Genomic DNA, 122,498 nt, shown 5'->3' with positions numbered 1-122,498 from the left:
ACACACACACACAGCTATATTTATGCACATATTTCGGTGGGTCTTGTGTGTGTATATACATAAACATATTGTGTTATATATGAATTATTATTTACAACTTATGAACAGTCTAACAAGAAACAGAAAATTACATTCTGGATCTTTTTTTCATCGCCATTTCACTTAAAATAATATCTGTCGCAACCGTTTTTGAGCCGGTTGCTAGAGAACATTTACAAGCTTTGTAAGTTCTATTGAGACGTATTCGTACATCAACGATTGAAACGATGAGAACTGAAAAGCCACATGTAAAGTCCAATATACATATTGCAACGTGTTGATTTTAACTTGTGCTTTTTCTTTCGTCGTGTGAGATAAAAAGTTTGAATTGCATACTGAAATAAAAAGAAAGGTAGAACTAATAAAAAAAAAGTTTTGTACATATGTTAATATAATTATTCGGTAAAATACAATAACTTATAATCAGGTTGACAAAGAGAGAATCTCATAGATAATATTTTTTGTATTTCTATGTTCTTTTACTTTTTGTAAAACAAAACCAAAAAAAAATATGATAGAATTCCTATTTTTCCTTGTTTCCTCTCAAATTGTTATGCATATTCTGTTTCGTCACTTCTCGCGCTCATCATTTCTTTGTCCTACGTTAAATATCACTAATTTCAATCACATACATACATGCATACACACACAGAGAGAACAGAATACAAACACAACAGAAACATTTTTTCACTTTTTTTGCATTGTCAAAAAGAAAGTAAATCTACAACGTGTGTGTGTGTGTGTGTGTGTGTGTGTGTGTGTGTGCACACATACAGAGTGTGTCTGATAAGACGGTCAGCACGTTTTTCTCAAAAACAGTTAGAGATAGAAGAACATCCATTATCAAAATTATAGGACATAAAAGAAACATATTATGGTGACCTTGAATGTGACCTTAAATATTTTTTTTACATTACCAATCAACAATTTTTTTTTAATGGAAATGGATTTTTTGAAAAATTTTCACTTTTTGAGTCACTCTGTCCATAGTACTCACTGAACTTAATAACTTTTATATTAGTTCAGTAAAGTAGTTTTCAAAAACTCAATTGTTATCGAGATATAAACAAAATTAATCAAAATAAAAAATATGCCATAAATTTTTTTACTATTACGAGAAGTGCTCAAAATGGTTGTCACTGTATTATTCCAGACATGCTTGTAGTTTTTGTGGAAAGCTTGCTTGGAGAGAGAAAAGTGAAAAAGTTAGTGTATCTTCAACGTTCTACTACTCAAGGAAACATAATAGAAAAAATAAAAAATAGTTTTTGCGAAATAACCATTCAAGAGTTAGAAGACATTCAAACAAGCTTTTCACCAAGGCATGTCTGAAGTAACATATATAGTGAACAATTTGAGCACTTATTGTAATAGTAAAAAGATTTGTTTCATATTTATATTGATTAATTTTGTTTATATTTCGACAATGATTGAGTTTCCGAAAAATACTTTATTGAGCTAATATAAAAGTTATTAAGCTCATTGAGTACTATAGACAAAGTGACTCAAAAGTACCCTTTCTCATTATAAAAAAAATCATTTTTAATTGGTAATGTAAAAAAATACTAAGGATCAGTCAAGATCACCATAGTACGCCTCTCTTAATATTCTATAATTTTGATGATAAATGTATTTTTCTATTTCTAGCCGTTTTTGAGAAAAATGTGCTGCTTTTTGTATCAGTTTCTCTCTCTCTCTCTCTCTCTCTCTCTCTCTCTCTCTCTCTCTCTCTCTCTCTCTCTCTGTGTGTGTGTGTGTGGGTGTGGGTGTGGGTGTGTACACACGCGCATGTGTTTAGCAAAAGTGTTTCCAGAAAAGCAAAAAGAAACTTAAAAAATGTTTACGTATTCTCTTTTGCTACATCTTTCTATTTGTTTTTGTTTTCTTTTATACTGTTAATACAGATCAAATTATCTTACAGAACACTTTGCAATATTCCTTTTACTACATCCATAGTATTTAGTACATCACGCGGCATACATTACGTGGATTATAAAATAAAACACTACAAAAACAAAAAAACATACGAATGTGTATAATATAAAAAACACCAGAAATCACGAAAATATTATGATTTCTGTGCGAATCAGACTTTGTGCATTAGAAAAACGTATACAAATCGTTTACAATTACATGACCTCACATTTCTTTTTCAGCCTTTCCGTCTCTCTTACATTAGTATTTATTAAAGGTTCTACATCAATAATTTAGAATTGTCAGCAGGCCGATACGAACAGTGATAATAAATATGAGACTGTACAGCTACGCATGTGTGGCTACATGTAGTATCTATGGTTTTTGCGATTATACCCTTTACGTTTATAAGAAAAAAATTTAGCGTTTATATTTATGCTTTTCTTAGAAAAAAATTTGTTTAGTGCTTCTGATACGAGAGCGTTAAAAATGCAACTAATTGTTACGTCACAAAATTAACAGAAAGTTTTTAACTAAATGCAGTCAATTTATTTTCTCTGGCCGATGACACACTAAACGCACATATAAATCTTAATTATACATAATTAATTACAAAAGAAAAATACATAACATACAAGAGAATACTTAGAATCGGAATAAGATTCGCCAATTATATATACTTATACAATATAATAAGCGACTTAAGCATAACCAAAATTTCAGTAACTTATACAAGTCTGCTACTACGCTTGTTCAAAGGTCACTGATGTTTTTTATTTTGCATATTGCTGATTTATTCAAATTTGAATTTACAATGCAAGAAATAGATAATACAATTGGAAGGACCTTTAAAATGTTTTTAATGTCTCTCTTTGTATATTGTTATTGCGGTTCTTCCATTTCACGAGATCAAGCGCGATCAATTACCCGAAAGCTTTCTCCATCAGCTTATTTATTTGCGGATGCGCGCATCTACAAGAAAATATTTAAAAAATAATAATATATCACTTTTTTTTTATGTCCAAGTCTCTGCTCAATGCGCAATTCTTAAACAAGAGAATTTTGTTAATATAAATTACTGTTTAAAATTATATCTAAAAAAAAAAAGAAAAAAAAACCATTGTTTTTCTCAACTAAAACAGTTACGAAATACAATTGATCCACTCAGTTACTTTACAGTATCAAATTTATATTTTGATATAAAACAAATGTCCCACAGAAATAATAGAAGTAAGTGCAATAAATTTATTCCTTATTTCGTCAACGCAGTTTTGAAATTATACTGTACGAGCAGAGGTCATTTAATAAACAGAAATTGACACGTTGAGAAGATAGAAATGGCAATTGGGTAAACGATTGCACCACGAAAAAAAAAGATAAATAATGAACATGAACGATCTAGATATAACAATATGTAAAATAAAGATGTAAGAAACTAGGAATATGAATGTAAACTTTAAGTCTGAAATAATAAAATAATATATAAAGGAGTACTATTAAAATTTGTAAGTGTGTACTTTTTAAATATTATAAATTATTCAGTGCTATGTGTGTTTGTAATATACATCAAGTGTATTCTGCAGAGAAAGAAAAGTTTTCCAAGTTACGAAAAATAAAATATATGTATTCAAGTAAGTTTTCAATAAAAAGAAAATTGAAAAAGTGGATAGGGGCTCACTATGTTCATCAGGTCTCTGGCTCGTACTCGTAAACTAGAGTTACAAGTTACGTAGCTGGGATATCTCAATTTAAATATAAGCAACACATTTGTGATATCTATTGCGAACTTTTCAGATGCTATTTTAATATGAATTATCTATTATGTTTGAGAATTTTATTTTATTTAGTTTGTGTTTTGTAACCAGTCCTGTGTACAAGTAATTTGTTACCTCTATAGGATTTATGTAAATTTACTGGTAAAATAAAATAAATAAAAATAAAAAACTAAAAAGTACCAATATACTGTATTATGTCTATAACATAAAATTTATTGATTAACATATGAATGTCATATTCCTTGCATCTTAAATCTCATATTATATCGCATTCTGTCGTCGAGTTTAAAGCAATATGTGTTGATTACAAAGAATCAGAATCAGAATGCGTTGATTTTACAGTTGATAGCTCCTTACAAGTATGGCACCGAGGAGCTGTCTCAGTGAAACTCAGATCGACTTAAAAAGATAAAACCTTTCAGCAGAATCCACCGTATAATCACACATGTCCTGTTTTGTATATTTCGTTTGGCAGTGCCTTATGTTTTGCGTGCTCGACGAAGTTTGGCAGTGCGCGACATGTGAGCGCTCGGAGGATATCGTCGATTGCAAGGAAGCAATCTTTTTGTTGTTTTTAAAGTCTACGAATAGGGAATCTCTTTATAAATATAAAGTAACGTAAATTTTACCAATGTGTGTTCAAATCAGTTTTGTTAATGTTACTAAAATTGTTTCTAACAACGACGATATACACTCGGAGAATATAAATACAGAGAACAACAAACAGTACGGCTAGGCCATGTGTATAAGTAAAAGAAAAGAGCCGACATATGAGATTATTAGAAGCACGCTTGTGCAGAAATAGATACTACGTTAAACGCGCGTCGTTAAAACGACGAAGATGGCAGTGCATAATTTTGGCAGTGACGCGTTTCAACTAATTTTTTCTTTGTTCTTTTTTCGGATTCGGTATATATTCTCGATTTCTTTTCGAAAAGAAAGCAAGAGAATCCACTACTACGTTTACCGTCGTGTACATGTGAATGTCGTCTTCGCGGGAACGCTATGCCTGATTGAAAACACAACAAATATAGAGAGATATCCTTTTAGAATACCTTTTGGTGCTCGCGAAAGTAACTTTTATTTTAACGGCGACGAACGAGCTCAGCGACTGCGAATACAGGATTCGTGTACTTATATATTCTCATTACGTATATAATTTCAACTAAGTATTTACATTTACAACTCGCGTATTTGCTTTGTTTTTCGTGACGCGTTGTACACGGAATATTTTCGCGCAAGCAGTTCGATAAATGAGTTCGACACGTTCTTGGAACCGCTTTTCACGAATTCATTGTCGCGCGTTAGCTAGAGAGATCTATTCGGTTATACACTTACAATCGTACTTTATAATAATAGTAAGAATAATTAATCGGTTTATTATTGTAGCTCTTTTAATTATAATCGTATTGGCAGTGTTTCTTAGCTGGTGTAATAACGTGCCGTCTTTGTCTGTCTTGTCTGTGTGTTCCATACATCACCATCTTGCACTCACACTTGCAATCTCACACATCCATTCTCTCATTTATTTCAGTTTTACTCTCTAATCGTTTTCATTACTCTTGATCTCCTTTTTGTCAAGTTTAATTTACATGAACCAATATATTCGCTACGTATGCATACGTGTGACATCACCGTTTTCGGCGCTGCAAAGAGCGTTAAGACATTCTCGCAGCTGTAAAGATTACGAAATTACGATAAGCGGCGAACGTCGCTTTGTTATTATATTCATTCCCTTCCTCAATAATTTCATGTGAAATATAACACAGCCTTCGTAATTTACTCCTTTTGAGAGTAACAGCTCATCAGTTGCAGTCGTACAGCATGTTCAATTACTCTCATTTTCCTTTCATCGGATTAGGATCGGTGGACGAGCGTACGTCAACATGCTGCGCGAGACTCAGCAGAAAGATACAATTAACGCGACGATGTTAAGTATACTCAAACATGTTTAGGACACGGAATCGAGGTAATTATGAATAATTGTGATAATCTGAAAATGCTTCGCGGCAGCCATTTTGGAATAATTATATCTCTTTTTAATTTTTTGTTTTGTACATTGCCTCTCCAACTTGCAAAAGGTAGTAGAGGAACTTAATTCTCGATAGAAATCTCAAATAGCGTAAATGTTCGATTATTTTTTGCAGTCTTTCAATTTCATGCTGAGCTTATAAATCTGGGAGAGACTGTTTACCCCTATTCAGGGAAATAACGGCGGTTTCGGAGCAACGTCACTCTCGATCTCTATTTTTCTCTTTCACACTCTTATTGTTTCATTCATTCTTACATAATTAATTTATTCTCGCTCCGATTTACTTTTGTTCCTCGATACAATTTTCTGCATTCTTTTTACAATCTTTTTATTTCCGATCTTTTTTCTCTTCTCGTGTCATATGGTACAACGACGCGCGAGTTCCTATCGAGTTACTAAATCAAGGTAGACGCATCTTCTTTCACTCCTCTCTCTCTCTCTCTCTTTCTTTCTTTCTTTCTCTCTCTCTTTCTCTCTCTCTTTCTCTCTCTCTCTCTCTCTCTCTCTCTCTCTCTCTCTCTCTTTCTCTCTTTTTCTTACTCATTCTCGAGGCATCGTCAAAGATCACAAGAATGCCATTTGGTTCCCAGAAGTGCCAAGAGGCCGATGTTAGATATTAAATGAGTCCTAAGGCCACCAGAGTGATTATTCCTTATAAATTGTTAACTACCGCTTAAACATTTTGTCTGTGCTTTTTGTCTCTCGATTTTCATTGGCAAAACAAGCGCGTAAGCTTCTTTTAGAGCTTTCTCTTTTTTCTTTTCTATTTTTTAATTTGTTTGTTCTCATCTATCATTACTAGCGCCATTTTTATCGCGCGTCAAGTTTTGGAATTTCAAACGGCGATACAAGACGGTACAAAACGTATCCACGGTGAGGCACTTTCGAGGCCCGGGCTTAGCTCTTCCGGGAGCGACGAGCTTCGGAATATGCGAGGTATTCGTGGCACAGATCCACGTAAACTTTGCGCATTAGCAGATGTAACTATCAATGAAAAATGACGAAGAGTATGATCATTAACAACGCAGCGCTCTCTCGCTCAACTGAAATGAGAAGGAGATCGTATCCCTCTCATTCTCCGTTGTTCTTTTCATTCTTATCGCTAACTGTGTACTACTCGGTTTACATCTTCAATTTTATTATATCTCTCTTGCGCGATATACTTCTCTCACTGCAATTCTCTTATCTTCTAGTCAATCTGGGATCCGTAGACATTGGTCGTTCTCCTAGATTAGGTAAGTTATTTTCTAGCGATATCTCTTTCTCGATACAATTCGGATATTTTCGAACCGTGGCCTTTGTCTTCACCGACCAGGAGACGTTCTGCTTTTATTACCAGCAGCATTAATTCTGTTCTTCTCTAGTTCAGGAGTGTTATATGTGCTCGAATGATCAACTCTAATATCCGACTGGTCAACTGGCATTATCACGAATTCTTTACCGGTTTTCGACGCTGTTTCACACGCGTTGTAGATGGCGTGCGACCGCTTATCGCGGGATAGAGAGCCAAACTAACCTCTTCCGGATTAATGGCAACTGCTTTGCGAATATCTATGTGCTTCGTGATTTGTACTTCGGATTCTAGTACCCATTCGTCCGGTTCTCTGTGAAAAAAAAAAAAAGAAAAAAAAAAAAAGAAAAAAAAAAACATGCAAGAGAATAAGCGTTTGAATATTATACGTCATGCCAATTAGAATTTACATTTTATACGGAAACTTACATATCTCGCGGATACCACCGCAGTAGTACCTTCGTCTGTCCATCTAATTCAATTCTTCTTGCTAAAACCTAAAAAATAAAATTTCGTTGGAGTAAATTCCTCTAAACCAGAAATATGCGCGAGGTACATTTATATAGAGAAATAATTACACATCGAGTCTAACTTACTTGACTAGTTAATACCATCGAGTTTCCTGGTGTTTCTTGTAGTCGCCCTTGCGTCCTCGATGCCGCTAGTCCTTGCAATCTATGCTGAAGACCTTCCATTATGCTTGCGTCGAAGTAATCAAAACGTTTCGCTGTATAAAGAATTAATCAATTTAATTAAATACACTTATTACATCAAAATAGATCGAAACTTCACAAAAATAGCACTCTCATGATCTCTTTAAAGTATTATAAAAAAGGCAAGTTTAGACAATTTTAAAAAGAGACTTTTAACACAACTCACCAGACCGAGGTTGTCGTCTGTATTTAAGTTTCTTGCTATTCTTTCTAACGAGTTTGCCGCCGTTTTCGCAACTGCGTCGTCCATTATTATTAGTTTCTGGTTGATTGAAGTGATTATTCACGTGCCTTTCGAGGGCCGTCTGTGAACAAATGTGAACTTAGAGTCGATTTTTTCAGAACTTACAGTTGATTTTCATGTACAAGTCTTTTAGACTGTATGTGAAAATCAACATTTTTTGTCATGATAACGCGCACATTACCTGCGAACTAAATCTGAAACCGCAACCTTCGACGATACATCGGAAGGGTTTGTTGCCGCCATGAGACATAACATGTCTTTCTAGCCATCGTCGAGAACACGAGGTCCTTCCTTGTACCTTGCATCCCTGCCAATGGCAGACAAAGTTGTCGCTACCAGTTTGTGTGTTGATATGCGCGGACTAGAAGAATAATAATACAAAGTTTATAGATGAAAGTAAGAATTAGATACTTAAAAGATTCGATACGTTACAACAGGTTTTTCTTTCACATACCTGTAAATGCTCCAGAAGACTACCTACAGCTTCAAAATTTGCTTCGCATTTGTCCCAGCGACAGATTCCGCTATCGGTGGTTTGCGATCTGTCTTTTTTGGGCTCTCGCGCCGGGAAGCGAATAGTAGTAGGTGTCGAGAGGATAGGGGACAGCGACCGCTTTGATTCGCTACTCCGCGAATCCTCTTCGTCCACGTCGACGTCGTCTTCGTCGATCGGCGTCGTCTGAACTTCCTCGCTTTTATCCTCGTCCTCCTTCGACGGTAACGGCGAAGACAGTCTCGAGATGTTAGTGTCGTGGCCAGTCTGCGATCTGAACGCATCTAAGATACTTCCGCAGCCGTTTGTGAAGTTGTTGTTCTCGTTCACGTGCGACAGGATACAACTCTTGAAATCCAATGGCTCGCTTAAAAGCGACGAGGCGGCAGTGGTGGAAGAACTGCACTTAGCATTATTGACATTTGAGCCCGAAGTTAATCTGTCGTACAAATCAAAAAAGAAGCAATCAATCGAACACGTTTTTCTTGATGTTCTGTTCCTATCTGAATAATAATTATGTTATGTCATGTCGTAACAAAGCAGTGAAATGAACTGTACATAACATAAAAAGCTCTCGGAGAACTATTTTATTTTAGATCGCGTGCTGAAGATACACTGCAAACAATATATACATTATATATATATATATACCTAAGAGATGAGGAGATCTTGCAGTTAGGTAAATTTTTCAATACGTCGTTCGAAATTGACAGACTTGGCAGCGGCTTTGGCAGCTTCTTATCCATCTTGCCGTTGATTCTTGGCACGATTACCAACGGTGGCTTCTTTGCCGTCGCCGATGGCAGTGTTCTCACTTCCCAGTCAGTAGCCGAGGAGCTCTGATTAGACGACACGGTGCCCAAGTATTTAGCCAGCCCGCCCTTATTTCTTTGTACTATAGGTGGTCTTCGGAATTCTGACGAGCTCTTCGCCACTAACACTGACATTGTTTCGTTCGTTTTCTTAACCTGTCGAAAGAAAAGCGTAGTTGTGACAACAAGAATTATTTAGCATCATTTATATTATCTATCGGCTCAATTATAAAACCGAGTGTAAAACTATTCACTATTTGAGTTAAGACAAATTTTGCTGATTTTCTTGAACCTATTAAAACTTGTCACTTGATTTGCCTATCCGCTTATTAAGCATATCCGCAGCGCGATATATTTCCTTTCGCATTGTCTAATATTTTGCTCTCCTAACACAAAAGCAAAAGACGTCGCACTCATGTCAGAGCTAAACGTACGGCACGGAACGTGAATTATCTGGAACGTGTCTGTTAAATCGTCGATATGACGGAAGCAGGTTCCGCGAATTAATATCAACCTATAGAAATAGATCTGCACGCGGATTTATTTAAAAAAAATAGCTAATTCAATATCCGATAAACGCCGATAAGGCAAGTCTGTATCTACAATGTCAGTGAAGTAAAGTGGGTCGATATCTTTAACACTTCCGTTACGGTAGTTTTAATTGAAAAAAGATGTTTTTTCAATTAAAAGATTTTTTGATTTTTATTCCATAATGTGCATGGTTTTGCATCAACCTGCTGTTTTTAATCAAACGAGATAAGTGCAACGTAATCTTTCTCTTAAAAATCTTAGAATATTTATATATAAATACATTTCATTGTTTTAAAGTTTATTAAGATCTATTAATGTCTTTTTCAAATGTTTATCGTAGATACTTTGCATTTAAAATTGTCTATATTTAACAACTCACTCTTCACAAAAAGAGTTTTCTGTGAGAAAAAAACAATCGTCTGTCTTTGTACTATTTCATTGTAACACTCTCCGTCCGTGAGCAAATACCGACCTTCGGTTGCTGGGGCTTGATCTGCTTGTTGTAGTACTCGGTGATCTTGCCCTGAGACTCATGGTGGTGTTGGCCGCTGGCATTCTTTCCACCCGTCTTGACGCTGCTTCTGGAGGTAGGATCGGCGGCGCCAGAACGCGGAAGAGCGCCAGCCTCGGGTTCGCCTCGCAGCCTCTTGTACGCGGTAGTGGAGCAGGCGGTTGCTAATAGTGGGGCCCACGGCCACGAGGGCCTGGTGTCGGTCTGCGATGACGGCGCCAGCTTGAGCGGAGACGGCAACGGACTGGCGGACGTGCCGCGTATGACAGCTACTCCTTCGTCGCTGCTGGTACTGTATGGCGAGCCCGGTTCCGTGATATCGCTGGTACCGCTGCTGCTGCATTCCCCACACGAAATCGCCACCCCACTGCAGCAAGGATACAAGGATCATATAGTGGAATAATTTAATAGAAAGCACTAAAAATGTCTCACAAAATTGCGAGAATTTACCAATTTTCTATATAAATGAAATATAAAATATATTTAATTTTTTTAGCTTAAGGTTAATGAAGATGTTTTTTTAAATAAAAAATATCAAAAATACGCACACACACACGTATATATATGTATGTATAACATATAAGCAGTAATTATACTTATACAGATATGTATCTATACAAAAATATTGCGTTTATCAAAATGTCCCGAATGGATAATATCTTTAATTTATTTTCAATAGAAATGAAAAACAAGTCTAAAGATCTACTAGAAAAAAGCAGTTTCGTCATGCAAAACGCCATGAAGAAAACCCGGTTGGAAACGATGGCAGCGGCCACAAGGAAATTGCAAGCTTACCGAGTAATGACGTTACCACCAACGCAAACCTAATTACAAGCCCAGACATTGCAAATTGGCCAGTTTGGCCTCGTCGTTTCGACTTCTATCGTCCCTTCTCGCGATTTGACGACACAGTTTGATAATTTGTGAACAAATCGAGACATGGAAATACATTGCAAATAGTGAAAAAAAAAAACACGAAAGTATTCCGGAAAGTTTGTTATCAAACTCGTTAACAGCGATTTAGTTCTGAGTGTTTTCCGAAAATATTATTTTGTTGCTTATTGGTGATAAAAGACGTTTATTTAAATACTAATTATTATATATAATTGTTATTGCCATTTCCCTATCTCTTTTTATTTGAATATTCAACGAGCTTAAAACATATAATTAATATTATACATAATATTGAATACTTTTTTATAAAGAATATTTTCTAAAAATATTTCTTTGAGTATTTTGTATTTACAAAACACGTTGGAGAGGATTTATATTCATCATATCAAAATGATTCAATGTAAATACGAGACACATTTACAAACAGCACGAGTAATTATGAACATAATTTTATTCCTCAACCTTCGCCACATTATTACATTGTTTCGCGCTAAAAAATAAGAGAGTAACACACGTCTCGTTCGCTTTTCTCATTCACGAACAAGCGATATTGTTGCGCGTGCAAAAACAGTCCGTGTTTGCTGTTTTGTATCAACGGCTATAAATTATCCGACCAGCTATAAAGTGGTCGAAAACGAGAAAAAACTGCGCCTCTCTCTCTCTCTCGCATGCGCGTACACTCCGGGTATGGCCGGTTGATTCAAGCGGTGATCGTCGATCTTTCTCTCCTGACTTTTCGAGCGCAGATATTTCGGGACGTTCGTCGCGTCGTGCGCGAACTGCACGTCACAGCCGAGAGAAAAAGACACTGACCTTTCCATGTTACGATAGCGCGCGACGTTTACGCAACGCGTAACCGTAGTTAGCTTACGACAGGAAGAACAAGTGGCAGGAAGATGGACGCTTTATTGACTCATCTTCAGTCTTCATCTGTTAAATCATACTGTTGAATTCCGAATCCGAATCATCATGAATTCGGTCGGTTAGTGCGCGCGTGTTCGCTATTTCTCTTACAAACATACAAATTGTAATTGAAATTACGAATATAACGTAGAAAAAATCTTTTTTCAATTCTTTTTTTAAATTTATAATAAGAGCATGTAGAAGATGTAATTTGTAAGTAACGACTTTAGATTAAACAAAGTTAGGTTTAGAAATAAAAAAAGTTAGCACAGAGATCGAGGATAACGACACAATTTCGCGACTTTAGCCAAGAGAGACGGCGAACAGAGAGGGTGGACGGTCGTTCAATGGTCACGGATTTACTCTGTTGCATAACTGACCTATACTTACAAATAAGTGTGTGAGTGCCCGACACGGTCGCGCGAATACATACGAGTCCCACATGTCCCTTTCGCCCGAAACTTATGAAAGTTACGGAAGAGCCGGTTATTATGATCACGTCACCAACTCGCGTCCGTCCATTCCGAGGATTCGAAGTTTGCGCGAAACGTCATGAATGTAGTTTCCCAGATTGAGATAATTTGTAACGTTTCTGATATCTCCGTGTAAAATCTCGCGTGCTTGATAGTACACAAACAGAATACAAACATAATTACAATAGAAGAGAAACAGTAAGTAAATTGCTTTATTGATAGCAAGTTCGTGAAATATTCTTTCGTTGAAGTTGTTTTTATAATGCATTCTTTAAGGAAAAGAAGATGTATTTAACAGTAAAAGATGGTTAATCATAAATTATCTTTCTGTTTGCGCATGGCTCTTGACGAAAAAAAAAAAAAATTATGTTATAACTTTCTTAGCACAAAGAACAACGACGATAAGTATGTTTTATCTGACCAGAGATAGGTGTTATGCCATGTCACACATAATTAGACTTCAGCCGGTAATCTTCGAAGGTATATATAAATGTATTACTCTTTGAAAAAGTAGCGAACAGAGCAGAGAAAATAGTTAAATTTGCAATCGGAATCGCGCGTCTTGTTGTACGTGTTTGCACAAGAAAACTGTCGGAATTCGTCACGGTCACGGATGCGAGAGTAAATGAAATGCAGTTTGCCGTCAACTATGGACGCGTCAGTAATAAGGATAATACATTCGAAGAGGTAACATAATGCATTGAAGCGCGCAACACAAAAACTAAAAAATCGTTTCAATTTTTCAATGTGTAGTAAATCTCTACTTTTGGTACATTATCGGTGCCTCCTCTCTTTACAAATATTTACAAGAGAACAGAAAATATATTTCTTAATAAAAAAACAACTTTACGATAGAATTCATATTTTGATATATATTTTATTTTTACATCTCTCAGTAAACATGTGTGTATACATATATATATGTGTGTGTGTGTTTATGTACATTTTTTTAAATATTTGTATAATATATTTCTTGCTGTTTCATTCAAATATATCTCTATATATTGAATGATAGAGCTGTAGGATAGAGTTGTATAAGATAAAAATCTATTTATAAAAGTTTATACAAAAAATATTTTTTGTATTTTTTGCACATTAGAAACTTATAGATTAATGTAAAAGTGCTTGTCCATTTTTGTGTGAAATACAAACGTTCTGAAGGAAATTGCTGAAAAAGCGAAGACCCTTTTTGAAGCTAATGTCGGAGGAAACGGAAAAAAAAGATCGGATCAGACAAGACCAGCTGCACTCTCTTAAGACGAGTAAACGGTGGAACCCAAGAGGGGGTGGTTTTATTGGTTTAGGGTGGCTGGAAAGCTCGCAGCATGGGAGCGCATTTCAATTTCTCATTCGGGACCGACATCGTAGTTCAAAATTGTAAACCAATAGATAGATGACAACTATTGTAAATATAATAACCACATGGTTTATTGCTACAAAGTATAGCCGTTTATATAACGTCTATAGTTTTTTGTTACTTTTACGTAAGATTTTTATTTTCTATAAATTGATTTTAAGTATGATTTGAAAATGTTTAATTATAAGATATATAGATATCAAATATCACATTCCTAAGGTTTTCTGCGTCACTCATGATTCACATAAAAAATTAATTTATTATTAGTAAAAATATTAGTGTGAAAGAGAGATTTTCAAGATATTTCGATACAAAATGACAGTTGTTCAAATAGAAACATATTTGTGCAAACTAAAATGTGAAAATTCTTATTTTCGGAATAATGCTACGAACGCTTTACAAAAGACGAACTCTTCGGCAATGTACACCCTTTATGGCGTGCGCAATCGATCAATGAAATACCTTACGACCTTTCGAAATGGTTCACCCTCCTCGGAAACAGCTGGCTCCTCGTCATCCATCAATGTAGAATGGAAAACGTGGAAAAGCTCATAGAAAAGTGATATTCAAGAATCTTCAATAGTTCAAAACTTTATGTCTGTCGTATCGTCGATCGTTTAAACGGACAATTACTCGATTTTTGAAATTCCTATTTAGATATCAAACGAGTCATAATTTTAAATTTACACTATTCAAATTGTGTAATACACAACGTTTTTTTAATCACTAAAATTTAATGAACTACACATCGCACTATATAAATATCTTCAAAATTTAGACTATATTATGAGCAGCATCTAGAAAATAAATGCCAAAATTGGTTTACACAGTACTGCAAATAATAGTAGCTCATTTATAACGTAACCTCTGTGCTCAAAATATTAATATATAAAAGTTTACTCACGTGTAAAGATCTGCTAAAGAAGTTGCGCAGTTCGAGTGCTTAATTAAACGCAGGATGCATCACATGTAACGCACATTTGAAACACAAGTTTGTCGTGGTGATCGAAGCACACTCAAACAAAAGCGAGATCGTAGACTCGCGAGCGCGTGGTATATATATCTATCCCTTGGACCGACACGAACAAGACTGGAGTGAAAACCGAATTGTAGGGGTCTCTACAAAGTGCATACATGTAGGGTCAGAATGAAAGAGAAGGATAGAGAAACATGAAAAGAGAGAGAGAGAGAGAGAGAGAGAGAATGAAAGAGGGAGAAGTGTAGAGTTTAGGCACAAGAGAAAGTGGGGAAAAAGAATCCAACTGGGATGACGATGACCGAGAGGATCCGTTTATCCTGTTAGATATCCCATAGGATGAAATAATCTCTTCTCCTTCATCGTGCTCCACCGCGTCACGTCGCATCGTCGATCGACCGACAACGGTTCGGATCTTGTTTAGCTATATGCAGCAATGCGTGCAGGTAGAAAGCATACGCGGCCGAACAAACTTGTCTCTCATACATAATCCAACTATGAACTCAAGATGCATGTTTTGTACGTAAGCAAATCATTTGTTGCAAAAATGTTAATTTGATGTAATTCTTCATTAATTAAGTTATATCCGCGCACAATTAAATAAAGAATCTTCTTTTACATTGTTCGGCTCATCTATCACAAATTTATATTTTTCGCGAGTGTTTTTTATTTTTCTATAACGCTTAGCGTATCTGAAGATATTTTTTTTTTGTATTCATTTTCTGTTGTATAAAACATGTAACAAGTAAGTGAAACAACATACTTACAAGTCAAGAGCGTTTCCGTTCTGTTATATGGTTATTTCCGCTGTAAGATAATTGCTCGTTCTTTTCTCACCTTTTTTCTATAATTACGGATTTCGGAAATTGGCATGCCAAAGTACGAGATTAATTACTGGCAAGAGTAAAGAGAAAAAAAAGTAGCAAAAACATGTAATCAAGATCTAAACATCTGGACAAGAATGTGGTAAAAGTCAATAAAATAGCTCGAAAATAAAACGCCTTTTTATTAAAATCATAATAATAACATGTTTATTTATGTATATATAATCAATATGTAAAATATTAATATTTACATAATCGTGCGTATTATTTTGGGCACTAGCAAACATATTAATTTTTTTGGCAAGTTACTGCTATGAGTTCAGAGAGTAAAGCTTAAGACGAGATTGGTTGAAAGTTTTCGTGATCTCCGGATAGGAAAATTTATTCGATTGGTTTTTAAAAGATCTCTGTCGTTGATTTTTATCGATCGAAGATTTCTTATCTTAAATTTTGAACGATTTTCTAACATTATTAGATATATTAAAAATGTTCAAAAAGAACTGTTGTGCTGTAATGTTTTTTTATTTGACTTTAATACTTGGAACATATTTATAGTTTTTCATTACTTTTTTAGGCAATATACACATACATATAGAAGAGCTTTTCCTAGTTGTGTGTCAGTAGAATAGTTTGTACATTGAATGACGATGTAAGTGAGATAAGAAAAAAACAATAGAAAAAAGAAACAAAAGCAAACGTCTTACAGAGAAAAAACGATGAGAAAAGAAAATCGCGCGTAACGAGACAGGAAATCATACCGATGTAACAGAAGGTGCCGCGAAAACGACATAAAGTGACACACGAGACACACCAAGTATCACCAAGTGGCATAGCATTGATACTAAACAATGCGTGACGCGATGGTGCGACGTAGAAACAACACACGAGGCAATGCCAGTAAGGATAGCGCAAACGACACAAAATATCAAGCGCAGCAATAGCATGAGTGACACGCGAGTGACGCGAAGGTGATATGCGAGAACGATATAAACGTGAGCTTGATTTACACGGTAAAACGCAAGATATATATGCGTGTATATAAACGAGCCCATTGGAAAAACAAAATTCTATCACGCTGCAGATTTTAATGTCGCTTTTGATACTCACTCGATCGATAATTGCAAAAGAAGAATAAAATGAACGAAGAATTCTTGAATAGGACACGCGCGACTGTGAGTACGCATTAAGTCCACCGACGGCCGATTTGCATACGACTCAAGTATTTGCATAAGCCGCTCGTCGCAAAACGTAATACACACAGGCAAATCGAACAATCGCGCCGCTTACATAATATTTGCATAGACGATCATCACCGGTCGGTGTCGTCGTTGTCGTTTCTCGTTTGTCCACAAGATCGACGAGAAGTCGATGCTGCACATATTCTCGTACGTTTGTTGGACGATACAGTTACTGTGCGTACGTCTTAATAAGAGATTTACGTATTTTAAATGCCGTAATATGCTAATAGTATTTCCACATTTTGCGGTAAGATTTTACCGTATAAAAATGTTCGTTTCCTTAGCAACTAGCAGAAAGTTGTTGTTCAGACAACTATGTTCTACAATTTTATATATGGATCGTCAATTATCATATTTATTACTTTTATTATTTATATAGGAAAACTCTGAGGTTTGGGCTGTGTCGGGTCAAGTTTTATACCGCATAGATTAGAATTAGGTTAGACCAGGTCAGAAAAAATAACAGGAGTGAGAATAATTTGCGTACACCATTTTGTTACGTATCTTACATTAGTATTGTGTTGTGATTTCAGCTTTTGGTAAATTTTTACAATAACAAACTCAGACCTTGACCTTGACACATGGTGTCAAGAATATGTCCCTGAGTAACAATCTAAGGTTTTAGCTGTTGCTCATTAAAAAGTTATAAACAAAAAAAATTTCTTAAATAAACTTTCGTTTTTCGACACCATTTGAGGAGTAAATATTTCGTTTGTATCACATACTATCGTACGTGTAAGCGATGGAGAAGCTCCGCATCTCTCCCTGCACCCAGAATTGCCATTCGTTCTCTTTTCCCCGAACACTTTTTTTTTTAGAGTACCGAGGACGTTCACGCGGATTTTCCGGAAGCGTCTACGGTGACTATGACCGTCTGGTGTTTTAGGGAATCTTCTAAATATTTTACTTTATTTTTCCCGCGTTACCCTAAAGTAGAGTAGCTATCCGTCCTTTTTTTTCCCGGACATTTGAAAAATCAGAAAGGATTTAATTGGATTTTTATTGTCTTCAACAGAGAAAATATAACAATAATTTTTTAAGACTCGATCTTTAGGGATTTTATATAGATTCCTCTCGGCTTTATCGTTTCTATTAGCTCTTTATCATTGTTCTTATCGTCTTGATGACCTTTATCTGCGACCTTAGATGATAAATCGCTAAGAGAGAAAGCATATGGTGCTGATTAAAATTTCAGACGAGGTAGTTGAGATAATCGATAAAAAATTTCAAAAAAAGGTAAAAAGAATTAAGAAATATGTGCTAAATTAAATTTTACTATGAAAATTTAATTTTTCCAAAGTCGTAAATATTCATTAAATTATGTTGCTCAAAGAAACGTTTACTCGTTTATTGTATCCGATTTTGGCGTAAACTTATATTGATCTTTTTTTATACATTGTCTTTATTTTGTAAAAAAACCAGCTTGATATGTGTATGTGCGCGTGTGCGCACGCGCGCGCGCGCAAAGAGGGTTTGGAATCGTTAAATGCCGCGGGAGTGACGAATCGTGATGTCCTGATCTTTGTCTGTGTGTCACATACACACACGCGCGCGCGCACACACACACATATCATATACTGCACACATTCTCCTATGTACTTCCACTCACTTAAGAACACGCGTGCCCACGCAAAGCCTTATATTTGTCACGTTCTCGTCGTGGACTCTCGCTAGCGCTAAATCGCGACGCCAATAATCAAATATATATAAGCATAACTATGCGAAAAAAATATTGTAAAGATCTTGGTGACTCTGTGTTGTTCTCATCTCGGGAAGTCCTTTTAAATGAGCCCTCGCTCAATCCCACATGTCATTTAAGATTTTCCAACTCCCCTCTTTCCCCATCTTCCGGAAGTATTAAGGTGAGTGTTTCCGAGTTTGAACGATAGATTTTATGATTCCATTGTATTCCTATAAATTATAGAAGTTGTTTTAGATTTGAGAATAATAGAAAAAAGACATGAACGCTAGATGTCGAAGAAGACACGTGCATGTCGCGAATGCATTCGCTAACCTGGGTTAACGTCCCCTCAAGGGCTACAATGTAACGTTGTTTCGTATTACACTACCGACAAGAGCAACACAGTCGTATGTTTGTTCCGTTCTCTTCCTTTTGCGGCTTCACGGAAAGAAACAGGTTCTCTTGGCTTTCTCTCACTTATCCTGGACGCTTCTTTCACTCCTTTCCTTTTCTACTTCGTCGAGCACCAAAAGCGCAAGTGTTTTTTTTTTAAACGTACGAATTTACACAGTTTTATATCAAACATGATAAATATCGTCGCTGTTTATTACACGCGTTTCATATACGACGAATAAAATAAGATCACGAGTTAAAATATTTTTATAGAAATGTAAAATATATAGATAACACTACATAAAAATTTCTTAATTAAAATATTTTTTGCACACAATTTTACGTCTCTCACGTTTTGCTAAAAACTTCTGATTTTTGCTGTTAATGATATATATCTTATTAGCTGGAAAATAGCGTGCATCAAATTGCATGACGCGGCTACAATTTCATTAAATGTCTCGTAAAAGTAATAAAATGTCGCGGATTATTAACCTTTACGGCCGGCATTTTTTCATTGAAATAGTATAATTTTTTTCTCAAAAATTCATGCATATTAAGAACATACGCGGAGAATCTCGAGGTTTGTATGAAGCCTCAAAAGGGGCTTTTGCGGCCGTCTAAAAGTTAACGCAGGAGCCTTGCGGCGTTAATATTCGTCGACAATTAACGCACGAACTTTAACGCATTTCTTGGAAAAATAATGGAATTTGTTTGTTTCCGCCGGTGACTCGTAAATTTGACGCATGCGCTTCTCCAAAGACGAGAAGAGTTAACACTCGCTAGCAGCAACGGAATTCTCACGTTCGTCTTCTGGACGATGTTATCGCCGGAAGCGAGGTAATATACTGTAGCGTAATATTGGCGAAAAAATTTACACGCGATAATCCAGCGACACAGCTAAACTTTTTTTATCTAGTTTTAGAGATTTTTTGAAACCGCATGCGCATGACTTTTCAAAAAAAGAGCTTGTAATGAAAAAACGTAATATTAAATATTTTTCAGATTAGTAATTTTAATCAGTTCTGGAAAAAGAGAGGAAAAACAAAAATAAAAATTCTAAAAACATTAATAAGCAACAAAGCACTTGTAACTAAATATTCAAACATTTGTATTTTAATAGAAATTAATTATATCAAAGACAAAGAAAACGATCGAAAAAGTCGGATTCTTTGAGAAATCAATAATTAATTTATAGTGATTAATGATTACGATTGCAGCATATTCCTCGCGCGATAAACTCGTTTTCTATTACGCCTACATATATGGAAGTAAGAGAGTTCTCATAGCAAAGTGTCACGCACGCTCACTCGTTCGCAAGTCGTGATACAATGTGAAACGAGCTTGTCCCTGGCCCATATAACGTAGGTAAAGCTCCATCCGCGATTGCGTAACTTAGAGACCGATAGCAAAACGCGCGCAACTAGTAAACCGCGATGTTTTTCATCATAGCACTTACTCACGAGAGTAATTACGAGACGGAAAAAATTAAAAAGCGAGAGAGAGAGAAAATGTATGAGTTAGAAATTGCTCGTTCGCGCTGCTGTTTTTGCAAAACTATACGCGTGTCTTGTTTTATATTAGGGTGAAAAGGTGGCGACGAAAAATGCTGACTAAATTTAACTTGCCACGTCATTTTGTTGCAAGAATAGTCATTTTGTTATCTTAGTAATATATTTTGTATAGTTTACTCGCATTTGTATTATTTCCTTGTTTTGCTGCTCCTACATTAAAAATACAGTGATTCCAAGATATATATCTACATTCTCTACGGCACTTCGTATTGAAACGTACAAAAGATAAAATGCGCACTCTTACAAGGTTTTCTGTGCTGCTCATAGCTACATACGATATAAAATGTTATCGTTTGCAATTTAACAGGAAGAAAGATATCTTCCTTTACGTATGCAAATACTTTTCATGTCCAAAATGTTGCAATAAGGCATAAATAACATAATATTAGAAAGTTCAGAAGGCATTTGAATTTACAATATTATTTATTGCGTGAACAGCTATACTTGACTCTATCTTATACAGTTGTTGAATGTTAATCATCATGAATTCAACGTGTGTTTGAACATATCGCTGGAATGATGATACGCAAGGAATTGTTACACTCACTGAAAACATTAAAACTTGACCTATAAGAAGCCTGGATAGCAAGAAAGAGAGAGAGAGAGAGAGAGAGAGAGAGAGAGTCACAGATGGACGTGAGAAACTTGTAGAGTTTCTAAAAAACCTTCATGTATGAATTTTGGGACGTTTCGCGATCAATATATTTAGATAATTCTCAACCAAAAACTAAAAAATGTACAAACTGTCTATGATTTGCTAGTAAGTGAAACGCGCTTAGGTCAATTTTTAATTTAATGTTATATTCCATTCGGAGCTTACTTATAAGTTTCATAAAAAAAATTTTATATTACCGCTAAATGGGATCGTGAAACTTGTAAATTTTGAATGAACGTGACAATAAGTAAAAAACAAACGCGAGATGTTGAAGCTTCATTTGGAGATATTGTAAACTAAGGTTCCCAGTCCCAGTTACGTCAAAAGCTGATTGTTATCTATAAGTCTTATCGCACATTAATTGCAAAAAAATCATTAATTATTCACTTTGTATAAGATACAAAAAAACTTAGAACTTAACTTAGTACAGAACAACTTACTTTTACAGAAAATATGTTATCAAGAAAAAATGAATAATACATTTATATCATATAAAAATAAATATATATTCGCAAAGTAATGAGAAGACATGCAACACATAATAAATATTTATACTGTTTAATAATTGTAAAAGAAGACTTTACAATACAACGGAGAATCGTTTTGACACATTTCGATATTTGCAACATATTGTTTCGACCTTCCGCGATAAATCAAAATGCATCGGTTTGTTCTCGCGATTATTGTGCTGCGAGTCCCGCGATAGCGGCGATATCATCGACGATCAACCAATCTCGTGAGTCACTATAATTCCATTCTCCCTGTTGCTTTGTAATCTAACAGCATGTTCTCAATTTCGTTGTCATAATCGTAATTTTCTCGCACCGCGTGATTGACCCGTAAACAGTGCAATCTCATCTTCGACTATATTAGAGGACGGAAAAAAAAAGTTTTTTATGCAACAGGTCATTATATAGTAATTACCGCATGTGCGAGTCATTAAAGCACGATGCAATTACACGGTATACGATTAAAATATATGTATGTTGTTGTTAGCATTGCAATTAAAAATATTTTACAATGACAGTTCATATACATGCATGCACGTACATACACGATAATATAGAGACAAATTTTTTGAAATCAATATAAATCACTTATTGATGTAAAATACACACATAATATTAAAACTTTTCCAAACTAATAAGAGAATTTATATTATTCTCATTGGATTATATCATTAATCGAATAATTATTTGTGTTTTTAGCGCGAAAGCGTTGATTTCTGTGTAATGATCAGCGCATTGATAGAATTGTTTCCGCGCTAATTCTCGTTGGTTGTGAATAGCGATTAATCGTTCTTGCTCGACTTTTCATCTCTACGCTCGCGCGGAACATATAGGTATATACAATAATTCATGACGCGTAAACCGGTCGCAGTCGATAAATTGCGTAACTTAATTCCGTTAGTTTGCGGAGGAACGCGCGTATAATGCAATGTGCGCGACAACGATTAATAGGCGATGATGATTTCCATAGAATGCAAATTGGCAGTAAACTATACGTATAAGACTTCTTCGACCGCTAAAAATTTACGATAGCGCGTGTTATAGCGGTAAACAGAAACATCGAGTTACACCTTTCGATCTTATTCTCGTGGCGATTTACGCCATTTAAACGATGGCGAATTATGCCGTCAACTCGTCGCTTTTCTAACGACTCGATTTTCGTCAATCTTTTCTAATAGACCAGCAAGAGTTACGCCGAGGAATTTCTGACGATCCGTACAGGTGTGTTACACACGCAAAAACAATAGGAACACAACTTCTAACAAGATGTTCTAATCCTCCTAATTCTTGCATTTAACTTTTGGAAATATTACGGTTCAAGTCGCTTCTGATTGGCAAGTAATAAAGTCATTTCCGAGAAATGCATTATACATTATCGTAGAATGTGATAACTCGCAACATGCACGAGCTCACGTTATCATACATTCATTAAAATAGACGTAAAGTACATGTATATATCCAAACCTACGTAACATCAAACAAAGGAAAATATAAGTTTTTTCTCGTTTTTCTGTGCGAGAAATTGTTGAGAAAATTTCAGTTAACATAGGTAATAATAATTAAATTTGTATTAAATAAATAAATAATTAATAAACAATAATTAAATAAACTTAGTATTAAGGTCTATATACGAGCTGGATGTCCGTGCAGATAAATATATTTGTCAACTTCGCTATAAATGTGTAAATTAATACACATTGTAATTTGAATTAAATTTTAAAATTCGAATTACAATATTCATTAATTTATATGTTATAGGGAAGTTGAAAAATATATTTATCTGCACAAATATACAGCATACAAGCTCGTCTAGATCTTAATACTTAGTTTGTAATTTTCATGAGCATTTAAATTGTTGGAAATAAACGATATTTTATAATTTGAAAATAATAAATGTGTAACTTAACATTACTTTGGTGGTACACCTTGTTTTCTTGTAAGTTCCATATACAAGAGATCGTATCAGACTACGTTAACGTTATCACATCTAATTACAAGTTGCGATAGCGCATCATCCATTCGAATGACGTATCGCGACTCGCGTCATCCTTTCCGATATACGTTTAATCTACAGACAATTCTTACGTCTCATGTTCACTTGAATCATCGTGTAATTTGTGAATTGCCGCAAGATGATATATCTTACGAGTCACAGAAATCGGTTTCCGCTTGACTGTGCATTCGCGCGATACGAGAAACGTGATTAAGATTTCACATAATTCACGCTGATTTAATTAAAAGAGTGACGCACATCTTTTTATTTCTCACATATATATTATGTTATCTTATATATATTATGCTATTTTTTTTGCAAAAATAAGGAAACAAATAACGTGCAACAGAATATATCAGAAGTCGGACACTTTTGAAATTTGATCCGAATTAGAGATAGAAAAAGAATTAAATATACACTAAGTTTTTGAGAGTTATTTTTTAATTTTACTCTCTTCGGGATATCTAATATCTCAAAAAGATCGATTTAAAAAATATTTCTCCGGTGTTTTCTAAGTATCTATATTGGTTATCGCTTTTGTATCGTTAAATGTATCTATTATATCTACCAATCTCGGCAGCAGTATACAAAACGGGTAGACAAGAAGACAATTGGGTGTAAACAAAGTAGATGTCTGTTACATGACCACTTTCAATATTCAAGTCCAAGACGACAATACCGCGCTGTATTCGCGAAGACAAGTTGTTCCGCGAACGTCTACAGTATCAATCGAATATTAACCTTTAGAGAACTGCAGTGGCCACTCTATACTGGCTAGAGATAAATAACTATTTAATGTGTATATAAAGATATATAATAGGTGTACACATATGCATACATATTAACGTATCTGTGCTTGGGAAGCATGTATTTATATGTATGGCCGCTAGGTGGTCACCACACATTATGTTTAAGTTTTATATATGAATGTAACTGCTGCTTACTCATTCAGATTCATTTAGGTTGGCAACACTGTTCCTATGTAAAATTTCGATAATCTGACATCAGAATACGCTCTGTTGTACAGTATCATTTAACATCTATATTCAATATCCCAGTTTCGCAAACAACAGACAAATTATTTGTGGCTACATAAACTAGTAGATGTAATATCTTCACATGATTCCAGCTAAAAAAAAAAGAAAACAGCTTACGTAAATAATAGTTTCGTTGAAATTTTGTCTGGAGAAGCAAAATTATTTTCAGTGTAAAAAGAGTCACGAAATTATTCATTTTTGAGGCAAAAGTCAGATATGTGCCAGAGTAAAACTGATTGACATTTTAAAAAAATCTCATGATGTTCCGTATTAAATGTTTCCGATTCGACTACGAAACCTTTGGGTACATAAGTATTGTAAACCGCGTTTTCAGTCGATCGAAAAAAAGCAGTAACCCTCGAAAAACGAACTAAGCAAGTTCAACTTTTCTCGACGGAGGTTTAGCTCGCTCTAACATAAGCAGAAGTCTGGACACCATCGCTCGCGCGGCCACGACGGAAGGTCAACGCACTTCGGCCAAGGACACATTCTAGACTCACACACAGAGACTCTTCTCTTGTAGCGAGAACCACCAGTGTAACGCACGCACACGTGTACACACCGAATACACTCACGACTCGCGCATATCTAAAACTCACCGTAAACATACGCGCGCATCACATCTATGCACTGTGCGCGATCACGTTTAGTGTGCGTTATATGTGGCAGCGCGTGCGCCAGAGAAGACTACTGTGATATATTTGGTAGTTCTAAAACGAATGTATATCTTATAAGGCAGTGCAGGGCTTTTTTCCGGTTCTGATGTCGCTTCTGGTCTTTTTTATACTACGATGTTTCATTAGATTTTTAGTTGACGCAGATATTTTTCTATGACATATCGACTGTGTCTGACACAAGTTATACTCTATCGTACATAAAATATTGTTTCTTTAAATATATTCAATATAATATTAATAAATAAATAACAATATATACAGGTGTATCATTATTATTGAAATTAATATGTAGCTATCACTATATATTAATAATATTAATATAATAACATTCAACATTCACAATAATAACCTTTAATAACATTCTTTTCTATTCTATTGACTTATTGCTTTAGAAAAACTGAATCATCTTAAATTTAATGAATTCTCTTCTTTTGTTTTTCATACTTATCTGGAATAACACTGTATGTATGTGAATATAAATCACTATCTATCCAAATTATATATATATGATTACGAAATAAACGCTTTGAACTTAATTGAATAAACGCTATCGGGATTTATGAGATGAAGTGATAAGCATCAGGTGAGACAGTATCTTTGCGAAGAAAAGAACGTAAGATCAATTGAGTTCTGATAACTCGCATAAATCGGACAATAAAATTGTGACAATTTTATAGATTGTTTTCTTATATATGATCGTGTTACAAGTGTGACATTTACTATGCTACTAAATCTATATTTTACGAGAAATTTGCAGTTGTGCGGCAATATCGTCACACTCATAGAAGTGTATCTAACACAAGAGTATTACGACGATAAAAATGTTATATTAAAATTATTATTATTGTAGAAATCGGAAAATTTTTGTAAACTCGTATGAATCTGTACGTGAGAATGTTTCATCGAAACATATGAAAGACATGTAATTTACATTACTTATTTAAAAAATGTACACGCGAAATAATATGCGGATTTTTTCTCGTATCTGGCGAGACCCTTTCCGGTGTACCGAATGTGTGCAACCAAGAAGGAAGTTGGGACAAACCGTGCTTCTGTCTCGATGCTCATATGAATAATGTATCGTACAGGGTCATAAGATGAGAGAGAAAGAAAGAGAGAGAAAAAGAAAAGAAATATGTACAAGAGAAAGAAAAAGAAATGGAAATTAGAGTTGGATACGTAGAGGATTATGAAAGCGACGATATATGGTCGTGAGAAAAGAAAGAGAAAAAAAGAATCGCGAAAAAACGCATGCAACAAAAATTAAACTATACTACAAATATTACATAGAAAATATTATATACAATATTTTGCATCTACAAAAACACAATATTTAGATAATACGGTAAGTATGCATTTTAGGTCACACCTCACCAATTTCGTTGCGTTTTAGATATATTGTAAGGCAGATAATTACTCAGTATGAATAATTATCTACAAGAATTTCGTGGGAGACAGCTTTGGTTTATGAGATATGACAATTTGAAGTTTCAGAATTTTAATGCTTTATTCTAGATATTATAAGCTGATATTACGAACAGTGAAGTTTGTGTATGTCGGACTGATGTGTTGAAGAAACAAAGCTACGAGGTAATTCTAATTGAATTACCCACAAGATAATTCATAATTTGTCAAAAGTATGTTTCACTATTTCTCGCGGTTCGTTAATAGCTTTCAACATGTAACAAGACTACTTTTTTTTTGTTCTTTTTGTTCGTGTTGTAAGCGTGTAGGCAGGGGGGGCTTTGCCTCTCTCTCTCTCTCTGCACACTTCCACTCCCCGAAAAAACCACGTATACACTTTTGACATAAAGCGACATGTAATCGGAAGTCGTTCCTTTTTTTTTTCATTGCATAGGTTCCGATTAAATGTTGCTTCATGTCGAAAGTGCGTACGTGGTTTTTCGAGGTGAAGGGAGATATAGGGCAAGGGGCAAAGCCCATGCGGGGACTCAGATGACGACTGTATTTACGCTTCACATATTTTGCTGTTATCAATACTTAATTTAAATTCAAACTTTTGTTTTTGGTAAGATCTATTTAATTATATATTTAATATTACATTGTTGCTGGTAATTTTCCTGTTTCTTTTATATTTAATTAATTATTAAAAAATAATAAGATCCATATAATAGAAATATTTGTGATTACATTTTTAAATACAACATCTTGTATATTGGCTCTCATTGACCAATATAGATATCTTGAATTATTCAAATATTCTGCTGCGTTTTATGAAATAACTTGTAAATACTTTGCTATAGAGAAAAATCGATAAACAAGAGAGACTGTAAGACTGTAAGACCAAGTCCAAGCGTTTTACGCGCAAGCTAGCCACGGTTAGCTCGTACACTAGCATATTGTGAACTCACTTCGTCGCCGAGTTCTTTAACCCGCAAACGTACGTACGTATGCGTGCATGGAGTTTCCAGGTGACCCTGTCCTGATCCACAATGATGATATCCCAAAGATAAGAAACGAGAAATTATATTTACGAATGACGGAAAAGGAAACACGCAAAGTGAAACAATCTCGGATACCGTTCAGCAACTTGTCAAAAAATAATTACAAAACAAGATTGATAATGAAGAAAATAGCATAAAGAGAGATGTCAAAAAGATGAACAAATGACTTCAAAAATTCTTAACCTGATGAAAATTAGGTATATGCAATTTACAAAAATTGCGATAACTAAATTTATTTCGCGGAAAAAATTGTATTGTGTTGCAACGACGTACATCTGTGCTGTTTGCCGACCAAGAAATAGGAATAAGCTGATACTCCGATAGTTTGCAACGAATGCACGCACATTATTTTTTCTCATGGAGAAATGCAAAATCTTGCAAAGAACATAACTTCACAAGTTACTGATTGCGGAAACACGATGGTTCGTTGCGAATACTATAATTGAAAAGTGGTCAAATTCTAAACAACGTCCATATAGTAAAAAAAAATATGTATATATGTATACATATATTAATAATATAAAACGGATTTAACTAGTTCGTCATACCAGTTTTTACTACATGGACGTTGTTTAGAATTCGATTACTTTTTAATTATAGTGTACGCAACGAACCATCGCGTTACCGCAATCAGTAACTTGTGAAGTTATGTTATTTGCAAGATTTTGTGTGTCTATATATATATAGACAGAGAGAGAGAGAGAGAGAGAGAGAGAGAGAGAGAGAGAGAGAGAAAGAGCAACCATGACAATCAATAAAAAAGCGACTATTTATGAAAGAAACTATTTATAAAGTCTACGACTTGGTACTATCACTAAAGAGATTAGAATACAAATTTATGGAAATGAAAAATAACGTTCAATATAAAGCGTTTATCTTTTTTACTATTGTTATGTAATAGTGCTACACTATTTGCTTGAAATATTAAAATAACAAAACTCGAAGAAAATACAATCAATTCTCTTAAGCACAACCGCGACAATAGATGCCTCGATGTTTCAAACAACACGACACGGGTCGTAAAATTTCGCGCGATGAAATCGCATTCGTCTGCTTCCGTCGACTCCGCTCTATCAAGGATCGACCGCAGGAATCTAGCGTGAAAAGCACATGCTGAGAGAGTTCCTTAGCCAACCGTGTGCAAGAACAGGGCGAAAAAGATGAGCAAAAGAGAAAGAAACAGATAGGAAGAAAGAGAGAAAGAGAGAGAGATGGATAAGCTAGAAGTTAGGTCCATCCTGAGTTCGAAGTCCAGTGTGGACTTAGTATTGGAGCGTATCGTGTTCTCTCTCTCTCTCTCTCTCTCTCTCTCTCATTCTCTCGTCTCATTCTCTCTTCTATCATTTTATAATCATTCTCGTTTTCTTCTTCGTCGTCGTTGTTCTTTGCCGAGGTAATTGCACCCTACCAAGGCCGACAGCTGATGCAGCCACCAGCATCGGCCGCGTAAGGCGCTGCACGAACGCACGGCTTAGTGCCTATACAATCGTTTACATACAAACTATATACATATATAGAAACACAGAGGTAGATTGCAATAGTAGTTGTGCGGTAGTATAACGACGATGATGGCGGTCGTAGGTGTGCGCTTCTCTGTGTTTACGCGCATTTGCCGGATCTACCTTCAGGTAGGAAGAACGATATAAGCTTATTCCTCCATGAAGGAAGGAAGAAGAGAACGTATACTACCGACTTCGACTCACACGAGAGATGCGGTAAACATGGATCCGCCATCTTTAAACACCCTGGTGATATTCACCGCCACCGTGTATGAGCTAGCCATAAATATTTAATCGCGACGCTACCGAGATCTCTGTGAATTGAGAGTTTAGGTGTCGCAGTTGTCGTGTATGCAGAGATATGAGTTGAAAAAAATTTCAGATTTAGAGTTTAACAGACCAAAAAAACATGTAAAATTCTTTATTTCTCTCTCTCTCTCTCTCTCTCTCTCTCTCTTCTTTTTCTGTTTGATTTTACTGTTTTTATAATATATGCAAAAGAAGATTTCAAACTCCGCGAATTATAATCTTTTGTTTTGTGTAACTCATTTTTTACGTAAAACTGAATATATATTTAGCATATAATATCAAAGACATTTATATTCTACAATTGCCGATTTTATAGATATTTAAACATCCACGTAAGACTTTCAATGGACTGATAACACGATCCCTTGTATACTCTTAAGTATAAGCACAATCGGTATATATAGACAAACTGTCAATCGATTCTTTCGGTTACAATAATCGTCCACTACTGGCTCACATACAAACAACCAACATATCATTGCAGTAATTGCAATATTACATCGGGAGAGATACACCTGATACACACGCGCTCAAGACATACACATAAGTCATATCGATAAATACAAGTAAATTAAATATGTCTTACATATCGACAACAATAAATATGAGATGCAATTACGAATAAAAATATACTTCATGCAGAAAAAACAAAATAAAATATGTATATCATATTTTACAGCTTATATTTTAGTATATTGACACAATTAAAATATTAATCTTATGATATCAATATAAAAATTATGATATTGATATTAATTACAATATTAATATAAAAAAAAATGTTTTTTTTTCGTATTTTTTATCAGACATTATTTCTAGTTTTATAAAGAGAAGTATAAAATGAACATTAGGATGCGCAGCATGCACGATTATGCAAGCAAATTATTGACTCGATGTCGAAACTCATAGGAACGATATATTGTCAAATTGTAGAAGAGTAAAATAGAAACAAAAAACAAATTTGACAAATAAAATATCTCGATTCGCGATATATTAATTATTACTATAAAACAACACTCAAACTATTTTCTTTCACTTGCTACATTTTCCAATCTTTCTGGTAATAAGTGGATTCCGCGCTAAAAAGAAAACTTGAATCAACTGAAATAGTTTCATTTGGTTCATTTGCAGTAACGTGTATAGTAACACTTTCATCTCACCAAATGCAGAGAATAACTTTGTTTCAATGAATATTGCATTTTGGATGTTGAACGTTGTCCTGGATCCACTCATGATTTTTTTCGTTTAAAATTATTGTAATATATCAACTTTTCATTTCCAGTCACAACTTGATACAAAAACTGCTTTTTCTTATGCCTTGAAAACGGTGAAACGCAAGTATTGTAACGATTTTGAATAGTTAATTCCGACAATTCATGTGGAATCCATTTTCTTTTTTTTTGGATTTTTTCCATAAGTTTTAGACGCTTGGAAACAAAAACAAATTACAAGATTTTTCAAAATGTGACATTTTGTTTCACGCAACTTATTTTATTCTTCATAACATTTCTTCAAAATCAAAATGTATCCGGACAATTAGCGGTCACATTTCTTTCCGGTCCAATATTGCGGATACTACTTATGTTGGCGAACGGGACTTGTTATTGGATATGCCCTAAGCGTTGCAGATGTTCGTCCTTGAAAACAGCTGTCTATCGAAGACCAAAAGACAAATTTGAAAACCTCTTCTTTATTTATAAAAACAAAAAGTCGTGAAATATAAAAAATGACGTGATCTTTGCTTTCGCGACAACCAGATTAGTTCAATCCGAATCCGAAACAAGGAAACAAGGACACGAGAATGAAAAAAACAAGAAAGAAAGTTTTTTAAAGTTTAAGCCAGTTGTTGATAATTAGCCGTTTTCAAGGCATCAATATATGTACATCAGATTATTCAAGAACAAATAAATAAAAAAACTGGAGCATATCACACACAGTAGTTTACGGAAACAAATCAAATATTTAAAAAATTTCCTTTAAACATACATGTATTATAACGAGAATCGTAACAACGGAAAATATGAGATTTACCGAGTGGAAAGATGTTTGAAAACATCGAGAAATAAGACAAAAAGAGCAACAAGAAATAACGGGAAGGAAAGCCAGACGTGCAGAAAGATAAACGTAAAAACAAAAGAAACAAAAGACATAAGAGAGGAATAAATAAAGCGGAAGCGCGGAAAGAATGGAAGCATAAAAGAGCGACAGAAAAGCGAGAGAAGGATGAAAGAAGAAAGCGGTAATGTCCGCGCGAATAAGACGGCAGACATGCGACCTATATTCTGTCGACAGGTGAGCAGCACTTTAAAAAATGTAGAGAGAAAGAGAGAGAGAGAGAGACTGAGAGCAAGACAGAAATGACGAAATGGTTGTATTCAACGCATACGTGTGCACGCATACGCGGTTGAACACGCGTACTCGCCGGTGAATTTAATTAAAGCACGATATCTCTCGCAAGTCGTACCAGGTTGGCCCAGGTAAGTGCACACCACTTGCCTGAATGTATATATCGCCTTAGTTTGTAAGATACATTGTCCCACAGTCTGTTGTGTAATCTTTTCTCATTTTTTTTGTCCACATTTTCTCGCTGTTCTAACTTCTTTAATAAAGTTTCCAGTTTCACTGAACTTACTATACACGCACAAGTAAACCGCTCTTACATCTAATAAAACAATAAAAACAAACCTCAGAGTTAGATTTTTTGTGTGGAACACTTTCTGTATATAAATCTTTTGACTAAAACTTTTTACAATAAAAAAGTACAGTCTTCTTTTAATTACATCAAAGATTCGTTATATTATGATTGAGGATTAAGAGTCTGCGCCACTGTTCGCGAAACATGTCTCCTTCTATCTCGCAAAACTCTCGGTGTGCACGCATTGCACATCGCGAGCTATGTAACGCTTACGTAACAATCGCGCGCGTGCAGACACGGAAAATTCGCAATAAATTTGCACACGCTGAACGCTTATGTCGATTTATTTACGTATAATCGCGTTAAAACTTTCTGTTTTTGTCTATTGAATGTATCCGTAAAATATAAACGCGCTTTTTATCACGCTGACAAATCGACTAAACTGACAATGGTTTCATTAATAGTATAACAATAAAAAAAAACTGAAATCACAACACAATACTGTAATGTAACATAAAGGCATGTGGCATACAATCCGGCGTGGCTAAAATTCCGAAATCACCCTATCAGAATCTATATTATTTCATTACACGAGAATTTTGTTTATATATAGAGATGTGCTTTGCTAACTATTTATTAATCACTGTACTTACTCGACTTTTCGCTTCATTATTTCATTATTTCATCGTTATATTTGCATCGATTAAACTCACAATTATTCTCGTTGCCATTGCTCGCGGACCGGCAAAGATCAGTACGGAACTTGCGCGCGCTCGGACTCCAAGCGAACAATAATTAACGAGCGGACTTTAAAGATTGACTAACGAGCTGCTGCGGCGCGGAGCTGGTGCAACGGCCCCACGTGGACTATTGCGAAGGTCGAGAGACAGTTTTATTTCTGTTCACGACCCTATATGTGGCCCCATGCGTGGCCCGACGAAAGTTTCCAATAACGCTTTCTAAAAAGGTTCAGATAGCTCTCCCGCGGGGAAAACTTGAATCGCGCGTTCTATCGACTAACATAAACTCACAAGACGGAATTTCTCGACGCGTTTACCAAGTGAACAACGCGTCGAAAAAGGTCGGGTCTGTTTCCTTCAGAGTAAATGGCCCAAAGTTGACAAAGGGTGTTGGCATTGTACAAACACTGAAAATTCTTCAAATTCTTATCAAGATAGAATCTGTTTGTCATATTTAAGAAATAATAACAATAGATTTCAAAAATAACAAAGAAGTAAAACTCTTATAAAAATAGTAAAAAAAACTTGAGGAATTCGAGGAAAACAGATGCACTACACTAACAGCGATTTGGAGTTGATCTCTGCGCGAAACAGATTATTAGCAATTATCTGGAGAGTCTATCTTAATGGCTGTCGCCGTAACGATTGTTGCAGCTATATATAATTGCATCGTAAGCCGCGCCGTTACGGCACATTGCGAAATAAGGCAGAACGAAAAAGAAAGAGAATGCAGAGACATCAAGCAACGACACGAGAGCAAGATCGCGCGGAATAGATAATGATATTAGCGATGCTATTACTCATCGTGTCCCAACAGTTTGTACAGATATATATGTATACTACGGTCTGTCGTGATTTTGTCGAGTAGTCGTTCCCATTTTGTTGAGTACGAGAACTACCTGTATAAACTCCTACTGCTAATAATATAAAGAACAAAAATATTTGTTTGAATATTTTCTGTAGAGAGATTTATTATGTCTTCTCTATAAAAAGATTTATTGTATCTCTCTATAAAGAGATTTATTGTATCTCTCTCGTGTATTATACTTTAAGAAGAGTTATTGTTAAGGAATCATTACTTGCTCATATTTTTCTTATAAGAGATAAATAAATTACACAAAAAACAATTGATAAAAATTTATTCTTTAAACTTGTCTATTTTCCGAATTTTCTTTTACTTTTGGTTAGTGTTTTTGCGATTTCTTATTTTAACATGAGAAAATAATTGAGACTATAAAAGAAATAATCTCTCTTACATAGACTTATATTTTTTGAAAAATAAAACAAATTTTATATTGTTATGTGTACAATGTTTTAATTTATGTAAGAAAAAGTTACTTTCCTCGACGAAATTTAATTCATTTATTTTTTATGTTCAATTTTTATTTTCGTAGAAAAAAGTTTCTTAAAGGCAAGCTATTGAAACTACGGGACAGCTTTTGGTTAGAACGTGAGGTGTGTGTGTGTGAAATAAGTATCTGGAATTGATACCAAACGATCTGTCCGTTTATCAACGACGTCGTCGTCGTTGTCGTGCGAGTTGCATAGTAGTGTGTCTGTCAACTGTTCTGCGATCGTGAACATTTCCGTCTGTCCACGTGTCACACGTGTCCGTCACACATATATGACGGTAATGCATACCTGGATAACGCGATTCACAACACGCAGCATGCTTAATCGATCACGCTCGCGTTGTCAAACCGGATCGAATCACGTTTGAAATGCAGCGATGTCACGATATTCAAGGTCTTCTCTTCTTTTCTTTATCTTTCTTCTCTCTCTCTCTCTCCCTTTCTTTCAATCTCTTCACTTATCTAGTATTTCTTACCTGAAACAGAAGGAAGAACCGATCGATAATTTACGATTCATAGATATTTTTTCTCAAACGTATATGTAAAACAAAAAAATAGATTCAGCTAAAGTTATGAGAGTAAAAATTAATCAGCGTATGTTATAATTATAAATTTTACTCGCATCATCTATGAATATTATGCATACGTGTATCGTTCCTCTTCCTTTCTTTGTTTCGTAATAATGCAATCGTATCATTATATTTATGCACTAGAGCTCCGCAAAAAGAATTAGAACATTGTATATTTACTGCGTAAATAGAGACACAAGTGCATCTAGGAAACTCGCAACATTATACTTTCTGGTACTTACTGAAATTAAGATCGCAAAACTTCCATTTCGATTAAACTGGAACTCAACCATATCGCATTCATGCACTTCCAACAGATATTAAATACTTCTTTCAGTGAATTTTAAAATTGTATCATAATAAAAAAATATATAAAAAATACATTTACTTTTCTAATTAGTTACTTACATTAATTTGGTTTCCATAAAAAGTATTCGAATGATGACGTTCCGCATGCTTTGTTCTCGCTTGAACAAAGACTCGTTTCTAATCTCTTGTAGATATATCGATAATGGTTAAGGCGTACAGAATCAAACTTGACCGAGAGCAAGCATAGTAACGTATACATTACAACAATGAACAGTATAAAAATGCAGGTGTTACAAAGCTAAGCGGATTAAGTCAGCCTTGGGCTGAAAATGCACTTCCACTATTTGTTCGATGTGGTATTTCTAATAAAGGTCGTGTCTTATTCCTTTGCGCGTCGCTGCTGCTATCTTTTTCTCTCTACCTCTTGTTTCTTTCTTTCTTTTTTTTTTTTTTTCATTTTTTCACGGTCCGCGCGATAATCGTCATCTAACTCAATGTCAGTCGCTTCCAGATTGACGATACATAGCGCACCGGAGCAACGAAACCGTCGTCCTCTTCTCTCATATGCCTCTTGTTCGCAGCAGCGATGCAGCGTCTCCTTGTCTTCGTCGCGCTTTAGACTTTGCAACAGCCTTTGTGCAACGACTCTGCACGTTTACTCTAGCCTTGTGCCTAATGACACGTCGACACAGAGGGAGAACGTTTCTTCTCACAGTTGCGCGATGTAACACCGAATCGTCATTCTCACGTTTGCAGAACAAAACGTGTACACGGAAAAAAAGTTTTAGAATAATAAGATTAGGTACTGTATGACCAGCAAGAAAACTTAACCAAATTTTGTGAAATTTTTTACCAATAAAACAAACATTTTGTTGATAAAACAAAAAAGTTTAGTAGGCTTGGCAAATTTTTCTTGTTGGCTATACAATAGCAAAATTTTTTTCGTACGCGCGTGTGCACTTCTTAAGATAGATTTATACTATTCATTCAGATACGGAACGTACCGGAATGATTTCATTCGGACAAAAGTAACATTTATATATTTTTATATTTAATATATATTTTAATATATATTTTTAGAAGAATAAAATCGTGTCTGAACGCGAAACCGCTGTTGTATATATATAAATGCTTCTATTAGAAGTGCTTAAATTACTTTTGTCTGAACGGATAGTATAAACCTACATTTATAAGTATGATCGCGTTGGTGCTGCAATTTGTATCTTACAAACGCAGACAAAAAACAGTTTAATAATCACATACATAAAATTATATGTAAAACTATATTTCATACAATTGTAATAATATTAATATTAATATTATACAATCAAAAACATAGTATGTAATAACAATTATAATAATATTATTACATAGGTCGATAACTCGAATCTCAAGGAAAGAGCTAAAATCTTCGAGTTGTAGAGGTTTTCGACTTATTAAAGTTTTCTTTCCTTTCCGCAGAGCGGAAAGGAATGAAAAAATTTCCATTTTACAGAGATTTTCAAGTTAGAAATTCAAGTTATCGAGGTTTGACTGTATTAAAATTGTTATTTTACATATATATTTAATTTACTATAAAATGTTTTATTTTTTTTTTATTTTATTTTAACTTCAATTCGTTTTTTTATCATTTTTAACGTATACGACAGCAGTGCAGAGAAAAAAAGTACGCGTAATTGTTATCATAATATGTATGTACATACGTAGAGATGTGCGAGGTCAGTTTATCGGCAGCAATTCTATAGAATATACTTCTGCCCATTATATCAGAGATATGTTCCAAAATCTTAACTTGATAACCAAAAACTAGTACACGTGACGTAAAATATAGCATTTTAGTAACCAAGGTAGAATTTTGGAACGTACCTACCCCAGAGAGAATCAAGAATTCGGAATCGCGATCGCGTAATATCACTAAGGCGAGTTGCCGAGTCTCTGATTAAACCTCTACACTCGTCCAAGGTCATTTTTACATAATATTTCAAAACGTGCTATGCAAATCTACATTCACGCTACGATCGCCTTCAAAACCGAAGGTGCAAATGTACAATATTTGCATAAAAACTAAGGACCTTGGACAAAGGCATTGTTTTGCCGGAATATCAATGAAAAGAGAAGGAAAAACGGAAGGACATGAAGGAAAAAATTGCATGCGTACACAGTAAAATAACACATTTGTATAATTTAAAGAGAGAGAGAGAGAAAACAAAATTTCTTTACAAAAAAATGTTTTAATATTCCGTAAGATTTTATTGTAGAGTTTGTTAAAAAAATTGCAAAGTATGATATATCAAATTGTGATCAAATCTAGCAAACTTACGATTTGCGATAGCGCGAAAAGAAACTTACGAAGGTCTCGTGTGTTTTGCGTGTAAATGAAAAAAATAAAAAACTAAAAAAATGTGTGGCGAGATTGGAAATGAACTCTTGTCATGTCAAAACGAATCCATTAGGCTGTGTATACGAATGCTTTTGTTAGAAATGCTTAAATTAATTGTCTATGCAAAATTAACGATGCGAAGAAAAATAGGAGAATTATTCAAAATGCGACAAGAAGTCTCGATCCGCAAAGAAATCTTATCCCGAAGGAAAAGAAAACTCAGGAAAAAGAATGATAAGATGATCGAAGGAAAAATTTACATATTTTTCCCTCGCTTCTTTGTCTGTCTCTTTCTTTCTTCTTCTCCTTCTTCTCTTCCTCTCTCTTTCTTTCTTTCTCTTTTTCCCGTATCATTACTTTTTTTCTCAAGCATAAATATGTAAATACAACTATGAACGACTCAGCAAGGCATTGGAGATATACGTCGCACGCGTTGTAAAATAATTTATGATAATTTTCTAGATACTAATTTCTCAGAAAGTTGCAACAATGAGTTACACGAGCCGAAAAAAAAAAAAGAATTTAAGAAGAAAGTACAAATAAAAACATAACTACGGATTTTGCCCAATTTACCGTCTTCATATAAATACTTAAAAAGAAGACAGAAAAACGCAAAAATAGGCATTATCGCGCCAAAGTAATAAAAAAACTTAAGTTTTTCTTTCAAAGAAACAACATTTCTACTTTTTATTTATTTTCATTTTCTATTTCTTTCTTTTTGTTTTTATATGTTAAAAATAAATTATGATAATATTTATAAAGATATAAACTTAATTTGTTTTAAGATATTATAAGATAATATTATTCTGACTATATTATAGATTCATATATATACTTAGAAAGTAAATTTAAGAATACATAGAAAAAAAATTGATAGTCCGCTGTGCGAGTCTCTTGTCTCGCTTCGTACGCGTATCATGCTACATGTAACAGTAAAACGTCGGTGCGTGACAAACGTTGGCGACAGGATAGCAAAGGGAAAGCAAACATCCAAGTGCCTTCCGATCGGAAATGCTTAAAATGAACGCCGTCGCGAATAGAAATTATGCTAACGGTAAATCGCTTTTCAAAATACGTTGAAACAACGCGATGTATTGATCGTACGGAAGAGATATCGGAAACTGGTATAATGTCAGGATCCATATTTCCATATCGTAAACGTATTAAAGTAATTTTTATCCTTACGAGAAAAATTATAGGTCGCGTGCGTGCAACCACAAATACCTATACCTTAAAATATAAAACAATAATTAATATATTACTAGTAATTAGTATGTTATTTAAAAAATTCTTAATATATTATATATTATTATATTTAATCATTTTAAGATACATATCTTATATAAAATATGATTTTAAATTTAGTTAGATATTAGATATTTTATGTTATTTTTGCATTGTGAAGAGTGAACTCATCGAAATTACGTCATTTTCTTCGGAGAGAAGACCTTGTTTTTCATTGTATCGGGACAATTGCACTATCACGAGTGTAGGATTTAATTGAACCGGATCAAGTAACTGATATGTCGTCGATTACATGGTCGCGCGCGACCGGACACTATGTGCGATCTCGCGCAATATTATTATACGACACACCATGCTGCTGCGTCACACGATACTACCAAATTAGAATATCGCAATATCTCTTTGAGCATTCGTGCCCGGGTGTACTCACATTTTGTATATCTAGTACACACTCAGATCTCACGGAAGGAGATGAGATCGCGCTTGTTCGCATCGGAAACGCGTTAGCCCACGCATCGAGGGTGTGACTCTTGGTGCATCCAAATGAACACACGTTATACTTCAAAAAATGTGCAATTTGTTTACACAATTTTTAATCAAAATAGATATAGTCTGTCTATTTTATATGACACGTATTTAAATGTGATTACATGTATTTTTTCTATCAATCTTTTATATAACAATAAATACACTCACTTTTACAAAAAAAGCGGTACACTAAAAATTTAGAAAAAAATTCTCAAATCTCGGGGAATTCGGAAAAGAATCTCCAAACCAGTACAGTTTGACATTTTAGAAAAATGGTTTTTTATTTAATAATAAACTACTACACAATCAAAAGGACACAAAATAAATATTAGAAATTGTATCGACTTGCTTGACTAATTATTAAGTAATTGTTGATGCAGTAATTCTCAAGTCTAATTGTCGAGTTTAAGGTAATAAAAAAACAAGCAGAAAAACACTTTATGATCTAAATCACAACCGATTTGCAGGAATCGATATTCATGGAAATTTTTGTACTTGACACGTGTAAATATTTACAATTTTCATCATTTTCACAACGATTATCAATTAATTTACAATCAATAGGGAAAAATTCCGTACGGATAATCAATAAGTCACGCTACTGTACCGATAAACACCTGATATTTGAGGTAAAAAAGATTGACGTCCAGTTTCAGATAAATACCTGCTTTTCCTTTTCGTAAGAGAGAAAGAGAGAGAGAGAGAGAGAGAGACAAAGAGAGAACGAAGAATACAGCCATATAAACATAAGGCACACTACATAATAAGAGCCTTATATCGCTCGATATTGCTCCATTATAAGTGCAGATAGAATATAACGTATGCCACAAGTGTTTTATACTGAAAAAAAAAAAAAAAACGCGGAAGCATAAATGAATCATTATCACTTTCCTTCGCGAAATAATTGCTACTATTATAATTGCGCAGATATTTTTCCGATGTAAGCAATACCGTAATAAATTTCATAATCATATTTCATAATACGTTATAAATTTAACATACACTATATTCAAAGATTTGTGATTATAAAATCGTAATAACAAATTTAGTAAATTTGTTACAAATTCTAAAATGTTAAATGCAAAAAATCCGAATACTCTCAAGTTACTTGTTTAAGAAGCGTGTAGGTTATTAATTAAAAATTTCATCATTGTAAGCCTACAAGCGATATGCAAGTTTGTAACTCAAAACCCTTGTTGGCGTAAATGTGACCATTTACAACTACGTACATGTGTATACGTATATACATGTGAGAAGAGCATAAATAGACGAACGCCTACCCATCCGCATGTTCCATACATGGCCAATCGGCAGTCATTAAATTAGCCACCCCCTGCGGCGAACGCCATCCCTCTTTGCCTATGCATCATTCTCTTCGCAGCACACTGTTCCTGATGCCGCCTCTTTTTACTCTCTGTCTCCCTTCTTTTTGCTCTTTCTCAAACCTTAATCTGAACTGCAGATCCCATTGACAAATCTCTCCCTTACACCACCCTTGCCTGCACCTAACCCTTTGTCGTTAGAGACAACCAAGATGCACCGAACGATAGGTACCTACTCTCACCGATGTTCGTTCTCGAACATCCTACGTGCTTCATACACTCGTTATATGAAGAGAGTATTGGATATAAATTTCTCTGTAGTTTATAAAGTAAAAAGTATATAATTATAATATAAGTGTATAATAAGTGTATAAGTGTATAATGTATAATTATACGCAACAAAAATGCATTTCGTGACAAATCACTGTTTCATGTTTATGATAATCTCCATTTTATTATAAAAATTAATAACATTGTAAGAATATTAACGTATAAAGAGACATTTTTTCTCTTTTATTATATTTAATATTTAATAAAATCTTTGTAAAGTTATTTGTTTAATATAAATTTTAAGTATACGCGCGGAAATTATTTAAATTGCAAAATTATACACTTATACCTTGCGATATGTATACACAAATATAAAAAAGAAGTATAGATATATAAATTTAATATAGATTATTATAGATATAAAAAAAAGCTATTGAGAAGAGAAACAAAAGAAGAAGCGATAGTTAACTCTGCCAATATTGCAATCGTAAGTTCGATCGTAGTAACACGAGCGAGATCGCGGTGGTAGAAAGGGGGCTCCCCTTCGTGTGCGTTTATGCACGTCACGTATGACTCATATAGTGTATTGTGCTGGCAGCCCCCTCAAATCCATCGCCTCTGGACCGAATCTCACGACGCACAGCTAACGATGAGTGACGATAGCCAGCTAGCGATTCGAAATCCCATTTGGAATATCCTGCGGTGTTCGTATGCGTCCTACACATGAAATCATAGATAGAATCGTTTATTGTGTTCAACTGACATCATACAAAAATATATCCTTCAAACTCGATATAAACAATACTCGTATTAAAACAACAAAAAAGTGTGTGTATGTGAAAAAAGGTTTCACATTGAATTACATATATACTCTATATATTCTAAAGTATATAGAGTTTATGTAATTTATAGTATTCTATTAATTATTTATTTATAATTTCTATCAATTATTTATTTACAATTGTTATTTACAAATAATTAGATATATGAAACAGACGAGAGCTATTAATTTTAACAATATATATTGCACACACGTAACTTTGGGGACACATTTAACATCAGTTTGAACTATGCACAAATCAAACTAGAAAAGAGAATCAATTCTTTTGATCCGAAGAACATATACATATGTATGTACAAAGAATATGTCCTCGAAGAATGAATACTCAGATACGTATATACGCCAACTCTATCAAAACATGGACGTACATATCATATATGCCCATACTGTGTGTATATTATATTTTATTTCACACAAGTTGATAAAAGAAAAAACACAATTGTATGTTGTAAGCACTTTGTATGTCATTGTTGATTTGTTTGCGTTCCGTAGCGATCATAGTTTGTCACAAGCGCGCCGGAGCAAAATAGTTAATTAGCATTAGAGAGACAACAATAGAATCTTTACACACATTTTTTGAGAAAGAGAAAGAAAGAGAGGAAGAGAGAAAGAGAGAGAGAGAAAGAGAGACAACAAAAACATTATAAGAGATCTTTTACATACTCAAAGAAAGACAGGATAAACGAGAAAATATTAGTCAAAACCGCAAATTCTAAACGTGCGGCTTCAAATATTCATTTCACATGTTGCTCGTTGCCATAAGATGCTAATTTATCCGCAATTATTTTTTTAGAGTGTTTATGTGACGCCTGCAAGATGCAATAGCACCCGGGACAGCGTATACAAACGCGCACACACTTGTCAAGAATCGACGATAGGTATCGTCCACTTGGAAATCATCTGGCGCGAGTTGCGACATACGGAATTACGAACAAGGCGCGCAACAGCAAGGTTAGACGAGTGCGAGAATAGGGCCCAGAAAAAGAACTCCAGAAAGAACACGAAAATGGAAAAGACCAAAGGAAGTTTGCAAGGTGCGGAGTAAGACCAGGTGTTGGTGTTTAATATCACGATGTCTCTTCTTCCTTCCTCCCTCCCTCTCTCTCTCTCTCTCTCTCTCTTTCTCTTCTTCTTCTTTTTCTTCTTTTTTTTACTTATCTATTGACTATTACTTCGTACCTGCAATTTGATTGTCGGTGATCTCGGTTTTTACCCGAACAGCTGCTGCTACAAGGATTACAGTTAATAAAAGATAGCATCATGACTTCAACACGATCTTCTTGCAACGTCGACACTCAGTAACGTACAAGTACCTTTTTATGAAGCGGAAAGAGTGTAATCCTAACATATTTAATCAAAATTATTAGAGAAAATTTATTTTAGTACGCAGCCACAGAGATATCCGTAATTTTCTCAAATTTGTTTTCCTAGGTTTTGCAGTTACATATTTTTCTAATACTCTAAATATATAGATAAGTTACTCTTTTTATCCCAAGATAAAATTACGTAAAAACTGACTTTGTCAGCGAACAAGACAAAACTGCTGAAACAACTTTGCGATGGCCGACTTCGATATTGCATGATGAGACAGCGTTATCGAGAACGAGAGCCGGCAGAACTTTTGCATTCGCCTATACTGTGCGCCAGGGACCATATCGAACGGCCTATATCGATTAGTTGTGTCCAAAGGCCAACTAGGGTAGCGGACTTTTCAGGACGAGGGTGCCTTTTCTCTCCTGCTCTTCACTTGCCTTGCACGTCGGCAAAAACGAAAAAACAAGAAGTTTTGTATGCGTGGCGCACGCGCAAATAAGTAACTGACAATGAGTGAGTGAGTGAGTGAGTGAGTGAGAGAGAGAAAGAGAGAAAGAGAGAGAGAAGGACATGTAACAAAAACGTGAAGAAATATCGCATATATTTTTTTGAGTTCGATAAATTGTTCTATTATAAGATAATTTTTTATGCTGCTCATATAAACACAAATCTTGAACGTCAAAATATGCTCTGGTCTGATTTTAAATGCTAAAATGCTTAAATGTTAGATGATCGAACGTAAACATAATAAACAGAGAACTTCTCGATGGAAATTCTCGCGTGGAAATACACACTTACACGCATACAAAGTGTATTTCTCTCTTTCTCTTGCTCACTGTTTTTCTTTCACTCACGTGCTGTGGCACGCTGTTTATTAAATTCCTGCAAAAGCTGATTCTGAGATAAAAGAAAGAGAACACGGTTACGAAAATTACGATTTGCATGCGACAAATCAATTTTATAATTAGAAGAAATATACTCAAGATAACAATTTGAGCAAATGCTTTCTTAGCCATTTTCATCTATTTAAGAAATAATTTTGTTTACGTCGATATTATAAAATTGGAATAAAATGTAAGAAAGTAATTAGTAAATTAGTTGATTGCTTATGTTAAAAAAATGTTTTATATCGCTGCATGACTCTAGTATCAAAATACAATTAAATTGCATCATGACAATCGCGAAAACTTTTGCAAACCAATAATTCAAACAATAATAATAAGAGTTACAACAATGATACTATTGTAATAATAAAGAAAAACACATTTATCGGATAACAATAGAAATGATTTATTTTCATGTAAATAGCCAACTATAGGCGTTCACCGGAAATGCATTGTACTTCAAACGCTCTCTAGTCTAGAATCGCGTTAACATAAGTGTAACACTCGCACCGCAAGCTGGTTGCGATAATCGCAGCAAGTTAGTATATAGTTACGAGAGTCTTTATATATTTTCATGGTAATTGAAAAAAACCACGATTTTCTTCTCGTGTTTTATAGTGATGAATAGCTGACCAATAAATTGTTTTCCGTACTTGGATTTCTTACCGGATATTGCGTGTTCTCTCGGATTTCAGCCAACTGACACAACCGACGAAAGATGACAGTCGTAAAAAAATCGACATATTAGAGATTGATGGGTATAAGAGGATACTGAATACCGACAATAGAGACAACATGTTGTATTTTTGTAAGCACATGTTACTGATATACAATATATACAATTTATATTGCATACAAATATCCTTCATATAAACATTTTCAAAACACGTACACACGCTCGGTTATTTGTCTAAATCAAAAAGTGAAGTTCAATCATTTAGGAATGATGCACCGTCGTTCTTATCGAGTTTTTTGTCTCGGCAGAGACAATAGCTGAAATGTCGATGTTTAATTTATAATAGTATCAATAAATATTAACAAGCAAAACGAGAGAGCTGGTTGGTTTTAACAGTTTCAACAATTACTTAGTCGATGCTATGTACATATTAGCGTACTGCACGCAAACAAAAACTATTTCGGTAACTCCTTGGCGCGATATATAATATATAATGCATTATAACAATTATGATATACATTATGCTGTAAAATAACGGTTTTAAAAACAGAAAAGAACTGCTCAGGAAACGAGCTCTCAGTGAATAAACGAGTGTATTTAAAATATCTTTTCGATATATATACATATATATAGAGCTAGTCGAAAGAAACAACAGAAGAAGAAGGCGCAAAAGGACTCGCAAAAAAGGCGGGGTTTAAATGACGAAACCAGTTTTGGGGAGCGTAACAGTGGTAGTGTCGAGAGAACTTGATTCGAGTGCAATACGCTCTTTGGTGATATCCTTTTAGTATATAAACCGTCAACCGTGAGTTACCAAACCGCAACACTCAGGTCAGTATAGTTGGATCTTATATTTAAGATCGTCTTAAGTTTATCTTTAGATAGTGTACGAGTAGTTTTATTGGCTGCAGAACATCTGAAGATAAACTTAAGACAATCTTAAATATAAGATTCGACTATGAATAGTCCGGCCTCAAATCGCAAAGTATATTGCTCGAAAAAGGCAAAAAATAAGAAAAAAGAAAAGAGAGAAAAAAACAGCAAAAAAAAAAGAAAATGAAAAAGCAATATTAAAAATACATGCTTCTATCTAAAAAAATAGCATTATTATTACTATACTATTTCCAGAGATTATTATTCTATACCATGACTTTTAACAAAACTCATTGGAAGTGATTTTACATTATGGTTTCTCTGCGGCGAATCTTCACAATATATTATCTTGAGATTTATAAGTAAATTTGCTGACCAAACGGTTAAAAAAAAGTTTTAATATCTTCCACACCTCTAAATATAAATTATTTGAAATAGTACTCCATTACAGAAAAAAGACAATATTAAACGATAAAGAACATAAAGTCTATACATATTTCGTAATCGCAAATAAATCTTCGAAGCTCTCTTGCCTATTTTTTTGTGCATTGCTTATCGCTCATTTTTCCGATAAAAAGTGATCATGTGATTAAATTGTCGCTAACAAGTACTGTTGCGCATGAAAAGAACTTCAACAACAATTTTGGCGATTTGAATATAATAGCAGATCTGAAGATATATTATCATATTAGAGTGAGGAATTCGATTAACACAGTAGTCAAAACATCATTTGTTCCAAAATAAATAAATAATAATATAAATAAATCAATAATGTCACAAACAAATAAAGATTATAATTAAATAAGAAAGTATGCTAACGTGATAAAAAAATTAATAATAATAATATAAGAGAAAAAAGACAACGATTAGTTTTAGCTGTAATGATTTATAATCTAAAAGAAAAAATGGAAAAGCCCCTGTATAAAAAAATTATTTTGATTAATTTATTGGTCTAAATAAACAAGTAAATGTACAAATTTTATAGCTCATTAAAGCCATAAAATGTTTTTTTATGGCTTTATAAAGTATCAACAAGAAATAATAATATAGCAAAGAAGAGTTAAGCGCTGTGTGTGTATGTATGAACTATAAACTATAAATATATATATAAATATATATAACTATATAGGAAACTATAAATATATATATATGTATATATAAATTAGACAACAAATATTCACAAATTAAACAAATTTAACTTTGAATTTCTCTTGGTCACTTTGGTGTAAAAATATCACTTATATATGTCCGCTTGTAGTTGAAAAAATCCAACGACAAGAACAGTATCGCTAGCAATGTCATGATATCTCTAAAAACGAGCGACAGAGCGATGCATGAAGAGATATCTTTAATCACATTGCTCGTGCAGTAACAGAGAACTCGTCTGCCGCACATGTTCGAAGGACTCCGGTTTTGTTAGCCCGAAGAGCGCGCGCGCCGAGTTTGCGACTCGCTGTTCTTTAGTGCCGCTCAGCGGATCCTTTTTGCAATTAAAAAACCGGATGGACGGGTTCTCCGGCTACGGACATTCCGCAAATTCTGACCGCGAAATCGAGCGTAGAGGCCGGATCGGGTGGAGCGACGTAGAAGATGCTTTGGGAGAATAAATAGCGGTATTAGGAGAACTCTCCCTCTCTTTCTTCCCTTTCTCGATTCACTTACTATTTTTACGGATCCTTTCTTCTTCGTTCTCTATCATCTTTTAACTTATGAAAATCAAACTATATTCTACGACAAATCAAATGCAGTCTCTATTACTTTGAGCGCCTCGACATAGATTATCGAAACATGTAGTGTTGACAGAAAGCGAATGAACGAGAGAAAATAGGCAAATAAATAAAAGAGATGAGAGACAATAATGGTATAAAGTAATATAGATTATTATCATTTAGTGTAAACACAAATCATGTTTCAGAAAATTACAATCTTCGAAGCTTGTTAAACCTTTTAACTAATAAAATATAAAAAAGATCGGCTAAATAAAGGAGTTTGTTTTCTGCACTATTTATACATCTGTTAGACGTACACCTTAAAGTGTGAAAATTAATAATCACAAGTTGCATTCAAATGTTATTATTAATAAATTACTTTGCATTATATAGATTCAAAGATATAGATTGTATCAAAATTCAAGTACGTAATAAATAGTAAACAACTATTTTTTGATTTGAAAATATATTACTTACTTATATCTAATAACTTTGTCTTCTGTCTTTACGTCACTTACCTGAAACAGAAAGAACACAATCATATTATAAATTACACCATTTCTATAGCTAAAACTAGAAAATAACAGAAAATAATTAACAAAGATTTTTTTTTAAGTAGACTCAGCGGCAACGATAAAGTTTTCATTGCTATCGCATTAATTATATGCTCTCGAAGAATAAACACTCAGATATGTGCTTATGTACAAAAAGAGTACATATATACTCTATATATATTACAATTTTTTATTTCACAAGTTTATAGAACCAAAAACGTAAACGTGCGTTGTAAGCATTCTGTATCGAGTTGTCAGCGACACGTTTCGTTCACAGCGATTAATTTTTGTCATAAGTTCGCCGGAACAAAAAAGTTATTACTACCATGTGCACTATTTTTGATACATAGTGCTCAGTTGCATCTGAGAGAGAAAGAAAGAGAGAGAGAGAGAGAGAGAGAGAGAGAGAGAGACAAACAGGCGAAGGAAAGGGCTCAGAGACTAAGAGAGAGCGGTGGGAGAGGCATAATTAATTGAATCGGAGATTTCAGACGTAGCTGACATTCTCGAAGCGAGAAAGGCCAGATCTCTTTGTCTAGCATTTAGCAGTATCAGTGAAGCGTTCACCTACATTTTTCCCATCAGCACAACACGCTGCGTTTATGCCGCGTCTGTTCTCGTTTCCGATAGTTACGCAACGGTTTTGCACAACGCAATCTATTGCTTGGGAAAGAATTTTACGATTGCAATCCTGTTTTGACGCCCAAACAAAACGTTAAGTGCAACTAAATCTGCTAGTCTAACTATATTCCGATAGATATACAATAATTTTTGTCTCTCAATTCAACTTTAAGGTAACAAGCCTGCAGATCTCAGAAATGTTCTACAAGTAAGATAGACTGGGTCCGTAAGACTCAAGCGACTTTACAATCGAAAATTTCCGTCAAAAATCTATGTTTTTTCAATTTTTGTTTTTTTGAATCAAAAGTTTGAACGATTCTGCATCGATAAAAGAAAACAACTTGACAAAATCTCTAGTAATTTCGAAGACATAAGCGTTTAAAACAACTAATTTTTACTAAAGACTCCGAGGTGGAATTTTTGAGTGAGTTTGGGAGACCTATGACTATCCACAAAGAGGTAATTATTATTAATTATTATACAATTGTTTTTTCTTAGTAGCTAAAGAAAAATAACAAAAAGCAGAATTTATAAAGTATAAAACAAATAACTTAAAAATGTCCGTTAAGTTAAGCTCTTCCCACTATTGAAAAATACATTTATATAAAAAACTACATAAAAATAAGGTGCTATTTAGGTGCTAATTAAATACAATTAAAAAATTTGATGCTCGAATTATTTGGGAAAAAATTGAACTTAAAGTGAGGGGAGGCTGACTTGACGTTAAGCTGACACCTATACAAACAAAAATTATATTTAAAAATCTTCCAAAACTCTACACTATAATTAGGTGCTAATTAAGTGCTTTCACACTACGCAAATTAATACCAAAATATAATTAGTAGTTGTTTTTTTAATAGTACTTATTCGCGACTTTGAATATCACGAGGTTTAAGTCATAAATAACACACAAGTCATTTGGCATTCATTTCATTCGAGCCCTAATTTTTTCGACCTAATTGTTTTACCTACCTTTCCTCTTGTTCTTAGTCGCTGAACAAAGCAAACTTAAAAGAGTACATAGTTTAAACATAGTTCAAAAAATTGGATGCTTGGACGAAATAAGCGCCAAAAGAGAGAGATTTTGTCACATTATTTAGATGTAAAGTCTCGAATTAGGTGTTCGAATGTTTGTATGAAAATTGACTTAAAACTCATAGACTCTCAAAATTGCAAATAAATAATATTCAAAAAAGCAACTAATTACTTTATTTCAGAACTATATACTCATCGTATACAATAAAAGCACTTAATAAGCATCTAATTAGAATGTAAATTATTGGAAGATTTTTTAACCCCGGAAATATATTTTTTTAATGTGTAAAAAGACCAGTTTGACGTCAAGTCAGTCTCCCCTCATTTTAATTATAATTGTCTGCTAAACGAATCGAGCCAAATGTTTGAATTGGGTACCTAACTAGCACCTAATTTTTATGTAGTTTTTTATGCAAATGTTTTTTTCAATTATGGGAGAGCGAACTTAATATTTGGTAACTTAACACATTGCGGACAGAAATCTTATGACAAGATATCTTGTCATCCGTCTGCAATGTGTTAAGATCAAACTGCGGGATTTGCATCGATCGAGATTAAAATCGGATGAACGTGTTTAGCATTAAATGCGCTGAGAATTTTCTTTGTCTATTTCTATTTCTAACTGGAGAAGATTCTAAGAGATCGGAGTTGATTAAACTTAAAATTCATTTTAACCACGCATATACATATATCTCGGACGAGTGGAATAATGAGACACAACACGTGGGCGCGAAACGATGCATATAATCTGCGCGTGCCTATCGTGTAAGCGTTTCCGCGGCAACCGGTGAAAGTTCAATTCTCTCGATTGCGCGAGCAGGAACGCAAAGTATAATTCATATCGTTCCTAGAGAGTGAAATCGCTCGGGTAATTCTTGCGCACGAGTTATATACCGGGTCACTCTTTTGTTGCAAATATACCGCGCGATAATATACCGACCCTGTTAAACCTAATCTTTACCATGTCCGAAACGAATAAAAATTATCTCAGAAGTACGAGCTATTTATGAGCTTACATTACGAGCTTTCGAACCTTTTATATAAAAATTTCACAATTCATTTGCCAGAGTAGGATTTCTAATTATCCAGTTAAAAGAAACCGAGTTCATTTAGAGTCCAGTTCTTCAAAATTGGAAGAAAAGCCGCAATTCTCAACTCGAGAATGAAGCTCACAAATTGCAAGTGCGTATTTTGTAAGCTCTTAACTAAATCTGCGAACAATATTCAAGAAAGAATTAAGCGGCTTTTTGATTTTTATTTTGTAGTGGTACTTACTACTCCGAGAAGAGTTCAAAAATCGTAACGTGTAAATTTTTTAAATTTATATGTGTGCAAATAATATTTACAAATCTAAATATTTATTTTCTCCATATCTAAGAATACTTTCCTTGAGACAAAATAGCACTGCGTGCTGAAAAATCTAAACTATGCCTATCTAAGAACTTGTAAATAGCTCGTAATTCTAAAGTAGTTTTCATTCCATTCGGACATAGTGGAAGAGCTGAGACATAGTGGAAGATCTAGCGAGATGATATTGTACATAAAAACCATGTGATTAACTGAACTTGTTTACTCATTGTAAATTAGAAATTAGAGAAATAGACATTAAGCTCTAAGTGATGCGTATTGTCTTTTAGAACGAGACTTTACGAACAACACAATCTTGATAACACATCATGTGTGCAATGTGAACTCATGCAAAATTCTCTTTCTCCAAGTTATAGCAGATAAACGGATCAATATAAATATTTCATTTTTCATTTCAATATTTCAAATGTATATGTGTTTGTAGAAAATTTTTGTCGGCGCTTATACGTGCAGCATTTATTCCTACGTATATACGTAGGGATAAATAGGCGCAGCAAAAGCTAGAGGCGAGACGACGTCCGTGAAAGAGAGTCGGTTGCGAAAATGAACGTTTTGCAAAATGCACGAACGGCGTACGGGCCTAGGCCTAGGTTGCAGCTGAGTAACGTGATATTACGTACGTACGTACGTGCATGTAGGTCGTATGCGCACGTGTAAGACACATTAATCGTGACGTTCGCTGCGAGATAGAGATCTAGAGGCGAGCAGCTCTACATACAATCCCCAAGAGAGAAAGAGAAAGAGACAAAGAAAATTACAAAAGAATTTTCATGTTTTTTTTCTATATCTACTTCTTGCAAAATAATAATAATTGACTAATAAAACCACGCACGGCCCAACTGCGCAACGAAAATCGGTACTTGAGTTCGGTATCAATGACAATAGCATTATATCGCTATGTTAACGCTAAATATTGTCGTCTAAGTCTCATTTTACATTAACTCTCGGAAGGCGGACTGTGTAACAGCCGCACGCACAGCGAACGCCGGGTAAGTTCTAACCTCATACTGAAGTTTCTCTAGTATTATAAAACAAATTTATAAATGAAAATATTAATATGTATTTTATTTGTTCTTTCATTATCTATTTCCAAACAATGGCTATAGTACGTATTACAGAATCATCATATGAGAATCATCTTAAAAACCTAACGTCGGAGAGTTAACATTCAATATTAGATAAAAGTAAGCACAAAAAATATTTCGTTTGTTAAACATACCGTCAACACATAAATACAAATTTATACAATTCAAAAATAATTTTTATATAATCTTAATTATATATTTTAATATTTACGCAAATAAAGACTATTAAAAATTATGCGCAAAAAAATATATATACAACAATTAAATAAATTTTCTTTCTATTAAGTCCAGAATTGTATTTGTATTTTACTTAATTCAATATCTACTTATGTAAATGTAAAATACTACTACTTATGTACATGTAAAATTTCAATGTTCTAAATTATTTAACAGTATGATAATTCTTAATAATCACTGCGTACATTTTTTTTATCAAATTTCATAGAAATTGCTTTTTGTCGATTCAGATTATTCAGATTAGCTTTTTGCTAGCTTTCATATTCGAGACAACTAGTTGTTGTGCAATCGCTATTTTGAAGATCGACTGCAATTTCCATTCTGCATTTCCGTCTCGCCTCTCGTCTGTCCTGAGAGTCATCCCGTCCGCGCAAGCAAATCCGCGCGCTCGAAATTGCATGCACAACACGATAGCTCGCGACTGCAGCACTCTGCTCTATAGTCGAGATCCGAGAGGGGTTGCACACGTCGTTGCGCCCACGCGCACACGCACACGTAATTCACGTAGCTATTGAGAGCGCATTTGCGTGTATATGCGTTTCTATATGCGGGTGTGTCGATACTGTTTGTCTTTCACAACTGTTTGTCTTCACGACGATAGAGATAGTATAGAAGTGTTGTAGTTTGTGAGTGTGTGTGTGTGTGTGTGCTTTAGCGTGTTTGCGCCTTGTCACAATTAATCACTACCCACGTGTACCACCCAGGCAAAAGCTTGTCTTACGCGAAGTCTCTTTCGCGACATACCGTAAAACGTGTTACAAATATCCAAATTTCGTTGCGATATAAAAAAACAAACATCTCGATTCTTCTAGACTGCAGCAAGTTCGAGATAGTAAACGTGTTGATTGTATAAACTTGTCTTAATTTGTGCACTGTCGCTATCGTCGATAGCGTTTTCAATATTAACTACATCATATATACACATACATTGTGCATTTTATTAATAACCAAATAATGTTTGAAACTGAGAAATTTTCTGGATAGAAAATAAAATTAATTAATGTTCGATTTATTATGCATTTTGTGTTGTGTGTATGTGTACAAATTTTAATATAAATGAAAATAATATCATTGTATACGCGCATAATAATATTAACACAAATACGTGCGACGAATAAATATTCGACGGTATCATTATATGTAAAAGTTCCTCCTCTCTTCCTTTCGTTTGCTACAATTGCAGTTAATAGCGGAGTGATGCGACACGCACAACGCGATGCGCACACACATACGGAAGGATCTGTTTCCGGCCGGCGCTAAGTTGCCCTTAATTGCGCGATCATTTTAATTAGAAACAACGAGAGAGACACTATCTCCTAGCGCATTGTGCCGAAGGGTTGTGTGTCTTGAATTGTCGTGAATAAAATGTAATTAGATATAGAAGGGTGCGTCTTATTTTGTCATTACGTGCGCGCATAGGAATGGATCCGCAGCGAGACACCCGTTATAAGCTCGAACTCGAAGAACTTGTTGCTGCACAGATGGGAGGGTCAAACGCAGTAAGCTATGGTGGCTTAGGCGCATATTGATCCAACAATACCGATGCATATAACGCGCATCTGTATCGTTTATGCTGACAACAAGCATCCATCTATCCATCAGGCGTATGTAACTATCACAGAAAAAAATCCAAAATGTTTCACTGTTTCTACGAGAGAAAGAATTAATCAGCAACAGGAATTAATTGATTAATTTAACAACGTAACAGCATACAATTTTTTGGCAACTTCATTGCTTGACATGATGTGAGTACTTGGATTTTAATATTATATAACTTTGCCCCAACGCTCTTTTCTCAATATATTATCTTTGTTAGAAACACATATAAAAAAAAAAAAACAGGAAATAAAGGCCAATACTTTTTGCACTTGAATAAATCTATTGAGTTTATTCAAACTTCTGTTGGAATCTTTATATTCTTAAGTAACTAAGCCAATGGGATCTTAATGTTTTTAAATAACGTTGACACAATGAAAGGTTGTCATAAGGAATGACAAAGTAATTATTAGATTTCGGAGCAGACAGTTTAAAACTATCTTCATTAGTGATAGTTGTATTGAGTTTGTTACTTATAAGAAATTTAATTTTATATATATTTTTTATATAGATTTTAATTTTATATATTTTTTTATATTTTATATTTCAATTTTTTATATTTTTTGTCTTAATATTTCATTGATGAAGATCACATCCAAATTGATCAAAACGTCTGAAATTATTCTAATAAAGTGAAATCTAATAAGATACACGAAGAACCTGTATATAGGCTCGTATTAGTCTTTCTTTTCTGCTTTTTATTACATAACTATCACGAGCATTTCCAATTAACATCTTAAAGAATTAGTTTATAATTTTTGTGCACGTAATGATTCTCTTTAACGTCATTTTTTAATCGATTTTCTTAACGACCAATTGCGAAAGATAACAAAAATGCTTGCATCTTAAATATGGAAGTACGTGATTGCAAGCAAGCTAATTTTATTCGTATATTGTAAAGAGACACGAAAATCTCATTCTTGCGAAACAAACATTCGAGACAAACACTTAAAGTTCGTCCCCGGAGACAATACTGATTTATTATACTTTACCCAGGGGTCTCTCGGTAAATAAACTCGCGAAGTTGTCCAAGTACTCTCTCAACGGGATGTTTGTTTGCCAGCGAATCGAAAACCACGGAAGGTATTTAAATTTTATCTTTGTTACTTTAACCCTGAAATGAGCGCATATTTAGAACAACGACGGTGCTTGTGTATTCGGTTGTTCAAATTTTCTTATAAAACCGATGACAGACAGACACTTTTTGTATATGCGTACTCACGTATACAAAAAGAAAAGTCAATTCACGCGAGATGTATTTGTGTGTGTTCACATTATAAAATCGTGACGCAAGTTTGTCTCAAACGGTAATTTAACTTTAAATATTGTTGTATAGTTCTGTATAGTAGTTGATGACGCATTTAATTTCATAACGAGTGAAAAACTGGGATCATCTGTAAGAAACATTGCTAAAATATTGTAAAAAAACGATAATATGACTATAAAACAGACAATAATATATTTTTATATCGTATAATGTAATGTAAAAATAATATATGCAGGATATTTCAAAATAGTTTTTTACATTACCGATATATAAATATTTAAAATTTCAAAAATTTGGACTATAGAATTTATTTATTATGTAAATGAACGTTCAAGGATCAATAAAATTTCAGACGTCGATCCGATCAGCTACGGCGACGCATGGGGCTAAGATCAAGGCTCGCCGTTATCTGTCGCATTTTGCGTAAAATATTTTTAGCGTTCGAACGGGCATGGCGAATATCAATGTTCGTATGTTTAACATATCGACTCTTTGTGGCCGAGACTCGGAGCAAACGATGTTGTGCGACCGTGGCCGTGAAAGTGAAATTCGTGAATGGAACGAGCGGAACAACCAGAACCGAAGTGAAGGTAAAGGTTGTTGCTAAGATTCAGTCCCGCTTACGCATCGCATTCTCTGCTCTTTTGCGGTCCGTACGCGGTCATCGGCACCGCGTGATAGAGATACAGCTAAAAAGACGCCGTTCCTTCGGTGTCCATCAAACAGAACGAAATACATAATTAGTGGTCGGTATAATAAAATGTTGCTCTTCTAATTAATAACACTAAAGTGTAAAATATATAATAATAAAATTTCTTCTAAAATATATAGTAAAATAAAGAAAAAAATATACAAATTTGCACACAACATTGCTCGTTTGATAAAAAGATATCAAGTTTGATTAAAGATTTCTCAATAAAAACTTTGTGTTTTTATTGCTAACAATGCAAAAACAAAATATAAAATAATATAAAAAATATCGCCATACCTGACGACTTTATTTTCCTAATATTTATCACACAGAGCATGGTGCGATGCTATTTTTGCTTTTCAATTCTATAATATACGTAACTTGTGTAACAAACACTGGTATTTACATGTCAGATTCTTGTTGCGCTTTTATGGTTCGCGTGGGTGAATAAAAAATAGGCAAGTCTCGAACGGTGCATAAAATCACGAAGTTTGAAGGAAGAAAACAAAAAGGCATAACACGAAGGCGGCAAGCGTTAAAGTTTCTTGTAAGCAAATATTTATCGCTTACGACATCCAGCGCGAAACGATAGACAGACGACATCATTAGAAAGCTCACAACTATTATATATATATTTCAATTTTCTTGTCAAATCATACGCGTCAAATCGAGCGCGCACATACACATACACAAACAAATACAAATATATATATATATATATATATATATACACACACACACACACACACACACATATGGGATGGTCCACGTCGAAATGACATTTTATTGACAGTATGTTTAAGTTATGATTTTAGTTAATTTAGAATGTAGTTTCAATATTTTAAAAAGTTGTTTTAATAATTTTAGCTGCAAATGATATGAAAAACTACATAGAGTACAGAGTGATGAGTTAAGAAAATCAAAATGAAACGGGAATGTTTACCATTGAAATTTGAATGCTATCTTGATAAAAAAAAAAAAAAAAAAAAGAGGACGTTCTCAAGTACTCCTTGATCTGTTGTCATCAAAAGACGAAAGATGGAATTAGATCAAGAATCTTTATTATTGAAAAATTCTTTATATTTGCGCAACGTAGCTACTCAGTTTCAATTTCTATGTTTGCAACAGTAAGTATATGATGTTTATTATTAGCGATATCTATAAAGCTATGTCAGATTTACAAGACAATAGATTATATTATATGAAATGGCGCGAGCATAGAAGAATTAATGCAAGGTATAATACATTCACGAGCTACAAAAAGCTGAAAATAGCTGTGTGATAAAGATTAAAAATCAAAAATTAAACAAGTAAAATTGATTTGACCTCGTTCGGCATTACACACAAAATTAGTATCATTATTTTTGTGTCATTTTTTATTATTGCTAATTTTGCGACCCGTTATTAAAGAAATAATCGCACAATTAAATATTTTGAGTTGCAAGCACACATCTAGTCCAAGTTTTGAAAAAGTACATAATTTATCTGCAAGAAATAAATTTTATCTTATTCCATTTTTGTAAATAATCAAAGATATTAATCAAAAAATATTACCTCTTATTTTATTTTTTTATGTTTATAAATAATCTCAATAACAATTAACAAAAATTAGAAATGAATTAAAAACTGAAAACAGATTGAGAAATATTTGTACATCTAAAAACAAGTATTTGTAAAAGTAGCAAATACTTATATGATTGCAAAATATATATAACAGTTCATTTGAGAAGAAAGTACAGTCAGTATATCTTGTCACGAATGACGATCGTATACGTTAAGTCGGTCGGGTGCGGTGCGTAATCAACGGCGCATAAACCCGGCAGAGGGAAGAGCCGACCGACTAGCCTCGCGACCGAACGTGGATTCTTCTAAAAATAATACTCACCGCGAGACGCGCGCGCCTCAACGAAAGAACGCGTTGCTTCGCCGACGTCGACAAAACATTGTGCATGGCCGAGTAAACCGAGAAGTGAACGAACTAAGTTTCATACGGTGAAACTCTGCCATAACCCTTTTCAAACTGCGGATAGAATTCAGAGACGAATTTATTATGCGAATTATTTATCTCGGGTCAAAGCGTGAGCAATAACCTTTTTTCTTTATCTACAATTTATTCAGTATAGCTGCATGCAAAATCAAGAGTACTTATGTTTGTTAGGTTTTTGATGAAGAGAAGTATAATATTAAAAAATCATCAGATTATTGATTTTGTGATACATTAAAATAATGTAAACCAATATTATACAAGCTTTAAAGATGCAACATATAAAATTTGACTCAGTTTATTATTTTAAATGTAAATCTTAACATGTGCACTTTATCTAAATGAGCTTTTATCAAGGTTATCAATTTGCAAACTTGAAAAAGAATACGCCGAAAACATGTGACAATAGGAGAAAAAACGAAATATATACATATGTCTCAATACAATCTCTTTAATATACAATGTCACTCATTCTAATTAGAAACTCGAATAGTAACTATACGATAAAGATAGTAACTGTACAGAGTAATTATGCAATAACTCTACTAACTATATAGTAACTAATCATAAATCAAATAACACCATAAATTTAATTATTTATATTGATAAAAAACAAACTTTCTTTGTTTTTTTTTGTTTATTTTAGGAAGGCCAACTTAACAGATGCCAAAAAATATACGATCTTCATGCACACAAGATAAAATCAAGAAAATCTCTGCGAGGATAAATACGCGATATATCGTCGGAAAACGTTAATGACAACCGTAATTGCAACGAATAAATGCGATTATCTGACGGGAGTCACTCTTATACGTGAAGCGGACGCAAAAGCGCCTCGGAAGTTTAGTATACTACGAAGCGAAAGCACCGTTAGCTTGCTAAACTTTTATTACGACATGTTTTTCCTCGTGCTAGGCAAGATATCGGCATCGCTGCCGACAGATAGATTAACAACAACACGTAGTTAATTGAAAAGTTTCTTGAAAGACTTATTCGTTTAATCGTTACCGACTTCTCTCATCTTAGAAGAATTTTCTTCTATACAAGTGTGCAGAATTCTCGATCAAGAGAGGGAAGAAATAAAAAAGTCGTGAGATCACGAATGTTAATTCTTTGTGGAATTAATGCGACTTCGATGAAATGTGTTTGCTTGTTTTTTGAGATAGTTTAAAAATTATGTTGTTAAAGCGTGAGTCAAAAGCGTACAAAATAAAAGTTCACGCGTTTCTTTTACATATATGTTTCATCGTAAATAAGTAGAGCAGTCACTTTAAAAAAGGCTCATTTTTTAGATAAGTATAAAAAATGTTGTGCTTTTATTATCTAAATCTTTTATAAAAGAGATATTCATTATTAAATAACATTCTCGGTAACAAAATGTTATTATTTTGTGATAACAGTTGTTATCACAATTTTGTAGAAATTGTAGAAATCAGAGTTATCTCAATATTATTGTTACGAATAATAATAGCAACATTCGATTCTCATTTTAGTTAAACGTAGCAAAATTTACCATGTTACAAAAGCGCATAATTGATTATCATTGGGATAATCAGCAACAACAAATAGAAAACGCGCGTTTGATGGAAGTACATGCGCGACGCATTAAAGTAATCAGTCGCTCGAAGAAAACGTCAAAGGTGCGAAAAAAAGAATTGGTAAAAACGTAAAAAAGACGGAAGATACCAAGACATCTACAAACTTATAAACGGAACACACGTACACGGGGGAGAGGGGAAGAGAGAGAGAGAAAGAGAGGGAGGGAGGGAGGGAAGGAGAGAGAGGGAGGGAGAGAGAGAGAGAGAGAGAGAGAGAGAGAGAGAGAGAGATCGAACGACCAGCAGCAGATACCGTCGTCGTCGTCGCGTAACTACGGTACAACGACCCCCTGAGTTTTCCTCTCTTGCTGGTTGAGCTCTCTTCTGCTTTGTGCTAATTACAACGTTCTTCTTCGAGAGGGAAGCTGTCACGGAGCGGCAACGAAAGTCGAAACGGAATCCGCGAGTTATAATCGAAAGCGAATTGAAGCGAAAAAACGCTACGTTTGCATGAGAATAAACAGTTCGCGGAAAGCACGCGATTATTTGTTACAAAACACACACATTGTAATACTCAATTGCGTTAAAAAATATTTCGACTTTATTAAAAAATATTATTTTAAGTTGTTATATTGTTAGTACAGTGACATGTCTGGTTATATGCTCCGCGATATGAACGTCACACAAAAAGTTTTATACAATAAAAACAGATTTATTTGTACGAACGGTACTCAAGATCGCAGATTCATGTTTCCAATTTGCGAGAATCTATTAGACCTATATTGTGTGTTCTCCCTTTCTCTCGCATTCATTCTTTGCCATTCTTTCTCTCTCTTCTTCTCTCTCACCGCGCGCGCGCGCACACGCACACGCACACACACACGTTTGGCTCTCTTCTTTCCTCTCGGGGCTCGCTCGCTCGCTCGCTCACTCACCTGTCAGAGCTTTCGGAGCTGTCGTATCGATCCGTGCACCGCTTCTTGCCGCAGGGCCCGACAAGGGTGTCTTCGGCCATCCTAACCTGTCCCTTGAACGGATTATTCTGGAACCTAGTCACGACGATGCCATTATTGTTTAATGTCTTCGCCGTCGGAACAACATCCTCGGCATCACCTCTGGTCTCCTCTATTGTCGTCGATTCGATTGCAACAACGACACTCGTCGCTCCTCGTCTCCTGTCATCGTGATCGGTCCCGCGGTCGTTCACTTCCGGCACAATATCATCCACACTCGGCGTCGAGCGTCGTGACGATGAAGAGTCGTCGGCCGCATCGACGTCCTCGACATCAACATCGACGCCTGCTGTCTCCGCAGTATTATTATTACCTCCGGTCATGATTACCGCGACAGCACCACTTTTGCTACTGCTAATAATACTACTATTACTACTACTACTGCCACCACTATCACCGTCGGCGTCACTATCGATGCCGCCGTCGTCCTCGTTCCGTTGCGTCGTCGTCTCCACGACGCCTCGGACTATCTCGATTCCAAGGTGGTACAGACCGACACTGCCACTACAGCTGCCGCCGCTGCCACTGCCGACGCCACCGCAGGGCGCTACGACACCGATGCCCACCGCGCCGCTACCGCTCACCTCTTCGTCGTCGCTCACAGTTACTAGCACAGTCGCGTCGACACATGACTGCGAATCATCACCGGTCATCGCGATATCACCATTGTTGCGGTTGTTACTTATACGATCGTTGTCGCGACGACTGATTAAGTGATGAGGATTAAAGTGATGATGGTGGTGGTGGTGATGATGATGGTGATGATGATGATGATAATTAGGCAGTGGTGACTGATTATGGTTGCGGCGATAAGAGTGACGAAGAAGAGAATGATGCTGACGATGACAATGATGAACACAGTAATCACGATGCAGACGATGGTGATAATCGTCTGTCGTTTTGTACGAACACGCGGTAAAAGCGTCCTGATGCCCGATGCACTTGACGAACGAAACGTCCTGATTTGACGGTAGAAACAGTTCCGAAGCCGCGGTTGTCGCGCTCGCGTCTGCACATTTGTGCCGCTCCCTCGTCACGCGAGAATTACTGTCCAATTCCGCGACCGCCGTAGCGGTTGCGTTTTCCACCGCAGACGAACAGTCGTCTGCCATCTTGTAAACGAACGCGCACTCTGTTAAGTGTCTGGCAGTCTGGCAGTGGCCCCTATGGCAGTGAATGGCACATACGAATACAGGCCGCTAAAGCCTGCCGTGCTGCTCCTTCCTTTGATAGAGCACACTGTTCTTCTCTGCTCGATTCGCACACACAACCACAAACCCCTCTCCTTATAATTCCCACTCCGTGGTAGAATATGTAGAACAAAGCAACACCGCCACCTATCGTCGAAAGATTGTTTTATAATCAGACTCAATTCACTAATATAGATGGCATATGAGCGAACGAACTTGTAAGATTTGGCTTGGTTGTGCTCCTGTGGCTCTGTGGACCTCTTAAACTGGTCCGTACGCCATTCTACGTGGGATGAACGAACTTATAAAACCCGAATAGCTATATAGTAACAGAGAGAAGCCTGAGCCTGTAGTTTCTTGTAATGGTTTCGAGTCGCTGGTTTCAGCGCTGAGATCCACTAAAAGTGGATCTCTTACTACGGAGCGAGATTCACTTTTAAGCGCAGACGGTAAAAATATATCTCGGTTAGAGTCCGTGCTAGATCCACTTTTATTTGATTTGAATCCGTGATACCATCCACTTCACTGTCGATAAGTAGATCCGCCAAGCACCGAAAACTGTGGGGTAGAAGCGTGCATACAAACAAAATCCGCATTCATGTGCGGGACATCACGCTCGGTTTGTTGAAGAGTGCAGAGTGCAGACATACTGTTCCGTTTCTTTTCTATCAAACCGGCAACGTTGCGCGTATGTGCTGCGTGTATCGCATATGACAACGTGAAATGCTTTTTTGAGATTTTTAATCTTGTAAAAACTAAATAATATTGATATTAGTAAAAACTCTATACATTTGTGTGTATGAATTATTAACATGCATCAAATGCGATAAAAATAAATTTCACGAATATTGAACAATGTCTTTTTAACCTCTTTGGTGCTGTCGTTGACTCTAGTTGACGACCGCAAACTATATCTCTACGGCCGAGCGTCGACGACGCCGAATGTAATTTGTATCTGTATACGACAAAAAATCATCGATGATGCTCCGCGGCGCACGTGCGCCGCCGCCGTACCGAAGAGGTTTAATATGTAGAATAAAAGACCCAATTATATACTGTCACCCTAAGCTATTTTATTTAAAATACTAAAATAACAAACCTTTTTTTCCATATTTTTTGTTAAAACCCAAGTTTATTTTACTAAAAATATTTTATTTGAATAATACTGTAATAGAGTGATTTATTTACAAGCACCGTAATAAGTTGTGTACATTGTGGAATGTGAAAAATGACTTGTAAAGTCGTTTATATATATATATATATATGCACACACACACACATATATATACATACGTACATACATACATACATATATATGTATATATATACAGGGTGTCCGACAATCAGTGTAAAATCTCTCGTAGGCAGGTAGAAGGAATAAAAACTGAGTCGAAAAGTCCTAAACCATTTTTTTGTATTACATATAGGGTGCGTTCGGGGAGCGCGCTATCAGCGCTATTGCATCATTCTATCTTTATTGCTCAGTAGATGTAAAACAAAGATAGAATGACGCAATAGCGCTGATAGCGTGCTCCCCGAACGCAGCCATAATAAAGGAGTAATTATTGAATAAATCAAGCCAATCAGCGCCGATTTTTAGCTGAGTGCACGTCAGTGAGGCGCGCGGAGCGCTCACATACACCAGGCGCGTGGTTCATTGACGTGCGTTCGGCTAAAAGTCGGTGCTGATTGGCTTGATTTATTCAATAATTACTGTTATATGTAATAGAAAACAATGGTTCAGGACTTTTCGACTTAGTTTTATTCTTTCTACCTGCTTACGAGAGATTTTACACTAATTGTCGGACATCCTGTATATCGATTGAGAACATTTATAAAAGGATTTATTATCTTTTCACGCATGTAACAGCCCAATGGATGTTTATTCGCGGATCTTTGTTACTTAAGATCTCGGTAATTATTGTAAATCTCGCAAAATGGTATAAAACTTTCCGACTCAGTTTTACTCCTGTCTACGAGATTGTACGGCACTTACCGGACACCCTGTATATACGTGTGTGTGTGTGTGTATTTCTCTGCTTTTATTATCATTAGTAATCAAGCATATAAATTACATAAGCATACAAATATATATTCATTAAATACATATTTTTATCAATGTAAAAACATCTTATTAGCTTTTTAGAAATGTTTTTGCTGATATTCTCAATTATTTTATAAGAATATAAAATCTTATTAATTGGCAATTAAAAATTTCTATAAGTTTCTAACTGTCTATAAGTTTTTCCCACTAATTTGTGTTTATTGATAACATTTATAGACTTTTTTGAGAATTAGTGTTTGATAAGTACATTAAAGAACCACAAAAAATTTTACTGTTAATTTGATTTGATTTTCTGTCTAATATTTGTAGTCGCATCTTGTATTTCAAATGATCTTATTACTGTCCTTCATATTTATGCATACGTATATAAATAAGACTTTTATATTTTGCAGAAAACAACTTAAAAATATTTCCGTCCATGATTCATTTGCACTAATAACCTCTAAATAAAAACTGATGTAACAAAAAATACTTTAAAAACTATAGTTTTATTAATCTAATCACTTTCGTCCTGTTGTTGTATTTTCATATTTTGTCGTGATACATCTGCTAACTCTGTCAGTAAAAGAGTTTCTGAATCTGGAGGACTTTTTGATTGATTACCATTTAGTATACTTATTTGACCGCTAACACTTCGAGCAATTCTACGGTTGCGTCTTCGTTCTTTCCTCTCATTTTTCAATTTCGTAAATTCATTCGCGGAATCGTCCGAGCACGTGGATCTTGGAGTACTGGGCAAATCATCATTTATTCCGCTGCCAGGATAACTCGCCGGTTCGAAAATACTTGATTGTACCGAGTGCGTAGATATTTGTGATCTATAAAATTTAAAAGAACATGTTACGACGTATTTTTGTTCTTAAAATCTAATATCTTCTGATGAAACCGTAGTTTAAAGTTGTTCAAAGTCATAGGTTTATTTTTTGCTTTTAAATCATGAAAAAAACTTTTGTTTCTGATTTTTTCCAAAATTTGTGCTTATATTTGTTTATAATAATTTTTCAATTGTTTAAAACACTTTTTAACACAAATATTCTTAAACTAGAGACTTTAACAAAAAATCTAGATATAGTACGTTCAAGTTTGTTTAGTTTTGAGCAAGTTACAGCTGTTTGAACTTTTGTGGGGTTTCCATGATTCCCCTGTTCGGGTTTATAAAACTTTTGCGTGCGTGTTCTAGGATTAACAATATGCTTGACATTTATAACAACTTCGTTTTAAGATTATTTATATCACGCTTTAGTTTAACGTCACAATTTTAAAAAATAACAAGATATCTTTTCATAATTAAAAAATCATTTTTTTTTAAATATAAAATCTCTTGTAAATTATTTCAATTAATTTTAAAAAGCATTGATAAAAACCGAATCTCCAATTGAAATGTTTGCAATCTGTTCATAATAATAAAAAAAAGTAAGAAAAAACCCATTCAACCATGCTTGTATTCTTATATACATTGGCTTTTTTCGTTCATTTATTTAATCCTAATGAACTGTAAAAATTTATAGTTGTGATTTTTCTGATGGATTGTTACATTACAAACCTTATACCGCTCCGTCTATCACGCGTGTTTCCGTTACTGTCAGTTGCTCCTATTCCCGGTGCGGGTGCACTCCTAGAGAGTATGTCTCGTCTGTGAGATAGCGCGGAACCAGGAACGTCGACAGGATCACTCGGTGGTGGTGGGCCTTGAGCGAATATACTTTGTACATGTGGCTTGTTAGTATCGTTCGATTGTCTTAACGACGTAAGAGTCATCTGTTCATCTACCTCCTCAATGACACCTATCCTCATAGAGCCACTTGCACCTTTGATAATTTCAAATTGTTAACTTGTTTGCTTAATATTATTTAAATGAAAAAAAAAAAAACATTAGATAAGGAACGTACCGGTTGGACGTATTTGCAGCGAAACTGCTGAATTCGAACTTGGAATTTTTCCAGAGACTTTGCTACCGCTCGAATTACCACCATCCGGTCTATCTTCTTTGCTAAATAATCGTTTAAGTACACTGGTAACGCTATTCACTCTCGTAAGCGAGCCGCCCAAGTTGCTAGGAGTTGAACCACCACTGAAATTGCGCTCTCGATTACTAACTCTGCTGGCGCTCCTAATAAAAAATTAGCAATACTTAAAATCGTGAGAATAAACGATCGTCTGTTAATTAAAGATATAGTTATATTAATGAGATAAAAATGTAGTTTTCTTGTGAATTTTCTAAAATATTCGCTTCTTTCATTTTACCAATTTTTCGCGAAATATATAAATGAAATTACCTCACTAATCCATGGTTAATCAAGGTGGTCTCAGTACCAGTTCTGATGTCATATTAAAATACAATATTGAATGATTTGTCAATAAATGTTTCTTGAAAACCATTTTTTAATGAAAACTACACAAAAAATAAAACAATATTTGCTTGTTTACCTGGAAAATTTTCCAGTTGCGAAAAAATGTATTCCTGATGCTGCGTCGTCAGCGAGATCAGTACGGAATTTCTGCTGATCATCCGGCGCCAGATCTTCGATTTTAACCGATGACGGTTGCAGTTCTTGTTGCGCGGCAGACAAGTGTATGCCAGCTGTTGAGGGTTGGGGTGGCTCTTCGCGAAAAGGTTGCGCTGCTGCGGTATATGGAAGTTCCATAGGAAATATTTCATCCCAATACTGATCGCGTATAAGTTCAGGATGTTCGTGATGCATTTCGTCGACAATTAAATAACTTACCTTAAAAAAAAAAAAAAAACAAACTAAATATTTAACTATGCGTTTTTTTATCATAAAAACTTTTTATAATAAACACAAAAAAGTACTTTTATTATAAAAAGTATTTTTCGAGCATTTTGTGTTAATTTTGTTCTGGTAACAATAACAAGGGAAAAAGAGCAATTCTTACTTGTAAGTTACGATCAATTAACCAATTTACTTCGAAATCATCATCATCCTCGCCAAACGGATTGATTAGCGTTTCGGCTACTTTTAACCAGCCCATGTAGAAGAAGAACTGCAACGTCGTGAACACTGGGAAGTACATGTCAATGATTGACTCTGATTTTTGAACCCATTGACGACCCATTACACTTGTCAGAAAATATGTGTACACTGCTAACGTTACTACCTGCAGAAAAAATAAGACATCAAGAACACTAAATTTTATGATTTTCTGTAACAAATAACATCATATAGCATGACCTATTTACTTGAGTATATACTAAAGGAATACTAATTGTGTCATAATGTAAGATATTGCCGCAGTTGCCGCGGAATTTATTGAGTTCGTCAATGAGAGTCTTGACTGCAAAATCGTCGCGTATTCGGCCTTCTCTCCGAGCGCGAGTTACAATGCTCGCGGCCCAAACTATCGGCAGCCAGTGTTTACTCGGCTTCGGAAATTTTGCATTTAAACTTTGGAATACCGATAGTTCGTTCTCCAGCAATAAGCCAGTTTCTACAAAATGCTCCAAAGTGGGAAATCTCTTCTTTACGCGCGGTGCAACGTTCGTCAGAACTATGGTTAGGCAGAGACACACATACCTGTAGAGAAAGAATTTATTTCTGTCTAATACAGAAAACTCACAAGTCTATAAAGAAAGTTTTTACCAATAACTTAATAACTTAAAAAAGTTATTGATATTCCGTATTATACCTAAGAATTGTTCGGCGCATTAGACGTCCGCGTTCGTCGTTACCTTGTATAGTAGCCGATACGAAGACCGCGATAGAATCAGGCCATGGTATCGCCATATACTGATTCCACCATCTAGTCATCACGATACTAACATAAAATCCTAGGACGAACGATAACGGTATTAAATCACTGTACTCGTTGCAGTACGCCACCACAGACTCAAACGTCTTCTTCTGCTCATCATCCAACAGTAATCGGTAAATGCCGGACAGTAAGTAATAAATAAAGAGGTAGAGGGCTAGATCGATCCAGACGAGCTTGTAAATACTCGCTCGCCATCTGAAATACAAATCGCGCGTTTTATAGAACAGAAACAAGCGTGCGTGAAACGCCTGCAAGATAAACGATGATAAAGTGAACGATCCGTCGAGATCTCGCGTTTGGCAAACAAAACAGAAATCCTAAATAAAGATAGTTTCTACAATTCTTGAAAATATAGAAAAACTGCATTGTATAGACAAGCAAGCATTGGTATATCGCGATAAAACGCGATAACGTCACCAATGTGTTATTGAGCCGAAAGTCAATAATTTTTGCTGGAGATGGCATATCTTTCACCTAGTTTTCTCTTCATGGATAACGGCTTTCGTTATGTTTGAACTGTGTCAACTCTGCGGATGACGAAGAGAAATATTTTTATGCAAACATCTTTGTCATTCGTCGAGATTGAAAGTCTTCTTCAAATTTATAATTAATAGTGAAACTATTCTAAAAAAGTCGCTCGTAAATAGCGTAGCATTTACTATAAATCCATTTATTAAGTAAATTTTAATAATAAGATATTGCGTTTCAGATAAAGTTCATAAATTATATTTTTGACGTATAAGCTAACTTTTGCTTCTATTGTAGAGAAATGAGAGAAAAAAAGAAATAAATAAAAGTGTGTAAAAACAAATTTAAAAAAAACGAATGCTGAAAAATATCTCACCTGAGCAACAACTTGAGGAAACAACCGAGACCTCTGCAAGTGGCTACCTCAGCGGTGTAAGTCACCGTCATTTCTCGTTCGTCGCGTATCTCACGTGATAATGTCTGTCTTCCTCTCACAACTCTTTGCAATAAGTTCGCACTTTTGTCGGTAGACAGATTGTAACATTTCCTGAACTTGTTCCGTCAGAGCGATAAGTGGGCGCGGTAAATCGCAATCGCAGATAGCGTCAACTTCGTCATCGTCGACGTTTTCTCGACGAGATCGAGCCAATGGACCACCGGTACGAAACCGTCAAGGTCATTGTAGACAGACGATCGGTCCACCTCTAGTGTGATTATGTAAGCTGTGTCACCACAGAGCGGGACAAATTCATTAACTTACAATACATACACTATTTACGTTTCGCGAAACTCGTTCCGTCAATGGTTCTATTGTTTAATTCCTATAGTTCTTCTAAACATGTTCTATGTGCGATAGTACGAAGTAAATTTCTTATAATTAGTTTCACTTGCGCGTTCTTCATTACTTTTAATTTATATAATTGCATACACATTTACACATTCATTATCCCTCTCCAGTCTGTATTTATCAATGCTTTTATCACGATCACACGTTATCTGAGCTGAATATGTTTATAAATTTTTATATGGTATCTTTCCCCGTAATAAATTAAATTCTCTGAGAAAATGTTAAGTTTCCATTTAACTTATGAAAATTTATCGTTTCAAAGATAATTTAAAAGTTCTGAATTATCAAACTTTTGTGTTATTTTCTTTGCAATGGAAACAGTTATTCAAATTCTGTAATTAAAGTAAGTTTATTTTCTTGCAAATGATATTAGGAACTACTTTTCGCGTGTGGGGCAACTTGTTGCGTTGTTAATCTCACGATTCTCGCGGCTTCCTTGAGGATAAACTTCTGAAGAGTCTGACACAAAAATGAGTAGATGAGTATTTGAAGTAACTTAAAGTGGACGGTTGAGTATTATCAAAGATTGTCAATATCAAGGACATGTCACGTATACGATGATTTACCCACAGTGTTGAACCGTTTATTTTCCCAATTAGAGGATAGGCGCTCCATCATGTAACTGGCATCAATCAACCATAGATCTGCGCGTTTCTTCAATTTTCCTAAGAGTAATTTCCACTCTGTAAGAATTGAGTCAGTTAAAAGAATCTATAGAAACATACATGCTTTTTTATTTGAGTTTTAGAAAAAAAACTTGGTTTACAATATTTTTCTCTGTTTATGTTTATAAAAAAAGATTTATGATATAAAATCTATAATATTTGTTAAAATTATTTAGTAATATTAGACATGTGTATAATAATATATAATCGGTAAAACAATAAAAAGTTTTTTTTTATTTACTTTTGTTTTCATGGCAATTAGATACCTTACGATTAAAATCTTCAGTACAGAAGTATTGTAAATATGAGAGAAGATTTATTAGTAGTAAAAAGATTAACAAGAAAGAAAATGTAACAAATTGTTTTTCAATTCAATCCTTTTTCTGTCGTGGAATTCATTTCTTGTCTAATTAATAGTTTATGAAATTAATGTTCTCTAATTTTTCTTACTAATTTATCTATACACTCTCCGACACATATTCCCCGGAATATATATTTGTCTCTCTCAGAACTTGTTCTCATGTCTACATCGTTATCCTTGGGCAGAACACGTTATCATGGAGGTATGACCGACACAACGTGCTAGCGGATGTCAGTCTCGGCCGATCCTCGGAAGTCGATCGCGAGTCGCGAGTTTCTGTATATATCTCATGACGTCACCGTAGTTAGTATGACGGTATCAAAAGACATTACGTGTATAGCGCTCCATTGATTAGATTTGGACTAAAGTTTGAGAAAAAAATTGCCGCGAAAAAAAAAACTGACTACGGTTATTTTAATAATTTAAAAATTTGACGCGCATAAAGTAGAGAAAAAGCAGAAACTGTTATATAGCATGTCATATGTAACGCAATAAGATCAACTTTCAACGTAATTGCGGTAATCGATGCCGGTTTCGCGAAACTAGGTATCTTATCGCGTATACGTTTTACATCCTTACTATTATTTCAGTGTTTTATATTATAGTTAATTTTTTGCCAAGTAATTTTCCTCGCAACTTGTGACATTCTTCTGCAACAGCGCGAGTCAAAATATTAGCATATATAAATTGGAATACGTGTGTCATTCATTTGGCCACGCAATAGACGCTAATGCTGTCAGGTAATTTTTGACCTTGCGTCTCGCTCGGGGTATTTGTATTTATTGTACATACATACTTACCTATTGCATAAACGCGATCGCAAAATTCGTTATTCCTTATAACTCATTGAAATCAGCTGTTAAATTTCACATTACGGTAATCATGTATGTATCTACACAACTTGCACTGAAATATCGCATATTTATATTGAAACAAGTGTTTAAGTAAAAAAGAAATAGTGATTGGAAAAAAAATCACGGTGTTTCTTGTCTGCACTAATAAGAATTTGATGGGAACAAAGAAGGAAATGTAACATGCTATTTTCAGGTAGAACACGAATTCGCATTGTTACTTGCCTTGTTTATTTAGTCAATCAATTCGTACTTTCGACTTTGCGCAAAATGTCAGTACAAAAGTGGACGCGCGTGATTCGGAATCGAAACGGATGCAATTCGTGAGAGGACGCGTCGCCACACGAACACAGCACATGACACATCTAGCGCCAACGAGTACTGAGACAACAACCGCAGCGGAGCAGCACAGCGTTTTTGACCCTCCCCCCCTCCCGCTCTCCGCACCTTTTACCCACTCTATCCCCACCGCATCGTCGACGCGCGTTTCCGCATAAGTCAGTGGTGCTCACCGCGTATATTTTGTCTGCTCAGCTGATTTCGCAAACAATACGCGCGATTCAATCAAATACGCGCAATACACTTTCGTATATCGCTATTGATTGTCTTTATTAAAAATCTTGCAGATCTTACCAAATATAATCAATTAATAATTATATTCGCGTAATCTCTTTATCTATCATAGAATTAACGAGTTTCGCAAATCTTTTATTTTAAAATATATAAATATTATTTTCTTCGTAAGTTTTGTCGCAGTGATAATTTTTAAAAGAAAATTTGTATTTTTCAAATATATGCGATATATGCGCATGTAATCATATTTGAAATCTGATGATGGATACATTATGCGTGTATCAGTTATGTGTACATTTGCTGATTGAGTTGCTTTTTCAAGAAATAACATGGATAAACAAAAAGAACACTAATAGAAACAAAAAGTAAATACGCGTTGATTTGTTTTGTTTTTAATATCGCAATAATACTCTTCTTACATTAATTAATGCACACAACAATAATTCATCATTATCAAAATATTATCAGATAGCACGTGCAACGTGTTATCAATGTAACATTCAATATACATTATTCAAATTAAAAGCTCTATATCTCACAATAGTTGCTTACAATATGATATTGTACAATCAATAGTATAATACAATAGATATAACAAAGTACATGTATAACGGCGTTATATTATTATAAATTTGTATCTTAGATGTTCCGTCGCGAGACCGGAAATAAACAATTTCACGAAGCTACGTTTCTCTAAGCGTCCGTCCTCGTTCACTTTATGACATAATATCATAGTAACTATCTAACAGTAACTTAGCCAAAATCTGACTTGGAAAATAAATCGATTGTGGACGTGTTAATCGCGTCTCATTAGGAACACCGTGTCTATGTGTGTGTGTATATTTATAATTTACACTCTTTTTACATTTTTGTACATTGATTCTCGACACACACACACACACACACATGTATGTGAACAAAGCGCTTGATACATCCGTGTGTTTCTAGCATTAGTTTTCCGCTCAAAAAGTTCGCGGTTGTAAACACATTTTTGAGTAAAGTCAGAAACAATAAAAATAAAACTAATAATACGTAAACGGTCAATGAGAGCCTTACGCTGGATTGCAAAATAAATAAATAAATAAATAAATAAATATATATATATATATATATATATATATATATATATATGTACATATATACAATATATATATATTTGATGGTTAGATTTAAGAACACTGAAGAAGACTAAAAATAAATAGTCGAAACGTTTGTTAAAAATTTAACGATTTTATCATTGTGCACAACACCTTGCAAACAGTTCAACTACGCCCTAATATCTAACATATTTAACGGATATATATATTTATTTAGTTCGCAACGGACATCCAACGTAAGATTCTTATTGACCGTTTACGTATTGTTAGTTTTAAACTTCTAGAGCCTAAAACTCTTTATTAATAAAAATAAACTGCACGCAAAGTAAACGCAGCGTAGACTTTCATTCGAATCCTGCTTGGTTCAATTATGAATAATTTTGGTCCCTAGAAGTCACAAAGGTCCCTAGAGGTCACAGCCATTGAATGCAACGAACGATGTGAGATTTAAGGCCACACGGGTTGAAATCAATCGCGATAACTCGAACTAGAAAATGACAATGAAATATTAGCGTTATCATGAAATCGATAACGAGGATTGTCTCGACAGGCAAGCAATGACATTAAACGACCAAGTTTAGTCATTTTTTAGTCACGCACGAAGTTACAAGCCTAATTTCATTCTATAATTATTAACCAGCTTTTGCACATCGTCACTCTAGCTAGCTTGGGAAATTGGAAAATCGTTAAGCAAAGATAGTTAATCAGATTTGTCAGTGCAAGGAAAAATCTCAAAAATTTGATTTTTTTATAATCAGCAGACAGTGAAAAAGATTTCTTTCTTTTTTCGACGACTTGGTTAATTTTCTGAAATAACAAGATTGACAATTCAATCTGATTGTGGCTGTTGTCATGCGACGATAGTCGTTAGAGCATTGTTTTTACTTCCGTAGCTACCGGGTCTGCAATACATAATGATACATTTTTTTACATTTGAAAAAAATTAACAGTGTGGAACACTCATAATCAGTGTTTAATACAATTGGATAATATACCTAATGGTAGCATGTTGCGAGGAGCGTGACCATCCAGCAATAAAATTGACTTCGCTTCTCTGATTGCTGATACGTTGCCGACGAACTTGACCGCCGCTTTTTGCGGTGATCTGCTGCGAGACTATTTGCACAGCGTTCGGTGCAACTGTAGATCGTATCGCTTTATATACAAATCTATTAAGACATAAAAAGAATGCCAATTGAATTCAACATTTATCAATATTGCTATTGTTGAAGTAGAAAAGTTGACAGTGTTACATCCACACAGATTCGAGTCGAATATTGTTTACATGATTATTGCCATCTTGACAAGCACAAGGTAAACATACCTAGGCATTAATGCAAGGACAGATGTAAGTAGCACAGTGCACCAGTACGTACGATGTGTGATGGCGTTTTCCATTACCCAATAAGATCCGGGCAAACCCATACAATTAACGCAAACAGCATTATAAAAAAGGCAAAATCCGAAAAATATGCCCAATGAACCCAAAATGGCACCAATGTGAAGTATAGTCTGAAATAATTTGAACAGTGATAACATCTAAAGTATAAGTTTTCTACGTACTTTAACTATTTCTTTCTCACTTACCCATGATCTAGTTTCTATGGCAGCATGAAGCAGCATGACGACGATACACGCTGTCATGATAGTCGATCCAAATTCCCATATGTCGATAATCGTATCGCAATAAACCTGAAAGAAAAGTAACAAATAAATTTTTGTATCATAATGAGCAATGAGAGATCATAAAATCTCTAGTTATTTTAATTCTTCGTGACTAATGTGCCGACCTCTTTGGTAATAAAGAAGATGACGATACTTTGATAAAAAGCGTCGGCGATCATCAACCAGAACGAGCGAGCTTGATAAACAAATCCCAAGCGTCCTCTCGTATATAATTCCGGCGCAGAAAGTAACACACGTGGCGAAGCAACGCGATCGTAAATACCCAAGATAAGAGGTGGTAGCGAAGTAAACAGTAAGTTGTATAGCATCAAGTATATTTGATCTATCATTACAGCACCGGAAAAGCCACAGAACAGCTGCAAAAAGAAAAGAAAAAATGCATCATTATGAATACCTCTATGTTAAATATCTACAAATCTTCTTCTCATATTTAATTAATTAATTAATTTTTTTTATACTTACTTGAAACCAAAATATAAGGAAGACGAAAGTGGCATTTTTGTAAAAGAAGTACAAAATCATCCTAGCAAGACGGTCGTAACACCAATGTCCATGTAAAAGGAGAAGTCGACTAAGCATAGAAAAACGAAAAATCGCGAAATCCGCCGCCATTATCGCCTGTGTGCCTTCTTGCCCCGAGATACCGACGCCTACGTCAGCGGTCTGTATCATGCTAACGTCGTTCGCACCGTCGCCGATTGCCAACGTTCTCATTCCTAATTGTTTCTTAACAATACGAACTATGTACGCCTGCAACGTAAATTAATCACATTACTTTATCTAGCATTATCCTTAATTAATATTAAATATTAGTAATATTGAATTACGCTTTCATTTAAAACTCGATAAATTCTGTGTCAAATTAATTAACGCACATATATAGTTTTAAACAATATTTAGTTATTTTATACACACAGTTACATTAATATTTTCTATCGGACACCTTTTGCAATGGCGTGGCGCGACAGGCTAAGACGCTAGAACATGTTTTTGTGAGTTCAAGAAACGGGCCTGTCAAGCCCGATCGCGGGTCCAGAATCACCGTCAATGTTTTGCCATCTACAACAAGCGCGCGTTGTCGCGGACTACCGATCCTATGCGCGTCCCTTTCAATAGAATCGCGATTATACACGTTAGTAAGATCCGCAATGTCCATCATGTTCGGTTGTTGCGGATATCTGTTGATTTCTTTGTGCGCTGACTCCAGATAACTGTGTATGAGTGTCTCGGCGACGGATTTAGATCTTGCTTGCAGTTGTAAGAGCTGCATGGCCGGTGAGAAGAGCCGCGCCGAGTATGCCACGTTCACGGCGGTCTCCGGCTTGTCTCCTGAAACGGAAGACATGATCATATGTGTGATATGAAACACATAATTGCTTTGACGTTAAGTGCGAGCGCTACGTTCAAGAACGCAAACTGCTTTTGGATGACGTTATTTTTCATTAGTTTTTCTTTTGTTATCTTCTAATAATTTTTTTCTGTAATCTTTATATAAATGTTGTTTATGTAATAAAGTGTGGATACAACATTTTGATTATATGTGCGGAGAAGATTCATTTGAGACTCAATGTAAAGCGCCTCAGTGTACTTTTTTACGTTGACAGATTGCATTAAAAATAATATGTACGCATAACCGGTTTGTGTGGAAGCCAACAATGCCAATCATACGCGCTTGCTCATAACTTTCTACAAACCTGTCAGAACCCACACGACGATTCCAGCAGTAACCAGTGCGGTCATTGTCTCGGGCACGCCGGCTTGCAGCTTGTCCTCGATACCGGTCGCTCCCAAAAGCGTTAAATGTGATTCCAGCGTTGCGTACGAATCGCGTATGCGACGCTCGCGGTTTTCCGTCGCCATTTCCGCCTCCTCGTGTTTCTGTCGCCATGTCTCGTATTCTTGCAACGTCAAGGTTCGCCTCGCCATTACCAGAGTACGCAAACCTTGACGCGCATACGATTGCAAGTAGTGTCGGATACTGGCCGAGGCAACGGCGTTCTCGTCGCTAGGCGACAGCGCTGCAAACATTGTCGTGTCAGCACCCTTGCTATACAGCACGATTTCACTGGTATGTGGATGTCTGAGCAGCACCGACATGCACTTTCTGTTTGCGTCGAATGGCAGCACCTGGAAGCAATTATGGAATAAGTAAAATAAATATCAAAATAAAAATACGCGCAACTGACTCATCCGTGAAATCCATTTACATGAAGTATTTCGAATGCGAGCGTGGATTTGTCCGGAAAAGACACGATTGCGCTGCGAGGTGTTCGTTTCACGAGCTTGACGTCGTAAGCGCGCGCGGCGTGCACCAGCGCAAGCTCGTCCGGACTTTCCGCTTCGTAGATCGCAGGACTATGCAGCAGCTCATCACCGTTTTTCCCATCAGGACTACATCTCTTCTGCCCGTCCGGCGACAACTTCCGTCCCAACAGTCCGATGCCCAGACTTGGTATCGATGTTACGTTTAGCAATCTCGGTCTATAAAAAAAATATTTTTTTAATATGTTAAATATTTCTGTATTTTATATAGCGTCAAGTGTTGTACCAACCTTGATATTTTAAACGGGAATTTTGGTGTATCATCGAATGTATTAGTTGTGCTAATTACAGGTGATACCGGTGATAAGGCGCGGATAGTTCTGTTACTCGGAGACATCGATACCGGTGGGGAATTAGCAGTTGGAAATGAATTTGTTTCCAACTCTCTGATTCTGTCAGATATTAAAAAATTTAAATTCAACAGAGAAAATGATTACACAGAAATTTTTTATAATTTGATTCTCAGAAAAAATATGCACATTATCTGATACCAACCTTATAAGACCAGTTCCGTTTTTCCGAGGTTCTTCAATGACTCCACTAGAGTTCATAATATCGTGATGCGGTTGAGAATTTACGACAACCGTGTTACATGTAGCCAAAACAATAAGAAACTCTTGTAAGCGATGTCGAAATGTACCTATAAGCAAATCCTCCTTAAGCCGCGAACATGGGAGCAGATTCTCATTGTCGCCTATGTGCGAATAATCCTGGCCTCCTACCGCGCATCTCCTGAATAGCATCTTATTTTCAGTGAGAGTCCCAGTTTTGTCGGAAAAGACATACTGTACCTGTCGTAAAAATATTTCGAGCAATATATATTCTCTCGTAAAGAAAATCAATCATTTTCTATTAAATATTTTTTATATTCTTTTAAAATTTTTATATTGGAAAAAATTTAAGTGTTAAAAATTATTTTATTAAATACACACACACACACACACATAATTTTATATATTAATTTAAAAATTGTATTGTAGATGATTGGTAAATTTAATGTGAACGCATATTAATAACAAACTATCTTGATAATTCTTTATATTATTTTCTATTTTTTCCAAGAAAAAGTAGAATTTTTTTATAAATAATATTGATCGTGATACGTAAAATATCAGACTCGCGCAAATTCATTTAATATAAATTGTCCGCACTCACTTGGCCTAGTTCCTCCGTGATATTCAGCGCACGGCACTCCGCTTTACGGCCGGTTTCCGTGTCGTGTAGGGCCGGGTCGTGACCAATGTGGTATACTTGACCCACCTTGGCCATCTCGATCGTCACGTATAAGCTCAGCGGTATCATCACTTGGAATATTATGACAAAGGTCAGAAAGGTCAATATACTCTCGTAGATTGGTTCTTGTATCACCGGCAAAAACGGCACCACCGACAGGCCCGCGTACGCGGACAGCCATAAACGACATCCGAATGCACCAATCACACACAAAATCACCAGTATCACTACACACCATTTTACGTCCCTGTTCATGTGTTTCTCGAGACGGGAGCGCTAAAACAAAGTTATTTTTTGATGGAAAGAGTCTAAAAATTCGAGAATTGTTTTTTCTTCAGAATTAATTAATTAATTTTTGTTTTCAGTTTATTTTGTATTCAAATATTGACAATAACATGCAGATTAATTTTTTTTATTTACCTTGTATCTGGGCCCACCGTTGTTCAGCAACGCTTTGGTCTCGTGACCGGCATATATAACTATACCTTCGACAAAGTCGGTATTTTTTAAGACACATTCCCTTAGTAAAAGATTCTCTGTGGATACGGGCACTCTGGCACCGTTTGGATGTACCACGGCACCGTGAAACCTAAAATGCGTCACAGGCCGGTATTCATATAAGTGAATCTTATATTTAAGATTGTCTTAAGTTTATCTTCAGATGCTCTGCAGCCAATAAAACTACTCGTACACTATCTGAAAATAAACTTAAGACGATCTTAAATATAAGATCCGACTATGAATATTCAAATCGTGCGCACTTATAATTTAAGTAATTCAATTTGAACAAGCAACAAGTGCTGAGATAAATAAAACATTTGATCAATCTTTTTAATTACTACAGACATGTAAAATTAGCACTTTTTTCAATTGACACTTTCTTCTATTTTTTTTTTTTTTTTATGGAACCTTTATAATTTTTTTAAAACTAACAACGAAATTTAACTGGTAGTAAGAGCCGATATGCTGGATGTTTGCGGAAGAAACATATATCTGAATATATATTTATGTATTTAAGAATGTAAATTATATTTTTTCGCAATATAATTTCTAAATTAATTGGGAAGGGAAAATAAACATTCTCATATATGTGATGCAAATCGAACGTCCTATATGAATTCACGCGAATTGAAACATTTCAATTCAAAACAATCATATGTGTAAGAAATTTACACTCCTAAAAATATAAATATACATGTATTCAGATATATTTATTCCGCAAACATCCAACATATCAGCTCTTACTACCAGTTAAATTTCGTAGTTAGTTTTAAAACTATATGAGTTTTAAATTCTTTGTTAATTCGTTTACAATTTTTATTTTAATTAGGTCCATCAAATGTTTACCTATATATTCTAGTACTCGGCTGATCGACTTCGATCACTGATCGGAACTTGGAAGGCTGAAAGGTATCTTGCAAATCAAGAAATCCTCTAACAACCTGACGTTGCTTCAGATTCGATTCTCCATCGAGATTGCACGTATCGAGATAAGCTAAACCCTGAGGATCGCTACTTCGTAGAAGCAAAAGATCGGCCGGTACCAGTTCGTTGTTTGAAAGGTGAACCAGATCACCCACCTTGACATCCTTCCACGCTATCTTCACATATCTTTCGCCCTCGCTACAATAAAATCATACAAAATTTTATCAGAAAACTGTGGCGCTTAGTCTTAAAAATATTGCTTGCCACAACGTAACATCGAGAAAGTAATTAAATTAACATATCACAGTCGCGAGAAAATAATTAAATAATTAGTCGCATCACTATCGTAACAGACAAAATGCAGAATGTTGCGAAATTAATAGATATGAATTGTTGTTGTTGGAACGTTTCGGCTTTATTATTTGAAGCCATTTTTAGTTAATAAAATCTAAGAAAAAATTGAATAAAAAACATTGAGATGAGTAAAAAACATTGACATAATAACAATTACTGAGTTTTTTAAATTTAATTTTTAATTTTTAAACTAATTATTATTGATATCGATTTGAGAACTCCTTAATATTACGTGTATAATTTTCTCTATTACACTTTGCGTGCACAGATCGTGACAGATACAGACAAGAGTTGAGAGGAGCGGTCTTGCGTAGCTAATTCATAATGTGCAAAAGATCAATTCATCTATTCGAATTTTCTCCGACTATGACAAAATTGTCTCTTAATAGTGATTGGCGATATTTTTTCAATTAAAGCAGTTATATGGACGGCAAGGTTGCACAGCCTTGAACGCCACTCCCGTTCGTTGATTGGAATGATATTAAGTGAGACAACAAGACAAGATAATCATCAAAGAAGACCTTGCAAAATATTCGAGCACATCTGTTACGGAAGGGATGATGAAATATATCTATAAGTTAGCTCAAATGAAAAAAAATCCGAATGTCTTTGTTTACTTGTTTATTTCGAAAATGAGGAAGAGAGAACATCTTGCTACAAGGTCAGCTTACAAACGAGGCTAAGTGATGCAAATGTCGATTGTTTTGTTGCTTTGAAGAACAACGGGAAAAGAAGCAGACGCCATTCTCTTTTGTGTGATTGCTCACTTATTTTGTCGCCAGCACGCGTTTGAAATACGATGGACGACGTTACAAATCGCGCTAAATACATTGTGCATAATACAACGATGTTGCGATTAAGAGATGTTCTTTTTTTGTTACGGATTTGTATCATGGCCCTCTGCGACAAGGATGGTCAACATGCGGAATATTCGACGCACGTAACACTCAGCTAATTATGCAATTATCTACGCAACATCTGTTTAAAATCGCTAAAACGTAAATATATGCATGATAGATGTAACACATATAAGAGCTAGAAAAATCAAGGTTGCAAAAAAAAAGAATAACTATTGAATATTGACCAGTAAAACATGCGCGTAAAGGGGTTTTTCTATATTGTGTGGGTGTGTGCGCGCGCACAATATAGAAAACGTAAACAGCGTGTTTCTCATACTGATAAAACAAATCGGGACAATTTGTTATAGTTGTTACATAACTGTTTAATTTGTTATAACTGTTTGTTATACTTTAATATTATCTTCTTTGTTAGTTTTCTTAATATTTTATTTCACGACTATAAATTTCATAACTTCTGTTTATATGAAAAAATTAAAGACTATTGTTAATCAAATCATTATATTATTATTATATATTGCATATATAAGCATCATGCATGCTTACGTATGCAATATATTTATTATTGTTAATCACATATAATTCAGAATAAGAATTTCTGGCGTCAGAAAAAATTGCAAGAAATAAAGCGAGCCAAGGATGAATTATTACAATAATATAGATAGATGGATGGATTTTATAATAATAATAATAAGTATGTACATAATTGTATAATTATGTATATATGTTCTTGAACTTTATCAAGTTTTTCTCACGGAAACTTTCTTTATCTCCCAAATTTGAACAAATTTATTATTATCTATTTTACTTCAACAATTTATGCCAAGAGCCTCTTATAGAAAATAAAACATTATCCGCTTTATATGGATTTGCCGAGCGTTCAATGATATTTCATAGCTTCGATATATGTTTTGTGTAAACAAGCATGAGTAAGATATACACGAGCACGTATATATTTACACACACGTCATATACGTTTATATCCGCGGACATATACATATGTGCCCTCTTCCATGATGTAATCAATGACGTCATTGATTTAACGGCTCTCTAAAGATCTGTGCAAAACAAAAATACTCAGATGAAATATAAATCACTGAATTTATCTCAGATATTGATTAAATAAGCATGCAAAATTTTCCATAAGATATTGCAAAAATATAAGAAGATCGAAAGAATCACTATCGTAAGATTGTAGGAGTTGTAGGAAGTTACTGTTATGATCAATTATTATTATTAAAGTTTTAAAAACTTTAATAATTTTAAAAAAGAAATGTTTACATATACTTAAAACAAAAGACACGTATATTATGGAACAATTATATACATACTTCAAAGTACAACGCTCAAAAGTTGTTTTATTTCTGTTGAAATTTTTGGATAAAAAACGTAAATTTGTAAATGTTTCGACTGGACTACTAAGTTTTACAATGTCAATGTCGATGATCATATACATGACGACAAATGTTGAAGAAGATGTTTTTTAAAGACACGGATGAGGCGCATATTTGAAATGGAAAAAGTGTCACGATAATTTAACAAGCTTAATCGACAAATCGTGAGACTCGTGCGAGAGAGAGGAGATAAAAAAAGGGGTAATGGAAATAAATGCGAATGTCAAGGTCTTGATTGCAGACAGATTACAAATTAACGTGACTAGGAACGAGAAAGAGACAGAGAGAAAGAAAAATTATTTGCACCATTATGCGGATACATTGCGCTCTAAAAATGATTAGACCTGGACGATTAGCGAACATGTGTAGTCACGATTCGAAAAGTCACCGTCGCCGACAGCCGCTGCCAGTAATTTCGAATCGATCATCCTAGAGAACACACATCAGCCTGTAACTCGCTCAAGATCCTGTTACAATGATATAAAAATATATCACGGCATTTTATTTTCTACATAACAAATTTGCCACGATATAATATTTCAATATATTTCGTGAATAAATTTAAAAATATCGTTAGTATAATACACATTATATTCGTGTGTAAATCAAGAAATATGATAGAATCTTCTTTGATGAAATATATGTGCATAGATATTTTGTCACGACGACAATATAAATAAATAATTTTTTCACAATCGTATATCTCAAGAATTATGTACACACGTCTAAATTCAATCTCGATAGAATAGCAATTCGGAATGAGAATTAATATTGACAAGAAATCGACTTGCGCGTAGCACAAGAAGACATTACAAAGGGCAAGGTCATCCAACGAAATTTCTGTGGGGAAACCGATGTGTCGGAATTGCTAGGTCATCGATCAAGTTTTCGATTACATTGCATTATGAACGAAGGTTCGTGACAATCGTAGTGCTTCATCAAAACTGTCCACGTTCGTACGAACGATCGAAACGACAAGTGAGTGATTAGTCACATCGACATTGCAAGATTAGATAAAATTGTAATTATATGAAAAAACTTGGCAATTTCTCGCTGTTTCTTACGTAAGCTTGTAAGAATTTAAAAAGTGTGTTAAAGATTTGTTGTAAATATATTTTATAAAAAAATATATAAAAAAGAGAAAGAAATAAATATATATATATATGAGAGAGAGAGAGAGAGTGTGTGGGTGTGTGTGTTATATTTCTCTTTTTATTCACGATATATACAATGTATAAATGTAATATAATTTATATATGATTGTATTTTATACAAAAAACAACATTTTTACACATCAACAACTGTATGCTCCTTAAAGCCTTTTTCTTTTTGGAGATAACGGGGCCGCAACTTTCTTCACGGAATTTTAAATATAATTTATATAATATCAAAATCGTGCGGCAAACAATTAAAAAATAATTTTTATAGATACATAAATATGTGATTACTTTTTTACGCATTTAAATATCATAGAATTTGAATAGCGAAGACATTAACCCTCCACATGTCCTCAAGTAACAATCAAAAGGTTTTAGCCGTCGCTCGTTTTTTGTTAAAAAGTTATGGGCAAAAAAAATTTCATTAATGAACTATCGTTTCGCGACTCATCATATAGTTTACACATAATATATGATATTTTAGACGCAATATGCTTTATATATAAATGTTTAGTATAGAATAAATAAAAATTACCTATAAAAATTACGATAAGCTTGGAAATTACATGTTATGCCCGTTCCTGGATGTGCTCTCCTACATAAAAAAATAACAAAACCTGGGGGTGGAATGTATCAATGATCGACAGTATTACTTAGAAAGTGTATGGGTGGAATATGTCTAAAATATCTGTAGCCCTAAAGGCTGGAAGGTCCATTTTGCTTAGTCTAAAATATCATATATTCTGTTTAATATATACAAGGTGTCGAAAAACGATGATTCAGTTATAAAACTTTTTTTGTCCATAACTTCTTAACGAAGAACGAACAACGGCTAAAACCTTTCGACTGTTACTCAGGACGGTCACTTTGACAATATATATCAAGGTTATTGAAATCGGTAAGGTTGTCCTTAATGCAAATTTACTTACTGTTAATACGTAAGTTTATTTTTTAAAACAGTTATAAATGTCAAAGTAATAATTTTGCGTGTTTTCTCTCGAGAGATTATATCTATATCCAGCTATCTTCGTGTTTTTCTGCAACCAACCACGTGGCACGTGTAGATACGCGTTTGTCGACGCAAGCGTATCGACGAATTCCATGTTTGATTGCATGTTGTGTGCAATAATCTCTTCCTCGAGAAGCGATCGTTTACCGAGTGTTTCGGTTGAATCAGTAAAATAAGCGACGTATATATATACGTATGTTCACCATGTCAATTAGAATCAATGTTGAACGCAAACATCTAATATGACACAAACGAATTAGAATGCCGATGTTGTACGTTGCGCATTCGTTGCGTATGACGTAGAATATTCTTGCGATAAAAGAATGATACGGCAGTACTTTCTTTTCCATATACGATCGCACACACGCAAGTTTGCTCGCATTCGCGTGTACATGACCCACATATCTGGAGTGGTCGATTTTATTAGAATCGATCTATCGGATTCTATTCTGTCATAAGGATTTTAACTCGAAGCGGCGACAAGGATAAGCGAGCAAGGCTAAGTGAAAAATTAAATCGTTCAAATTCTTTATATATAAATTTCTTACATAAACTATAACAATTATAAGTTATTATGAAGAAGAAAATTTTAAAAATTATTTTATTTATTCTCTCTCTCTCTCTTTCATATTTAAATATTAGTATTATAAATATTCGTAAAAATCTAACAATTATGATGATTTTATGCTTTTAGTAATATCTTAATCTTTTCAAGCTTTCCACACGTCCATTAAACATACGTACTTATTTTTTTACTGAACACTGCATTTTATTGTTTTCGATTGGATTGTAATATGATATATAAGTATATTAATTTCTTTCTATAATAATTGTAAATTTTGAGTTATCTACGTGCTTTTCTTCACAACAAAGAAGGGAGAGACAGACAGTCGCATTTAAACTATTTTTATATTACACTACACGTATCACGATAGCCACGATATTGTATCTGTTTGTCGGCTTACCTAACGTACACGCGGCAAGTGGAGTTATTCACACGCCGGTCACTGGCAAGACGGCGGCGATCTTCGAAGAAATCCTTAAGCGCCGTAACGCCCAACACAAACACCACCGGGATCATGGCGACTTCCTTGCCAAAGGCATTGATCGCCGGTACCCAATTAAGTAGCACGATAAAAATAAAATACAAATTGGCCACACGGTGAAACTGCTCTAGCAAATTGCGAGGTAGAAAGCTCAGTGCCGTGTACTTAGTTGTACGCACCCTTAAGAAAAACGAAAAATCATATATAAAAACGATCGATCATTGTATTGTTTCCGCATCACTCTCACCTGTTGTCTACTCTGTTCCCGTTGGGATGCTGACTCTTCGGAATCTTTGGTGAAATTAAATGATTCGGCACTATTGTTCTCAAACGAGGTTCCTCCGGCATTGGACCGAAACAATGACCCCACAGTCTTCTCCACCAAGGAGGAGCGACGCTACGTCTTATCGTATAGATGGATTCTGATCTACAAACATACAACAAACACGTGCATATATTTCCTACAATGTGTAAAATATCACGTCTTCAGATAAAAAAACTAAAACTAAATTTTTTTTTTTTAAATTTGTATGTATAACTAATATTAACTTTAGATTATTTGTCTATACTGTTTCAGACTATCCTGCGCGTGCATATGTACACACGTTATTTTCATTTATTATTCTAATAATTTGCGGTTTTTAGCGTCTTCTTACCTGGACGCCTGACGAGAATGACCGCGAAAAGAAGGCATTCTGCCGGCAGTGGGTGGTCTGCCATCCTCTCGGTGACCCGGTGGCAGGATAAAATCTGTTCTGGAGCCGACACGATGATGTCCCGTTACAGCCGACTGGCTCTGCGTCACATCTGCCACCTGACCTTGACTGAAGGCTCTCTGATGACCTGGCTTCTTGAGCACAGACGGTCGTCCTGCGGTTGAGGCGCTTCCCATTGTTGTCAACGGGCCTAAAAATGACCCGTAAGTCTGCCATCCGTAATCCGCTAGGACACCACCGTGACTGGCCGATCTCCCGTGCGTCTTCAGAAAAATTCTTTTTCTGGCTGGCGAAGTGACCTCTTCTACAGCGTCCTCGTCTTCGTCGTTGTTGCTGATCTTCATAGATGTAGCCGTCATTGTCGTCATTGTGTTGCTCGCCGTTGTAGCGTTCATCACGGTCGAAGACTTGGCGATGATCGCCAAACCACCGTGGAACGACGATGGAAGCGGTTGAAGAGGCATTGTCGACGTTATTAACGATGACGACGTCGCATAGCTGGGGCGGCCCGCGCCCGGGAACACGTAAAGAGACCCCTGTCTTTCGATTTCCTCTCTGGCTGCTTCCTGCGCATCGTCTTCGGACATGCTGATACATCTGCATACATGATGATGTTGAAAAAAGGTTTGTGTAAAGAATAAAAATTTTTTGCACGTTAAGTTACAGTAAAGATCTCTATGTGTTTTTGCGAATGATGTTGGTTATAAATTATTTTCTATGATATATTAACGAGAATATTTGATAATCAATAAAATATAAAATATTTAACATATTATTATCTTACTTTTTGTACGATAGATACTAATATTCTAGCATATTTGTAGCAAATATCAAATTAGCGAAACTTTTATTGAGTTTAACATTTGAAGATGTTTTTCGGGTTTGAATCAGGCGTTATTGTCATTTTTATACCGACATCTCTTGTGAACATTTCAGCCTAATACTCAGGCTGCTCTTGAAATCCTGATGAATTGAGCTAAACTGTTCACGAAACGTCACTATAAAAATGACACTAACGTGGTTCAAACCCAAAAAACATCTTCGAAAGTTAATACAACACGCCGCAAAAGTACCAAATATCAGATTTTATTGATTTTCTTGATAGAATAACAAATCTTCAATTTTTTTCATCGTATTGGAAAAACAATGTATTAGCAATGAAGGTGATAAGGCAGTAAGAGTAGAGAGTAAACTATTTTCTCGGTGAAGTAACAACAGGAATCAAATATTAATACATATAGAAGGGGCACTCATCAAATTCAAACTTTTTAGTTAATATTCAGTTCCGAACTAAACCGAAAGCATGACATGAACATTTTCAATCTATCAAGTTGTTTTACTTTAGAATGTGACATTTCATTTTAATTGACCATCCATGTATAAAGTAAATTTTTGCGACATTTTACATCATATTTGACAATGTGATAAAAGTGAATACTACTATATTATATGACATTTGAAGAACTATTCCACTATGAAATTATTAATAAGATTAACAATTTTAGGAAAGTTTTAACTAATTAATAAAATTGTAGCCTCATTTGAAAATCTTGTTTTTTTTTATTGGTGTTTGTCTAGTGCTATAGGTATAACCACAATGGCGGATGTTTACGTTTAATATGATTCAAATATTGCGATTTTGTTTGCGCGTAGGGAAAGTAACTTGCGTCGATGGCCGTGTTCAGCAACACAATTGCTAAGTTGTCTTGTCAACGCTCGATGTTGATTTTATGGTTCTAAACGTAAGAGCCAATCATGCAGCTTATTCCGCTGAAATGCAACAAATCACTTTGCCAATAGCAAGCGCCGATAAGTGCGCGATTCAGGGTCAATTTTTTAGCTTAAATATTGTAATGTTGTCTTGTGTATTATTTTGCTTCGTAAAATAAATCGACAAAATATTTATTGAGAAATGATAAAAATTACAATTTTATCAAATGTCGCAAAGTGTAAAATTAAGTTGATATTCTTTAGCGACATAATAACGAAGAATATTACTCAGTAATATTCTTAATGTATATATTTAGAACAGAACAATTTATATATGGAATGTTTTGTGTATAAATATTTTATTTTGTTTAATTACTGTTTCAAAATCTTTCATAAAAATGTGACTCACAATTGAGGAATATTTTTATTAGAAGCAGACATCGAGATTTTTAAACGTGGAATTATCCCGGTCGAGTCAATTTATGTGAAAAACATGTCTTCTTGCTAACAGTCGGCAGGCAATTTTACGCGGTTGCATTCAGGCGAAGTAACCGTTACTTTACGACATTACGAAGTCAAACTCATCCAACTCTATGTTTCCATCTTTTTAGACAAATTATCTGATTGTAACTAGGTTTATGCGCGCTATTAATTTGGACGCGCATATATTCAAATTAAATTTTTTCTTGCTTCCGTGATGTGATCCACGGTCTTGTTAAAAGCGGATGATCTTCCAAAATTATCAGAAATCATACATCGGAGCGCTCACATATCTTTTGCACGTAGGGAAAGATAATGATAAGGAAACAAACTAGCTCAATACTAGCTTTAATTTATTTACTTACACAATTGTCACGATCTTTTACACACACACATATTGTGCTCGTAGTTATGTTGAAACAAATTTCATTTCCAGATGATTATCAAGATCATTACGTACATAATTCTCAGTAAATCGTACACTTCTTGCTTTTCATGGCTCATAAATTTCATTTCGATCTACTTCATTGTTTTTTCGAAATCGCAATTTTGTCAACATTCTTATTTCCGCTTCATACTACCTTATTTTCGTATAGAATTCGAAAATGAACGATGCAATCTGCAATCAACGCAGTTTACTTTTCCAAGAAAAACATCGAGGAAGAGGGTGAAAAAAAAAAAAAAAAAAAATTAGCGCGCGCTCGCTTTGCGACGTGTAACGTGGAAGAGTATATATATATAATATAATATAATATAATATATATCGAAAAAAACGAAAAAACTCACATTTTTCCTTGCTCCCGACGTGGTCCACGTGGCCTTGTTGAAAACGAATGACGTCTTCCGAATTTATCAAACGTCGGAACATTCACATGTCCTTTGCGTCGGAGGGGATCGTACGATAAGGAAACTTGTAGTCGACGAAGACGACAAAGATGAGTGACGCGCGTAAAACACCTAGCACAAAACTCAACTTGATATATTCTACGGTATCTTCTCTGTGGAATTAGCAAATGAACACATCGAATACGTACGATGTCGTTGCGTCGCGAAATCGTCGTTTTTCTCTTTTTTCGTCGATATTTTTTAAACTTCGCGCATCATGACGAACTCACCTTGCGACGTGTCGCAAGCGCGTTATCGCGAGTAATTTACCGCGACTGATAAACGCGGCCACGATGTCAAACGACGTTTTTAATATATATCTGACAACTAGGTTTGGTGCTCTTTTGGCTCAGTGGACCTATAAAGCTAGTCCATACGCCATTCTATGTCTTTTTGATAACAGGTTTAAAACCGATGGATTGGGTTCCTGACGCCAAGCCACGGAGTTGTATATTTGTTTAAATTAAAGATAATAATAAAGAAAGTGGTGTAAAACACCGAATTGTCCAAAAATATTCGCAGCACATCCAACCGATACGGCTGATACGATATATCTGACAACTATACAAACTTATCACGGTACATGTACTGACAACTGGTTCTCTTCGGCATGCCGTAATAAGTCCATTCGCGAGTAACTCCGAAATTGGCGCCATCTAGCTACAATACCTGTATATTGGCTATGTTCAGAAGCCTGAGAGCTGCCACGGCCATAAAGCCCGTTCTACATTGATTGATTTGATCAATACGATTAGTCAATTCTACCAGACCTGTTCCTTGCGTTTGCGCTTGCGATCAATGTAGAACAGGCTTAATGGTTACATTCAGAAAACTCAACGGTTGAGAGATCATCACTTATGATAGGACTATTCTTCAAAACCTACTACGGTTCCAAAAGTATGATCCAATCATAAGTGATTATCTCTCAACCGTTGTGCAACTGTTGAGTTGTCTGAACGCACCCAATGTAGCATAAACGTGGTACTCCCAGAGGTACAGCCAGAGGAGAAATTTCCGAGAAATACTTCCCCTGACGCGGCACGATATGATGCACTTCTCTGTCAAACAGGATATGGCCTAAAGCCTATGTCACACTACGGATTGGGATTGAGATTGGATTGAAATTTGACCAATCAGAAGAAAGAAAACCAATCTTAAGTTTAGTGATCTTCGCTCTGATTGGCCAAATTACAATCTAATCTCAATCCTAATGAGTAGTGTGACATAAGCTTAACGTAACGCGTTACGAAAAAGTTGTGCGGTGGCCCTAACAAATAGTGTCGACAGGACGCAATCTAGGGAAAAGTGGACGTCATCGCTGCCGCTCGTGAGTGTCGTTGTCGCTACCGTCGCTATCGTCGTTGTCGTCATCGTCGACAGAGTAGCAAAGCAAGAGAACAATCTGCGTTTTCTGTGTGTTGCGTTTTGTAGTCTTGTGCCGTCACGTATCATTCATACGTAGCAAAAGTTAGTTTTTTTCAATCGCTCTACGTTTCACAGAGGACGCCGCAGTAAATAGATAAATAAAGAAAAGTGTTCGATATTGTATTCCAAGTGTTGAAGTCGCCCGTCAGATCCGTGAGTTTAATTGTTTCTTGATTCGCTCACTTCGACACGTGAACCATGAATGAAGAATACGACGCGATTGTCCTCGGCACTGGCCTTAAGGAGTGCATCCTCTCGGGTATGCTCTCCGTCAGCGGCAAACGAGTGCTGCACATCGACCGCAACAAGTATTACGGTGGCGAATCGGCCTCCATCACGCCCCTCGAGGATCTCTTCGCGTGAGTGCTCGTTTTGTTCCGTCTTCCACTTCGTCTCTCTCTCTCTCTCTTTTCTCTCTCTCTCTCTCTCTCTCTCTCTCTCTCTCTCTCTCTCTCTCTCNTCTCTCTCTCTCTCTCTCTCTCTCTCTCTCTCTCTCTCTCTCTCTCTCTCTCCCTTTCCCTCTTCTCTCTCTCATCGCTATAATTATTCTCTTAACGGAGAACATCCGTCAAACGTACATACTCATAAAGGACTCAAGTATAGTCATATTTTTCAAACAATGGTATTACAGGCTGCGTTAGTTTTTTACGACAAACATTTTATTAACTTCACAGAGTTCTCTATAAAACTTTATCCGAGTAGCCAATCACAACATATTTATTATATGACAAGGATGCAATATAATACTAACACGTTAATGTCATGATAGATATACACATATTCATTTCTTGCTTCTCTTTTCTGAGCCACACAGGTACCTAGAACATTTGTTTTTGATCAGTGTGTCTCGCGAATATTGATTTCCTTCTTTTTTGCGATCAAAACTTACAAATTAGTTGATTACATTTTTGAGGAAACACAAGCGAGAAAAAGAAAGATGTTCCTCATACAGTCTGCGTCGCGTACGATACAGTATCGATTCTCTGTACTTCTGTTGGCGAATCGAAAAAAAGCTGCTTTTGATTTCGGCGATCAAACAAAATAAAGTGTTTTAAGGACGTTGGACTTTGGACTGTTGTATAAATATCTGCAATATAAGGATCTCTTCTGCCGACAAGCCACTGTAAATATCACATAAAATGCAAATTAAGTGTGGCTGTGAGTGGTCGACATTAATTATCAATTCCGGTCGTTGCTACCGGTCAGTCGAAAGTATAGCGGAAAGTTTGGTACCGTCTGTTGGCAAATAAAGGACAAGAAACAGAAACTCTTGATAGTATAATGTTGCGAGTTGATTTTCGCTTTTTTTTATTTACTGCAATTTTGCTTCCAATTCTTTTGTTTAATTGTGCGATAATTTATGTGAAAAACAACCATACAAATATCAAAAGTTGATATAGAAGATATTCTGCTTCTCACTTTTCTATTGCTATCATTACATTTAATAGCAATTGCATTCTCTTGAAAGGTACGTTATGTCATCTAAAAAAACGCAGATATCTTTTTTCTAACGTTTGATATATCTCCTGTACATTCTATGTACACTAGAACTTCAATAATTTTGAGCATACGCACATACGTTTCACAATTCGACTTCTCCTTTATAGGCGATTCAGTAGTTTTCCGTAGTTTTCAGTAGTTATTGATGATTCTCCGATATTTTTGAGTGACTGAGCAACTTGCAGAATATACACTTATTCTCATTTTAAGAGTGTAACATAAGAGAAAAAGAAACATATCTTTTGTCTCTTGCAATTAGTCGTTACCTAAAAGAGGAAAAAAGTAATTTCAAAGTTTAGGAAGAATCGGTCCTATGCGCTCGAAATTACTGAATCTACTGTATATTACATACATACACACACACACACACATATACGCATAACTTGTGGGATGAAAGTCTTTAGAAGGAAAAGCTGTGTATACATCGAATATATACAGGTGGAAAGCGGAACGAGAGACTTTGACCGTTTCGAAGATTGCACATAATTACGTGCTTCGTGAAAAGACGCGAGAAACACTCGTTGATTATCATGACACGCGATGGCTTTTTGTCTAACACTTCACTACTGCAAATGAAAATTTAATGAATCTGGATAACTGGAATTAGCATCACATTAAAATGCAAATAAAAAATCTCTATTCCGTTGTTTCATTTATAAGCTTCTGAATATAATATCAATATGTACTTGCAACCTACTTTGTAACAACTTATGTAAAATTTTTCAAATTTGTTACATAATAAAAAAAAACAAAAAAAGAAACAATCAAAACAATAGGTTTGTTCGCGTCGCATGCTCTTAACATGTTCCTACTCGCTCTAACGCGATTTTTTTCAATGAAAAAAGTCACTCGGTACACACTAGTGCAGACTACTGAATTCGCTGTTAGAGCGCGTTAGAGCGAGTAGAAGCATGTTGGAGCATGCAATGCGAACATACTTATTGAATGTACGATTTTGTATGATACATCTAAAAGTGTGAGACAAGTACAAGAGATATAAATGTATGATTACAAGAAACAACTGGATAACTATAGAACATTCGTACCTTGTAAACTTATACATATAATCATATAGGAATTGTGGTAAAACGTACGATTATATAGTTTTTTTCTTTACTTCTGTAGAAGGACTTTTCGCGTGGTGCAGTAAATACAGAGAAATTTAGGTTTTTACCGATCTCTATTATTGGTATTCAGTACCCATTTAAATTATTATATCTCAAATGTACGGATGATGAGAGTCTATAGCATCCAAAGTGCAAATTGTAGAGTGTAATGGATTTTTTAATAATTTTATTCTAATCTCGAAATTATTCACGTTATGAAAACAGTTTTCAAACAAAAAATATATAAAATTTGGTTTTTTACAAAAAGGTTATTATCTTCATTCACGTAACTCCAACCGTTTTTATGTTAGAACGCTGTACTGCGTTCAGCATTATACTACAACGCAAAACAAGGTTCCACGTGGGTTTACAACTTTCTACGCAAAGCGAGGTATCAACCCAAACCTATGTGTAAATATAGACGAATATATGTAGATGAACACGATGAAATAGAAGAAATAAAGTGACACAAACTCACACAGCATACACACGCGCGTGCACACATATACACACAGTGGGTTCCGCTCTTTCCCTTATGGGTGGCTCCACTATTAAAAACCTAGACACATAGGGTTGGATTGAAAACTCGCTTTGCGTGGAAAGTTGTAAACTCATGTAAAAACTGAAACTTTCGCGTCGCAGTGTGCGGACACAGAGTGGATTCAGCGTTCTAACATGAAAACAGTTGGAGTTAAATAAAGGTTATAACTTTTTTTGGCGTGAATGAAAGTTATAACCTTTTTTTGTAAAAAATACCTAATTTCTTACATTTTTTGTTTAAAAACTTTTTATAACATGAAGAATTTCGGGAATAATCATAATAAAATTTTTTAAAGTGTTTTTTCAAGATGGCGGTTATTGTGTTTTGTTTATGATAGTTTTTTTTATTTTTCTCTCGTTATGATATGTTTCAGATAAGCGAAAAGCACGGCATTTTAACATCTTTTAATAATCTGTACAATTTAATTACACTTCTTTTAATTAAAACTTTACTCTTTAATATATTTATAGTTTTATAGATTTTAATCTAGAGAGAACAACAGACAGAATAACTGTAGAAATTTGCAATAAGTAGAGCTAATTTATCATATGCTAATGTTATGATTTAGCAAATTCAAGGCTCCAGCGCCGGACGAAAGTTATGGCCGTGGTCGGGATTGGAACGTCGATTTAATTCCCAAGTTTCTGATGGCCAATGGTCTTCTTGTCAAACTGCTCATTCATACGGGCGTGACGCGTTATCTTGAGTTCAAATCGGTGGAAGGTTCATACGTGTACAAATCAGGTAAAATCTCCAAGGTCCCGATTGACCAGCAGGAAGCTCTGTCTAGTGATTTGATGGGTCTGTTCGAGAAGCGGCGGTTTCGCAGTTTCCTCATGTGGGTACAAAACATGCAGGAGGATGATCCAAAGACGTGGGAAGGTTTTGATCCCTTCAATAATAGCATGAGTGCGCTTTATAATAAATTCAATCTCGACAAGAACACACAAGACTTCACTGGACACGCGTTAGCATTATACAGGTAATAATGAAGATCACTTCTGTAGATGAAATGATAATTCACTGTGCAGAGAGAATTACAATTTAAAAAAAAAAAAACTTCTTTTTGTTATTTTAAACAAGCGTAAATTTAATGTTGTTTATCAGAGACGACGACTATATAAATCAAACCGCGATAACAACCATAAGAAGAATCAAACTGTATAGTGACAGTTTAGCGCGGTATGGGAAATCGCCATATCTCTATCCGATGTACGGTTTGGGCGAACTTCCTCAGGGATTTGCACGACTCAGCGCCATTTACGGCGGCACTTACATGTTGGACAAACCGATCGATGAAATCGTCATAAAAGACGGCAAGGTAAGCGATATGTCTGCTGTAGTTGAATTCGTGAAGTGCATTCACATTGGAGAAATAATTATTGTTATTTTATGCAGGTAGTCGGCGTGCGTTCCGGCGATGAAGTGGCTCAATGCAAACAAGTTTTTTGTGATCCTACGTATGTACCTGATCGTGTAAAAAAAGTTGGTCAGGTGATAAGGTGCATATGTCTTATGGATCATCCGATTCCGAACACAGCTGACGCATTATCTACGCAAATTATTATTCCTCAGAAACAGGTAATTGATAGTACGTGTTTTACAATACAAAGTTTCCAAGTTTATTTTATGTTTTTAATTGAAGTTTTTATCTTGCTTTTTTTCAGGTTGGCCGTAATTCTGATATTTATGTGTCTCTCGTGTCGCACACTCATCAAGTCGCGGCAAAAGGGTGGTTTATCGCCATGGTTTCGACTACAGTGGAGACGAAGAATCCAGAAACCGAGATTAAGCCCGGTTTAGATCTGCTCGGTCCAATCAGACAAAAGTTTGTTAGCATCTCTGATTACATGGTGCCAGTGGATGACGGTCTTAATAGTCAAATATTCATATCTACCAGCTACGACGCGACCACACATTTCGAGACTACATGCTTGGATGTGCTTGATATATTTAAGCGCGCCACTGGCGAGGAATTCGATTTCAATAAAGTCAAGCACGAGCTCGGCGATGAGGATCAGTAACCATAATCATAAAAAGCACGCATTTGCTACATCATATTGCTGGGAAATCCAAATATTTGTCCGGTGAACTCGTATTCGAATAAACAAAAGAAATATTACTTGATTACCGATCGTGATCGGTACGCGACAGTGTCTCAAAGCAGAAAGAAAAGTCATGCTGCGAGCAGAGACCTGTGCCTAATTACATATAAATTCTCTCCTATAAAGATAGAAGACAAAGTAAAGTACTAACTAAATTCTCTTTCTCTGTCTCTTTATTCACCTTGTTCTATTCTCATTCTAGTATTTTTACGAATCTTTTGAAGAACGTAAATTCTCTACGTTTACAGAAAAAAACTTTTGGACTCTATTTCTACGAACTTTGTGTGAACTTTGGATTATAAAGGAAGATAACTTATAAATTTATATTTATAGATAACTTATAAATTTACATTTTGCACATACACAAAAATTCAATCTCTGATATAGGTTGAAATGAGAATCAATATAAAAAAAAGAGACAAGTAAAGTAAAATCCAGATGTTTATTATTGTGTGTATACATATGTGTATCATATTTTCATGTACCGAGATACAAACAAAACGTTCATCGGCAGATTAAATTGTACAAAAAAAAAAAAAATAAAAAAAATAAAAAATAAAAAAAAAATTACCGAAACATCACTGCACTATTACATAAGGTGCAATATATCGTGAACCTCTGATGATCAATTGATGTATCATTTATTTAGACTAAGTAATAAAATGTTCTTAAAAAAATGTCAGTTGCTGTCAATGGGAGAAAACTTGAATTTATTATATAAATTTTATCTTCAGGTTATCTAAGTTGCATTTATCATCAGGAAAAAAAATGAGTAATATAATAATATAGTTTTATACATATGTATATCACAAGAGCGATTCAAGGTGTTTTATTGGTAATTGTTCCTTTGTGCTTATCAATCATGTAATAAAATTAGATTTAACATCTAGATAACTCATAGATTATTTGATATGTATATTTGTGTACATGTATAATTATGTAATTGTGTGTTTTACTTTTTGCATTTATTTATCTTCGAAGAAATTTTTATTCCCAGAGAAAACAAATCATAACTATGGTTAGCAAAGTTAGGTATCTTTAAGCAAACACTGTAAAACAAAATTAGAAATAGATAAGTCGTATGCACACTTGAGACAAAGTCAGTAGAACGGTTTGGAAAAAAGATCACTAGACGAATACGAATAGTGACATGTTGTAATAAGGATATCTGGAACAGTCAAGTGCAGTTCTCATTATGGATATACATATTATAGATCTATATATAGTATATATATATTATATAATTACAAAAAAAAAAAAAAAAAAGATCGTTAAGATATTGTTATTTTGTGTGAGCTTGAGATTCGTACTATTTCTTTTGCATAATAAAAATATGCGAACGTATCTTATTATTACATCATGTTATTTGATAAGGAGAAGACGTAGGTGAAATATATGCGTACATTGATCAGCTAATTAATTATGTAATACGGTCACATATTTGTATTGAACAAGATTTATTTTTCTAGGTTGAGTTTGTGTTGTTCACTTCCATGCTAAAAGTGTTTCTATTTTTCAATAAGATAAAGTAATGTGAGATATGATCTCCAGAGAGTTTGTTCTATCCTTGTTATAGAAGTATGAAGGAAGAATGACTTTTAACGTGCACGCGCACGAGTTATATATATAAACTTATTCCAAAATTTATATTATTTTTTGCATTTATATTAATTTTTTTCCGGCGTGAATTGATTATAATAGATGCACGCAATTTTATTGTATTACATAAAAAATTGAGTGAAAAACAAGTATATTTAAATAACGGACATTTGTCTCAACTATATATAATAGATATTCTTTATATTATATATCCGTCACTTGTAAAACATACATACACACACAAAAAACAGAATGGAATAAATGATATTGTATTAATTGTAATGTCTTTGCTGTTTCGATTATGGTTTCGCAATAATTTAAATTTAAAAAACTTAAATATTCAAAGGCCGGTCATATATGAAAACGTTTATATTCACATTAACTAAGTTTCAGAATATAAAGATTGTTATCTCTGCATCCTAATACAGCCAAATCATTATGGACAACCGGTGAGGAAAAAGTTTCTTTAGGGAGTTTCACGCTCACTAATAATCTGCCTTCTGAAATATCGTACACCTCAATGGCGCCATTTATACATATTAGGAAGATATATTTATCATCACACCAAGGAGTAGCGAAGACTGGTGAACAGAGTTGTAACATGTATCTCAATTTCGGCTTGTTTTGTTCAATCCTACTGCACGGCATTTCCAAACAATACAGAGTCTTATTTTGGCTAGCCAAAATGAGATACTCGTTATTTCTAGACTTGCAAGTCTGTATCACAGGATACGAAAACACATTTCCATGTATCACATATTGCCACATCTGCAATACAAAAGGTTGATACAACATAAAAAAGCAACAAAAAAAGTTTAGTTACATACCTGACAATCAGTTTCAATATCAAAACAATGCAACGTTCCTGAGACAGAACAAAATAAGACATGTCCAGTTTGGAGAACAGCAGGCGCAACAAAAATCGGATCTTGCAATTTACGTTTCCATGTAATTTGTCCGGATAACTGTTGCAAAGCTAAGCATGAGCCGTCCAAAGTTCCAAAAATAACAGATGCAGAATGTTGGTGTAAACAACCGGTAGCACAGATTCCACCTTCACTTGCTTTAGTTTTCCATATTTGAATACCATCCTATACGCGATAAAAATATGTATTTTTATAAAAACAACTCATTTATTATATATATTTTAATAGTAGGGAAGTGGCCAATTCAAGGCAATAATCAGATTTTCGGGTCAATAAACTTTTTTATTTTGGAATATTTTTGAACAAATATTTCGACCCTTAATTTGGGTCTTCTTCAGTGTAAGGAAAGTTCGCAGGTAGCCGTCGCGCTAGTTGATGATTCGGTTTGTTTTTTCGGGTCGTTATCATCTTTTATTTCGCGTGTTGTTTGACGGCGATGCGCGACTGATGGACTAAGTTCTTCCTATACCTGCGAATCTTCCTTACACTGAAGAAGACCCAAATTAAGGATCAAAACGTTTCAAAAATATTCCAAAATAAAGAAGTTTATTGACCCAAAGATCTGGTGGCCATCTCGAATTGGCCATTTCCCTACTATTATAACATTTCACGACGAAGAATACAGAAGTTTTATATATTTACTTTACAATTTACGTTAATCAATAATTGAATTAGTACCTTAATCGAAAGACAATATACATGATGATCATAGGAACCTACAAATATTTTACTTTCTTGTGTACACGTTATTGCTGTGCATTTAACCATGTCTCGCGTTTGAAATTTCCAAATTATTTCACCAGTTTTCAGATGAATACAGTAAATATATCCATCATAACAGCCTGTCAATGAAAAGTATTATAGTATTATATCATTTGTTTTCCATTATATTTTTCTGTAAGACTTACCTACAATGCCGCGAAAGTCGGATAAAACTAAAACAGATGCTTCTATTCGATTCGGTAGCTTTACTTCGTATAATTTATGAGTTTCTAGCAAATTAACAGTACATATAATACCAGAATGTGAACCTACTGTTACATATAATTCTTTCCTAAAACAAATTAAGAATATATATATTTATACACACACACACACAACTTATATTTACATATATAGACACACACACGTAGAGATAAAATATGCATTTTTTTTACAGATTCCTTACCTAAAAGTACAATATACAGTTGGTGAAGCATCGACGCATTTTTGCAAATTATAAGTTGCTACTATTTTTATATTTGATATACTTTTTAAATGCGATTCTATACTTTGACTATTTATTAATGCATTATGTGTGTTATACACTTTTCCTCTGCACTTATACCACCAATAAGTTTCAGGTTTATTTAAAGATACTAATACATTACTTGATAATGATTGTTGTAATAAAGATGATTTTTCTATAGAAAATATTGTTGTAGAATTGTCACCAATATTGATGCTATCGTTTTTGCGACAATCTCGGTTGATTAAAATGTTTCGAATATAATTAGTACATTCGTTAAACGTAGCATTTTTCAGCAACATACCAATCATTTCAGGAAGTTCTACGTTAAAGGCTTCAGCAGCGGTGTTCGAGATTTGGAGTGCTTCTATGGATGTACCACCAGAAATTAAAAAGCCAGCATTTTTACAGTTAATATGCTGATTCCATAAATTTTCAAATATTTTACTCGCATTATCATAAGAGTAATTAATATTTTCTGTTTCGGATTTTCTACATAATTCGTTTAGAGACGCGAGACAAATTTTACCGTTAGTGGTATATTTAAAATAGTTCACTAAAATTATTTTATCAGGCTTATAAATCGCTGGCAACATCCTCAAATGCAATATTGCATCATTTCTCAATATAAAGAATTCTTCTTTATTTTTTATAGTAGATAAACATAGATATAATTTGTGCTTTTCTGTATCCCAGAGTGCAGCACAATTGCATACAAAATTCAATTCCATTGCGGCTTTTTCAAGTTCTCGTAAATTTACTTTGTTTCCAAATCTCTTTATAATATTGTTTTGCCTTCCTTTATAAAATATTCTGCCCTGATTGTCTCTCTAAAACAGAGAAAAGATATATATTAAAAATTTTTTAAATTATTGTCAATTTTAGAAAAATTAATTAGTTCATAAAATGCTGTCAAAAAAATTATTCGCTACTAATAAAACTTGCTTACTGAAACGACATCGCCAGTATTACGAAAAACTGGTTTATTTAAGTCGTTCTCAGTTTCATTTCCAATGATACAAACTCTGCTACAGCTTCCTATATGTCAAAAATAAAAACAAAACTGATATAACAGATATAAATTATTTTATACGCACGCGCGCGTGTGTGCCCTTACGAAAAAGAACTATTGCCGATTACATATAAATAAAGTCAGTAATATAAATATTACTGACAATCACACAAGAATATTATTAGGTATTACAGGAATCACTGAGAATATTACTGGCAATTACACAGAATGCCAGTAATTATTTCGTACCACTGCCGCAATATATTACTGCCAGTAATTCTTTTTCGTAAGGGCTAGCCTTCTTCAAAATTTTTTCAAAAATACATTGTTTTCAAGATATTTTGTCTAAATTAAAATGAGACTCTGTATATGTTTGTAAGTATACTGTCCATAAAGACTACCTTAAAATTAAACTTTATTAAATACTCACCAATGTAAAGAATGCCTTCATCAGTGGTTATTTTGTTATCCTCATTTCTGATTTCAAATATAGTTTCTGATAAAATTTTACCTAAACAAGACTCATCTACTTGAGCATCTTTTGCAATTTCACTAATACTAGACCAACAAGATATCTCGGTTATACCATAAATATTAAATAATCGTGTCATATTTTGTGGATGGCTAGCTTTTAAGAATAATTTTCTGCTAGGGAATGGTTCTCCACCCAAAAGCAGAATTCGTAGATGCGATTCTTTGCCCAAAATTGTTGTTTTCAAACATTCAGTAGACCATTTATGAAAGAAAAGCGATGGTGTAATTTGAAGAACCGTTACATGAGCATGATATATTTCTTCTAAAAGCCTAAGAAACAGTTACTATTATTACTTTTATATAATAAATTCTTCCTTATTTTTTCAGCATTCAGTTTTTAAAATTGACTTTGTTCATGCTTATTTACCTCTTATGGTCATGTTTTAATACTTTAGAAACCATGAAAAGAGTTGCAGCACAAGAAAGACTTAAGAAAATTTCAACAATACTAGGATCGAAAGTAAAACTTGTTAATTGAGCAATTTTATCAGACTTTGTAACATTTAAAATTTTCTTTAAATCTGTAATATTAGGCAATATACAGGGATGAAGAACTTTAACAACTTTTGGTGTTCCAGTTGATCCTGAAGTTGTAATTGCATATGCATAATAAAACCATCTTCTATTACTAACAATAGTTTTGTCAACATTTATTAATTGTACCAGATATATAGAATGTCCATGAATGTCAAAATGACATATCACTTCTTTGTTAGACGTTACATGTTTTGTAAAAATATATTTTACATGTAAATTGATTAACATAATTTTAGATGTCAATTGATCTGTTGGCACATTAAAAAATGCATGTCCACTATCGAGAATTCTATCAAAAAGAACAATATAGTATCAATATTTATAACAATAATTTTCCAAAACTCTAACAATTCCATCTTTTCATTAAATTACATTTATTTCTTACCCAAGTATTAAAGAAGGTACACAATATTCCGAGATATCAGTATTAATGCCAATAAATTCAGAATATTTTATACATTTCAAATGATTGGAAACTGTTTTTTTTGCTGTTTGCAATTCATCATATTTTATAATCTTAATTTCTTCTATATCGTGATATTCTATAGCTGATTTGTTAAGATTAAACCAATTACATATTTTTGTTAACACTTGTAAACCATCCTGTTTATTGTCATAAGTCTTTAGTTTTTTTGTGCAACTATTAACTAAAAAAACAAAGAAAACCAAATATACGTTATATTTATTTACAACTTTGTGTATATATTTTTATTATAACATAAATATTTAATTTATTGTGTTGTATGTTTTGGGGTTAGATATTTTCACATATATACTCACTTGCATGGCTCATGATAAATACTGTGCAATTCTAGAATTTGATTTTTTAAATACAAATAGAATGAAAAGATTTTAAGTATCTAATTCACTTTCGTTTTTTTTAGATGTTGTTTAACGTACAATCAACCTTCAATAAGACAATTTTATATACTTCTGTTTCAGGTTATGTATTTTCTGTAAGCTCTCAGAATAGCTGATGGTAACAACACATTAAACAAAAACAAACTTTTTTTTAAAGAAGTTATATTTTCATAAAGAAATAATGTACAAAGCATCCTCAAAGTAATTCCTTACATGATTTGTTTTTATTTTATATTATTAATTTGTGTACACAATGACTCTTCTAACTAAATTTATACATAAACTTTTCATGTCCTTTTTTATATCATAACATTGTCTTAAAATTCGTGCATCAATATGATTTACATATTTATATTAAAAATTCTTCTATTGTTAAGATTTAAGGAGAAAAGCACGTACGTTCAATAAGATTATAATTAAAATTTTTTTATTTTTAGATGATTAAATAACATAAGACTTGTGAAAGGTATACATAACTTGTTTACACATGTATATATTTGATTTTATCTTAGTCATATGGATACTTTATTATTCTTTCCAAAATCTATATTCTGCATTGTCTATGGATAAATTTTTTATTAAAGTAATAGCATAGATTCAAGATCTCTAAATCAATGATGAATTAATATTTAAGTGATTTGCATGACCAATAGGAAAACTTGCAATCCTATTTACTTCTCCTCACACCATTCGTTTTCCTTGCGCACTTGCTCCTCTTCTGACGCAGTAAAGTCATTTTTTATATTAAATGTTTTTCGTATTTCTTCCGGTGTTTTTCCTTTAATCATATTAGCAACAGTTTTGCACGTGACATCCAAAAGCCCTTTGATATCTAAGTAGTTAGCTGCCAAAATCAATTCAAAGAGAGTTCCTTGATCTACCTATATAAACAAAAGTAAATATATCAACAAATACAAATTTCTAAAAATTTAATGTTCCTTATATATCTACTAGAATCTTATTTTGTTTATATTTAAAATTGACCAAGATATTTACCTTCAAGAAGTCTGCATCCCAGGAACTAATATCATCAGTACGTTTCTCTTTATTTTCATCATCCTCTGGTGGAGGAGGATCATCCTTGTGGTATGTTGCCCACTGAATGACCTTACGAAGTATAGCAGAATTAACATTTGGTAGTGGTACAACCTCTTCCTCATCTTCATCCATACCAAGATCCTCAAGCATAGTCTTTATGGTAACTGAACATTTTGCTATTTCAACATCTACATCAAATACTTCACCATCAGAACTTTGTAACTTTATGTTTGGCATCTATAAAAAAAGATTTTATAGGTTTATTAAAATTAACATCATACATTGAGATAGATTCTAAGATCCAATTGACTCTTTTTTATGTGTGTGTATATACTGAAATTTATATAAAAATAAAATTAAAATACTAGTTAACTCTTCAAAAACACATAGATCTTCTAGACTGACTCAAAAATTTCGCGTTGACGTTACTAAAAAAACTTTCAAAAAAGCGTAGAAAAGCTCTAAATAATCATAAAGGAGGTGTTTAGATGGCCAATAAGAGCTTAAACACAGGTAGTAATGTGTGAACGAAATTTTTCTTTTATGGAATTTTATTCCTTGTGAAAATAACGTTTCGATCCTAGCATTGGATCATCTTCAGATAGAAATTTCAATAATTACAACAAAGTTACATTGTCAAATGACTTTCATGTGTTTCTTAGAATCTTGATCGTATGACAGTTAAGCTGTTACTAGGAGTACCTACCACTACCTGTGTTTAATCTCTTATTGGCCATCTAAACACCTCCTTTAAAAAAACTTTGTTTTTTTAAACGCTTATATCTTCAAACCTACTAAAAAGTTTTTCACTGGTTCTTTTTTTTGATCAACGCAAAATCGTTCAAACTTTTGATTCAAAACAAAAAAAAAAAAGAGAAAAACTATTGAATTTTCGCAGAGATATTCGATCTTACAGTCGCGTGGATTTCACAGACCCGATCTGGCCGATTTGTCATTTTTGAGATTCTGTTCAATACAGATTAATTTTTCTGATAATTTCTATAAAAAAACGTTTTGGACATCATGACAATATCTTTTTTTGCCGCACTACAAATCATATATTACAATTTATTAAAGCTATCAATAACCGTTATTTTTAAATTACTATCATTTATGTGGATTATTATAAATTTTGTTAAGTCTTGTTAAGTAATATTCTCCGATTTAATCTTGAGATATTAATTGCGCGGTCAAATGCGTGAGCAAAACGCCTTCGTTTTTTGATGTTCAGCTGGACTTAATAATAAATTAAACACAAAATCACCTTTCTGAATCCCAAAGTCACCTGCAATCAATTAATTATTTAAGGATATCGTCTTTCTTCAAAAGCCAAACGGAGGCTTCTCTCTCTGACTCTTGTTCTCGTTTATGTCTCCTCTAAATTTCTTTCTCAATAACAGTTGATGGCTCTTGACAATCTCGATCTAGAACGATTTTCAGACTGCGTTCTGATAAAGACCTTCACCAAAGAGAAAACTGAGAGCGGCCAGGGCCATATGCAAAAATACTGCGTTCAATTTGAGAAGAGAATTTTACTGCGCATAGCAGAGAGAAGAATGGGTGCGTTCAGACAACTCAACAGTTGCACAACGGTTGAGAGTTAATCACTTCTGATTGGATCATACTTTTGGAACCATACCAGATATTGAAGAATAGTCCTATCATAAGTAATGATCTCTCAACCTGTTGAGTTGTCTGAACGCACCCAATGAGAGCGGCCATGGCCGTATGAGAATAGCTGCGTTCCGTTTCACGCATATGCGCGCATTTATCTATACTATACGTGACGTGTACTATAGATACATGCGCGCATATGCGTGAAACAGAACGCAGTCTAGCAGTCCATATATTATATAGGCTGCGTTCCGAGTTACGCATTTATCTATAGTACACGTCACATATAATATAGATAAATGCGCGCATATGCGTAACTCGGAACGCAGCCATAGAGTGCGGTCAAAGCTTCACTGCAAATGTTTTGAAGCATTGTTCTATCTTTATTTCTCGTTAAATGTAGAATAAAGATAGAATGATACTTGGAAACATTTGCAGTGAGACGTTGACCGTACTCATAGTCAAAGTGCGCTTGGGCACTTCTCTTTCTCGCGTTCTTTCTGTCTCACTTTCCAATGCTTTGTCTCGCTCGCACTCGCTTAGTAGACGCACCTGCGCATAATGACGCTCGACTATCTATGCTCATATTTGGACTTCGTGCGTCTCTTCTTTACTATACTTCTCTCTTTCTCGGGCCTCGTGCCTCTCATTGCGAAGATACGCGACTATTATTAGCGATATATTAGTGTTAAGAGCCGTCTACAATGGAGAGTTGTAGGCCGTAACAGTAAGAAATTGACAAATCACAATCGATTATTCTTCTTTACTTCGTCTGTGATTGGTCAATTTCTTACTATTACGGCCTACAACTCTCCATTGTAGACGGCTCTTTATATATATGCCTCCCTGTCACGCGACGTTACTTTAGTCACGTTTTTAAGGACACGTGACTAAAGTCAGAGAGAAAACTGAGAGCGGCCAGGCCCATATAAGAGAATGTCTAATCGCCTTTTCTCCCTGTAAGCCAGCGCAATGTCCATAGGTGGTGCATATTAGCAACTACGTAGCTATGTTCACGAATGACTTGTCGGTACGTACGTTATGTTCAAACGTACATAAAAAACAAAACTTCTAGTTATGGCACTTAGAGAATTTATACTTTTTTAAACATTATGTTTTTGTATTATATAAGTGTTTTAATTGATAGCGGCATGAAATGCATATATTAAACGAAGGTGTGTAAAATCGATGCGCAAGATTCCGTTGCGTACGGTATAAACGCAGAAATCGCTCAATAACTGGTCAATTCTCAGTTAATCAGTCGATTGATTGATAAAGCGGATTGTATAAATGTAGGTCGATTTATTGGATAAAGCATCCAACTTGCATAGACTTCCGTACGAAGCTTGCGGATTACAATGCGCTCTCTAATTAAAGAAGCTGCGAAAGATCAGAACGCGATGGAAATATTTCACTACGATTTGCGCGTCACAAAATTATTGGTAATCAATGTCATACTGAGCTTTCCCTTATTTTAGCGATATTTTAAAGAAAGAGTCATCCAATTACCCTATAAGCGCATAATATTATTTCATATCAAGTAATATTCTGAGCACATTTTTGGAATATTAAACGTACTATTAATATTCATAGAATATTCTAGAATATTGTGTGCTTATAGAGTAAATCTCTGTAAAACTACTCTAAAACCGTCGATACTAGTTAATATTCTTCAAAGTAACATACAGGCTGTGTTTAGGGAACACGCTATCAGCGCTATCGCGTCATTCTATCTTTGTTTTACATCTAATGAGCTATAAAGATAGAATGATGCAACAGCGCTGATAGCGCGCTCCCCGAACGCAGCCATATTTGTTTTGTATTTTTTGAACATCTCAAGTCTTTTCGCAAATTAAATTGCTTAGAATTAAATCCCTGCGCATTTAAAAACGAGAGTTTATGTACAAGTTTTATAAACTTTTATACCTGACAAGAAAACACAAATTAGTTAATCTATCTTGAAAAAAAGTGCTAATCATTTATGGTACTTGATATTATTTAAAGAGATATTTGAAGAGAAGTTTAGAAACAAAAAAACGTCAACCATGCATGACATAAACTGCACAAGTGATATTTCCTACATATATAATGTTCAAAATAATTTTATTTTGTTATCATTAGAGTAAGATATAAAATATTAATAAACTTAACATTTAAGAGAAAAAAACATATGTTTAATAAAAAAAAAGAAATTTATATAATCTTAAACCATAGACATAGAGACAAGAAAACGAAGTATGAGCAGCGGGAGATAAAGCTGCTTCCGACGGAACACAAACTCATATCACAGTCTAGCTATACCAGTTACGACACACCACTTTTTTCGAAGAGATAAATTTCCAAAGGCGCATGCGTCAGTTTGTACTACAGAGAAAATGGCTGCATCTTATATCAAAATAGGCTAGCTAGCTTTTATAACTTATTAAAATTTATATTTGATATATATACAAAATGTTAATAACAGGTTTTAGCAGCGTACAAATACATTGAAATTGGAATAAGTGTCGGTCCAATCTCCTATGTGGAGATAGTCATTGAAGACAACCACGGCAATTCACTGCTTATATCATTTTCCAACAATCATCCAGAAGCAGACTGATATTCATCAACTACTACAATCGGCGGGAGCCGTTGTATACCGGAGATATTCTATTTTTTAATAATTAGCAGCATTTTTAGTATATTATTGCGGATAATATAAATTAATAAAAATAATTTATATATATATATATATATATATAATAATTATATGATGAATGATAATATCAATTAATGACAATTTCCTAAAATTATACGGCTTGTTCTGTATGATTAATAAAAACAAAGTAGACGAGCAAGATTATAAAGTACTAAACGTTCTGTGAAATGCCTTAATAATTATAATAAAAATTGTACAAATAGTATTTCAATAATCATAGACGTTAATTCTGGAATGCCTGCCAGGCATTCAGAAAATGCCGTATCGAGAAAACGGCACAGAATACAAACGCTTCGAGAGAAGAAAGAGAAGACATTGTACTTTGTTATGAGAATAAGCAGTTTCACGTAATGATGCGGGGATGATAAATATCGTATTATATACAGGTTCTTCGGCGTACGACATTAGAAACGAAGGCGCCGCGAAGTCTTTCCTCTTCCTGTCCTTTCGTAGAATAGCTCGTTATTGACAATCGTTTCTCTTTATTCACCGTTAATTCCGATATTAAAAGAGAAAATTAAATTATGATACGAGAGAAGAGTTGGATAATAAAAATGTACACATTTTCTAGAAAATACATATGAAAACTACATAGTTGCGTATGTAATATTAAGAACTTTTCAAGTTACTATAAAAAGTTAATAATTTTGAATGACGTTTTAGAAAATTTTAGTAAACACCACACAAAAGTTTTTGAAATTGTAAATATGCAGAGATTATAATAAAATAAATTTAAGTATGAAATAGATTTTTAATAAGCGTTACAGTATTAATATTAATAATGTTTAACAGAATAACTTCAACACAATAATGTTTTTCGCGCTAACTCAGCTAACAAGACTTTGAGTATTAAATAAAAAATAATTGTCTCACAGAATGTCACATACGTTGTCAATTCAAGATGTCCATATATATATATTATATTTTAAATATCAAGACTTTTGGTACAGACTATCGTTATAGTAAATTCTACAAATAATTCGATTTTCGTTTACAGATATTACTATTTTTGTGCTTTTATGAAGATACAAGAGAGTTTTAAAATATATATTTCGTAAAATGAATAATAATTTTTTTGTGTTATGATAAAACTTATGTGAAATGTACAACTATTATGACTGCGGAAAAATTTATGTTAGAAATTTTCATTGTTCTCTAATGGTAGCACATAGAGACAGAATTATTCCATTGGCAAGAACAACAAGTCGAACAAAGCAAAACCGAAGACCAAATTTTATAAGGAAAAAAAACAATTTTGTCTGATGCTTGACAACTGACAAAGTACATACATTTTACATTCACAAAGAAATAAGATGTGGATATTTTTATGGATGTCAATTGTAAATCTCTTGTGTTTTCAATTAACAACAACTTTTATCGCAATACTTTTTTATCGGCAACATAATGGTTGGTCTATTAGAATTAGACTAATCGAAATATACCGTAAATCTGTTATTTACGATCAATGTTACGATTGAATTGCAATCACAAGGTTTCGATGTATGCGTTGGAAGAAAACCTTGACGTTAAAGATCGCAGTGAACACCACGCAAATCGAAAAGAGAGATTGAGAGAAAAAGACAGAATATATTGCGCGCACATATAGTCATGGTGTAAGTATACTTGCATATAGTCACCTTAACTAAATAATTTCGTGATTCAGTATGACGAGAATACACTAATTCTATTGTGATAAATCATCAAAGCAATTGTTTATCGTTATTTTACAATAGCGCCATTTGAAAACTTTATTACATTTATCACAAATTGACTTTTAAATATCACATACACACACACAAACGTTATGAATAAAACATGATCAATAACATTCAATTCCAATTAACCTTATTGTAATTTGGAAAGAGCATGATAACGTCAAAATAGTAAGTCATAAAAAGTGGAATGAAAAGTGATTTATCGACCGATAACTTAAATTTTTGTCGCTATTTTTTGTGCTTTATACCTTAATGTTAATTTATACATACACTAGCTATTTATACATATGCATAGCTTTCTGTCTATAATATCTACTATTGTTTGCATCTTTCAAAACACTTCAAAGCTTATAGAACTATATAATATATACTCCAAAATAACATCTTTTATGATTATATAATAATCTTTCTTTTATAACTTACTATAAATGTTGCACCTATTTTTCCGCAATTTATTATTTTTCAAGTAGTTTTTGTTACGTGTCATTCATCGTATGTGCTGTCGATGCATACTTTTTCCCATACTTCTTGTTATTCAACGATAAAACAAATAATATAGAAAATGAGAAAATGAGTCAATTTTTCATATTAGCCTTTTTTCTAGTTTTTAAAAACATCCACGCGAAGATTACTAAGATGTTTGAATTTTCGTGATTATTAGAAGATTTGCTTTTGTATACACACACATATGTAAGCAATCAAAACAAAACAACGGGCACGTCGGACTTACAAATAAATTTCAATTTATTGTAACATAAATTGACAATATAAGTGTTTTTAGTTTGTTGATTTGTAAAATAGATATACTTATCTCGTGCAATATTCTTGAAAGATATACGATAATGTTACATATGGTAGCTGAAACGAAATAAAAAACGAATTTCTTCTTGAAAAAGAATTTTCAGGGATTTTCTTGCATCTCGATAGATGAATTGCGGTTTCCGTACATATACATACATTGTGAAATCAGCGTTTGTATACAAATCCGGCGTAAGTAAATCCTGCGATTCTTATCATAAAGATTGCGATTTGTAAGAATAACCTTTTGCGCTTCGGCGCGCAGAGTACGTCGACATCATATGGGATAATTTTTTTTCTACCGTTGTGTTTATGGATATACATATACGTGGGAGCTCATCATAAAACAATGTCTTAATTGTGCCAATATATGTTTGCAATTGTTGCATTTCGACGATGACAAAACATACGGTTTATTTAAAATTGATGATCTGTTATATATTCTTTGCTTCAATTATTATGTTTAAATTTCCACCTATACTAAAGTCAATTTGATTTCGTTCTAATCAGTTTAAATCAATTTGACGAGTAAAAGACATCAAATAGTATGACCAAAGAAAAAAAACGACTTTGTTGGTGGTATAATTATAGATATAATAGACTGCACGTTTTCTATCTTTGCCATGTTAGAAAGGTCTTCAATGTAGAAAGAGATAGCTAATGTTTAACAGTAGCTTCATCTTTGTTTAGTGAAGTAGAAGAAGAAAAAGAAGTCTTTGTTGATTGATAAAATAGAAAAGTAGGGATGAAAGAGAATAAAAGAGATAACACCTGAGTTTTGTTTATAACATGTTGTGAGTTAAGTGCACATGTGATCAAGATATCATTACCATACAACATGTACCTCTAAAGGTATTATGATCCCTCCACCAGCATTTTATTATATAACATCACTGATGAAGATTTGAAATGTCAAATCAAAACGTTTGATAACAATTTTTGGAGAATAAAGAATTTTAATACAACAAGAACCTGTATAATAGCTCGTATTGCCTTATTTATTCAAGTTATAGTAAAAGATATTGGGGGGGTGGTGAAGTTAGGCATTATGACTTACAAAACGTCAAAAATAAATAATTGAGTGCACTAATTTTATTTTGATATTAATTATTTTTATGTAAAATAAATTTTGTATATTTTGCTCGTACTTGATCAATTTTATTATTCTTTAAGGCTGATAATAATGAAGACAAAGAACAAAAAACTTTTCTAGTAAAATTCGAAATGAATTGATCATTCAGAATAACTGATTTCTGTGATCCGTCGATAAAGCCTGATTAAAACCAGCATGCTCTACTCCAGTGAACAAATCATTCACAAGTAGGTTTTTTATTGTGAGTATTACACTAGTCGACAAAATATGACCTTTCTTTAGTAAAAAATATGTACATATATGTGTGTATATATATATATATATATATATATATATATGTACATATATATATATAATAATATAAAGATAAACTTATAATAAAGACAACTTGCAGCCAAACACGCTGTCTATTTATTATACGTCTATGAGTACAATCAAAATCAAATATTAATTCAAATAATTATTATAAAAGACAAATTCAGATCAATCGCGATAACACAAATCGCGCTAAAAAACAAGAAAGTGACAAATAAGATCCCGAAAATCGTTTTTCTCTTGTTATCACAGCTTGACTTTACTTTCTACTAGTGAAGTCTCTTAATATTTAAAATCTATATTATGAAATACGAATAAATTCTTTCTTTGCCATCGTATTCTCAATGTGAACATACCATAAAGCGGATTTTTGTCATCGCAAAAATATGTACGATTTTTTGCCTCTTACTCTTGTGCGCAGCAATAATAAAAATCTTCTTGTACCTTACATGAGAGAGATATTTACGAGCAGTTTGCGTTCGAGATACGTCCACCCCCGCAACTGCAATGGCAACATCTCTTTTCTCGATAGTTTCACCGATTTTTTATTTAGTTTTACTCAAGCAAATTTTACTCTTTTTGCTTCTCTTCACAATTTCAATAATTTCACACTTTTTGAGTGGAGACCACGATGACGTAAAAAAAAAAATAGAGCCAAGTTACGCACTTCCAGACAAAGATACGAGCAGTAGAGGAAACGCGTTCATACGTTCACCAATCGAAGAATGATAGTGATGGCGGTGGTAGTGGTGGTTGTTGGATACGTGGCGCCCAGAAAAAGGACCGATGATCCCGCTGTCGCTCCTGCTCACGCTCGACCAAGAGCTCGGTGGCAAGAGAAGAAGGAGAGGGTAGAGGATGGGAGACAGTCCGTAGTATAAATATGGCCCGCGCTAGTTCTACCAATCATTCGCCCTCTGACATCGAAACTCACAGAGCTCTCTCTCTCTAACGTTTTCGCGGTACTAACTCGAATTTAACGCAAGTCCGCGAAATCATCATTTTTCGAGAGAGTGTAGAATCACTCGTGCCGAAATCCGCGCTGTGTGACAACTGTCTCAAGTAGAAATATAGCAATACAGCAGGACCAGTGTTACCGCGCTTGACAAGAGATTTCTTTATCTTACTAATCATGTCGGTGAGTATTGAGCATTTATACGCGATTTGCTCAAGTCACAATATTATTTGTTCCGCAAATAGAGCGTGTTTCTTTTGCGCTTTATCTTTATACGTATTGTTCTTTGCCTCCGCTTTGCATATACCTACTTTTCTTTGATACGACAAAACACGTCGCGGGGGTAGCGCGTACGCTTCGTACAAAAACTTCTTTAAAATATCTTTCTGAACAAATTTTAACGCAAATTTTAATGCAATCGAGCACACGTAATCGTCCAATTGTGGACTAAATTAGTTTTTGTAATGAGATTCGGTAGAATAACAAAAATTTCTTTTTGCTGATAAATATCGTAAAATTATTATTATGTATATAACTTTTACAAAGCAGATGTAACATTAGTGTCTTTAATCAGAAATCAGAAAAATATTATTAAATCATTAAGTACGAAACTTGACATATATATATATATATATATATACATATATATCTATATAATGTTTCATACTTAATGACGCAATAGAAAAAATAATTCAAGAAAAATAATTCAAGAAGTAACGTATTTACAATGAATTAGCTGACAACGGTCGACATAAGTTGGACAACGAATATACCACATCGGAGATGCGCGCTTCGGCTTTGCATCATAAATAATCGAAACTAGAAGCGATAAAAGTCTCGCATCTATACGAACACATTACTACTCGTAACACACATATCCAACAAGATGTTCTTTGCTAAATTTCTGAATTACTATTTGCACTCCGGCCTCGACGATGAGTAGATCGGTGGCTTTCCAAATTACATTTGCCTTCAAAAGAGTACTTTGCAAAAACGTACGCGAACTTTTCGAATTGTAATAAATTCGCGAGAACGCACAAACATGTTGTTTTTACTTTACGGATTTATTCACGTATTTGCGAGAGAACAATAGTATGTTAAAATATTTTTTTCTGCAAGTTTTTTTTAGTACATTTTATATATAAATAAAATTTATATATGAATATAATTATAAGTCATGAATATAATTATAAATTTCTTTGTGTGGAAAACATCTCCGAGTTGTACTTTCAATCTTGTAAAATGAATTCGTGATTTGTTTGAATGCAAATTGACTCGTTTAAATATTTCTACACGTGTTTATTTCGATTAAAAGGTGGCAGCATTTAAAAATAGTTCTATAAGAGAATTTTCGGTACCTTTTTGCAAATTGAGTCATGTCAAAGAGAAAAATGGATGTTGATTGGGTGAGACTTTTGACAGTATGCGTCATACGCGTTCGTAGTAACAGTTCGTCGGATAAGCCGCGAGTTTGACATCATCGTTGCTGCAACAATCTGTATTTTCGTTGTAAATGTCACATACTAAACTATGTTATGTTACAAACGTGTTAAAATTAAGTTTTAACAAGTTCTAAGAGGATAAAATCTCAACCTGTGAAAAAAATGTATTTCGTAATTGTATATTTGTCTTTATATACGTATTCACATAGTGATTTACTTTGACTGTTTGGAACTTTATATTGTTTTTTTTTTTTTTTGACGTTTAATGTTATTTTTGCACGTATTAATTATCAGTGGATGTTCTCGGAGTGTGACGCGTAATGATAATCAACCTGAATAAATTCACTCACAAGTACTTTATTATCCAAACTGAGTGAAAATACAGAAGTTCTCGAGACTACGTTACAAAATCAACAATTGTTCTCGGATGTTTCAACAATACATCACGAACAATAACCGATGTTCAATTCTAGCAACACGACAGAATTAGATGCCACAAACAAAACTATTTCAACAAACATTCGGATAAATTTGCGTTCAAATGTAGGAAAGCCAATCTTCGCACAAGCTGATTCAAAAATTTCAGCAATATTGTTCAATAAATTAGATATTACAAAAATTATAGAACACAGAGTTGTGACGGCATAGTCGCCAGTTTATTAATATGATTAAAGAAAACTCCAGTGAGAGTTGTTCTAAATTTCACACTTGTAATTGTACAATCTTTTGCTAGTAATCTATTAAAACGAAAAAATATTTTTACTGCTCGATAAAAGACCTTGCTTTTTTAAGTTATTGTCTTCAATATATTAAGCTTCTTATTACATATTTATCGTAATTAATAGTTATTATATAACTTATATTTTCATAATCGAGAGATATTAATACATACATCTTCCAATATGTCAGTTTTATGTATTTATTACTAAAATCTCGGAATTCACGTTATCGTTTACACTTATATAATTTATTTGGCCACTCGAGTACATATTGCGAGTTAGTTTTGTTAGACGGTCGCCGCGTCGGATATACTTTCGACCGGAACAAACCGCATACGCGTATATCAAAGAGCAAATGTAACCATTACGGATACTGAAGACATGTAGTCTGAGTGGAGTCGCCAGAGAACGTGCATAAAGTTTCTTTACTCTTTACTGGTCAGACGCGCGTATGTCGACGTTGCTTTTCGAACAAAACGGCGCTTCGCGGTCTTACGACGCAGAGGAAGAAGTTTGCTATTTCTCACCTATTATTTTTCTTGCTGATTTGATTAATTGTAAGCACGTATCCTTTTATATAATATAATTCCTCGGACATCTTAATAACATTAATCTATCAATCGCGCGATTTCTTTATATTGTACTAATATTATTGTACAAAATATCTTTTGCATAAATTAAACAAAAAAATGAAGTTTTCTGCAATAAAAGATGTAGACGTATAAAGCGCGTACAGTATATTTACATCAATCGTACGATTTAACTCGACACAATAATAGCGATTATTAATAGCGAAAGAAGCGATTATTTTAGTCGACAATAAAAAACCAAAAACAATATTTAAAGCAATAACAACTATTTAGTAAAAATAATACCGTGATTAAGCTGATAAACTTTTCGGAAAAAGCAATACAAAATTGAAATTAAGGAATATCCTTATTAGAAATAACCATTCTTTTTATAGTCCCACTATGTCGCATGTATACCTAATTAGCTCGTCGCTAATTTGCACCGAATACGATGAGCTGTTCTATCGAAAGAGCATAGACTCGCAGGGACAATCTTTTTTTTGCTAACCACAATTGATTCTCACGAATAAAATGTTACTAAAGACAGAGAAAAAGAGAGGAGATAATTAATGAATTAGGAATTGCGAAAAGAGTCGACCGATTGAGTGTTACTCTCTCTTTCTCGATTGGTTGATAAAATAAAGAAAAATTAATTGGTAGATCGAAACATTAGTGATGCGACTCGGAAAGAGGGAAAACAAGAGCAGAGACCGACAAAAGAGAGACACACGACGACTTTTTGTGTGCCAGCAGACGGAGAGACGCCAGGATGTTCCACATCCGAGATCGCATGAGAGATCCATTGGCTTATTCTTTTCTCTCTGGCGTTTCCTTTACGTGGTGGAAAATGTTTTGTAATTTCCCTTACTTATTTTTTCTTTCTTTTTGATATTTTTATATCTCAAACAGAACACTTTTGCCGTATCTCTTTCTATTTGATTTGTTTCACCTTAACGATGCCTATGTGTATCGAAAACACGTATCACTAAATTTTTAAGAAACATGCCGAAAAAACCGAAAAATAGATCAAAAAAATGAAAAGAATCTATTGCGCGATTACCGAAACACACACACACAAAGACCGATTGTTTATTAGCGTTGTTGTTTATTAGCTTAAGCTGTGAGTTTTCGCTTTTCTTCAATATTGTCAAGTAAATATTTCATAAAATACACAAATGCGCGATATTCAGAAAGTAATAATACCATTGTGTCATATATTTCCTTTCTTCCTTTTTTCTTACGATATACACGTATGTACGCCACATAAAACGCGCGAGATGCCAGATTAACTGTGCGTTTTCTCGCAAAGATTGCTTAATTAAATGGAGTTCTCTTTATTTCTTTTATCGTTTTTTCTTCTTATATTTTTGAATACATCAGATAGATATATAAAGAGTGATTCAAAGTAGCGTTAGTAGAGTAAGTTTTGACTGTTAGACTGAATATATTAATTATGTTCCTACAAAATATTTCGAGCCATTCATTTGGTCAATTTTCTCTTAAAATTTTCTTTTATTCCGTACGTGTTCCTTTCAGATTTTGTAAACACTTGATTTCAACCTTAGAAACATTTTTTTCGTTGAAAGCTATTTAATTATGCGCTACAATTTTTATATCTTTACTTGTTTAAACTATAAGAATCGTAATTTTATTATAATTGTAAAATTATACATTTCTAAAATCTAGGTTAAATATATCGCGTAAATAAATGGTATAAAAGCCGGTATAAAATATAATGTAAAAAAATAAAAAATACACGAAAAAGATCACATAAAAATCATTTATGGTACTGTCCAAAACAGTAACTATTTATGAGATGATTAAACTCACTTAATGCAAAAAAATGTTGTTTTGGAAAGCGCAAAGAAAACCATTAATTTTACACTTATTGTTTTTTTTTTTCTGTGTTCCAACAAAAATAACGCTAGATTTATCGCCATCTAGTATGAAAACTATAAAGTTGCACATATTTTGGTTCAACAAAAAATTTCTAACGCAAGTTTTAACACTTTTTAGCTTTTATTGTCAAATATCTTTAAGTAGAAGACACAGACAAAAAAAACATACACTCTTTTTCCTTCATTGTTTTCAACACAAATCGATTGAGACTAAAAAGAAGTCGACCGGTTCAGTCATTATTGAAATATGACTATTTCATTTTTTAACAAATGTCAAATTTACTCATTTTCACGTAATAGAAGCACGGAGTGCTTCTTGATAAGGTGTTTTTTACTTAGTTGTTTTAATAATATAATTGATTTACGGTTTGGTTTACTAATTGAAATACTGCTTACTATTCCCATGAGCATTATATATATATATATATATAATGCTCATATTTAATGGTAAATATATATATATATATATATATATATTTATTTACCATTTACTCAAGACGCACCATGCTGTTTATAATGTATCTAATCATCGCGCTGCTTTTTGGCGGTACTTAATTAAATAATAGCTATGTGAGTATGAATTCTCGTATCAAACCATTTCAAATTGTTTATTTTAAAATTATCTGCTGTGTTATTAATAATGTATGTCCTAATAAAAATATAGCATTATATACTAACGTAATTACCGTATTTTATCTTTTTTTATTATTATTAGACAGATTTTTTTGTATATTTGAGTGAGCACAATTTATTTGCTAAATTGACAGTTCAAACGGAATCAAACAAACCATGGGTGCGTTCACTTTGGACGCTTACACACTTTAAGCGTCAGTCTGTCTTTATTGTTGTTTAAATATAGAACAAAGATAGACTGACGCTTAAAGCGCGTAAGCGCCCAAAGCGAACGCACCTCATATATCACGCATTTGCATTATGCTGCATAACGTGCAGCATTAACGGCATCGTATTTTTAACGACACAATAACTATAATTGAGTTAACATCAAAAATGTCGTGGCTACTTCTCATACAATGATTATGCCACTGAAATTATTACGAGTTTATGATCATATTTCGACTGCAGGCCATAAATGTAGTCACCACTCATGACTAAGAGACATAAATTATCCTCCTCTTATCCTGAGTGATAGGAAGATATTCATAATACCGTGCATTTATTGTGACCTTTACTAGAGAATGAATGTTGTAAATCTGATGTCTCTCGCACTATTGTGCGACAGTGTTAAATTATCCGCAAACAACGGACAAGAGTACGAAATTAAGCTTACTATTTGTAAAAGAAAAAAAAAAAAAAACAGAATGTGCATGTATGTCACAGGTAGATTAACAGAGATGAGTTGCTACCACTCGACATCGTATTCGCGTATACGAAGATAGATGCGAATTAACTCTGATTAGGATTGTTTACCTAGTATATGTTGCTTAATAATCAACACGGACCAAAGTATCACGTTTTACATTAAACCATAGTTGTCTTCGTTGAAGCATGTGTGATCTTTTCTTTTTTTGCTCGAACTCTGATAAAATTCTTTAATATAGCTGTGTGTTATCTTGCGACAAATATTGTTTTCTAAATACGACGATACTCGTGACGCTTTTTTTTTATTATATACATTAAACGATTCAAATTTTGATTTTATAAAAATATATATTTAAAATAAATATAATATTTAAAATAAATATATATTTTTATAGATAAATAAGAGACAAGCGTGTATTAAAGTGTACTAAATGTGTACTAAATGAAATTATAAAAAATCATGAATTACAACACTTCCTTTCCATAGAACTACTTAATATTACTTTGATCTTCTCTGAGATTATTTTATAATTTATTCAATTGATTATTTCACTTCTAGAGTTACGCAATATAAAAAAAAGAGACTGGTTTTATTTTGTATAAAGTGTAACACAATAAAGCTTCGTAAACATATCGATTTATTAGCATATAAATTTATTTTTTATTTAATTATCAGTTGTACTTACAGTGCAATTAAAAATTTGAAAATATTAATTCCCAAAGTGGAAAAACTGTTAAAACGTTCATGACACAGCGCAAATGATCAGCTCAATATATATAATAAAGTTACAGGATTTAACAAGCTTTATTGCTATAAATACCAGGAAATCCATTTGTATAATTTCCGCAATTACGATAGCCGCCAATTACCTAAAATTAACTATATAATCGTATTATCGTATCTCCCTATTGACTGTTTTCCGATTAAAAGTCCTTTGGTAAACTTTATATTGTATTAATACATAATTTGCTCACTTTCATCTCTTTTACATACGTATAAGATATAAATTATAACAGTACTTTGTTTATTAACTGCACTGTTATTAGGTAAATTTTACGAACTCATGAGTACGTATAATAAATTATCCAAAGTAAATAGATAAATAAAATATTTGAATATGTATCTATAATATACATTCGATATTCTATTGATATCTTAATGCATAAAGATACACATCAATCGTTAAGATAATTATTCAGACATTTTTGACGCAACTCTTTTTACATCCAAAAAACATCCAAATTCTGACCGTTTGTGTAATTTTATATTGACATTATACCGGAAGCCATGCAAGAGAACTATATCTAAATTAAATAATTTTCCCGATAAACTTTATGCAACAATGGAAGACCGTTCTATTACGTAAACACGAGTAAACACTCACAATTACTGCACATTAAATGTTAAACGCTATATCGTTTGTATACGTGATATCGTTGAGTACACGATATATTGCGCAAATATACATAGATCGATCGGCACGTTAGATAAACGAAACGCAGAAAATCTGACGACTAGATTTGCGCGAAACGCATAAACGCAAAAGCGTCACCTTTCAAAATTTATTCAACAACTTTGACCATCGTCCTTCCTTTCTCCATTTGTATCCTCGTCGACCGATCGATGCAAAACCGAGGACGATCCAGGAAGCGTGGGCCTTTTGCCACCTCGCAAACGAGAACATCTCCGGAAATAATAATATATGGTACTGCAAATTGGCCGACTCTAATAATCGGCAGTCGCTGTCGTTTTCGCCAACATCACAAATAGCAGTACGAATATCGATTTGCAATACGAAAAGAAAAACAATCTTTCGCGCGAGTATTTTTAACACGAGCGTACGATATTGTTACGGGATAACTTCCGGGTTTTCGTTGATATATGTAAGGTTAGTTATATTTAATTTGAACAATGTTCGTTTTGTGCACAGATGGGCAGAATTCTTCAGCGTTTTTGCATCTTCACATCGACGACGTTAATTTGACACGTGTATCTAATTAAAGCAAATCGGCTTAATCACTCAATTGTCACCCTTTGCACTATAAAAAAGCTCATTATTAGAAGCTCATTAAAATTAAAATTTTGTCTTCGACAGCTCCGAAGCGCGAGAATCTTTCCTTCAGCTTTTTTCATTATTATTATACGATATAAGTATTCTTTCAAAAATGATTAACAATTCATAAATTACTTAATTAATGGTAATAAGACTAACCAAAAGAAAACAATACTAATTTTTTGTAGCAAAACTTTTAAGTCTTCATCAGCGTAAATTTTAATGTAAATTTTCAGAAATTCTTCCAACGATCTTTGATCATTCTCGCTATTGCTCTGTGCTGCTTCGAGTCTTGGGCTAATGCCGTGGATTGCGAGTAAGTTTCGCATATTTCGTAAATTTATACATATAACTTTCACTTTTTAATAAACAAAACGCAACAGTATAAAAGATGATTTGTAATTATTATTATAGATCAGAACCTTACCATAAAGATTGCCGAGGTTCACAAACGAGAAAACGTTTATTCCCCGTGGATGTTCCGCATTCCGATTGCGAGGATAGTAGCTGTGCAATTCCAAGAATTAAATTCTTGATCGCTCTTCTCAACGATGTAAGTATATAATCGTTAATTAATTAATATTTTTTCTTCGCTTGTCCATTAAGAAGTAATAGATATTTTATTAAGAACTATAAATGTTTTATTTAGTTTACAATGACATTAACATAAACAAAATAATAAATACAATAGTAATAAAAACTAATAATAACTAATAATAATTCATGAAAATATTAAATTAATATAAAAAATAGCTTAATCTAATATTTAGATAATTACAACAGCTAATTCGAATATATTAATGTCTATTTCAGAATCTCGATAAGGTGATCGAATATCCGTCTAAGAAGCAGAGAAGAAGGCCGGAATATGTATACGATTATTGATTCGCTGATTACAGGATTAACGTCGACGCGAAATACAAAAAAGACGACTGATTAATCGATTGACTACTTTCCAGATACTCCGCGTTTGATTATATTTTATTATATTATCTGACTTGTGATTTTGGCGCGTGTTCTCCTACAATATCTCTATCCTATATTCTATATATTTTTTCCTCACTTTCTCACAATCTGACCGCAAAAAATTGCGCGTTTGCGCTTTGTGTTGTTAGCACTTTGAGTTTTTCACAATAAATACTGAAATTACACTATAGAACAAACCGATTTATCAATCCGAATTTTGACAGTCCGAATGCGAGACAAATATACACAAAAAGCAACTGCGTACATTGTCATACTCGTATATGAACTCTTTGAAGCACGCTATTTCTAAATACGACATAAAAAGATAGATCTCTAATAGAACATCACATTTTGATTTGATATCTGCAGAAAGTAATTGCGAAAATTGATAACGACTTGAATTTTCATCTTTAAGATTTCGATTTTACTGATTGTATAATATACTTATTATTATGATATATTTATTATGTAATAATGTATATTTTAACNATATATATATATATATATATATATATATATATATACACACACACACATGTATGTATATATATGATGACAAGTGACATATATAAGAAACTTGAATAAAATAATTTCCTTTAACTTTCAAATTAAGCTGCCAAATTGTCCATGACTGTTTCACACTCCTTTAACTTGCATGTGTAAACTCGTTTCAACGATCGGCTACCATCAAGATCATAAATCTTTATATAAAAATCATCATCTTTATATAAAAATATAAATTAATATATATGATGTTTCAAGAAGTGTTTTGATTAAATTTCAAATATAATATATAAAAATGTATATATACAAAAAATAAAAGGAGATTCCTTATACTCTTAATATACATGTATATGTAGCTTGTATCACTTGCATAACAATCAATAAATTTCATTCAAGTTATCAACTTACTTATTGTTCTGAATACGAGTTTTGTTTAAAAAAATAAGGTCCACAATAACATGCAGTCAAAAATGTCTTAAAACAGTTATATTTTTATCGGAGAATGGTCTATCCGTTACTATTTTAGTAGCTCGAGAATTTTCATTCCAAGAATCATGAACAAAAATCATATCAATGTATTTTTTATTATATAGATTTTGTATGTATATGTATATATAAATGTATATGTATGTATACATATATACATATAATGTGGGTGTGTGTACATATATGTACATTTTTGGATCATTATACATGTACACAACTGTAATTATTTTTTTTATTTATTTCAGTAAATATGTACAATATCAAATATATAAAACAACGATAAATATAGATTATTCTGTCTTTTGTTCTACTTGATGATTCTGATTTACTAAT

The 122,498-nt window shown here is 34.1% G+C and overlaps 7 protein-coding genes across 19 annotated transcripts in view; 1 reads left to right on the top strand and 6 right to left on the bottom strand.

Moving 5' to 3' along the window:
• Window positions 1-1,741: 1,741 nt before the first annotated feature.
• On the bottom strand, window positions 1,742-62,561 carry LOC109852149 (AF4/FMR2 family member 4). The gene is made up of 9 exons (XM_020423033.1): window positions 60,368-62,561; window positions 10,317-10,722; window positions 9,153-9,469; window positions 8,463-8,940; window positions 8,190-8,369; window positions 7,931-8,069; window positions 7,648-7,778; window positions 7,481-7,548; window positions 1,742-7,364 (listed from the first exon to the last, which is right to left on the bottom strand). Exons 1-9 carry the CDS (start codon window positions 61,555-61,557, stop codon window positions 7,187-7,189), a joined length of 3,087 nt encoding a protein of 1,028 aa, XP_020278622.1. The 5' UTR covers window positions 61,558-62,561; the 3' UTR covers window positions 1,742-7,186.
• A 1,032-nt stretch (window positions 62,562-63,593) lies between these two features.
• LOC109852509 (bestrophin-4-like) lies at window positions 63,594-71,042 on the bottom strand. 9 transcript variants are annotated; one of them, XM_020423747.1, is made up of 11 exons: window positions 69,902-71,042; window positions 69,353-69,469; window positions 68,316-69,245; window positions 67,346-67,666; window positions 66,900-67,233; window positions 66,596-66,817; window positions 66,128-66,426; window positions 65,977-66,018; window positions 65,590-65,810; window positions 65,244-65,508; window positions 63,594-64,518 (listed from the first exon to the last, which is right to left on the bottom strand). In XM_020423747.1, exons 3-11 carry the CDS (start codon window positions 68,384-68,386, stop codon window positions 64,197-64,199), a joined length of 2,097 nt encoding a protein of 698 aa, XP_020279336.1. In that variant the 5' UTR covers window positions 68,387-69,245; window positions 69,353-69,469; window positions 69,902-71,042; the 3' UTR covers window positions 63,594-64,196. The 9 variants fall into 9 exon arrangements, with proteins under 9 accessions (XP_020279336.1, XP_020279327.1, XP_020279345.1 ...); XM_020423738.1 differs by having other exon boundaries at window positions 68,316-68,661; XM_020423756.1 differs by having other exon boundaries at window positions 69,357-69,469.
• Window positions 71,043-72,404: 1,362 nt separating this feature from the next.
• On the bottom strand, window positions 72,405-89,196 carry LOC109852224 (probable phospholipid-transporting ATPase VD). Of its 3 annotated transcripts, none has more exons than XM_020423189.1 (19): window positions 88,509-89,196; window positions 88,088-88,341; window positions 85,473-86,129; window positions 85,064-85,243; window positions 84,736-84,996; window positions 78,922-79,197; window positions 77,995-78,163; window positions 77,497-77,850; window positions 76,837-77,132; window positions 76,572-76,733; window positions 76,227-76,500; window positions 75,714-76,146; window positions 74,963-75,348; window positions 74,482-74,769; window positions 74,124-74,375; window positions 73,921-74,025; window positions 73,658-73,845; window positions 73,329-73,502; window positions 72,405-73,235 (listed from the first exon to the last, which is right to left on the bottom strand). In XM_020423189.1, the coding sequence occupies exons 3-19, from the start codon at window positions 86,117-86,119 to the stop codon at window positions 73,184-73,186; spliced, it is 4,497 nt and encodes a 1,498-aa protein (XP_020278778.1). In that variant the 5' UTR covers window positions 86,120-86,129; window positions 88,088-88,341; window positions 88,509-89,196; the 3' UTR covers window positions 72,405-73,183. The 3 variants fall into 3 exon arrangements, with proteins under 3 accessions (XP_020278778.1, XP_020278786.1, XP_020278795.1); XM_020423197.1 differs by lacking the exon at window positions 88,088-88,341 and having other exon boundaries at window positions 88,509-88,679; window positions 88,757-89,196; XM_020423206.1 differs by lacking the exon at window positions 88,088-88,341 and having other exon boundaries at window positions 72,405-72,820.
• Window positions 89,197-89,948: 752 nt separating this feature from the next.
• LOC109853123 (rab GDP dissociation inhibitor beta) lies at window positions 89,949-96,550 on the top strand. Its single transcript, XM_020424926.1, has 5 exons — window positions 89,949-90,391; window positions 93,748-94,161; window positions 94,287-94,500; window positions 94,578-94,760; window positions 94,847-96,550. The coding sequence occupies exons 1-5, from the start codon at window positions 90,231-90,233 to the stop codon at window positions 95,201-95,203; spliced, it is 1,329 nt and encodes a 442-aa protein (XP_020280515.1). The 5' UTR covers window positions 89,949-90,230; the 3' UTR covers window positions 95,204-96,550.
• LOC109853111 (acyl-CoA synthetase family member 4) lies at window positions 96,527-102,283 on the bottom strand. Of its 3 annotated transcripts, none has more exons than XM_020424912.1 (11): window positions 101,901-102,283; window positions 101,506-101,767; window positions 100,951-101,409; window positions 100,480-100,853; window positions 99,987-100,075; window positions 99,342-99,867; window positions 98,978-99,212; window positions 98,718-98,863; window positions 98,488-98,651; window positions 97,711-97,974; window positions 96,527-97,651 (listed from the first exon to the last, which is right to left on the bottom strand). In XM_020424912.1, the coding sequence occupies exons 1-11, from the start codon at window positions 101,911-101,913 to the stop codon at window positions 97,262-97,264; spliced, it is 2,922 nt and encodes a 973-aa protein (XP_020280501.1). In that variant the 5' UTR covers window positions 101,914-102,283; the 3' UTR covers window positions 96,527-97,261. The 3 variants fall into 3 exon arrangements, with proteins under 3 accessions (XP_020280501.1, XP_020280492.1, XP_020280483.1); XM_020424903.1 differs by having other exon boundaries at window positions 98,978-99,867; window positions 100,480-100,560; window positions 100,636-100,853; XM_020424894.1 differs by having other exon boundaries at window positions 98,978-99,867.
• A 108-nt stretch (window positions 102,284-102,391) lies between these two features.
• LOC109853127 (S-phase kinase-associated protein 1) lies at window positions 102,392-104,518 on the bottom strand. The gene is made up of 3 exons (XM_020424941.1): window positions 104,284-104,518; window positions 102,978-103,256; window positions 102,392-102,862 (listed from the first exon to the last, which is right to left on the bottom strand). The coding sequence occupies exons 2-3, from the start codon at window positions 103,254-103,256 to the stop codon at window positions 102,653-102,655; spliced, it is 489 nt and encodes a 162-aa protein (XP_020280530.1). The 5' UTR covers window positions 104,284-104,518; the 3' UTR covers window positions 102,392-102,652.
• Window positions 104,519-122,383: 17,865 nt separating this feature from the next.
• LOC109852651 (mitochondrial import inner membrane translocase subunit Tim10 B-like) overlaps window positions 122,384-122,498 on the bottom strand; it is a 1,141-nt gene continuing 1,026 nt past the window's right edge. The window contains exon 3 of the mRNA XM_020424007.1: window positions 122,384-122,498. This exon is cut by the window's right edge and continues 128 nt beyond it. Coding sequence (XP_020279596.1) covers window positions 122,456-122,498 — 43 coding nt within the window. The 3' untranslated portion in view covers window positions 122,384-122,455.

Source organism: Pseudomyrmex gracilis, unplaced genomic scaffold (genome assembly GCF_002006095.1).
Source record: "Pseudomyrmex gracilis isolate BER0280 unplaced genomic scaffold, ASM200609v1 scaffold_1, whole genome shotgun sequence".
Classification (NCBI taxonomy): Eukaryota; Metazoa; Arthropoda; class Insecta; order Hymenoptera; family Formicidae; genus Pseudomyrmex; species Pseudomyrmex gracilis.
The sequence above is the reverse complement of the archived record's forward strand: the minus strand, read 5'-3'. Positions and strand labels throughout refer to the sequence as shown.

Bases quoted from the DNA above. Each gene is read 5' to 3' on its own strand.
- LOC109852149 (XM_020423033.1), bottom strand. From the start codon at position 61,557: ATGGCAGACGACTGTTCGTCTGCGGTGGAAAACGCAACCGCTACGGCG. The intron at 9,470-10,316 runs GTCGGTATTTGC...TTCTTTCGACAG, and splicing joins TCAAGCCCCAGCAACCGAAG to GTTAAGAAAACGAACGAAAC. The intron at 8,941-9,152 runs GTATATATATAT...TTTGTACGACAG, and splicing joins AAGATCTCCTCATCTCTTAG to ATTAACTTCGGGCTCAAATG.
- LOC109852509 (XM_020423747.1), bottom strand. From the start codon at position 68,386: ATGACGGTGACTTACACCGCTGAGGTAGCCACTTGCAGAGGTCTCGGT. The intron at 67,234-67,345 runs GTATAATACGGA...CTTTCTCTACAG, and splicing joins ATGCGCCGAACAATTCTTAG to GTATGTGTGTCTCTGCCTAA. The intron at 65,811-65,976 runs GTAATTTCATTT...ATTTTTTATTAG, and splicing joins ATTAACCATGGATTAGTGAG to GAGCGCCAGCAGAGTTAGTA.
- LOC109852224 (XM_020423189.1), bottom strand. From the start codon at position 86,119: ATGTCCGAAGACGATGCGCAGGAAGCAGCCAGAGAGGAAATCGAAAGA. The intron at 78,164-78,921 runs GTAAACATTTGA...GACGCATTTTAG, and splicing joins CCGAGTACTAGAATATATAG to GTTTCACGGTGCCGTGGTAC. The intron at 74,376-74,481 runs GTAAGTATAAAA...TTCTTTTTGCAG, and splicing joins TCCTTATATTTTGGTTTCAA to CTGTTCTGTGGCTTTTCCGG.
- LOC109853123 (XM_020424926.1), top strand. From the start codon at position 90,231: ATGAATGAAGAATACGACGCGATTGTCCTCGGCACTGGCCTTAAGGAG. The intron at 94,162-94,286 runs GTAATAATGAAG...GTTGTTTATCAG, and splicing joins CACGCGTTAGCATTATACAG to AGACGACGACTATATAAATC. The intron at 94,761-94,846 runs GTAATTGATAGT...GCTTTTTTTCAG, and splicing joins TTATTATTCCTCAGAAACAG to GTTGGCCGTAATTCTGATAT.
- LOC109853111 (XM_020424894.1), bottom strand. The intron at 98,864-98,977 runs GTAAGGAATCTG...AATTTGTTTTAG, and splicing joins ACTGTATATTGTACTTTTAG to GAAAGAATTATATGTAACAG. The intron at 98,652-98,717 runs GTAAGTCTTACA...TTTCATTGACAG, and splicing joins CGACTTTCGCGGCATTGTAG to GCTGTTATGATGGATATATT.
- LOC109853127 (XM_020424941.1), bottom strand. From the start codon at position 103,256: ATGCCAAACATAAAGTTACAAAGTTCTGATGGTGAAGTATTTGATGTA. The intron at 102,863-102,977 runs GTAAATATCTTG...TTGTTTATATAG, and splicing joins GGGATGCAGACTTCTTGAAG to GTAGATCAAGGAACTCTCTT.